At 50.4% G+C, this 141,481-nt stretch overlaps 1 protein-coding gene and 3 non-coding genes across 7 annotated transcripts; 3 read left to right on the top strand and 1 right to left on the bottom strand.

Annotated features, from left to right (window-relative positions):
• The first annotated feature begins 9,421 nt into the window (after positions 1–9,421).
• Positions 9,422–9,524, top strand: LOC128054953 (U6 spliceosomal RNA). The gene has a single exon (XR_008200090.1). It is a non-coding gene; the product is annotated as a U6 spliceosomal RNA (small nuclear RNA).
• A 22,004-nt stretch (positions 9,525–31,528) lies between these two features.
• On the top strand, positions 31,529–129,491 carry ACTN1 (actinin alpha 1). Of its 4 annotated transcripts, XM_052646155.1 has the most exons (22): positions 31,529–31,920; positions 85,061–85,175; positions 89,393–89,512; positions 97,060–97,146; positions 98,982–99,069; positions 99,584–99,662; positions 103,180–103,261; positions 104,478–104,563; positions 111,182–111,274; positions 112,522–112,752; positions 114,476–114,623; positions 117,817–117,967; positions 118,464–118,572; positions 119,070–119,210; positions 119,999–120,181; positions 120,456–120,590; positions 121,631–121,810; positions 122,561–122,707; positions 123,661–123,741; positions 124,243–124,308; positions 125,423–125,581; positions 127,064–129,491. In XM_052646155.1, the coding sequence occupies exons 1-22, from the start codon at positions 31,816–31,818 to the stop codon at positions 127,220–127,222; spliced, it is 2,745 nt and encodes a 914-aa protein (XP_052502115.1). In that variant the 5' UTR covers positions 31,529–31,815; the 3' UTR covers positions 127,223–129,491. The 4 variants fall into 4 exon arrangements, with proteins under 4 accessions (XP_052502115.1, XP_052502117.1, XP_052502116.1 ...); XM_052646157.1 differs by lacking the exon at positions 123,661–123,741 and having other exon boundaries at positions 127,064–129,490; XM_052646156.1 differs by lacking the exon at positions 124,243–124,308 and having other exon boundaries at positions 127,064–129,490.
• LOC128054872 (U6 spliceosomal RNA) lies at positions 54,249–54,355 on the top strand. Its single transcript, XR_008200024.1, has one exon. It is a non-coding gene; the product is annotated as a U6 spliceosomal RNA (small nuclear RNA).
• On the bottom strand, positions 82,575–82,647 carry TRNAG-CCC (transfer RNA glycine (anticodon CCC)). The gene has a single exon. It is a non-coding gene; the product is annotated as a tRNA-Gly (tRNA).
• Positions 129,492–141,481: the final 11,990 nt, after the last annotated feature.

Here is a 141,481-nt window from a genome sequence, read left to right as displayed (position 1 = left end):
CTCCCTCATATCCCCTAGATCCATCTCTCCACGGTCAACAGCAGCCCTCGCCCTGGGATCGCTCCACAATTCCTAAACTCCAGCTCCCAGCCACTGAAACTTCCAGGGGACTAGTGTCCCTGTCTGGGGTATGTATGGCTGTGGCAAGGACTGTCTGATTCTCATTCCATTTAGGCTGCCACAGATCAACTGTTTCACTCTCAGCCTTAAATGTTTCTCCTTTAACTCAGACAGTTGTCCCGATGTCTGGATCAGACCCCTGCTTCAGTTCTTCCACCCTCTGAGGGCAGGTCCAGTCTTACTAACACTCCTGTTTTTCCCCCTAGTTCCTTCATCCTACCGAGTTTTGCATGGTTTGCTGCACTTTGCTGGAGCAGCCGTGAAGAGATACCCCACATTCAAGGTAAGAGAAACCCAAGTAAGACGGTAGGTGTGGCAAGAGGGCATCAGAGGGCAGACATAGTGAAACCATAATCACAGAAAACTAGTCAATCTAATCACACTAGGACCACAGCCTTGTCTAACTCAATGAAACTAAGCCATGTCCATGGGGCCACCCAAGATGGGCAGGTCATGGTGGAGAATCTGAAAGAATGTGGTCCACTGGAGAAGGGAATGGCAAACCGCTTCAGTATTCTTGCCTTGAGAACCCCATGAACAGTGTGAAAAGACAAAATGATAGAATACTGAAAGAGGAACTCCCCAGGTCAGTAGGTGCCCAATATGCTACTGGAGATCAGTGGAGAAATAACTCCAGAAAGAATGAAGGGATGGAGCCAAAGCAAAAACAATACCCAGTTGTGGATGTGACTGGTGACAGAAGCAAGGTCCGATGCTGTAACGAGCAGTATTGCATAGGAACCTGGAATGTTAGGTCCATGAATCAAGGCAAATTGGTCAAATAGGAGATGGCAAGAGTGAACGTCGACATTCTAGGAATCAGCTAACTAAAATGGACTGGAATGGGTGAATTTAACTCAGATGACCATTATATCTACTACTGCAGGCAGGAATCCCTTAGAAGAAATGGAGTAGCCATCATGGTCAACAAAAGAGTCTGAAATACAGTACTTGGATGCAATCTCAAAAATGACAGAATGATCTCTGTTCCTCCCCAAGGCAAACCATTGAATGTCAGTTATCCAAGTCTATGCCCCAACCAGTCACGCTGAAAAAGCTGAAGTTGAACGGTTGTATGAAGACCTACAAGACCTTTTAGAACTAACACCCAAAAAAGATATCCTTTTTATTATAGGGGACTGGAATGCAACAGTAGGAAGTCAAGAAACACCTGGAGTAACAGGCAAATTTGGCCTTGGAATGTGGAATGAAGCAGGGCAAAGACTAACAGAGTTTTGCCAAGAAAATGCACTGGTCATAGCAAACACCCTCTTCCCACAACACAAGAGAAGACTCTACACATGGGCATCACCAGATGGTCAACACTAAAATCAGATTGATTATATACTTTGCAGCCAAAGATGGAGAAGCTCTATACAGTCAACAAAAACAAGACCAGGAGCTGACTGTGGCTCAGATCATGAACCCCTTATTACCAAATTCAGACTTAAATTGAAGAAAGTAGGGAAAACCACTAGACCATTCAGGTATGACCTAAATCAAGTCCCTCATGGTTATACAATGGAAGTGAGAAATAGATGTAAGGGCCTAGATCTGATAGATAGAGTGCCTGATGAACTATGGACTGAGGTTCATGACATTGTAGAGGAGACAGGGATCAAGACCATCCCCATGGAAAAGAAATGCAAAAAAGCAAAATGGCTGTCTGGGGAGGCCTTACAAATCGCTGTGAAAGAAGAGAAGTGAAAAGCAAAGGAGAAAAGGAAAGATATAAGCATCTGAATGCAGAGTTCCAAAGAATAGCAAGAAGAGATAAGAAAGCCTTCTTCAGTGATCAATGCAAAGAAATAGAGGAAAAGAACAGAATGGGAAAGACTAGAGATCTCTTCAAGAAAATTAGAGATACCAAGGGAACATTTCATGCAAAGATGGGCTCGATAAAGGACAGAAATGGTCTGGACCTAACAGAAGCAGAAGATACTAAGAAGAGGTGGCAAGAATACACAGAAGAACTGTGCAAAAAAGATCTTCACCACCAAGATAATCATGATGGTGTGATCACTCAACTAGAGCCAAACATCCTGGAATGTGAGGTCAAGTGGGCCTTAGAAAGCATCACTACGAACAAAGCTAGTGGAGGTGATGGAATTCCAGTTGAGCTATTTCAAATCCTGAAAGATGATGCTGTGAAAGTGCTGCACTCAATATGCCAGCAAATTTGGAAAACTCAGCAGTGGCCACAGGACTGGAAAAGGTCAATTTTCATTCCAATCCCAAAGAAAGGCAATGCCAAAGAATGCTCAATCTACCACACAATTGCACTCATCTCACACGCTAGTGAAGTAATGCTCAAAATTCTCCAAGACAGGCTTCACCAATATGTGAACTGTGAACTTCCAGATGTTCAAGCTGGTTTTAGAAAAGGCAGAGGAACCAGAGATCAAATTGCCAACATCTGCTGGATCATGGAAAAAGCAAGAGACTTCCAGAAAAACATCTATTTCTGCTTTATTGACTATGCCAAAGCCTTTGACTGTGTGGATCACAATCAACTGTGGAAAATCCTGAAAGAGATGGGAATACCAGACCACCTGACCTGCCTCTTGAGAAATCTGTATGCAGGTCAGGAAGCAAGAGTTAGAACTGGACATGGAACAACAGACTGGTTCCAAATAGGAAAAGGAGTACGTCAAGGCTGTATATTGTCACCCTGCTTATTTAACTTCTATGCAGAGTACATCATGAGAAACACTGGGCTGGAAGAAGCACAAGCTGGAATTAAGTTTGGCAGGTAAAATATCAATAACCTCAGATATGCAGATGACACCACCCTTATGGCAGAAAGTGAAGAGGAACTAAAAAGCCTTTTGATGAAAGTGAAAGCGGAGAGTGAAAAAGTTGGCTTAAAGCTCAACATTCAGAAAACGAAGATCATGGCATCTGGTCCCATCACTTCATGGGAAATAGATGGGGAAACAGTGGAAACAGTGTCAGACTTTATTTTTTGGGGCTCCAAAATCACTGCAGATGGTGACTGCAGCCATGAAATTAAAAGACACTTGCTGCTTGGAAGAAAAGTTATGACCAACCTAGATAGCATGTTGAAAAGCAGAGACATTACTTTGCCAACAAATGTCCGTCTAGTCAAGGCTATGGTTTTTCCTCTGGTCATGTATGGCTGTGAAAGTTGGACTGTGAAGAAGGCTGAGCGCCGAAGAATTGATGCTTTTGACCTGTGGTGTTGGAGAAGACTCTTGAGAGTCCCTTGGGCTGCAAGGAGATCCAACCAGTCCATTCTGAAAGAGATCAGCCCTGGGATTTCTTTGGAAGGAATGATGCTAAAGCTGAAACTCCAGTACTTTGGCCACCTCATGCGAAGAGTTGACTCATGGGAAAGACTCTGATGCTGGGAGGGATTGGGGGCAGGAGGAGAAGGGGATGACTGAGGATGAGATGGCTGGATGGTATCACGGACTCAATGGACGTGAGTCTGAGTGAACTCCGGGAGCTGGTGATGGACAGGGAGGCCTGGGGTGCTGCTATTCATGGGGTCGCAAAGAGTCGGACCCCACTGAGCGACTGAACTGAACTGAACTGAACTGAAGTGCCTTAGCAGCAGCAGCAGCAGCAGCAGTCAAAGCTATGGTTTTCCAGTAGTCGTGTATGGATGTGAGAGTTGGACCATAAAGAATGCTGAGTGCCAAAGACTAGATGCTTTCAAACTGTGGTGTTGGAGAAAACTCTTGAGAGTCCCTTGGACAACAAGAACATCAAACCAGTCATCCTAAAGGAAATCAATCCTGAATACTCAATGGAAGGACTGATACTGAAGCTGGACCTTCAGTACCTTGGCCACCTGATGAGAAGAGCCGACTCATTGGAAAAGGCCCAGATACTGGGAAAGATTGAAGGCAAAAGAAGTGGGTGGTAGAGGATGAGAGAGTTAGATAGCATCACCGATTCAAAGGATATGAGTTTGAGCAAATTCTGGAGAGAGTGAATGACAGGGAAGCTTGGCATGCTGCAGTTCATGGGTTTGCAAACAGTCAGACACAACTAAGCTATTGAATGATAACAAATGAACAAAGAGAAGGCAATGTAATTCCTAGATCTGCCACATGAGCTTCTAAGTCAATGCTGCAGGTGAGGGGAAGTTAAAAATTCTGTTTGGGGAGTTTCTCTGGCAGTCCAGAGGTTAAAACTTCACCTTTCAATGCAGGAGGTCTTGGAGCTAAGATTCCACATGCCTCATGACCAAAAAATCAAAAACAAAGAACAGAAGCAATGTTGTAACAAATTCAATGAAGACTTTAAAAATGGTCCCCCCCAAAATTAAAAAAGAACTCTGTTTGGCACACATAAAGTTTGAGATGCCCATTAGCTAGCTACCCCAGTGGAGACGTTGAGTGGGCAGTTGAAGATAAGGCTATGAGCCTGGACCAGGAGCGGGGCCAGGGTTGGGAGGTAAGGCTGGAGATAAATTTCATCAGCTGTAGATGGAACTGACAGCCATGGAAGAGGTGGATCCCGGAGAAACTTAGACAGGAGAGAAGGGGAGTGAGGACCAGGGCCCAGGCTTCTACCATGGAGAGGTCTTCAGGAAGAGGAGGCTGAACCAGCCTGGGAGACTGTAAAAGAGGAGCCAGTAAAGGTGAAATCAGGTTAAGTGGGGTGTGCTGATGTGAGTAAGCTCAGACAGGCAGGAAAGAGGGAGGGCTTAACTGTGCCACGAACTGTGATGATTGGCCGGTAAGATAGGGACCAATCTAAAATTCCTAGATTGCTAAGTTGCAGGTCATAGGCAACCTTGGCAAGAGAGCTGAGAGGAGTGATGGGGACTTAGGCCTCACAAAAGTGAGCTGGGAAGGAGATGGAGGTCAAGGGCAGGCCAATATACCCGAGGGATTTTGCTGTAGAAGGAAATAGAGAAACAGGATGAGAAACTAGCCCACTGGACCTGCAGGGAGGAGAACTGGAACGGTCACGGATGAGCTTGCTGAGAGGTTTCAGCGCAGCAGAGGTGACAGATTGGGGACTGCTGTGTCAGGCAGGAGGCTGGCATGTCTTCCCTGAGACTGGAAGGAAAGAGGGAGGAGAGGGTAAACACGTAGATAACCTGAAGGAAATGGAGGGCTTCTGCCAGCCTTCTTTCTCTGTGGCCTGGACTTTCACCATCACTGTTTTCAGAAGCCTGACTCTAGCAACTAAAGAGAAAGATGCTACCTGAACGGCAGAGCCAAGATGGCAGCAGGTTGAGGAAGGTCCTGAAAGAAAGTGTGAGCTCTAGTTACAGCCCCTCTTTCTAAGGCTGAATCTGTCTAGGTGGGTCTGGTCAGAAGAGCCTGTCTGACCAGGACAGCAAGTGCAAGACAGCACATCTGAAAACAGTCTACAGCTTCAGGACCCAGGACTTCACTCCTGGATGCTGCATTAATTTAGGAATCCTCCAGTCCTGACTGGGGAGCTGGTGATTCCGAGGGGCTAATGGACCCTCACATCCATACATGACCACTGGAAAAACCATAGCCTTGACTAGATGGACCTTTGTTGGCAAAGTAATGTCTCTGCTTTTCAATATGCTATCCAGGTTGGTCATAACTTTTCTTCCAAGGAGCAAGCGTCTTTTAATTTCATGGCTGAAGTCACCATCTGCAGTGATTTTGGAGCCCCCCAAAATAAAGTCTGACACTGTCTGAGTGAACTCCGGGAGTTGGTGATGGACAAGGAGGCCTGGCATGCTGCGATTCACGGGGCTGCAAAGAGTCGGACACGACTGAGCGACTGAAATGAACTGAGCTGAACTGAGCTGAACTGAATGGACCCTCATCAGGAAAGACTTCTTCCTTCCATTTCATTGTTTCCAAAGCCACACCTGTGAAATAATAAGGGTGATCTTTGAACCCAGAAAAAGGATGTACCAACTAAGAAGCCTCATGCCAATGAAATGGTGCTACTCAAAGTGTGGTCCGTGAACCAGCAGCATCACTGGGATCTTGATAAAAATACAGAACCTCAAACCTATGGAATCAGTCTTCCTTTAACAAAATTCCCAACTAATTCTGATGTGCTAATCTAACCACTAATGTTGAGAATCACTAACTTAAGCCATGAAGATACGTATTTGGAGAGTTAAATCTAGGGTATATTCAACAGCCTCCCTGATATAATTGAGGACCAACCATTATTCGGGTTTTTTTTTTTTTTTTTTTTAAATTCTGACGTGTATTGCCTCATGGTTATAAAATGGCTGCCACAGCTCCTAGAGTCTTATGCACCAACATGACAATATTCAACGACTGGGAATGGGGTTCAGGGGCAAGGTAATAAGAACTTGTTTTGTGAACTCTCTCCTTTTGTCTAACAGGGGAAAAACTTTCCCAGATCCCTGCAAGAGATGTCCCCTCGGTTCTTACTGGGCAAAAATTTGTCACCCTCTCCTGCTAGGGAGTCTGGGATGTTTTGGCTTTTTCATTGTCCATAGTAAGAAGCAGAAAATAGAGAAGGAGGTTGGAGAGGGCTACTGGGCAACCAGTCATTAGCATTGCCATAAAAGGCAAACATGGAACATAAATGTACACATGGCAAAGTTAACACATTAAATAAGTAATTAGTAATGAGAGAAAACAAGGAAGATCAGGGTCTCCCATTAATTTTCTATCTTTAATTTATCTGATCAATTAATAAATCATTTTTTTTTCTGTTTAATTGATTTGCTTCATGTTTGTCCAGATCAAAAATGAGAAGGTTTTCTTTAAAATATAACTTCCTTTGAAGACAGAAATTCCCATCTGAATGTAAACTTTGTGTATTATTGCTAGCTCACTGTCACTACATTCTGTAAAATAGAGATGAAGAGACCAAAAATAAGGTAGTCAGCCACATTTATTAATGCTCTTCAACATATGAATGTACTGTCCACAGCAGTTGTATATAAAAACTCTTAGAATTTTACATACCCTTTAACACTTCTGGGAATTAGTCCTAAAGGAAATAACCAAGGATGCATTTGAAAAACAGCCATTAACAAGCCGCCTAGAAAAACAGGGGACGACCTAAATCTCCAGTGACAGGGTGCTGCTTGATGATACAGCCATACAAGGAGATACTAAATAGCTGTTTAAAACAAAACAAAACAAAAAACAGCATTGAGTAGTATTGGATGTCATGGGAAAATGTTCACAATATATTATTAAGTGAAAAAAGCAGTTTAAAGGCAGTAAGTATATAGCATAACCACATTTTGTTTTTTTAAAATATAATTATGCTACAGAAAAAAAAAAAAAAAAAACACCGCACATTACAAAATATTGCCTTTCTGGATGGCCCGATTATGTGAGGTTTGATTTTTCTTTTGACTTCTCTATAGTAAATATGTTTTACTTTGCTGTGAGGAAAAAAAGAGGGTTTGCGGCACTAGATTAAGATCTAGGCTTCCCTTTCTCACCTCTTCTCCCTACCTCTCTACCCCCAGGCTAAGCAAGCCATTTCACCCCCACCCCCAACTCAGAATGCTGTGGAGGCTTCTGAGGATCCCTCCCACTTGGCCACATTTTTGTGGAAAATCTTAATGTTTCCCTTGTCTGATTTGAGAGTGCTCAAATTATTCATCTTAATTAAGTAGGACTAGGTGTTGTTTTGACAGAGACTCTCACCCAGCAGATTTTCTTCACCACTTGTTTGTTTCAGAAGCCAAGAATGAACAGGGTGGAGAGGGAGGGCAGATGGCCCACCATGCGCTATCTACATCTGAAAGGCAGCCTTCCTGATGCGGGAAGAAACGACAGGATGGCCCCTAGCTGGTGCTTGCCACACTGCCGGCTACTTAAAAGTCTTGAAACCCCCTGCAAGGACTGTTTCTTTGCAGAAGTAGCTTCTGGGTTCCAAAGTGAGTCAAGTAATACTCCTTATCTAAGTAGTCTGGTGGTGGTTTCATGAGTGGACATTTATCCTCTCAACTCGAAATGTATGTTCCTACTCTGTGCCACTTGGTTCCGGTGGAGCCAGTCTAGAGAGGTGACCACCAGCAACCTGTCAGAGGCATTGACACCTGAGCTGAGACTTGAAGGGCTTCCAACCATGAGCAAATCTGGAGGGACAGGCTTCCAGACAGAGAAAATAACAAGGGCACGGACTTGTGTGGGAATGAGCTTGGCCATGAGAAGGGCATCCTGAGAGGTCTTTTCCTGAGATAAATGCCTACAGTGGGGTGATGGGACCAAAAGTTAGACATTTTTATGACTCTTGATATGTATATGTCTGGATTGTTTCCAGAATGAATGTCTTTAAGATTTTGTGTCCAATTGTTGACAGCAGTTATCCTTGGAGAGTGGAATTCAGAGGTTTACAGGATGAGAAAAGAGACTTAAAAGTTTCCATCTTCTGGGTGATTTGAATTTTGAGCCAAGAGTATGTCATTTATTTTTTTTTTTAATATTCATTTATTTGGCTGCATCAGGTCTTAGGTTGTGGCATGCAGGCTCTAGAAGACACTAGCTTAAGTGCCATGTGGGATCTTAGTTCTCTGACCAGGGGTCAAACCCATATCCCCTGCATTGTAAAGCAGATTCTTAACCGCTTGACCACCAGGGAAGTCCCTGAGTATGTCATTTTTATAGCTTGAAGTGACCTATTGTTTTAGAACACTGGACATAAGCAGGGTGGTAGATACAGTGTTTTATTATTCTAAATATCATATATGTGTATTTAAGCTCCATTGTATGTATGAAGTATTTCATACTAAAAACCTGATTTTTATAAAACGTATTAATTTATAGACTCCCAGCTAGCTCTAAATGTGATAGTTTCACCACTGTTGCATTAATATCGACCATTATTCCTCTTTAACATTTTTGCCTCTTTGTTTGAGTTCAGGCTCTGGCCTGCTCTGACGTTTGACAAGTCATTCATATTCTGTAGGTTTCAGTTTTTTGTCCAATGAGAAGAAAGATCTGACTAAGTTCTCAATTCCCTAACAGAATTGTACAGGAAGTTAAATGAAATAGTACATGGAAAGGCACTTAGCAAATTTTTTAATGTAATAGACTAGTGAATTCCCTGGTGGTCCAGTGGTTAAGACTTCATGGTTTCACTGCCGAGGGCCTGTGTTCGATCTCTGGTCAGGGAATCAAGATCCCACAAGCTGTGCAACTTGGTCAGAAAGCAAAACAAAAATGCAATGGATTAGAACAAAGGAATGAGAATTAAAAGAAAGAATTTCCATCTGAAATGAATTCCCTCTTTATTCACATCTCAACAAGCTAGTGGCTTCTCAAGACAGATTTTCTAGACTCTCTCATTCACCCTGCTCTGCCTGTTCTCTATATTTTGTCTCAAATGTAGCTCGCTTCAGCAGCACATATACTAAAATTGGAATAACATAGAGAAGATGAGCATGGCCCCTGCGCAAGGATGACGTGCAAGTCTGTCAAGTGTTCCGTGATTTTTATGGGTATCAGGAGGGAAGAGGGGCCCTGCATGCGAGACAGCAAAAGAGACACAGATGTGAAGAACAGTCTTTTGGATTCTGTGGGAGAAGGCAAGGGTGGGATGATTTGAGAGAATAGCACTGAAACATGTGTATTATCATACGTGAAACAGATCGCCAGTCCAGGTTTGATGCATGAGACAGGGTGCTCAGGGCTGGTGCCCTGGGATGACCCAGAGGGATGGGATGGGGAGGGAGGTGGGAGGGGGGTTCAGGATGGGGAACACATGTAACCCCATGGCTGATTCATGTCAATATATGGCAAAACCCACTACAATATTGTAAAGTAATTAGCCTCCAATTTAAATAAGTTAAATTTTTTTAAAAAAAGAGGGAAGGGGAAGTAGGGGGAATCGGGCAATTGGGACTGACATACATACGCTGTTGAAACCGTGCATAAAATAGATAATTAACAAGGACATGCTGTATAGCACAGGGCACTCTACTCAGTGCTCTGCGGTGACCTAAATGGGAAGGGGGTCCAAAAAAGGGGGGACCTGTGTATACATACAGTGGATTCACCTTGCTGTACAGCAGAAACGAACACAACATTTGAAAGGAACTATCATCCAATAAAAATTAAAAAGTTAATTCTATCTCAAATGTTCTTAAACCTAAGTCTGTACAGTGTGACACATTAATTGCTTTGCATGAGCTAATGATGACATCCCCCAGAAGAGGGTCCAGCGAGGGTGTGGTGTCCTGAGAGTGGCGTTTTAGAGGAGGGGAGACAGTCTGGGTGGAAAGGAGGGATCTTTCCAGACTGAACTTACAGAGAGTAGGATGGGCTGGGAAGAGCTTCAAATGAGGTTGTATATCAATGAAGTTCTAGTCTGGGTTATTCAATGACTAGCTCTGCTATGTCCAGTTTCTTTCTGGTTTCAGTTTCTTGAGAGGCAGGGATACAAAATTTTCCCTTTTTGTTTGGTTCTGTTGTTTTAAGGATTTGGTGACCCAACATACTTTAAGAAGCCTTGAAAACCGGGGAGGCTTTGTACGAATACAAGGACCTATTACTGCTATTTAATGACTGCCTTTGGGCACCCTTGTGGCTCAGCTGGTAAAGAATCTGCGTGCAATGCGGGAGACCTGGATTCGATCCCTGAGTTGGGAAGAAGATCCCTGAGTTGGGAGAAGGGAAAGGCTCCCCACTCCAGTATTCTGGCCTGGAGAATTCCAAACAGTCCATGGAGTCACAAAGAGCTGGACACAACTGAGTGACTTTCACTTTCACTTTCCTCCCCAGCAGGTTATGCAAGGATGCTCACACAGACCTGCTTGCTAACTGAGCCTGGAGGGAAGGGGTCCTCTTACTGGCTCCCAGTGTCGTGGACAGAGTTTGAGCTTTGATTCCAGGCAGAGCTCACTTGATACCTTAGTTCTGCCAGCTGCTACCTTGTGCTTGGTTGCCCAGTCATGTCCAACTCTTTGTGACCCTTCTGACTGCAGCCACCAGGCTCCCATGTTCATAGGATTTCCCAGGCAAGAATACTGGAGTGGGTTTGCCATTTCCTCCTCCAGGGGATCTTTCTGACCCAGGGGTCAAACCCGCATCTCCTGTGTCTGCTGCATTGCAGGCAAATTCTTCATCCGTTGAGACATCAGGGAAGCCCCACTACTTCCTGCTAGGTATTAAACCTCCCGGTGGTCAGTATCGCCTATGCTCACCGATATCCTGTGCCCTTCCTGGCACATGGAAGACTCAGTAGGCGTGTGGGGACATAGTACTAGTTCTGGCAACTGAACTGGCAGCAGCAGTTCACTTCTGGGCTGAAGGAGAAACTCAGGCACAATCTTCCAGTCTCTCTCTTCCCCTGCTGTTGCAATGGCAGTGGAGGCCTTGAGTTGGCATGATGGGCCAAAAGGTCAAAGTAGCCAGCGTTTTGGAGTAACTGCATGGAAGGCTTCTGTGAGTGGCAAGTACACTCTAATTGCATAGAACCACTGAGATTCTCCAAACTGTTTGTTACTACAGCACAGCCTCACCTCTCCTGACCAAAACGCAACATGAGTCTCGGTTTCCCCCCCCGTCTCACCTGGCTGTGGCGAAGATTTAATAAGAGAACTTGTGTCAAGTTGTTAGCTCAATGTTGGCTCCTGGAAGGGACTCTCTAAATGTTTGATTCTTGCCCACCCCTAGCAAGATTGTTATTCTTGGCAAAATCACACAAGGCTACCTGACTAGACCTTCCCATGGACCTCTGGAGCATAGCAGTGATATTAGTAGTTTCTCATGGAAGCACACAATCCTTATTCAGCGGCAGGTATTATGTATTATGAGTTCTATCTCTCCACACTTCCCAGTTCTTTCCATGGAAATCCTAGGGCGGTAACGTGTGTTTGTTGAGAGATAACGCACTGACAGCCCCTGGCATCCACCTTCTGCTTACAACAGGCTGTGACAACTCCACGCTCCCTGAACCATTGCCACCAGCAGCCTCCATCCACAGCAGGGAGAAGGGGAGAGATGGGGGTGGGCGTGGGGGTGCTGGGAGGAAGCTACTCTTGCCTCTTGGTGCCAAGTGGCACAAAGGAAACCTTTGGGGATATCAACATGCAGCAGCACCTCTGAACCTCACTTGGTCTGTGCTTTGACTCTAACAACAACAAAATAAGAAAACAAATTCAAAACAACATTCTGAGCTGTGGGTGCCTGCCCCCTTGTTTCTGAGTGAAGTTTAATGAAATGATGGTGGTTCTAGAAGCAAAGCGTGAATCTGAATGCTGAAGGAGGGGAAACAAAACGCCTGTGGAAAATCAGCTATCCCTTCTCAGTGATGGCTGGATGTGTTCGGGGGGTGGTTCTGTGTGGGGGTTTCTGCAACCAGGCTGATACTTTTAGCTCCATCAGGAAAGCAGTTTCTTGAATCCCACAGTGAGGGAGAGGAGCCTTTAGAAAGTTATATCCGGGCGCTGGTGGTATTTTCCAGAGCCAATGACTCAGGATTGCTCACCTGGACACCTTCCCCAGCAGTATTTGCCCTACACACATACTGTGTTTCACTCATACACACACACACGCACGCACGCACGCACTCATCCAGTTATGAAGAAGATGGGAGCAAGCAACCTGGATATGTTTTTGAAAATGGACTTGCATATCTTTTGTGTTTTCCAAGGTTAGGCTAAACATATCTAGCCTAACCTTGGAAAACACAAAAGATATGCAAGTCCATTTTCAAAATCTAGGCCTGGTTGTGGAGGGCCCTGGTCCTTCCTCCACCCCTCTCCTGACCCACAGGAGCTGTGCAAGAAAGTTGAGGAAAATGGACTCCGCTTCACCACTTCACCTTATGAGAAACTAATGACTCCTTCCTCGGAATGGTGAGTGCCTCCAGAAACCCATCCTTGTTCCTTCTTTGTTCCAAAGCAAACGCTTGCCTTGGCTTCTGTTCTCGCACTCAGACAAGATATACAGGAGTGGAGCTCCTGAGCCAAAGGCCTGGGACTTGAATGGAAATCAACACACTTTCCGGAAGCTGTGACCACAGAGAGGTGGGGCAGGTTTTCTAACAAACATTCCAAGACTTACACATCCATGTAAGCCTGGTCCCCTTCAAAACAGTCAAAATGTAGGGATTTACTTCAAGGGTGATAATGATTAACAAGGTATCAGTGTGTATGGAGCATTTGCCAAATGTCAGTCTCTGTGCTAAGATCTGTGTAAGTACTTCCCAGTTGACCCTCCCAATTCCATTAATAGATGAGGAAACTGTGATCCAGGGAGGTCAAGTCAGGTCAGTACTGGGTGATGATGCTAGAGTCCAACCTAGGCCCAGAGCTCTCCAGTCCAGGCTTAGAACTACTTTCAGAACCAGGAATGAATGCCATTTTTCAGATCCTCGCCGATGGCATGAGGATTCACCTTCATTTAGTTTCAACCAGCAGAATCTGGAGCATTCACATTGCTTTCTTATTTCACTGAAATCTCACCCAGGTGAGGCAAGTGGGTGAGCCTCCCAGTTGTCTTAGGGCAGGGAGTCCCGGACACTCGGAGGTTAAGGAACTTGTGGGAAGTGACTCTGTGATCGCTCTTGGGGATGGGTTTGATTTTTGGAAACAATCAAAAGCTATTTGGAGTAAAGTCTGCTAAGCTAGGTAATTTATCTATCTCTACAAAATCAGGCATGTTCAATATAAATTTATACACAGTGAATCATCTTATATGGTTCATAGACTGATCATCATGAAGCCAATTCCAGAAAAGGCATTTCAGGAATGGTCAGAAATTTCTTCTGAGTCTCATCCTAAATCTGCCTCCTTGTAATTTGCTCCTGTGACTCCAATTTGAATTCTGGAACCACGTAAATCGGTCTTATCACTACTGGTCTCCATGCCACTCCATCCTAGAAGCTTGGCCATCTGATTGCCAAACCAGTGGATTAGAAACGGGGAAAGCGAAAAGATAGGCGTGCACATTAGAATCACCTGGAATGTTTCTAACTTACTGGTTCATGGGTTCTACCCCCAGAGAGTCTAATTTTGTCCATCTGGCTCGGGGTCCGGGTGTGGTTGTCTTCTTGAAGTTCATCAAGTGATTTTAGCCAAGGATGAGAAGGGTTGTCTTCAGAAGAGAGGATGAATTAGACCCGGAGAGGCTGGGTAACTAGCCCAGGGTGGCACAGGAACCATACTCTAGAGCTGAGTGTTAAGCCCCTGCCCACCTGCCCCTTGCTTCCTCTGGTCATGCTCATCTGACCTCACCCAGATGGCTTTCCTGAGTGTGGGGTCCCAGCAGGGACAGCAGGGGAATGAGCCTTTGCATTCTGCCCAGTTCTCAAAGCGTTGCTCATCACCCACAGTAAATTCTTCTTCTTCTTTTTTTTTTTTTTTTGCTACACTGGGTCTTTGTTGCAGCATGCCGGGACTTTTCTCTAGCTGAAGTGTATGGGAGCTTTTCTAGTTGTGGTGCACAGGCTTACTTGCCCCGGGGCATGTGGGGTCCTAGTTCCTGATCAGGGATCCATCCTGTGTCCCCCCTGCAGCCCTCTGAAATGAAGGCGGACTCTTAACCACTGGATCACCAGGGAAGTCTCCACCCACAATACTGTATGATTTCTTGTGACAAAAGGAATCAAGCTGGGCACAGGTGATGCCTGAGGATTCCTGGGTGTTGACTCTGCTCAGCTCCACATGAGGACGTGTCCTTGGGGCTGTGGAGTCTGGTCCAGAACCAGGAGAGGCCTGTCCATGTTTGTGAATATTTCTCTCGACTTGCACTTACATTGTCAGAAGTACATGCTTCTGGAACCATGACCCCAGCCCTACTATAATGGAGTGGGAAATCCAATCTTCTAGGAGATCCTGCCTCCCAGGGATTGAGGCAGGTGCCCTGCGCACCACTTCCAGAATTTTGAGGAAGCTTGTGGAGTGAGGCTGCCTCTGTGGCTGCCTAGCTTCTGATAAGAAGGACTTTGCATCCTTATCTAATTTAATTTAATCTAAGCTTATAATCTAACCTCACAGGGACTGTGTATGTTTGATGATGATGTTTTATGGAGGATGTATGGAGGTTCCTTAAAATAACTAAAAATAGAGCTATCATATGACTCTGAAATCCCACTCCTGGGCATATATCCAGAGAAAAATATGGCATGAAAAGATACATCCACCCCAGTATTCATTGCAATACCATTTACAATAGCCAAGATATGGAAGCAACCTAGATGTCCATCGATAGATGAATGGGTGAAGATGGGTGCATACATCACACCACATCTCCTTTACCCGTTCATACACACACACACACACACACACACACACACATATGAATATTACTAAGCCATTAAAAAAGAATGTTATAAGGCCATTTGCAGCAACATGCATGGACCCAGACAGGGTCATACTGAGCGAAATCAGGCAGAGGAGAAAGATCATGTGACACCCCTTATACGTGGAATCTAAAACGAAAAGATAGAAATGAACTTGCAAAACAGAGACTCACAGGCCTAGAAAATGAACTCATGGTCGCTGGGGGCGGTGCGGGGGAAAGGGATAGTTAAGGACTTTGGGAACGTCATATACACACTGTATTTAGTACATGCTATATTTAAAAGGATAACAGACAAAAATCTATTGTATAGCACATGAAACTCTGCTCAATGTTATGTGCCAGCCTGAATGGGAGGGGGGTTTTGGGGGGAATAGCCACATGTATGTGTATGACTGACCTCCTTCACTGTTCACCTGAAACTATCACTACATTGTCAATGGGCTATACCCCAATACAAAGTGTTTTTGGTGTTAAAAAATTAAAATTAAATAATATATATAAAACCTTATAGAACTGTGTGTGTATGATGCTGATGTTTTATATAATGCTAAAGGTACTGTGTCGGAGAAGGCAATGGCACCCCACTCCAGTACTCTTGCCTGGAAAATTCCATGGATGGAGGAGCCCGGTAGGCTGTAGTCCATGGGGTTGCGAAGAGTCGGACACGACTGAGTGACTTCACTTTCACTTTTCACTTTCATGCAGTGGAGAAGGAAATGGCAACCCACTCCAGTGTTCTTGCCTGGAGAATCCCAGGGACGGGGGAGCCTGGTGGGCTGCCGTCTGTGGGGTCGCACAGAGTCGGGCCGGACTGAAGTGACTTAGCAGCAGCAGCAGCAAAGGTGCTGTGTATGTATGATGCTGATATTTTGTATAACCTTATAGGGACTGTGTATTATCATACTGATGCTTTGTATAACCTATAGCTGGGGATATGAGCATAGGTTGCCCTCTGGCTGGCCCTGGCACTGAGACTGATAGAACAAGCAGGCCTCAAGGAACCAAGGCAGAGGTTGTTGCCACTGGGACTTCCTGGGGGAGAGTCCACCAACTTGCCAAGGCCTGACCTCAGTCCCCCTCCGTAGGAGCCCTATATTTCGGCTTCTCTAGTTTCTCTTTTTCTGTTTAAATATTTATTTGGTTGCACTGGGTCTTAGTTGCAGCATGTGGGATCTTTAGTTGCAGCATGCGAAATCTTAGTTGCACCATGTGAGATCTAGTTCTTTGATCAGGGATTGAAACCCAGCCCCTTACGTTGGGAGCACAGAGTGTTAGCCTAGATCGCCAGGGAAGTCTTCAGTTGTCTCCCAGATGCTGTGGTCCCAGCTCTGTCACCCTTCTGCCACTAACAGAAACACTTCCCTGGTTGCTATTCCCCTTACCTTCCCCTTCCATGGCTGTCTCCACCCAGTTCCAGGACGCACTTTACCTAGGAAACAACAGAGAATTTCAGGTCAAGAACAAGACACAGTTGTAGTGATTAACTCAGTTGGGTACCATCTATGCACCTGAATACAAATATATTGATTCACAGAGCGCAAGTTCATCTGGTCCAGTCTCAACTTGACCTTGTATGATGGTTAATTTTATGGGTCGACTTGAGTGGGCCACAAGTGCCCAGATATTTTGTCAAGAATTATTCTGGAGATGTCCGTGAAAGTGTTTTTCAGATGAGATTAACATTTAAATAATTTGATGAAGTGAAGCAGGTTGCCCTCTTTAATGTGAGTAGGCCTCATCAAGTCAGTTGAAGGCCAAAGAGAGTAGAAAACCCTGACCTCCTCTGAGTGAGAATTATTCCTGCCTGATGGCCTTCAAACAGCAATGGTGGCCCTTTTTTTCTGCCGCTGGACTCACACCGAAGCATCGGTCCTTCCTGGCTCTTGAGCTGCTGATCTTCAGACTGGAACTACATCATCATCTCTCCAGTTTGCCAGCTCACTCTGCAGACCTTGGGACTTGCTCACTTCCTTAATCACATGAACCAATTCCTTGTTACAAGTCTCTTTCTCTCTATATATACATCCTACCGGTTCTGTTTCCCTGGAGAACCCTGACTCATCACCACCTTGCCTCAGAGATATTGCCAATATCCCCATTTTGCAGATGGAGAATGTGTGTCAGAGTTAGGGCCACCACCAGCCCTCTCTGAATCTTGATCATACTAGCTCTGCTCACCTCCTTTCTCCCTTTCTCCCCATGTCATGCTCCCTTCTGGCTCATTCTAGTTCTACTCATTTCTTTCTCCCCCTTCCTCCCCGTGTCATTCTCCCTTCTGCAGCTTACCTTGTCCAGGTGGCAGCTCTGTCTCTAACCCTTCCCCATCTGGGCCAGTAGGTACCTCGATCTAGGAGCTATGATTCTTTTGCTGGTTCTTTCACAGGGAGTTGAACAAATCGATATTTATGGGGGAGTTAAACACACATGCTGGTCTTCCCTGATTCTGCCGTCACTTCTTTTTTTAAACACTTGAAAATATCTCAGAACCCACATTATTCCATGTGGTTGTCAAGCCACACCATGGTTTTGTAGAGAAGGCTGTATTTCCTGGAGACTGTAATCTTCATTTCTTTTCCTACCACTTTGCACTTTCCTTTCTGACTTCAGATAATCTTCTTCTGCAGGTTTATTTTCAAGATAATTCAGGGAAAGGTGTTTGGCTCACACATTTTGACCTGCTGTAGTTTCCAAAATATTTTGGAGAGATCTAGGGGGTAGGTTGGAGAAGGCAATGGCAACCCACTCCAATACTCTTGCCTGGAAAATCCCATGGATGGAGGAGGAGCCTGGTAGGCTGCCGTCCATGGGGTCACGAAGAGTCAGCCACAACTGAGCGACTTCACTTTCACTTTTCACTTTCGTGTAGCGGAGAAGGAAATGGCAACCCACTCCAGCGTTCTTGCCTGGAGAATTCCAGGGACGAGGGAGCCTGGTGGGCTGCCGTTTCTGGGGTCGCACAGAGTCGGACACGACTGAAGTGACGCAGCAGCAGCAGCAGCAGCAGCAGCAGAGGATAGGTTAACTTCATCTTGGCCCTAGTCTGGGTAGTTTTCATGTGACAGTGAATGTATTCTAACTTGCGGATGGTAGAAAGAAAGGAAGGAAGAATAAAAGAAATGAAAGAAAATAAAGATATCAATAGCGGCACCCAACAGCTAAATTTACATGAATAATTCTCTAAAGATAACTTGTACTTTACCTTGGGCCCCTGATAGCTCAGTTGGTAAAGAATCCACCTGCAATGCAGGAGACCCCAGTTTGATTCCTGGATCAGGAAGATCCTTTGGAGAAGGGATGGGCTACCCACTCCAGTATTCTTGGGCTTCTCTTGTAGCTCAGCTGGTAAAGAATCCCCCTGCAATGCAGGAGACCTGGGATCGATCCCTGGGTTGGGAAGATCCTCTAGAGAAGGGAAAGGCTACCCACTCCAGTATTCTGGCCTGGAGATTTCCAAGGACTGTATGGTCCATAGGGTCTCAAAGAGTCAGACATGTCTGAACATCTTTCATTTTCAGCCAGGAGCAGGGGGAACCAACAGCCACAGTGAGGAATATACTAGCTTCAAGATTATGTTTACCCTAGGTTCTTTTTCCATCCTTCATTTGCCCCCCACCTACCCACCCTTGAGTGGCTTGTGGGATCTTAGTTCCCCAACCAGGGATTGAACCTGTGCTCCGTGCAGAGGAAGTATGGAGTCTTAACCACTGGACCACCTTGGAAGTCCCTATCTTTAGTTTGAAAACACTTCACCACATTCACTATTAATAATTCTTCTTTCTTCTGAGCATCTAGAGAAACAGGTCAGTAAGAGATTTATGTGGGATGATGAGGCAAATGGGAGCCAGGAAGATCTTTGAGTCCTGGATAGTGTCCTTTGTGAGGCTTCTCCTCCAGACTGGAACCTGGGAACATGGTATTAAGCTAGAGCCAAAACAGAGTGAGAGGGAATGTGGAGAAGGGCTTGCCAGAAGACAGAATGTGGAAAAGAGACTTGAAGAAAAGGCTGGTGGGAAGGTGCCAGGAGGGCCATGAGGTCATAGTTTCAGGGTCCTCTAGCCCTCTGGCTAAAGAACCATTTCACTGTGAATTATCATCCCTATTCGTTTGTGTCTTTAATAATAGCCATAACAATGGATGCCACAAAGGTCAACCCTGGGGCTCCTCTTGGGCTAATGCATTTAGTAAGGGTTGGAGGCGGAAATAAGTTGATGAAATTGCTGTTGATCCAAACACAGTTTGGCTGGCCAAGGCGGCGGAGGCCTGTGAGAAACTCCAGATGGACTTCATCTCCTCTGGGGTCCTAGGCAAGGACAAGAATGGCAGCTAGAATTTAACTTGAGTCTGGTGCCCTGAGAAGCTGGGCTGGCCCACAGGCAGTGGATACTCACTCAGTCTAGGACAGAGGCCCACCTTGGTAACCAGAGCAAGCATCATGCCAGTTGTAGAGGAGTCCTGGGCCCCCCTGGGGTCTGGACTGCCCCTTGCTGTGTGGGGTCATCTCAAATCCCACCTGGCATGGCTTCCTGGTATCTTACCACTTTCCCTTCAATTGACATTAGGAAAGGAGGTCCCATGGGGTGGAAAGACCCACCCAAGGTCACTTGGTTGGATGGAAGCTGAGTCAGCACCAGAATCCGGCCCTTGGCTTCCCGTTGGAGTATTTCCACTTTTTGTGTCTGTAAGCCCCCAACCCCTCCAACCCCAGCTCAACCAGAGGCAGGTAAACATCAGCCTCCCAGGCCCAGCTGGAGATGGTGGGCGATGGGGTGCCTGGGGGCTGCCCAGTTTTCAGTCGTGCCCTCTGATGAACTCCGATCCTAGAGTCAGACCTCAACCATTTAACTCCTCTGAGGCTTTCTTTCCTTATCTGGAAAATGGACATTAATAAGTGTGTCTAACACATAAAGTGAAATGCTCCATGAGGGATCACTGTACAAGATGGGGGACCCAGGACCCCAAAGAAGTTCATGGTGTCTCAGGAGAGCCAGAGTCACCTGTAACTGTACTGAAGGTGTATGAACATGATGGTTTAGGAGCAGGGGAAGGAATAACTAATTAACTAGAGTGTACCAGGAGAAGGCAATGGCACCCCACTCCAGTACTCTTGCCTGGCAAATCCCATGGATGGAGGAGCCTGGTAGGCTGCAGTCCATGGGGTTGCTAGGAGTTGGACACGACTGAGCAACTTCACTTTCATGCATTGGAGAAGGAAATGGCAACCCACTCCAGTGTTCTTGCCTGGAGAATCCCAGGGATGGGGGAGCCTGTTGGGCTGCCGTCTGTGGGGTCACACAGAGTCGGACATGACTGAAGTGACTTAGCAGCAGCAGCAGCAGAGTGTACCAATGTCTGTCCTACTACTTATCAGCTAGATGACCAGAAACACATTTCTCAGCCTCTCTGGAGGTGACTGAACTTCTTATGCGTAATACGGGAAGATTGAAACAGCACATACATTCAGGGTCATGGATTTAAGAACCAGATATAACAGATATGAAGCACCTGACACTTGCCTGGAGAACTCCATGGACAGAGGAACCTGGTGGGATACAGTCCATGGGATCACAAAGAGTTGTAACTGACTGAGCGACTAACACTGACATCAATAAAGTAATATTATCCTTTTGGGGAGTAAAGCCAAAGAAATCTTCACAGAGGAGATGATGTTTGAGTTGGGTTTGAGAGAGGAGCAGAGTTCTACACGGAGAACTTAGAGCAGCCTGGACAGGGCGTAGAGACATGGAAATATGTCTTATTCAAGAGAGCAAGCAGCCTGGAGACTCTGCGGCAGGGAGTCTGTAGGAGTGAGGACACAGGGACCGGTTTTGTGGCCGTTATGCCTAATGTAAAGAAATGTAGACTTTAGGACAATGAGGGCCTTTGAAGATTTCTGAGCCTAGGTAGGACAGGATCCAATTGGCATTTATAAGATATGCTTAGTTGCCACTTTCTTGGATACTGGTTTTTTGTTTGTTTTGCCACAAGCCATGTTCAGTTCAGTTCATTTCAGTTCAGTTGAGTCGCTCAGTCGTGTGCAACTCTTTGTGACCCCATGAATCGCAGCACGCCAGGCCTCCCTGTCCATCACCAACTCCCGGAGTTCACCCAAACTCATGTCCATCGAGTCAGTGATGCCATCCAGCCATCTCATCCTCTGTTGTCCCCTTCTCCTCCTGCCCTCAATCCGTCCCAGCATCAGAGTCTTTTCCAGTGAGCCAACTCTTCACATGAGGTGGCCAAAGTACTGGAGTTTCAGCTTCAGCATCAGTCCTTCCAAAGAAATCCCAGGACTGATCTCCTTCAGAATGGACTGGTTGGATCTCCTTGCAGTCCAAGGGACTTTCAAGAGTCTTACCAACACCACAGGTCAAAAGCACCAATTTTTCGGTGCTCAGCTTTCTTCACAGTCCAACTCTCACATCCATACGTGACTACTGGAAAAGCCATAGCCTTGACTAGACGACCTTTATTGGCAAAGTAATGTCCCCGCTTTTGAATATGCTATCTAGGTTGGTCATAACTTTCCTTCCAAGGAGTAAGCGTCTTTAAATTTTATGGCTGCAATCACCATCTGCAGTGATTTTGGAGCCCCCCAAAATAAAGTCTGACACAACAGCACTAATACAATAGTGTTAAATTCCTGAATATCTATCAGAAGCCTATTGATTGCAAGTGACAGAAAACCAAACTCAAACTAGGTGTGGTGGTTTTAAAATAGGTCCACAAATTCTTTGGTGGTCCTCCTCCCTTCAAGAGGTAAAGACTGATACCCTCCCTTTGAGTGGGAGGGGATCAGTAACTTAGGAATGATTCTAACTGGACTGGACTTAGTAACTCACTGCTAACAAAGAATAAGTGGAAGTGACAATGTGCACTTCAGAACTGAGGTCATAAAAGGCCCTTCTCACTTGCTCTTTTGAGTAACTCATTCTGGAGGAAGTCAGCTACCATGTTGTAAAGACATGCAATCAGCCTATGGAGAGCCCAATGACAAAGAACTAAGGCCTCCTGCCCACAGCCACATGGGTGAATGCCCAGTCAGGCCTTCAGAGTCTTTGCTAACATCCAGACTGAAATCCAGTGAGAGACCCTGAACCAGAACCGTCCAGCTTATACCACTCCCAACCCTTGACCTATAGAAACTGTGATATAGTTAATAATGCTTATTGTTTTCATCCAGTTTCGCAGTTCTTTATTATGCATCAATAAATAATCCGATAGGCCAACTCGAGCAAAAAAAAAGAAATTAATTAATTAGTAAACACAACTGAGAAGTCCAGAAGTAGTACAGCTTCATACAGGGAATCAAAAGATGTCACCAGGACTCAGTGTTTCTTCACTCCTTAGAGCCGCCATCCTCTGCACTGGTTTTTTCGCTTAGGTTCCATGTAGGTCCTGAAAGCTCCAGGCTGCTGTTATCCTCACTGCTAGGATCTCCAGGGGAAAAGACTGTGTGCCTCTCTCCCAGCGGTGCCAGCAACGGGCTCATTGCCAGTCGTGCATTCTGATTGGCTCTCATGCCCAGCCCAAACCAATCGTTGTGCTCTGATTGGCCCTTTGTTGCTCAGCTGGTGGTTAGGGGTGTGGTCAACTCTACCTGCAGCACAGGGCCTGCAGTAGAGGTGTCTCCCTAGAGGAAAGTCAAGGCCCAGTAGCCAGGAGAGGAAATGGTTTCTGGGCAGTGAAACAATATGTATCTATTATGCCCACACTTGCCCTGTACTTTTCTTATGTGTCTCACACGCTTATTCCATGCCAGCCTCCTGGCTGTTCCTCAAATGCTTTTCCTTTTTCATGTTATTTAGGTCTTAAATATTCCCTACTCAATGAAACCTTCCCCAAACACCCCATTTAAAAGAATAACTGCCCTCTACGTGGGGAGACGTGATGTTGTGATTTATAATAAGAAATATATATTTGCTCTTTGTCTTGTTTTTGGCACAGAGCTCCTAAATCCCTCAAAATTTCCTAAGTGGTAAGAGCAATAAAGATGTCTTGATATTCATAACAAACCCCTTTCAACCACATTAGAGTTTATGTTAATTGTATGACTTTTGGAAAGCGCCTAAGGATGGGGGCTGGTTGCTAGGGGAACCAACTGTGTTATTGCAGGGTTGGAACTTTCAGCTCCATTCCTGTGACCTCCAGGGAAGTGGAAGCTGTTGGAGGTTGAATCAATCACCAGTGGCCAAAGATCGAATCAATCATGTCTATGTAATGAAGCCTCCACAAAATCCCAATAAGGACAGGGTGTCAGGGTGTGTTTCTGGACGGTTTTTGGGTTGGCGGACACATGGAGGTTTGGGGAGAACGACGTGCCCCAAAGAGGACTTTAAAAACTTTGTACCCGTTCCTGCATACCTTGCCCTATGCACCTCTTCCATCTAGTTGTTTCTGAATTATATCCATAGGGTCGCAGAGTCAGATATGACCTAGCGACTAAACAGCAGCAGCAGTGGCGGTGTAATAAACTGGTAATCTAGTAAGTGAAGTGTTTTCTCTGAGCCAGTCTAGCTCAGAGGGGGTTGTGACAACCTCAGAATTCATAGCCAGTGTGTCAGAAACACAGGTGGCAACCCAGATTTTTGTTTGGCATCCAAAGTCACACAGGATTGAGCCTTGACCTGTGGGATACGATGCTGTTTCCAGGTAGATAGTGTCAGAATTGAGGTAAATTATGTGGAGGACATCCAGCTGGTATTGAACAATTGTCTGGTAGTGTTGGAAAACCCATATATCAGATCCCTATACTTTCTATTCCCCTTCCCTGCTTAATCTTTTTCCCCTGAAAAATATCATATTATTTTCCTCATTTATCTTACTCTCAGTCTCTCCCTTTGGAATGTGAGTTTTATAGGGCAGAGATATTGTGCATTCTGGTTCCTGCTATATCCTCTGTGTCTAGAACAGTATCTGGCCCAGAGTGGGTACTCAGTACATAATGGTTGGATAAATGAATGAATGGGGTTCCTTGGTAGCTCAGCTGGTAAAGAATCCGCCTGCAATGCAGGAGTGCAGGAGACCCAGGTTCGATTACTGAGTCGAGAAGTTCCCCTGGAGCAGGGGTTCTTGGGCTTCCCCGTGGCTCTGATGGTAAAGAACTTGTCTGTTATGTGGGAGACCTGGGTTCGATCCCTGGGTCGGGAAGATCCCCTGGAGGAGGGCATGGTAACCTACTCCAGTATACTTGCCTGGAAAATCCCATGCCCAGAAGAGCCTGGTGGGCTACAGTCCATGGGGTCGCAAAGTCACACATGACAGCGATTAAGCACAGCAAATGGATGTTCACAGCTATCCTGGGAAATAGGAGGGATGAAGGTGATTCTTCTTCTGTTAGAGGTTAGGACACTGAAACTCGAGAGATGGCTCCTATTGGCAAAAAGATTAAAAAGAATTTTTTAAAAAAACGTTAATTGCAGAGTGCTAATGAGAAAACAGCAGAGGGGAACTTAGTGCATTGCAGTGTGTTCCACCAAATGAAGGTTAAATGATGCCCTGATCAGTGGTTCAAATAGAGAAACTAGTAGGAGAACTGAGTCATCATCTGGCACTGTGGTGATACAGGCCTCCTGAAAGCAAAAGGAACACCTGCTCTATCACAGTCAGAACTTACATCATGCTGGGAGTCGTAGTTTAATTTCAGCAAATAGCAACAGTCACATTTAAATGAAAATGGTTCGTTTAAATCTTATTGGTTTTGCCATTTCGGTTAAATAGAATCTTAACCTTGTTTTGATTTTATCTTGATGGTAAACCTTAAGAAGATTGTGCCTAGTTTTATATCTGTGCACATTTAAGGACCATTAAAACAAAAATTAAGTAACTTTGTGAGAATTTGTATCCTTTATAAAGGGACTTACTTTGTATTCCAGATTGTGAAACACTGTTTCCCAAGGCTCAAACCCTCTTGTCATTGAAGATCTGAAGGAGGAGCCTAAGGATGTTCTTAGCACAGTTCTTAGAACTTACAGACCATCTGGCAAAGTCCAGCTCTCTCAGTTTGCAGGCGAATAAACTGAGGAGCTCAGGTCTTTTGACACCCCACCCCCACCCCTGGGGCTCTTCCTCTGATGTTATCCTGTGCTCAGTTAAGGACACCTGCTCCCCAAAAGCTATACCATTATTTCCATGGAGTGACCTGAGCAGGCCTCTAAGGATGAGCTTCTGTGGAAGACCAGTGGGGTAAGCTGGGATTGATAAGACTCCTGAGGAACTCACTCCCCTAGCCTGGGGTCTGCCTGTCCCTCCCAAGGGGGTGGGGGTGGGAGGGTACTAGTCACCAGGAATTTCCTAGTTGTGACTTGGGTGTTACACTCTGGTATTTGCTGGGAACTAGAGGCAGCTGGGGAGAAGGAAATGGCAACCCACTCCAGTGTTCTTGCCTGGAGAATCCCAGGGACAGGGGAGCCTGGTGGGCTGTCGTCTATGGGGTCACACGGATTCGGACACGACTGAAGCGACTTAGCAGCAGCAGCAGCAGCAGCAGAGGCAGCTGGGGAGAGACCCCCACCCTCCTCAGAGGGCTCAGGTTGGGGAACCCACTAGGCACGACTGTCCCCTGATCGGAGCTGACCTCAGGGTGACTCTCTGAGGGGGAGATTTCTGATGTTTCTATTTGGATTGACCCCTGGACTTTGGGGTAGCTTCCATGTAGCTCAGTCGGTAAAGAATCTGCCTGCAATGCAGGAGACCCAGGTTTGATTCCTGGGTCGGGAAGATTCCCTGGAGAAGGAAATGGTAACCCACTCTGGTATTCTTGCCTGGAGAATCCCATGGGTAGAGTAGAGGAGCCTGGCAGGCTACAGTCCAAGGTATCCAAAGAGTTGGACATGACTTAGCAACTAAACAACCACCACCTGGACTTTGGGGGAGAGATATATGCAAAAAAAGATGAAAACAAGGGCACCAAACCAGCTAGATGTTCCATCACCCAAGATCTAAAACCTGAGAGCTGGGCAGAACATGAGAACCAAAGAAACATTTCTGCCTGCTCCAGGCCAGTCTTTTAGTAAAGATTCTGCAAGAGGGACCTTGCCCATCATCTTCTTTCCTCCTCTGATGAGCCTGTGGTGGGAGGGCCAGGAACTGGGTGCGGGTAGCTGAGGACTTGGGCCTGAGGGCTGAGAGCTGCCCACAGGGATGAGAAGGATGATGACCTGGTCAGTTTCTCCAGCGCTGGTTTCTGGGGGAGGTCCAGGACTGACAAAATGCTTATGTGGATGATGGCAAAGCCTCCCACAGGTTGAAGGGGGAAAGGGAGGCCCAGAGATGAAATTTGACTCAGGTCATTTTTCATTCAACAAAGACTGTGTTGGATCTTTTGTGTTCTAGGTGCTGTGGTAGGCTGGGGGTGGGGGGGTGGGGTAGCGGGAAGTAGAAGGGTAAGACTGCATAAGGGCTGTAGGAGATGAAATGTGGGCAAAGGACTACAATAAAGCAAAGCAAAGCAAAAAAGAAAAAAACGCTCTTTTCAGTTACAAATGATGTGCTGCAGAAGCTCAGGGGAGAGTGACTTAATGCACTCAATTGCTGGTGAGTGATTTCCCCTCTCCTCTAGCCTTCTGCAAATACAATCATTCCTTATGAGACGCCCATAAGGAACCTTAGTCTGAAAGTCAGAGGATCAGGACACAGTGAAGGAAACCCCCAGATCTCTGGGCTTGCGAAATCCGTGGTGCTTTTGGTTTCCAGAATCTTACAGATGCTGCTTGCGTGTTTCCCCACAGGGCCTTGTGTGGTCAGTTCCCGACTCAGAAGGAGATGGGCCTACGGAGCACTGGAGTGGCTGTGGCAGGACAGGCTCCCGGCTGGGACTCTGCATTCTTTGCATTCCGGGCATATGTCAATCCAGTTCACTTTTATCCGAAGTCTGTGTTATCTGTTGGATGGATGCGTTTTAGGGGAGAAAGCCTGTGGTTTGGTCCCAGCTAGACCAAGAGGCTTGGAACACCAGGACTCCTCCTGGATCTCTTAGCGTTCTGCCTGACACAAAGTGGGGGCTTGGTAAGTACTCCCAGAACTCACAGACATACCATTCCTCCCTCTTTCCAAGGGAAGCTGGTCATCGACACCAGAGCTAGGTTCTTTCTGCTACAAAGCACCTGTGGCTTTCCGGGTGACTCATCACTGGCTGGAGTCGGGCTGCCTGCAGTGCTGATGATAGACTAAACTAGCCTCTCAGAGCTGCTGCTGAGCCAGGAGTTCCATTCCTCGAGGAGCTGGGGAGAGAAAGCCCCAACTGGTGGAAAGGACCTGAGTGTTTTCCCGGCCACTGCCTTGAGACTCCTTCAGTCTCGTTTTACACCCACTGGCCTATAGAATGGCAAGACCTCTGCCCACAGTCACAGTTCCTTTGTCACCACATCCAGAGAAATCCAAAAGGACAGAAAAGGGGCTGGAAAGGCTGAGCCTCTGGGGAGAAAGCAATCAGTGCGGTTCCAGATGAACCCTCCCATTTTCCTTCATGATCTTCCCTTACTCTACTTGGGTTGCCGATGTGACCCCGGGGATTCTTTCTTTCTCGTTATTAAAAAAATATTTATTTATTTGGCTGCGCCAGGTCATCTTTGATCTTTGTTGCAGCACGTGAATTTTTTTTTTCTCAGTTGTGGCATGTGAATTCTTAATTGCAGCTTGTGGAATCTATTTCCTTGGCCAGGGATCAAATCTGGGTTCCCTGCATTGGGAACATGGAGTCTTATCGGCTGGACCAAAGGGAAGTCCTTATTTCTTTTTAAAGGAGCTGCTTTTCTTAACCATTTTTATTGAAAAGACATAATGGACCTGCTCCAATGCAAAACAAAACAGCTCCCACAAGGGGCCAAACAGCCTCCCCAAACAAGCATTTCTGGAATATTTGCTAAACATCTTCTACCTCCTCTAAGAGAGGAGCACATTTTTCTTCTTTGCTTTTATTTCTTCATAGAGCAATTGCTTGATAAATATTTGTTGAATGAACTAATTAATTAAATTTGGGGAAATTAATAAAATATGCATGTCATCATCTGTTATCACAAGCAGCTAAAAAAATAAATTGCTATTATCAATGGCAGAGGGAATGAGAGTTATTGATTCAAATGGTCAATAGATATGTGACAGATTAAACCCTTAAAAACAGACCACTACTCACCAATCTTCATGACTAAATTTTTTTTTTTCATGACTAAAATTAAAAAAAATAACACTGAGTGGTGGGAGAACATGGAGCAACTGAAATTCTCACATTCTGCTGCTTGGAGAGTAAATTCTTAGTCGGTTTGAAAAATTAGCAATATCCACTAAAATGAAACATATACCTCTACAATAGGATGACATAATTCTCTTCCTAGGTATATATATATATATAATTTCTCTTGGATGTGATATATATGTGATATCTCCAAGAGAAATTATTTTTCTAAGAGAAATATGTTCACCAAAAGCACACATAAAATATAAAACTGTTTATAGCAGTTTTATTCATAGTTTCAAACTGTAAACAATACAAATGACAGGAGAGCAGGTGAATTACTTAGCATATACTTATACAATGGAATACTACACAGGAAGAAAACAAACAAACAAACAAAAATCAACTGCTGATACAAGCTACAACATAAACAAATCTCACAGACAGTAAACTTAGTGAAAAATCCAGAAACCAAAGTATGCATACTGCCTGATTTCAGAGACATTTTTCAGGGCTTATTCCTTACTTTCCAGGCCTTTCTGCCGTATCTGATGCTGCTGATGCCCCTCACTTTGATGTTTCATTCTGGATTTTCATGATGCCATGTTGTCCAGGCTCCCTGCGCTTCTGGGGACCACTTCCTGTCTGTCTCCCCCAGGGGTCCTTGTTCTTCACAGTTCCTTTCTAAGTCCTGCTCCTCTGGGTTCAGCTGGGCACTCTTAGCTCCCCCAAGGCATTCTCCCTGGAGTCCCTCATGGTGTCCCTGCTATCCGTAGTCAGATGACTCTCAGACTCTGTTTCCCCTCAAGTCAGGGCTGTGCTATCCCTGCTTACTGGACAGCTGACTCTGGACATTCTCACAGCACTTCCGGTCCAGGCACTACCTGGATTATTCCAACTCCTTTGCAACCGGTTGTCACAGCTTCCAGCCAGCCTTCTTCCCCTCAGACCCACACATCATGTGGTAGAGAAGGCTTTCACTGTCTGGCTGCTGTCCACCTCTCCAGCCCTGTCTCTTGCCCCTCCTGGCCTTGAATTTCTAGTCTAGCCATGTAGAAATGCTAGCATTCCTTTTATACCATGCAGCTTCCTGCCCCCATGTATTAGCTCACACTGTTCCTTCTGCCTGAAATAATCTCCCACTCTCCTCTTTGTCTGGCTGACTCTTGTTCTTTAAGGCTCACTTGAATTCCCCTTCCTCCAAAAAGTGATACCTGGAGCTTCCTTTCCTATGCTGGTCTCAAAGGTCATCCACTCTACACCGTCCCCCACCCCCACCCCGCCCCCCGCCCCCCGCCCCCTACAGTGCCCTGGCTGGGGAAGTATCTATCTCCTTGAAGTATATTTTTGTTTCTGTGGGTCTCTGCTGGACTGCCAGGGGCAAGGACTGTCTTTTTTCACCTCTAGACACATAACATCTAGCACATCCCCTGACACATGGATGCGGCTCCACAAATATTTATTGAGAATGAATGGCTGCAGCACCATCATTACCCTCGATATCAGGTTTAGAACCATAGTTTAGAAGTGGATATAAAATAGTCTATAAATCTGCTGTCTCCGTGGCTCAGAAGCAGTGCTTCCTCAGCCAGGGACTTGTAGAGGGCACAGTGCTGACCGGTGACACTTGTATAAATGTGCGAGATTGACTAATGGAGCGGGGAATGACCCATCACCCATATCTGCTTACGACAGCAGCAGCTGGCTCTCCTGGGAGTCACAGGCACTTTTTTCAACTTTCCCATCTGTTGGCCTTTCAGGTAACCTAATTCATGGCCCTTTCTAACTCCTTCAGTCACCTCCGAACTGACAGTTGTTTTCACAGTAAACCCAGCCATCCTTCAGGGGCATACATGGATTAAGCACTACTCTGTGCAGACGCTACTGGAGGCCTCTGGCTCCTGTTCTTGAGTCCCGGAGCTCTCAGAGAAGCCCACCAGGGTGTGAGCCCACTGGGGAGATCCGCCTCTTACTAGGACAGGCGTAGAGCAGGCAGGCTCCACGAGCTTAAAGGTGTTTCTTCGGTCTTGCCCTCCTTCCTCGAATAACAATAAGGCTTTGTTTGTCAGGCATAAGGTTACAGGGTTAGCTTGTGGAGCTCTGAGAACCCGATAAGTCCCCCTTTTAAGCTCATCTTTGGGAAATTCAGTTTCTCCGTCGGGTCAGGGTGTGTGTTGAGGGGGCGTGGAGTGGGTAGATCGCTCAGAGCTATCAGGGTGCTGCCCAGGTGTGTATAAGGATAGCTCGGCCCTGCCAGCCCGCGGGGAACCCGCAGCGGAACCCGGGAAGCTGGGCAACTTAGACCCTGAGCCCAAGGGATGGCGGCAAAGGAACCCGCGGCGAGGCGGGAAAGCTGTGCGGCTTCGGAGCGCCGAGGGCTGGCCAGAAACCTGGCTCCGGCAGGGCAGGGGTCCGCAGGGTCGCGCCGCGCGGGGCGGGGCCGGGGCGGAATCAGGAAATTCCCAGGAAATTCCTTTCCATCCTGGCACTCCCCGCCCCCCTTCCCCGGGTGCCGACCTCTCCGGACCCTGGGAAACAGAAAATGAAATGCTTTTCGGGTTTCCTCGCGTCAGTCCCCCAGCCCCTGGCAGTTGTGGGCTTTGGAGCGCGTGGGAGCGTAGGACGCCGCAGCGACGGAGTACCGGGCCTTCCTGCGGGCTGGGAGCGTGTCCAATGCCCCGGCGGTTCCTCCTGGGGCTCCCGAGCGGCGGCCGCTCGGTCCCCGAGCTCGGGGAGGCGTCCCCCGGCTTCGGTCCGGTTCAGCTTAAGCTGGTGTCACATGAGCCGGGCGGGGGAGTGGGAACCCGGGGAGTAGGCGGGGGCGTGCGCGCCGGGAGGGGCCCGCCCAGTCCACCTATATGCGCCGCGGCCCGGCTGACGGATGCCAGGAATTCCCAATGAGAGGCGAAGGGGGGAAGTTTGGGCAACTCGGCCTGGCCAATGGAGAGCCTCCGGAGGGGCAGAGCCCCTGCCCCTCGCCCCCGCCCGCCTCTGAGCCCGCAGCGCTAGTGTGTCCGCCTCGCTCAGTGTGCGTGGAGATTAGGTCTGAGCGCTGGCGCGAGGTAGGCAGTCCGCGAGCTCCAGCCGCTGCCGCCGCCGCCTCCAGCAGCCGCCTTCGCCCGCAGCGCCGCGGCGGAACCGGGCGCAGGGGAGCTAGCCCGGCCCCGCCAGCCCAGCCCAACCCAGCCCTAGCCCCAGCCCAGATCGTCCCGACTCCCTCCCCACACCCGGGCAGCAAGCCGCAGCCGCCGCCGCCCGAAGAGAAGGTGGAGGAAGAAATCAGCCCCTAGCACGCGCGCACGATCCATCATGGACCATTATGATTCCCAGCAAACCAATGACTACATGCAGCCCGAAGAGGACTGGGATCGAGACCTGCTCCTGGACCCAGCGTGGGAGAAGCAGCAGAGAAAGGTTAGCAACCTCCCCGGCCCGTCGCACCCCCTCGCCCGGGGCAGCTCGGCTCGAGGGGCTCTGGGGTTCTGGGCTGCGAACCGGTTCCAGGCGCGCACGAGCGGGGGCGGGGGATGCGCGGCCGCAGCGAGGTGGGGTGTTGGGTTACAGGCGCGGGGCGGAAGGGGGAGCGCCCCGGCCCCAGAGCCCGCGAACGCCGAGGCTGAGCGCTGGGAGGTGGGGCCGCCCGCGGGCAGGTCGCCTTGGGGCGGGCTACCCAGGTCGCCCGGCTGCAGTCGCCGCGGCCCCGCGAGGGCAAGGCGCGGGGGCGGTGCTCCAGAGGCTGGGGCTGAGCCCCGGGCTCGGTGGCAGTTAGCTCCGGATCGATTTTCCCTTTCCTTCCCCGCCCCTTGAACGCCTTTCCATATGGCGTGCGGTGGCAGCGCGCTTCCTGGGTCGCCTTGGTACCTGAAGGGGACAAGCTGCCTGGGGTCCTCCCAGCCTCAATCCGCCGGCCGAAGGGGCAGCGGGCATGGTGGGATTGGCACCCCCCTCCGGGTCTGTGTGGAGGTGGACCTGCCGGAGTGGGGTTAGGGCCGAGAGAACCCGGGGTCAAAGCGGGCTCCCCAACGGGCCCTGTGGAGGCGGGGTCAGGGCGGCAAACCGTTTTATTGCTTAACTCCGTGCTTGGTAACTGCGAACCGAGATGAGCTTGCGTCTGCGTCCTGCCTCTCCGATCCCCGCTCATTCCTGGCAGATGGCAAATTTGAGCAACTTGATCTGAGTTGAGGGGCTCGGTAGGGCAAGGCATTGTCTCTGGGGATATTTGGGGTCAGTCCTTGGGGTTTCATACTTAGCCACCGAGGCGCGTCCCAGGCCGCGTGCCGGGTGCGCGCTCTCCCACGGGCGCTGGGCTCAAAGCTGGCGAGGGTACCCGGGCACAGTGGCCGGTGGCAGGAAGAGGTCAGAAACCACTCTTGGGGGGAGGGAGCCCCAACCGTGCCTTTGCTTCCTGCCTGCGCGGTGAGCTCTTGCCCCAGGCAGCCACGTACCCTGAACACCCTTTTTCCCCCTCCCCCGCTGCCCGCTCCCATCCGGTCCCTTCTTAACCCCCACCCCCACCTCCACCCCTCCGCTGATCTGGGAATGAGGTGGTGGGGGGGACACACAGGATGGCGCGTCCCCCTGGATAGTGCGGTTAGGGCTGGGCTTGAGGGAGAACGCTTATGTCCAAAAATGGTAACATTCATTCCCTTTTTTAAACTTAAAAGGGGGGGGAGTTTAGGGAGCCGACTGAAGTTTTTTTTTTCAGCCAAAGGCATCCTGTATTAGCTCACTCAGGAATCCTAAGCCCTGAAACTGGCGCCCTTTTACTCACTTCATCAGACAAGCAGAGGTAATTTAAAACAGCGCACAAAGGGCTTCCCAAAGCAGGGCGACCTGAGCCCCAGGGTCTTGGCTTCTGCTGGGCCCAGCCCTCTGCAGCCGCACCAGAAGGTTGCCCTGCTTCTAGCCGACTTCTTTGCCTTGCGGCCGTTACTTAAACACCCCTCCCCTTCTACCTGTCGGGCCCCTCGGGGAGGGCTGGGGGAGAGGTGAGTCCCTCCCTCACCTGGTTTATCTGCTGGGTCAGTTTGACTGTTGGGGAGTTGAGAATGGAATAAACTGGAGATTCTAATAGAGGTAAAGTTTGGGGAGTTTCAAGGTGTACCTTCGTTGAGAATAGATTTTTAATTGGACAGGAGAAGTGGGATTAGTGTGTGATGGATGTTTGGGGGTCTTCTGTGGGGGGGTGGGTAGAAGAGTAGAAATTTCTGTTTGCCTAGCACCTACTGTGTGCCTGGTGGGGTGGAGTGACAGGACTGCCCAAGAACTAGGAATTAGGTCCTTTTAAGGACTGTGGGACTAAGCACTGGACCTGCCCATGGTATTCATTATTATCAAATGAATGAGTGAGTATAGGGGAGAAAAATTAGTGTCTCTCTTCCTCTCCCTACACGCACACACACATACACATACACTCACTCACTCAGAACTCTGACCTGGGTGGCAGTGGGTGTGCACCAGGGTTTTGGGCAGCCAGGTGGGAACAGGGTCACCTGGGAAGGTTGGGACAAGCCCCACAGTTCCAAGAGCTGGCATTGGCTGATGTATGCTGGGCACTGTTCTAATCGTGTATATTGTTTCACTTGTTACTCCCAGCAGCTCTGGGAGCCGGGCAACAGGAGGATGAGGAAATGAGGGGCAGAGGTGGAAGTAACCAGCCTAGCGTCCAGACAGCTGCATGGCGGGGCTCGGTTGCAGCCGTGCTCCAGCAGGCAGCTTCCCCTCACTCGTTCGTTAGTTGGTGAAGGAGGCGGGAAAGCTGGGTCTGTCACCCAGAGCCTGCAAAGATCTCGGACCAAGGGGAGCCAACACCTGCTTTGGTGGGATTGATGGAGAAGGCCCACAAGCTCTGGGCCTTGATTGAATCTGGTCTACAGCTTTTTTTTTTTTCCCCTGGGCCATTAAGTCTCTGTAACCTCAGTTTCTGCACATTTCCCCTAGTTCTCAGCAGGCTGATGGGGATCTAAATTGGCATTATAACAGGAGGATCAGACTCAAAGTAACTTGGTGCTTTTGACAGTCTCCCTCTGACCCTGGGAGGTGAGGGTTGAGCTGGACCAGAGCCAACGAGTGGGACAGAGGGCGACCGTTCCAGATGGAGGCGGGAGAGTGAGGGTGGGGTGAGGAGGGGCAGAAGGAGGTCACAGTGCTGTGAGATACAAAGGCCACTGGGCAGGAGGCTGTGGGTGAGACTTTGGGCCAGTCATTTTGCTTCTCTGAGCTTTTATTAGTTTGTTCCGCAAGTACTTTTGGAGCCCCTACTCTGGGCCCGGCTGGGATCCCAGTGCAGAGGGTGGAGCATGAACTAGACAGGCCAGGTCTCTGTCCCCGTGGCCCTTCCATTCTGTTTCCTCTGGCCTGCCCTGCCCACCCCTCAGGGCTCCTTACAAGCATCAGATTAAATAACTTCTTGGGTGACGCCAAGGCTGATGCAGATGCTGGTAGAAGTCTGTGCAGGTAGCAGGCATGACTCAAGAACCTGCCTTGGGTTGGCCACAGCTTGTCCCTTCAAAGAGTGCTTCAGTGCAGAGTTCATCATGCTGGGCTCCTTGCCTCAAGACACAAAATGCCGTTGCTTGGGGGAGTTTACTGAATTTCACAGTCTTTCTGATGTTGGAGGCTGAGAACTGAAGCCATCTTTTCTAGGGGCCCCAGCTCTGAACGCCCATCTTTTGGGAATGACCAGACTCCTCAGTTTATTCCCTCACATGACTCTCACCCACATCCTTGTATGTGTGCTCATGTGTGCCTGGAGTCAGGTTGGCTAGATTTTGAGTAAAATCCTGGTTCTACACTTGTATGCTTGCAGCCCTGGGCAAGTTACTTATCTTTTCTCAGCCTCCAATTGTTTTTTTATAAAAAGAAGCTAATACCTCCCCCCCACTAGGTCAACAGCAGAGGATATGTAAAAGGGCCTCTTCTGCTGTTCAATTTTATTCTTTCTCTTCCCTCTTAAATCCTGGAGGCTCTGGTGTACTGTGTATTCCCACAGGTGCCAGCCTGGGTTTTCGTTCTGTTTTCCACATGTAGGACCTTAATTAATATTTGTTGAGCTGATGGATGTTCAAACAGAGAGACGGCCCTGGCAGGTGAAAGAAGGTAGTTGTAAATAGGCCCAGATCCTGATTCCGTATCTACGGCAAGCCAGGTTGTCAAGCTATGTGGCAGGAAGAGAGGCTGCTTTATTTACATTTGCTTCTGGACTTCAAGGGGCTTCCTGGTGGCTCAGCGGTAAAGTGTCTGCCTGCAATGCAGGAGCCGCCGAAGACGTGGGAGATCCTCTGGAGGAGGGCATGGCAACCCACTCCAGTATTCTTGCCTGGAAAATCCCCATGGACGGAGGAGCCTGGCGGGCTGTAGTCCATGGGGTCACAAAGAGTCGGAGTGAGCATGCACGCATCCATGTCCTGGACTGCGAGACCATTATTAGAGGAGCTACCAAGCTTACCCACCAAGGTGGAGGATTGCAAAGGGGAGAGTCTGCCATAGGTGGGTTTATCTGGGGAGGATCAGGACGTCTGCCTACCCTGAAGCCAGGAGGTTAGGAGTGAGTGATGCCTGGTAGGGCTGAAGCCTGAGAGAGGAGAGAATTGGCCCTCATCTCCGTCCTCATACCCCTAGTGTTCACTCCTTCCCGATTCACTCCTCGTCAGTGTCTGTGGGGGCAGGACCCAGCCTGCCCTGTGTTCTGCAGAATCCCTAGTGCCTAGCACAGAGTCAGAGCTATTGCATGAGGTCCAGAAATGATGATGAAATAATTGGATAAACGTCAGGTATGGCTCCTAACTCCAGGCCAGGGCAGTAGGGATTGGGATGAAATGCTTTACATTCCAGATAAACCATCCCTTTCTGGGGCCGGATTCTGGCTCTGGCCTCTGCAGGTGGACATGCTCTGGGCACCCTGGTTCAAGTCTTCACCCCCACACTGGCTAGCAGTGTGATCCAGCGTGAGTCACTTACTTGCTCCTGTGCCTGATGATAGCAAGAGGGAAATGGGGATAATCACTGTTCCTGCCTGAAATAGCTGAGTAGAAGCTTACAAACCAAGTAAGGTATGTAGGGAATTTAGCATAGCACATGGGGTATAGTGAGTGCTCAGTAAATGTTTTGAGGAAACAGAGCTGCTATGGCCTTTTTATGGTGATGCTTTGCGATAAGATGTAGTATATAAATCTGCTTCCGGAGAAGGCCAGGAGTGTGTGGGAGTTGTGTTGCCCTTGACCTTTGACCCCAAATTCAGCGCTGGCTCATTGAATGTCACCCAGCCTTTCCGTTTGCTTAATCCCTTGACCTATAGAATGGTATAGAATCCCTTGCCTACCCTTTCCCTATTTCCTGGGAATCCAGGATGAAGAGATGAATGCCAAAGTGCTTAAAAACATTGTCAGCTGGTGGTAATACAGGTAAAATGACCTCAGAGTGTCTTCAGGCCCCTCTGATAATTAACCGATGAGTGCCAAAGTGCTTAAAAACATTGTCAGCTGGTGGTAATACAGGTAAAATGACCTCAGAGTGTCTTCAGGCCCCTCTGAAAATTAACTGAGCACATTCTGCAGGCCCTGCTCACACCCCCAGCAGCTTGCCCAGCCCTGCTTGGCTTCTGATTGCAGCTGCTTCCTCTTGGAAACTCGGCCCACCTGGGTGCTCTGAGTGCAGGTGCTCCGCTAGTTGGTGAAGTGGTGGACAGAACCTGGAAGAGAGATGGGAGAGATGGACGGGCTGGGAGCCTCAGGGCTGCCCTGGAGAGATAGATATGAGAGGGCCTGGGGCACAGGGCGGGCCAGACTTTCCAGTTCTGAGCAATGATGAGACCTTGAGGGGCTGCTGAGATGGGCTTGTAGGATTCAGCCTCTTCAAAAGGAGGAATCTCACTTCCTGAAGTCTGACTTCTTGCGGAGGGCTGCCAAGGCCTCCTTGCTCAGTGGGATGGGGCCTGGGAGAGGCCCTCACCCCTGGGACCGTCCCTGGGGACGGTGGGCGGTTCTGTGCGAGGAGGTCACACCAAATGGGCGTCCTGTCACCTGGGATTTGTGGTTGGGATTTGGGGCTCCTCTTTCCAGCTTCTCGAGGAAGGCCTGGGGCTGGGCGCCTGGCCAGTGGCCACAAACCATAAACTTGGCTCGAGGACTTGTCACATGAGACCTGGCGCCTCCTGCCCTGCCAGGGTAGGGCCGCCTGAGACATGGCCCGGCCACAGACCTGCTACTGTGTGCCTGCTTCTCACCTTCTAGTCCCTGCATAGTGTGAGAACAGCGGCGATGTCTCCTTGTGGAGGCAGTCGGAGCACTGACTGAACCCCCTGTTAGGTAGCAGATGCTCCATCCAGGTGGGGCTGTGACAATGACAGGTTAGATGCGAAAAGACAGAAAATCACACCAGGCCATACCAGTCACAGCCAGGGGCATGGTGCTGGCCACTGCCGGGCAGGAGAGGTGACAGGGAAGGTTCTGCTGGGAAGCCTTTCCTTTCCCTGGCAAATAATCAGGGGTGGTGGTGGTGGGATGTGTATGTTTGTGTGTCCAGGGGGTAGGGCTTTCCCCTACTGGAGGGGAAAGACTGGGAGGAGCAGGGGCGCCAGTGAGTCCACTTGCCATTGTTTTCCCTCCTTGTCCTCCTTCCCCATTCCCTTTGCCCCTCCCAGAGCTGACCTCTCACCTTGCTAAGAGGCCAGGCTGTTTGTACAGCTCATAGGTTGGCTCAGGTGTTATCGTGCAGGTGTTCTCGGACTGTCCAGCACCTGAGCTCCCCCCATGTGTGACCCACCCCCACTTTTCCTGGGACTGGGTGTGCGGCTCAGGGTTGAAGTGTCAGGGCATGTTTCTGGGACCCTGCTTTTATCTGAGTGTGGTCAAAGGGCCCATGTCGCTGCAGGAGGGGTCTGGGGAGCTGGGCTGAGTTACTTACTCACCTGGGATACTGAAAGGGTCCCAGAGCCCACCAGGAGCTGGATATGGTTTGGACAGTCCAGTCAGCAGCTCCCCAGAGGCTCACAGCTAAGAGGAGGCAGGCAGGGGGACCCTGTAACCTGGGTTCCATAGTCCTGGTCACAGTGGGTCACCCTGCTGGGACTGGGGATTTAGCCCAGGGTGTGCCATCTCCTTTGGTGATGGCACAGTATCCTAAGTCCTAATTGCCCAATCTGAGGCAAGACACCTGGGGAGTGGCCGGGGCAGGGGGTCCAGCAAGGCAAGGCTCAGCCATTCTGGGAGCCCCTAACACAGGGCCAGGATTCCTGCTGGTTCTTGGGCTGAGCATCAGGTTGGGGAACCCTCCCTCCTCAGTGGATAGAGGGTAACCTTGGGGAGAGGGCTAGTCCTTCGCTCTCCTGCTTGTCCCGCCTGGTCTTCCTTCACCCGCATCACCCCCATCCTGGCTGGAGGTTACTGGCAGGATCTTGCTGTGCAGGGCACCTTGTGAGTCTGGAGTAGTCACACTTGGCTGCAAAGATACGTAGGCGACAGTCACAACCTCACCCTGCCCCCAAAGGGGTTGGGTGGGTGTAGCAAGGCCTCCAACTCCTCTCAGAAACTGGCTGTCCCAGCTGCCTGCTAGCAGAGCTAGGAACGGGACTGGATTTTTTTTTTTTAAGTTCAAGAAATTCTTTTTCTTATGATAATCACAGTGGCTCACCCTTTCTGAGCATGTGCTAAGCATTCTGCCCGGTGCTAAGGACTCCAATGCATTAACGCATCTAATCCCGTGAGGGGGATACTCTGACCCTGTTTCACAGAGGAGAGAACCGGCTCAGAGCAGTCACATAACTTATCCAAGAACCCACAGCCGGCGAGAGGTGGAGCTGGGGTCTGAAGCCGGGCGGCATTGCCTCCTCAGATTTTGCTCTGCTGCTTATAAAGCAAATGCTTGCATTTCTAGCAACATTTAACCAAAGCCAAAACATATACAAAACAAAACCCGGTGATGAAAGCGTTCTGGAATTAGATAGCAGTGGGGGTTGCACAACCTTGTGAATATACTAAAAACCACTGAACTGTAGGCTTTAAACTGGGTGACTTTGATTGTTTAAGAATTATATCTCAACTTTAAAAACCCTCAGCTAATGCTGATTTAGGAAGAGAATGACAGTTGCCTTTCATCCCACCTCCCAGAGGTGAGCTCTCTCCATCCTCGCCCCTCTTTCTCTCACTTGTGAGTCCACCTTTTCTCTCTCGCTCACTGTTTATGAAAAGATCAGGGATCCTGGTTCATTGCGAATGAGTGGGAGAACAGAAGAGAAAAATAATCAAGAAAGATAGCTTTCATAAAAAGCCTGATGTGGCCCTTTTCTTGGAAACTGCTTAGGACTAGGTCCCAGATAAGCACAGGCAAACAGAAGCCTGGGCTGAGGGTGGAGGTGTGTCCTTCCTCATTGATCGATCAAAGGCTGAGCCAGTCCCATGGGACCTGCCTGCTTGGCCTGGGATTACTTCCCACCTTCTGCCATCCCATGGTTAACAGGGAGGGTCTAAGTGGGGCAAATTTCCCTAAGTCCTGAGGCATGAAGAGGGGAGGGCAGGGCCAGGGTCCTCCCCCAGGAGATAGCTGCCCATCCTCAGAGGTTGCCTAGCAATAGTGGAAACAGGTGACTTAGCCCACTACAGAGGTGGGAGGAGAATAAAAGGCAGCTGGGATGGAAATCGGGAGTAGATGCAGAGGATGCTGTTACCCTGGAAACCGCCTGCTTGGTCCTTGGCTGCAGTGGGCTACTTCTGGGCTGGGATCCATTCTTCATTGAGAGATTGCGGGGTCCTCTCCAGGCCTGTCACCCACAGGGTTGGGGCGGGGGAAGGGATGTAGAAAAACCCCTTGCACGTGGCCTCTGTGGGGGATATGTTCTCTGCAGCCTCGTTTAACATTCGCAACAACTTTGTAAGGCATGTCGGATGATCACACTTGATAGATGAAGATGCTGAGCTTAGAAATATAGAATAACAGGCTCACACCCAAAGGCTCACAGTGAGAAGGGGCTGGTACCCTTGGTCCTTAAAACAAACCTTTCATTTTGGCTTAAAGCATTTCATGTGCCCAGGATCTGGGAGGGAATGTAAACACTATCCACCTTCAGGGAAGGGAAGAGAAGAAGATGAGAGAAGCGAAGGCTAGAAAGAAGAGTTGTCTGTTTTATATCCAACGATCAACCAATAATATTTATTAAGATGTCTTGGTTCTCCAAATAAGTAAAAAAAGACTGTAGTTTACACTGATTGAAGTTTGCGTGGTTTAGATTATCTCAATCTTGAAAAAAAGCCCTTTGAGAAAGATACTGTTAACTTCCCTTGTTACTATAGATGGGGAGATTGAGGCTCAGAGGGTTTAAGTAGGTTTCCAAAGATTGACCAGCTAATAAACGAGTTTATGAATGAACCCAGGCAGACTGACCTTGAAATGCCACCCTTCACTGGAAGGACAGATGCACCCATTGCTATCTTGGAGTTTATGTTTTAATTGAGACAAGGCTTACATATATAAGATAATAAAGAATGGCTTAAGATGGAATATAGTGATTCCCTGGTGGCTCAGACAATAAAGAGTCTGCCTGCAATGCGGGAAACCCAGGTTCGATCTCTGGGTTGGGAATATCCCCTGGAGAAGGAAAGGGCGACCCACTCCAGTATTCTTGCCTGGAAAATCCCATGGATGGAGAAGCCTGGTGGGCTGCAGTCCATAGGGTTGAAAAGAGTGGGACATGACTGAGTGACTTCACTTTAAGATGAAATATAACCCAGTACTCATTAGATGGGTCATGATTTTTAACATTTATGCTTTCACATGTGTCCTCTCCTTTCACTGTGATAAAAAGACTTGTGAGGTCTTATTCCCATTTTATAGACGGAGAAAGTGAGGCTCAGAAAGGGAGAGTGGTTTTACCAGGGTCTCTTGAAGTCCGAATGGGGTAGAGTTGGTTTTGAATCCAGGTCTCTGACTAGAGGGTCTGTGACACTAAAGGGGTGGGTGCAGGCCTTTCTGAAGTTCTTTTTCTGGGTTGAAAAGGCAGCGGAGGATTCTAGGTGTATTTCTCCCCACTTTTCAGTAGAAGGAGTAACTGTGGGGAATAGACTCCAGAGTCTGGTGGCCTCTCCTGGAGCTGACCCTAGCTGTGAGGGGCTGGCTTCCCTGCTATGAGGGTCATCCATGCCCCCTCCTTCTCTCCTCCTTGGGACCCTTCAGCTTCAGCGGCTCCTGCTGGCCCCTCTGTTTGGTCTCCAGGGACACCTAGCTCCCTTTGAACCAGGTAGCTGATGCTCAGTGTTTGTTTTGACTTTAGAAGCCTATGCCTGTAAATACAAAGCTGCAGGTTCTGATTTGAGCCTTGAGGCTGTTAAGAAAGGGGGTGAGGGTGAGTCTGAGCGCTTAGGTTGGGGTGAACCGTTTTGGTTTTCAGTGCTGCAGGCCCGGCCAGCGGACAGCATTTGGGGGGGTGGGGAGACTGTGCCCTTCCTGTCCCATCCCATCACCTTGCAGCTGAGGGTCTAAATCAAAGGCCATGATGAGGGCCTAAATCAAAGCCATGATGGTGGAAAAGTGATGGGGGTGGGGAGGGAAAGGAACCTGGTCTCTACCCTGTTTTTCCTGTTCTGTGGTGGTTGGTACTTGGGGGCTGCGGAGTGTGGTTGCAGGCCTGTGATTTGAGGCCAGGGCTTACAGGGGAGCATTTTTATGGGCCTGAAGATTTATTTTTTAAAAGTCATCTGCAAAGCTGATTATAACCAAGGGGAATAGAACAGAGTGGTGCCGGGCTCCGTTTTCAAATCGTCTGTAGGTGAAGTGACCAGAGGGGAGGGTGCGGCAATGTGGGTGGCCCCCTTCAGGCAGGTCTCCTAATGGAACTTGGCTTTCCATCTTGGAAGAGAGGCCGCAAGTCCTGCCTGTGGGTGGGAGGGGACTTGTTACTGTCAGGCTCTGTCTTTCTCCTTATGTCCCATGTGGATATGTGCACATGTCACAGCCTGTGGTTTGAGGATGGAGAGAGAAGTGGGACTTTTAATTCTTCTAAGTCCCCAAACCAGAAAATGGGATCCCTGCCTCCCTGGTGTGAGGCTGTAATGGGGGCAGGGCCAGTAGCTTTGAGGTCCCAGGTCTGTTTTGACCTCCAGGTCTGTGAGCAAGGATGTGTGTGTTGGTGTGAATGGAGGTGTGTGTGTGTGTGTGTCTGTGTATGTTTGTGTATGTGGGGGTGTGTGTATCTGTGTATGTGTGTATATGTGTGAGTGGGTATGTGTATTTGTATGTCTGTGTATGTGTATATATGTGTGTGTAAAACAAGTGTATGTGAGTGCGTGTATATATGTATATTTGTGTATACACGTGTATGTGTTTGTATGTATATGTGTGTGTGTGTGTGTGTGTGTGTGTGTGTGTACATGTGTGTGGTGTGTGTCTGGCTCTGAGGAACCCCTCTGTTGTTTTTGGCCACTGCCTTGACTTCTGCAGGGGAGTGGCTCCCTTTCAAACACCGCAGACATCCTCCAGATAATGTCTAATGGCACTTTCCAGTAGAGTTCCCGATATTCAGAAAGGCCTTTCTTTCCAGGAACCCAGAGTGCTTTTCCAGACTTGGCCCTGGGAGCTGGGAGCTGGAGGAGGCGGAGCAGGGGAAGCGGGGGTGGGGGTGGAGGCCCAGACCCCTGGTTTCCTGCCCTTCATCCTGGATGCTGTGCTAGCTGGGGCTCTTTGGAGGTATCTTTCATGCATGAAGTCCTGAGGACTCACTTTAGAAATCTGGATAATTTTCCAAACTCTACCCACCTATCTTTTCTTTTTTTTGGTAAGTTAAACTTAGAGATTCATTGTATATAATCAGCTTTCAGCTTTTTCAAAATTAAAGAATTCCACATTGGGATTTTAATTCCTTGGGCCTGTCTGGATAACTGGCCCCCCACCCCCGCCACCGCCTTTCCCTCTTAATGGTCTGCCTGGTGCAGGCAGCAAGACCATATTGGGGCCCAGGGGTGTCCAATTAGGGCACCTGCTCCCAGTCCCTTTCCATGGAAGCTGCTGGCTCAGGACAAGACCAGCTTAGGTCCACCTTATGGCTCAGGGAGTGTGTTTGGAGTTTCGGAGCTAAGCACCCACCCCCTCCCCTGAGCAGGAGCCAAGCCCGGGCTATGCTGTGGACCAGGCACGTCTCTTGAGTGTTTCACAGATATTAATTCATTTAATCCTCAGAACACCCGTGTGAAATGATTTGGCTGGGAGAGTAAGGAAATTTAGACCTGCAAAGGCTCAGGCAGTTACAGCTGTTATTTCTATATTTTCTGCTCTGAAGCTAGTTTGCAAAGATGAACATTGCAGATTGGAGACCTTGGCGTTCTTCTCCCCAGTCCCGTTCCTGTCCCCCACTGGAACTGATCACTATCCAGTTTGGTGGTTTTCATTCCTAAGAATCCATTTATACAGTTCCTACCTTCTGGTTGTGTGCATGACGGATGGTGTCACACCTAGCGTATCACCGTGCACACTACTCTTTCTGTGCTTCCCTGTCCCACACCCCACTTGGCAGGAGCTCTGACCCCCATTCCATGGATGAGATGGCTGAGGCCTGGAGGGGCCGGAGGACTTGGGGGATGTTTACAGGTGGCAGGTGGGGCCAGAAGCCGGGCTTCCTGCCTCTGCGGGTGGCTCTTTGTGTTCACCTGCTGTTCCCGCCACATCGGAGTTCAAAGACTCACTGGTATTTGGTGAGGGAGGGCAGGGGCAGAGAGTCTGTTTTTCATTTTCTTCCCTCCCACGTGTGTTTTTGACACCTGGTTCTCATCCCCTGGGGCATGTGCTCCTTTGCCTGCTGCCCTCTTCTAGTGAGGTTCTTAGGGACTCACATTACTTTGCCATTTTTTTCTCTTCCCGGGAGGGAGCCCTTCTGCTTTTATTGTTCCTTGATGAAGTAAATATGCAATGACAGAAAAGCTACTGTGAATTAAGGCATGCTTCTAAATGAATTTGTATTGTATGTCTCACAGTGGCTTCTTGCAACAGTTGGAAGTTAGCTGTTCTTTGCACATAGTTTTGGAAGAGGCGGGAGGTGGGAAGCCGTGGCTGGCTGAGTCCATCTTGGCTGGGTCCCAGGGGCAGCCAGTGGGATTCCAGTTATGTCTGTCTGTGCACGCTTGGTTTCCTGGCTCTGGCCCTTTCTCCCTTCTGCCCTGGCTCTGGGCCACTCAGCCCCTTGCCTTGCTCACTTAGCGCCTGGGTAGAAGATGGGTTGGAGAGAGCTGGAGAGGACAGACATGTTGGCAGCCTCTTGCAGCCTTCACCGTACTTGCTTAGGGCGCTGTTGTGAGACTCTTAGCTCTGAGGACATTTGGAAGGTTCTCAGGGGATGTCACTCATCTATGACTGACTGGGGACTCCTTGGATGAGTGAAGGTGAGTCTGTAGGGTCTCCTGGGGCTTCCTAGTAAGGGGTCCATTGCCTGGGGCTCCTGAAGCCTGCGGCATTGGCATCTGGGCACTCAGGCCACCTCATCCCAGAGCCTTGAAGCCTAGAAGGATAGGAGTGGTTTAACAGTGGTTCTCACTTGGATGTGCATCAGTCACCTGGAGGACTTGTTACAACACTGGTGGCGGAGGCTTATCCTCAGTGTTGGTCATTCACTGGGTCTGGGGTGGGGCCTGAGAAATTGCATTTTTAGCAAGTGAGATGACACCTTATAGTGACTTGCAGAGGGGGGTAGATGTAGGCAGGGGCGAGGAACTGGGGCTACTTTTGCAGTCTGCTATGGAGATCTTGAACCAGACTGTGACTTTGCTGGTAATTTCTGCCTAGTACATTGTGTCTCTCCCCCAGAATAAAGACCATGTTCTTTCTCTCTTTGGGAGGTCCAAGCTTGGGGAGGGAGGTGTGCTCTTGCACCCCAAGAAAAGGTGACTCCTCAGGGGGCTCCAGTGGGCATGTGGTAGTCGGTGGTCACCAAATGTTGGATGGACAGTGACAGTGGATGCCTTTCGAGGGGGTGTGGGAGCCACAGTCCAGCAGGAGATGTCTGCTGATGAGAAGGTACTGGGGGTGATGACCCTTCAAGTCATCAAGGGTCACTCCAGTGATGGGGCTGAATCTGGGGCACAGAGCAGGGCCTGGGGAGGCTCCTGGGATTCAGAAGGGTGCCCTGGGGTCAGGAGGAGGCTGGAGGCTGGGGAAGCTGGCCTGTAGCTCGGGATGGGCTCTGAGCCTGCCACGCCGCCTGGCACCCTTCCCTGCGTGTCCTGTTGCGGGCTGGTGGGAGCCAGCGCTGGCCTCCAGCTCCCTATTAGGTAGTCCAGCTGCGTTTCTTCCTCTCTTGGCCAGCGGCCCACTTCACATTCCTCTCCCGAGGTGCTGGCCCAGCTGACACGTCTCTCCGCTCCCTGCCCTGTTGCATTTGGCTGAGGCCTCTACTTCAGAAATTCTTAGGGAGTTTCTGGTCCTCTTGTGAGGGTTTGGGACCTCAAAGGAAGTAAGCTTGGCCCTCGGTTTTCCTTCTCTTTCCAGTCCCAGGGCCGAGGGTTCTCTCAAGTATTGGACTTGGGTGGCCTGCTCTGCTGTCTTTAGGCTCAGCCTCCTAGGAGTGTGGAACCAGACAGAACCTGGGGCTCTGCATCTCATTAGGATGTGGGGTCCAGTAGGACCTTGGTCTGCCTGCCTTCTCCTCCCTTTCAGCTGGGACCTTGGAGGGGTGTCATTTAGGAGAAGAATCGGTATGGAGACACTGCTCCTTTTTTTGCATTGTTAGGCCAGAGGGCTGCTTCGGTAAACCCTGTCCTCTTTCCTCGGAGCAGAGAGAACAGTTGGTTGTGCGTTAGGTTCCGGGGCGTGGGAGACCCGAGGTCTCCTCTTAGAGCTTCCTGTGGCCACTGTGTGACGCTGGACAAGTCACAGTGGATTGTTACCTATAAAATGAGTTGTGTTAGTCACTCAGTTGTGTCTGACTCTTTGCAGCCCCATGAATTGTAGTCTGCGAGGCTCCTCCGTCCATGGAATTTTCCAGGCAAAATAGGAGTGGGTTGCCATTTCCTTCTCCAGGGGATCTTCCCAACCCAGGGATCACAGAATGAGGGGACTGGGTTCTAAGGTGACAGTGGGGCTCTGTTGCAAATGTCCTGCTTGGATTATGGCATTTAGAGTCTGGGGCAATGCCAGCATGCTGTGTTCTTGTCCTCTTTGTGGGGACGGGTTACTCTGCAGTCTAACACTTCTTGAGGTGACCTTGAGGTCGATCCCTGGGCTTGCAGTCTGGCCCTGAAATAACCTGCTAAAACACTGTCTCATATCTGTAGGAGTCTTCTGTGTCCTCACCCTTCAGGAATTTGTTCCCACCCTCTAGGGAGGGTATGGGTGGGGCCAGGTGAATGAACTTCCCTTAGGGACCTGCAGTGCTCTCTGTCTTGGGCCCTGCATGGACTGTCTTGCTCTGGAAATGTCTGCTTGGGGTGTGGATGAGTGGGAAGCCCAGGTGCCTGGGGAGGGGAGAGTGGAGAGCCTTGTTTGGGGTGGTGATGGGTTCCTCAGCTTTGCCTCAGGATGCTCCAGGTGTGGTCGGGGGGTGGGAATGCTAGGGGTGGCTCTGGAGGGGTGGGAGGGCATCTCTGCCCTCTGCAAGGTGGACCACTCATAATCAGCCCTTTGTATAGGCTTGGCTGACCCACGGCCTGGTGGGAGGGAGGTAGCCTGCCCGTGGGTTCTGTGGGTAGAAGAAACTCCTGCCGGAGCCAGGGAACAAGGGTTTCAGCCTGGAGTCTGCCCAAGGCACTGGTGTCAATGGGCAGCCTTGTTTTTCACTTTGTTTACTCCCAGAACCCAGCTCTATCCTTTCCCTTGGAGCAGTCTGAAGAAACCAAATCACAGAAGGCCCGACCAGAAGGGAACCCGTACTGTCACCTGACCTTCTGCACATCAGATAAAGAGACTGAGGTCCATGGTGGTGATCTGTCTTGTCCAAGGACACACTGCTTTGAGTTCATTCCTTGTGGGGCTGGTTTAAGTAAAGAATTTATTCAGGGGACATATAAGTCAACTCCTGAAGTCATCCTTGCCGGTGGGCTCCAGAACACCTGCTGACAGATAGACGGGGTGAGCCTCTGTGCTCTGCAGGCAGGTGGGGCTGCTGGGGACCTGTGTGGGTGGTCATGTTCAGGTGAATTTCACACATGCTGACAGCTGTGCTCTACTGGGTGGAGGTGGTGATGCACAGACAGGTGGGCCCTTTGCATGGCTGCCCTTAGCTCAGATGTTCCTGGCACTGGCTTCTGATTTTGCAGTTGAGGAGGGAGCCAGAAATGAGTCAGAGGGACCAGTGCTGGTGATGCTAGTGGTCCTGATATTAGTGCTTAGCGCTAAATCGTCATAACCACCCCGTAAAATCTAGGTGCTAATACATTTTCATCTCCACTTTACAGAAGCACTTGAGCATTATTGAGATTAAATAATTTGCCCAAGCCATAGACAGAGAGGGGCTTGGCGGCCTACAGTTCATGGGGTCGCAAAGAAGCAGACATGACTGAGCACGCAGCAGGCACACCCAAGTTCTTGAGTGGCATTCTGGCCTATGAAGCCAGAGTTGCCCAGCCACAGCCTGCACTCCTAACCACCACTTTGACCGTCTCCTCTCCTCTCTGCCGGGGCATGCTGCTTGATGGCAAGTCTGCCTGATTGGAGAAGGAAAACCCCTCGCTAGAGATGGAGCTGGGTCTCCACCCTTCCTAGGCCCCAAATACCTCTCTCTTGACACACACATTCCTGCGCATTCCTGAGGAGCCAGGAAGTGACTGTCTCTCTGGTCCCTGCAGGTCCCAGTGCTGAGGCGGCAGTGGAGGTGGGGCGGCTCAGCCCAGATGGAGGCTTTTTATGAACCCCTCCACGCTTCTCTTTGCCCCCCTCTTTCCTTCTCCTTGTCTGTTGTCTCTCCCTCCTGCCCCGCAGTGGCACCCCAGGCACTGGCCACGCCTGAGGATGGTCTTGGGAGGTAGGCTTCGCCAGAGGGATGGCTTTCTTTGCCTTTCTCGGGGTGCAAGGTTGCCTTTGCAGGCTGCCCTGGCACAGGGCTGTGTCAGGGTTGGGCTGCTCCTGTGTCTGTAGGGGGCTCCAGGCTCCCACCCTCTGGAACAGCCACGGTCGTGTTTCCCTGTTTGTTGCAGCTACTGTGTTGGCTGTTACACATCCTGAATCTTATTTCATCCTAACAACAAGGTAGGAGGTATCAGCCCTGTTTACAGGCCAGGGAATCAAAACCCTGCAAAGTCAGAGACTGCGCTGAGACTAGTTTACGGCAGATGGGGGTTAATGCCCAGGTCTGTGGACCCAAGTGCCCATGTCCACTGAAACCCAGCATGAGCAGAGAGTGGCAGCCGAACAGAACCCTTGTCAGACAACAATAACAATAAAACGCTTCCCAGCCAGGCTAGAGTATCCTGGGTCCAGGTGGGCTGTGTGTCTCCCTCATGAAGGCGCCTTGCTGGTGTCTTCTGAGAAAAGAGGCCAGATGGAAAGCGTTTACAGGCTCATGGGCACCTCTTACTCATGAGGCTGTGGCCGAGGCATTGCTCAGAAAAACTCAGGCAGGAGAACACGTGATACACAGGCAGCCAGAAGCCAGTCGGAGCCTGTCCCTCGCATCTGGCCTGGTTCTGTGATTCCTTCTTTTCAGAGAGTTTCAGTGCCCATTGTCATTGGAACTTGTTAATAGGGGCTGTGGGAGCCTGGTGAATAATAATAATAATGATGTGATAATACTGTGAGAGCTATATGCATTAACTCTTCTAATGCTGTGCCTCACACTGTCCTTAGCTTTTTACTTGTAAGCACTGGAACAAGGACTTCCCATGTACTAACCCATATATTCCTCACAACAACTTTGTGAGGTGGGCACTAATACCCCCATTTTATAGATGGGAAAACTGAGGCCCAGCGAGGTTTAGTTGTTCATCCGAGGTCCTACAGCTAGCAAGGGGCAGAGCTGGGACTTGAATCCAAGGATTTCCAGTCAGTAAGACCATACATGATTCCCTTGAGGTCAGGGACCTCCCCATGGCTTTTATTTCTGTCCCTTGGCCTAGCACCTGACACCAAGTGGACTCAAGGAAGAGTCGTAATGATAGAATGAGGGTGTTGGCACCTTGCCCTTTGAGGGGAGGTTGCCTTTAAGTTGCAGGGATCCCGGCATGGCTGGCATGACTTTCTGTTGAGGAGTGAGACCCTGAGGCCTACCCTTGGTCTCCTGAAGCCACTTTCTTAATGAGGGGAGCCCCTTGTATGGGGAAGACTTCAAATGCAGATGGAATTGGCAGGGCTGGGAAGGTAAGCCCAGGAGACACAGGGCCCAGAAAGCCCCTCATTAGGTACTTGTTCTTGTGGAGAAGTCTCCCCTGTCTTCATGTTAAAAGTGCCATTAGGCTTTTAACTGCCAGGGAGGGATAGCAAATAATTTAGAATTTAATAAAGTTATCAATTCATAGGGGCAGGGGTTGTTTCTTATTTCTCTCTTTATCCATGTTTCCTGGCATGTGATGGGCACTGAAGGAATGTTAGTTGCATGAATGAATGAATTAAAATAGAATCTTCATATGGAAAATTCAAGTACAAGAATAGGGAAGAGTATAATGAGTCCCCGTGTACCCATTACCCAGCTTCAGCAATTAGCAGTGGAACCTGCTGGTCATATGTAGCCACCTGGGACACGTTACAGTGAGATTTGCACGCTAGGATGAACTGCTAAGAACTTCTCGAGAGGAAAAGGACACATGGAGATGAGATGCTACTGTAGGACTAATAAGGACTCGCTCTCATGTCACTGCTGTGCCAGGCATGCTGCAGGTGCTTATTTGAAGGTTTGACCTGACTGCACTGGGCCATGTGGCATTGGGCTCCAGCCCCAGAGTGCGAAGAAAGTTCCTGAGGATGAGTTCAGCAGGTCCATGAGATGTTCAGACACATACACTGCGGCTAAAGGCAGCGCAGCCAGCAATAGTTCATCCACTCAATTCGTATTTATTATGAGGTCTGTCTTTTTTTAAACGGCATGCAAATGCTTTTAAAGTACAGGATAGTAAAACAGATACCCAGGTGCTTGCCACCTGGATTTAAGAGATGTTAAGCACTTGCTCTTTTCCGATCACGGCCAGATGATGCAGAATGTGTGTCTCTGAAGAGGCCAGTTGAGTGAGAGACCTAGCATTTCCCTGTCATGTTCAAGGATGTCACAGCCTCTACAGCGAAGGGCGCGCAAGGAAGGCCCCAGGCTGCCTTTGAGGAAACCAGTAAGACCTCCCGCAGGAGGTGATGCTGTGAGCTAAAATTTAAATCTAGAATATATAAGAGTGAGTCAGGCGAGGGGGGTGGTGGCCGAGAGTGGGGGAGGTGGACCAGGCAGAGTGTGACCAAAAACATGAGACAGTGAGTGTCAAGTTCTGGGAAGGGAAGGGCGGGGAATGAGTGTGAGGTGGGGCGGGGCGCAGCTAGAGGCGAAGAGGCCTGGGGGTGGGTGACGGTGAGCCCAGAAGGTCTGTGGGGGCAGTAGCGGGCTCCGGGCCTGTCTGAACTGGACAATGTATGCTGCGAGGGTTAGAGACCAATGTACTCTCCAGCGGAGGTTTGGGAACAGGGCAGGGGAGCTGGGGGAACCGCGTCAGAGGAGTATTTGAAGGAAGCTGGCTGTTTAGAGCAGTCACCAGGCTGGAAGAGGCTGTGCTGGACTTGGTGTGTTGAGTGGGCCCCAGGGCTTGGAGGAGCAGGACTTGGGAGAAGTTGAGTGGAAATGGAGCCAAGCTCAGAATTTGTAGTTGTCATACTTTCCAAAGAAGGAATGAACTGTTAGGTTGGGAGTTACCTGGTCTTAAATGTGTTTGGGTCTACTGAAATGGAAATGGGGGGAATTCCCTGGTGGTCCAGCGATTAGAACTTCGTGCTTTCGCTGTTGAGGGCCGGGGTTCAGTCCCTGGTTGGGGAACAAATCCCACAAGCCATGTGGCATGGCCAAAAAGCAATACAAAACAAAAACCTTCTCGTTGAGGTATTCAGCTAACCCTAAAAGAAATGAGATGGGAAGGACATGGAGGAAGGAGGGCACTGGCCCTTCAAGGTCTTTTCTTCCTCTGTGTTCTAAGAATATAAGCAGGGAGAGAGTTGGTTAAGTGACCCGTGGGCACAGACGAGTGGTGCTCCAAGGAAGGCGGCTATGGAGGAGGTGCTGGCCTGTTGCCATGGGAACCATCTCTGCTGTGGGTTTCCAGTTCCAAGGATGCCCTGGAAGGAATGAGCTCACTCCACCTGCAAGGTGATGAGTCAGCCTGCTCCGAAGTCCTGCTTGCCATCCAGGGCTGAGCAGGACCCTGCTTCTGCCCCTCATGGACCACTGATACTTCTCTGCCTGAAGTGGGCTGTTGTCATTAGATGGAGGCAGAAGAGGCAGCCACATGCCATTCTGGTAGCCCTCGGGATCCTGACTTCAGCAGAGGCAAGGAGAAAGCCTCTGTTCCACTTGGCCAAACCATGGTACTCAGCAGGGCTGAACTGTCATATCTGCAGGCCGCTCACCTCACATTGACAGGGCACCAGCTACACCTGGGACCTTGTAGTCCTGGCATGTAGGCTAGACAGATGCTGTGTGCTTGAGGGCTTTGGGGAAGTTCAGGCTGTTTGTGGATGTCTGTTGGTCAGGTGTAGGGGTGGTTTCCGAGGGTGGATGAGGAAACCTGGATTTGATTGCACACTGGAAGGATTAGGGGTCACTAGTTTGCCAATTGAGTCTTAGATACATTTTTGGAGGTCTGGGCTTGTGACTCAGGGCCCTTGCCTCCCTACCGCCCATGTGTGCAATTCATTGTTCTTATGGGGGAATGTGCAGAACTTGTCCACTGACTGCCAGGTGAGGACTAGCATCAGAGCACGAGGCATCTTCCTCAAGACCCTACTAAATGCAGACCATCGTCTACTGGGTTCCAGTCCCTCAGAATCCAGATGGGGGCTGGAGCCTGTTCCTCCCTCCTTGGGGCAGCCTGGGGATAACACTGAAAAGGCCAGGGGAGCTTGGCTTTTCTAGTTTCTCACTTGCCTACTTGCTTCACCTCCATGGACCTCTATTTCCATCTGAGAAGGTAAATGACTTCGGGGGAGCGGTGAATGACCACTTTAACCCTTTCACCTAAACACATCTACTTAAATTTTGAGAAACCATTTTTGTTTTTATCCTCATGCTTGTGTTATTTTGATAACGGTAGTCGCAGTGGATCTATAATTTAGTTTACTTTTATATTTCCCCACTTGGCATTTTTATCAAAGATACTTTTTTTTTTATACATAGCCACACAGCCTTTATCTTCCTTCCCTGGAGCAAGTGAGATCCAAGTATACAGACTGTTTCATGAATACATATTTATTTGTACTTTCCTGCCTCTTTTTCCAAAAAGCATTTGAGGAAAGCGTGAACCCAGTGCTCTGTGACATCCTAGAGGGATAGGGATGGAGTGGGAGATGGGAGGGCGGTTCACGAGGGAGGGGATATATGTATGCCTGTGGCCGATTCTTGAAGATGTATGGCAGAAACCAGCACAATATTGTAAAGTAATTATCCTCCAATTAAAAAACAACTTAATGCAAGTGTAGCGCAGGGAACTCTACTCTGTACTCTGTAATGACCTATATGGGAAAAGAATCTAAGAAAGAGTGGATATATGCACAAGTATAACTGATTCACTTTGTTGTCTACCTGAAATTAACACAACATTTAAAATCAACCATCCTCCAAAAAAAAAAAAGAAGATCCAGAGCTTTGTCAGGGTGGCGGTAGGTGGGTGAGGTGATTGAGAAAATAATGTTAAAAGAACTTAGTTTTTGTAAGTCAGCACTGACCCTAGTTTTGACCTTCCCAGTAGCTAAAACAAAAGAAGAAATGGGAATTATCAGCGACTTCCTAATAAAGGGAAGTGCACTGGTTCGTGGGAAAGAGACACCTTGTCTCTTAGCGTGAGCACCGAGCACCAAGGGCTTGTCCATTTTAGGAGAGAATGTGCTGGACGATGCCATCAGTGTTAGTTTCATGGAGCTCACAGGGACCTTTTTGTATATCGGTTCTTAAATCAACCTGCGGTAGAGTCAAAGGCAGGATGTTAAATCACACTGGTGTGAAGGCACTTCTGTGGGGAGCGGCGGAATGAAAGCTGGTTCCACTGTTTCTAGAACTGCAGCCTGAGCGAGGCCCCGGTCCTTGGAGACGCTCGTCAGCGTTTCCTGGAAACTCCCTTGCACTTGTCTGACAGGGGCTCGAGGGCGGTCAGTGTGGACTCCTGGGCCGTGTTCAGAGGTTTTCGGAGGCTTTTCTGAGAAGAGAGCTTGTGCTTGCAAGTGCTGGGTTGTCTGAGGCCAAAGAGTTTGGCTCACACCACCTCTTTAGAAGGAGAGCCATTGAGGCCAAAGCTGTCTTCTGGAAGCACTTGGTGGTCTGTTCAACAAGGTGCTCCTGGCCCCTGGCTCTTGGCTGCAGAGCGGGGATGAGGCTGTCTAGTCAGGCCTGGGCCTGGACCTCGTCTGGCTGCCCGACTGTTCCGCCAGGTGACAAACTGCTCTTCTTAATTCTCCCATCCCTGGGCATTTTCATAGTGTCCAGCTTTGAGCTCTCATAGATAATTCCTTTATAAATACTCCTTTCACTGTGGACCTTTTCCTGCATTTTAGGATAATATCTAGGAGCTGAGTAAATTGGTCAAAAGAGATGATCATTTCTATAAGTGCTTTTACATACTAATCAGTTGCCTTTAAAAGGCAGACTAATAAAAAATAAAATGGTGCTCGCTTTGGCAGCACATATACTAAAATTAGAACGATACAGAGTAGATTAGCGTGATCCCTGTGCAAGGGTGACGTGCAGATTTGTGACGCAGTCTGTATTTCTGTGCTGTGACAAACTAGAGGGGTGGGATGGGGCGGGAGGTGGGAGGGAGGTTCAAAAAGGAGGAGACATAGGTATACCTATGGCTGATTCATGCTTATGTTTGGTGGAAACCAACACAATATTGAAAAGCAATTATCCTTCAGTTAAAAATAAATAAAATTTAAAAAATAATAAGAGAAATAGAAAGGGCAGGCTAGCTTAATGTGCCATCCGTAATATACAGCTATTTTTTGTTGAAGTACAGTTTCAGGTGTACAACAAAGTGGTTTCGTACTTTTATAGGTTATACTCAACCTATTTTTTTAAACTAATTGAGATGAAAAGTAGTATTTACTGCAGCAAATTTAAAAACTACAGCAAAATACAAAGAAGTAAATAAGGATCACCTAGAATTCCCTCATCCGAGAGCGTGGAAGTGTGTGGTTTGATGGGCTGCTGTGGTGAATCTGTTGCCTCTTATCAGGTAAGAGTTTGATCTGCGACAGTCCCCCCTTAATGGCCATCCTTAGGGGACCCCTACCTGGCAGAGGTGGGGGTGCCTGGTTTTCCTTGGACCCAAAGTATCTTCTCAGGCATTGGCCTGTCTGGCTGTAGACTTACATTTCTAAGGTTCTCAAGGCCTCGCTAACATTTTTATCTACTGCTAGATACATAAGAAGGTGACTGGGAAACTCTCAGGATTTAAACATTTGAGAGGAACATGTGAAATACTGTTGCCTATTGGCAACTTAGCAGTAGCTGCCCCTTGGCAGGTGAGACCTAAGGGCCAGGGGTATGGCTGCTGAGTGCCGGGGGGACAAGCGATCAAGAAGTGGAATCTGTGTCTCGAAGATTCTGCCCGGTCCTGGCTCCTGACCGCATTCCCCAAGTTCCTGTGAGGCTCGTCAGAAGAGCCAGGGTATTTGGTGAAATTGAAGGGAAGTAGGCCGAGTCGTAAATGAGAACCTGTGCCTGCTGTCTCCATGCGGGTTCTCACTTCCCTGTTCGCTTCTCTAAACCAAGTATCCTGTGGTCCAGGTGACCCTCTCCTCTACAGCTCGTCTTTAGGAGGGGGCCTCCCGGTGGCAGGAGAGACTGCTCCCTGATCTGGACTGGCCCTTGTTGACCTCTTGGCCAGGGTGCTGGTGCTGGGCTGAGGTGGCCGACACCTCCAACCCACAGTGAGACGTCTGTGACCCGAGCAATTGTGTGTCTGCTCTGAATACTGCGGTGAGAGGAAGAAGAAGGTCTGCCCATGGAATGACTTAACCTCAAATAGGGATGGAGGCCTCAGTCCCCAGGAACTCCAAGAACTAACACTTTCTCATGCAAAGTTGCTTCAGTCATGTCTGACTCTATTCAGTGTCTTAGGTGGCTTCAGATGCCAAAATGGGTGAATATACTGGGAGCACTTGGTACTGTGCCCACAGTAGGACTCACCTGGATGGTTGTGTTATTTTCGGTATGGAGGAGGTGGTGCACAGAAGCTTCCTTTTTCCTGCAACTTTGGCCTTGCCTTTGAGTTGGGTGGGATTTGGGCAGGACCGTAGCTGCCCTTCTTATGGGAAGAAGAGGTGATATTGAAATGGTGGCTTCTTAGAGCTGCCCATCTGTGGAATTGTTAGGCCCTTGAGGAGGTGCACTTAGGGGAGGCTTGATGTTCCTAGCGCTGTTTTTCCTATGGTCAGCTCATCTGACACAGTTGGGGAGAGTTTTCCGATGTCTGGGGGCTGTGGATGATCAGAACTTTGGAACCATGGGATCCACCACAGAGAATCTTGGTGTTGGGACGTTTCCTTGGGGAGGCCCTGAAGGGGGACACTGCCAGAATGTCTCAGCTGCTGTTCTAGTTGTTTGGGTAAAGAGCTCCCTGCTGGAGCCTTGTAAGGCTCTAGCTTGTGGCCACGTGGAGAGGCTGGGATTGATTTATTCTGTCTGGTTGGTTAGACACTCTACCCTCTTCTTCTCCCCACCCAGAAAACCACAGTGAACTGTCAAGGCTGGTCCAGTTACAATTCACGGTAATTGGGAGGGAGAGAGGGACTCCTGAGGAGACCATGGCTTGTGCTTTGCTCTGTGAAGAGAGAGGATCTATGCTGTGAGGAGTGGAGGCAGGTAGCAATTAAGGGCCTCCTGCTGCTGCTGCTGCTGCTGCTAAGTTGCTTCAGTCATGTCCAACTCTGCAACCCCAGAAACGGCAGCCCACCAGGCTCCCCTGTCCCTGGGATTCTCCAGGCAAGAACACTGGAGTGGGTTGCCATTTCCTTCTCCAGTGTATGAAAGTGAAAGGTGAAAGTGAAGTCGCTTAGTCGTGTCCTAGCAACCCTATGGACTGCTATCTACCAGGCTCCTCTGTCCATGGGATTTTCCAGGCAAGAGTACTGGAGTGGGGTGCCATTGCCTTCTCCGAAGGGCCTCCTACTTACACCTTATTAAATGATCATTTACTACTCCAATGCTAATATATTTTAGCATTGTAGTAGGTTAAGGTTTTGTACGTAGTTGGTACCGTATGTGGCATGGCTTCCCTGTAGAATTCTGGTTCCTGCAGGCACGTCCACCCTCTACCATCCAAGTGGAGCGTTTCACACCAAGGTTGTATTCCAAAGGGTGGTCTGTGGACCATCTAGCATTCATATAAAAATTGTAGCTTCCTGGGCCTTGCCTAGACCTGCTGAACCAAGTACTCTAGGCTCAGAGCTGTGGAATCTGCATTTCTAGCAAGCTTCTCCCTCAAGTTTTAGACAAAGCTAGAGACCTCTGTGAAGGATGACCTGGGAATGTTGTTGCTTCAGGCTGAACGATAGGTGTTCAGCTAAACAAGCTCAACTCTTTCACTTCCCCTGGGACATATTGGTGATGCTTTGTCTCCTCACAGACTGCAAATTCACTAGCTGCCCAACAACCGCCCCCCCCCCCCAAATGTGAGTCAGGCATCTCTTCTGGACCCCAAGCCCAGAGGGGAAGTATTTATAGGGGACAGGGAAGAAAACCTCTGGTTTCCTCTTGTGACGGTTTTTGGCTTTGGAGCAGGTGGGCCGGTGGGCTATCTGCAAGGCTGCGTGAAAACTGTTGTGGTGATCATGGTGGATGGAAGCTGCTTTTCTCCATCCTGGACTTGCAGAGGGGGTGTCTGTACCAGACAGGCGGCCCACCCTGTCCTGGCCACTAAGCACAAACATCTGTGTCCTGCAGTGACCTGCCAGCCCTGTTGTTTGGCTTCCTGTGGAGGGAGGGCTTTTCAGCATTGTGTATCCTGCTCTGCTCGCCTCCCCTCCCCGTCCACCTTAGTGACCTCTGGCCCTCAACTCTCAGTTGAGCCAAATTCTAACTGTAGGCTGTTGTCTGGATTCTAGCTTTCCTCCAGACAGTGTGACAGGAGGGGTTTGGGTTGGCCCTAGACCGTGTAAACGCCTCCTCATTGTTGTGGCCCTGGATCATTTCAGCCTGGGGGGCTGCCAGCAGCAGTGTGCTTGCTGGCCCAGACTCAAACTGTCCCCTTGAGGTAGGGGCCCCGGCTGCAGGAAGCTCGAAGGCCTACAGGGCTCAGCTTAACAGGCAATTCCCTAATGACTCCAAACCCTTAGGGGGTCATCTTGGAAGCTGTAGGTCAAGAAACCCTCTGGCAGCCTTCTGCCTAGCAGAGGGGCTACGAGTTTTGCAGGGGAGATGTGGCACTGTGGGGGTCACAGTGTAGAAGGGGATCAGGGACCTCAGAAATGGGGGGCCTGAGTCTGTAGGGAAAGCTTTAGGGGGGCTACAAGGTCTACTGATGTCAGAGCGGACTGGGGTTACAAGAAGGACGGGTATAGAGGAGGTGGAACTTAGAGGTAGGATTTAAGAAAAAGGATGTCCAGAGCACTGAACCTGTAGGCCCAGAGAAGATGAACTCTTCCAGTCAGAACAACTCAACTTTCGAAAGGTAAGAAGAGAATCCGATCAGGGAAAGCTTCTAGTCCAGTGCGTGCTTGTGGTCTTTTCTGAAGGTCTTAAGGATTGGTGCAGCCTGTGGGTTAGTATCTGGGGCTTGTTTATATAGCAGAACTATGGAAATGTTCTTACCCTTGGGCCGGGTAATTCCACCCCCAGGATTGTGTCCTGAGGGCAGTGTCCAACTATAACAAAGAAAGGCTTCAGAATAGTCTCTGTGCTGTCCATAGGAGCAGAGGGGAAGGCTCCTGTGTCTCACACACGTCAGGGGAGGAATTTAACAAACCGTCCTGACACATGATTGTGGTGGAACATTTTTTCAGCCTTTAAGTGACATTTAGGATGATCACACAGGAATAAAATGCTCAACAGGATGTTGAAAGCAGGAGAACTTCATCTAGTATGTACATTGTAATCGGTTGCAACTGTAAAAATCTGTGTAAACAGGAAGATAGCATACAAAAGTGAAAATGACTGTGTTGAAGTTGTAGGATTAAATACGTAAAAACAAATAGTACTCATTTTTCTTTTTTTTTGCAAGTCAGAGAATTGCTGTCTGCAGCAACATCCCTCTCCAAATGTTTTTCTGCCATCACCTGCCCTTTTTCTTGAGGAATAGCAGCTCAGTGAGATTTAACTGTCTGTTCTGAGCACTTTGCTGCGTGCTGTGCACTGTTGGGTCCCATGAAGCACATGGAGTGGGTAAGACACAGCCCCCTGAACTTGAGAACAGGGTGTGTGTCTGCTTGTTGGGGAGACTAGATGTGCTGAGCAAGCTGATTAGTGCTGATTGCTGGGGCGTGGTCCTAGCATGGCCAGGGGCCATGGGGAGGAGAGGAGGCAGGTAGATGGATGGTCTGGGCCTTCGGCCAGAATTGGACATACACGTAGGACCAGAGGATGAGATGGTTGGATGGCATCACTGATTCAACGGACGTGAACTTGCAAACTCCGGGAGATGGTGAAGGACAGCCTGGAGCCTGGCGTGCTCCAATCCATGCGGTCGCAGAGTCGGACACTACTGAGCAACTGAGAAACAACAACAGATAGGACCAGGAGAACTTTCACGACCAGGGAGTCGCCTGCCTGGCAGCTGGGAAGCCCGCAAAGCCCAGTAAGAGTCCAGTTCTCCTAAGATGGGTTTTATCCGAGTCATCACTGCTTTGAATGAGATCAGAGTTAAATAAATGCCTGTGATTCACTCCATTTTCTCGAGACTGGAAACTGAAGTCCAGGAAATGAACTCTTCCAGGAATCTCCAGCGTGCCCCCCGGGACCAGGCTGCTGCTCAGGCCTGCTCCCTATGGGATGGCTGTGCTCGTCTGCCAGCCCCGCCCATGCCCTCCCCTGGGGCAAATCCCCGCCTGTGAGGCTGCACTTTGGTCCCTGTTGGGCTGGTGGAGGGGGGCAGGATGTCAGCATTCCTTCCCCAGTGATCAGTCCCAGGTCTGCAGGGGCTGCTGGGCACTCCTGGGAGGCCGCCCATCCACACTTTGCATTTGGGGACCTTGACATTTTGTTTAAGAGGGGATGTGATTGAGAGTGTGTGAGGGTGAGAACCGGAGGTGCTGGCTCTTTAAGGCTTGGCCTTCAAGTGAATTTTGGCAGAGGGGACACTGAACGTTTAATTTTAGGGCCAGGAGGGGGTGGGGGAAAGTCCCTGCTGCATCTGGTTTGTGTTAAGTCCTTCCCTTCAGAAAAGGGCTGTGTTTATGGTTCAAATCCGGCAGAGATGGGGCGAGCAGGGCTCCACTTCTCCGTGCTAAACAGTGGGGCACAGGGAATGCACAGAGCTTCCTTCTGGTCCTCTGACCCCATCCCAAGATAAAAGGTTCCAACTCTGAGACAACTTGGATATCCATTTTATCCCTGAGGTTGAAGCAGGCATTTGCCTCCAGCAGCTGGGCTTTGCACCCCGAGCCGCGGAGCGCCCGGAGTTGGCCGGCTGTCAGTTCAGCTTGTCTGGATCTGAGGGTCCCGCAGGGGTCAGCAGTGCTGCTGGTTCCCGCAGGCATCCCGGCTGTGATCCCGGGTTTGAGGGCTTGTGTCCGGGAGGCCCAGGCTGTCAGAGCTGGAAGGTCCTGCACAGACCAGATCCAAGATTGGATCTGGTCTCATTCTTGACAGATGAGGAAACTGAGGCCCAGAGGGCCAAAGAAGCTTGTCCAAGGTCACACAGCAAATCAGCAGCAGACTCAGGATTTGAACTGGACTTTCCTGACTCTCAAGTTTGGTTTGGTACTCTCTTGGGGGTGCATCAGGCTTCCCCTTTTGCCTGCTGTTTGTGTGACTCTTCCAGGTTCTGCTTCCTCTAAAGGCTGGCCTTGGGGATAGGGGTTGTGATGGCAAGTCTTGAAACTTGGTGGCAACTTTCATGAGGCTGTGAGCACCTCCAAGGCTGGCTGACTCACTGCCGTTTTCCAGTACTGCCTCGGTCCCTGGCACAGGGTAAGAGCTCAGAAAAAATGAAATGAATGGATGAGTGCGTGGCTTGGCCTGAGGGTGGAGGTGTTGGTGTTCCATTTAGAAGCATTGTGTTTTCTTCTGAGTCTCTGCTCTGAAGCTGCCCTGTTCCAAGGCTGAGTCTTGTCTTCCCAGCCCTTTCTTGGTTCTGGCCCATCACCCAGCTTCCAGGGAAGTCTAGGGTTTCAGAGCTAAAAGGAACAAAGGGTCCATCCCCTTCGAGTTACAGATAAGGAAACTGAGGCCAGGCCAGTTGTCTGGGGTCTGCAGGTCCCGGATGGATCAGTGGGAACACAGGACTGAAGGCAGAGCCTGGTGTGTTATGGAGGGAGCTGAGGGTTCTCTGTACCTCCCCCATCCTGTGTCTTCCTCAGTTGGGCAGATGAGCCATGTCCTCTGCCTCCCTCTTCAGTCTAGCTTCCTCCCCACTGTGGAGGAGGATGGTGGGGTGGTTTCACCAGTGCCATCTCGGGAGAGGTTAGGGCATGCAGAGATGGGCCAAGTCATTCCCTTGTCATCCTAGAGCCAGAGCCCCGGGAGGGGCCCTCCCACCCTTCCATCACCTCTGGCTTGCGGGGTGGGTATTTCCTCCTGCTGATTTCATGGGGGCAGAGGAGGGCCAGGGGACACATGCGGTGCACCTGGCCAGCACCCAAAGCCTGACTTACTGCTTTTGGAGGGGTATTTCTCATGGTCCGCTGCAGGCCAGGCTGGTGGTGGTAGCCGGAGGAGGAGTCAGGCGGCATCTTTGTGCCAATCTAAGAACCGGGAGTTCTTCAATCCCATCGTGGGTTGCAATTTGAAATCTATTTGCCTTATTAGTCTAAATGTCTTTGTTGGTTTTATTATGAAAGTATGACGTGCTCATTGTAAAAACAAAACAATAAACAATTCCCCACAGGTAACATGGTTATTCTTGTATGCCACACACAATATTTCATATTTAATTTATATATATGTGTATATATATATTTACTTAATTGTAAATATACATAACTTAAATTTACCATTTGGACCATTTTTAAAGTGGGCATTTCAGTGGCAATAGCTACATTCGCAATGTCATGCTGCCATCCCCACCATCTCATAAACCTGAAACTCTGCACCCATGGAACAGCAGCTTCCCTTAAGTCCTCCCCCGGCCCCTGGCCACCACCATTCGTTCTTCTCTGTGAACTTGCCTGCCTTAGGAACCTCATTAAAGTGGAATCCAGCAGCATTTGTCCTTTCACGCCTGGCTTTTTTCACTCCGCATAGTGTCCTTAATGTCCATCCCCGCTGTGGTGTATCAGCATTTCCTTCCTCTTAAAGGCTGACTGATATTCCATCGCATGTGTGCGCCGCATTTTGTTTACCTGTGCATTTGTTGATGGATATTTGGGTCATTCCACCTTTTGATTATTGTGAATAATGCTGCTAGGAACGTGGGTGTGCAAATACCTGTTCAGGTCCTTGCTTTCAGTTCTTTTCTGTCTATACCCAGAAATGGAATTGCAATATTTTATGTATTGATAGTTAACTGTTTGCAGCTCTCAGGCACTTTGAGCCTCCATGGCAGGGGTGTTAGTTCAGCACAGTGCCCTGGGCCCTACCCCACATCCCCTTGCTCTTCCCCCAGGGCCGGGTCCCTGGCTGGCTGGGCCTGCCGTGGTAGCGGCAGCCGAGGTGGGTGGGCAGGCCAGCTGGGACACCTTCCGTGTCCAAGGCTGGCCACAGCACAGCTCTGGGGAGACCTGGAGCTGCAGAGCTAGTGCGAAGCTCCAGATCTCCTGATGGAGGAGGGCCTTTGGTGGCCAGATCCCCATCCCTCTTCTCTGTAAATCTGGTGAAGCGGGGTGCAGTCTGCTGGGCACCCTGGAGTGGAACAGGAACCCCAGAGCCAACTGGCTCCATTTTCCCCACTGGCTTTCCCCCCGCCCAGTTCTTCCTGCCCCAGGCTGTTTCTCTCCTAGGAGGTTGCTGTGTGATCCCTTGTCTTCCAGGGAGTTCCAGAGACTAATGGCACATTTCCTAAATTCCTGTGGAGAAAAGGTCTATTTCTTGCTAACAGAGTGAGCTCTCCCCTCTGGCTTGCTGCTCTACTCGCGGTCCACCACTGTGTCGAGTTGGGCCCCCAGACATGCTCACCCTGCAGAGTGAACTGGGTTCTGCTTGCTGTCTGGAGTGGGCCTCCACCACGTGCCGTGTACTGGCCCCTGGCCAGGATCTGCGTTATCATTTCCTGATGCTCAGTCCGTGTGTCACTGGTGGGGCGTGTAGTTACCTATCCGCTTGGCCATGGCTCCCGGAGCTGGGCTGTCTCTGTTGTTGTGGCAGTCACTGGTCTAGGACCCTGTACTTAGAGATATTCAGTGAGAGGAAAGAGAAAGTAAAGAGAGTTTGAGATCTGGTTGGGAAATGCCTGGTTTGGGGTTTGGGGCCTGCTTTTTGCCAGCTGGGTTAATTTATCTTCCAGAGTCTCAATTTTTCTATCTCTAAAACAGGGATCAAAATCTCCCTCTTAAAACTTGTTGTAAAGAGTGAATGTGATGATCAGGACAAAGTGCTTAGTGAGTGTCACTAAATGTCGGCCGTGTCATTACTGTGCCCTCTAAGTGGGAGAAAAGTCACCCGCTGCCGGGTCTGGGTGAGGAGCCTGGGGGAAGGCGAGGTTTTAGGAGGGCCATGATGCTTTCCTTTGCTTCTCAGTTGTCTGGTCCCTGGAGAGGCTGGGAGAGGAGCAAGAAGCTGTGTGATGCCGTCTGGCTGGGTGGCAGCAGTTTCCTGTGCAGGAGGAAATTACTTCCTCTCCAGGGAGTCCAGAGTTGTGTGAAGCTCTCTATGCAGCTGGTTGCTGCTTGCTGAGTGGTGATTGTGTGTTGGGGGAAAGGAGTCGTCCAGGGTACCTTGGGCTTCATTCCAGATGTTATGTTTTCTGATCATGGCACCCTATCCTGTTAGACCTTCTGGGAGCCGTTCTCTCCAGCACCAGGAGGTCTGGCTCAGAAGTGCCCCTGCCCTAGGCTGACTGGCCCCTGTCCCGACTGTTTCTAACATGGGTCCTATCTACCTTTGTGGACTTCCAAGGTGGCGCTGGTGGTAAAGAACCCGCCTGCCAATGCAGGCGATGTAAGAGGTGCAGGTTGGATCCCTGGGTCGGGAAGATCCTCTGGAGGAGGGCATGGCAATCCACTCCAGTATTCTTACCTGGAGAATCCCATGGACACAGGAGCCTGGCAGGCTCTGTTCCATGGGGCCACAAAGAGTCGGACATGACTGAAGCCACCTACCTTTGTAGGTTGCAGGCTCTAGGATCCTGTCTCCCTCACATGTGGGCATAGGAGGCAGCAGCCTCTGTCTCCATGCAGTAGAGTGCACCTTTCTCCTGCAGGATAGGATGCTTAGGACCACTTGTGCACAGGTCATGTCCAGGCTCTGGGGAGGGAACAGGAGAGCGAGTCCAGCTTGGGGCTGCTGGCTCCTTTCTGCCCCTCCCTGCAGGAGAGTCCATCCTGCAGAGGTTTCTGGGTACTGAGAACAGCCTTTGGAGCTGCCAGTTCTGGGCTGGAGGGAAACTGCTGTCTTACTAGCCATGACCTCCAACAGGTCCTCCTTCTGAGCCTCGGTTTCCTCATCTGTAGAAAGAAGGTGATCCCTCTTGCAGGATCACTGCCAGGACTAAATGAGATGATGGCATCCTGCAGCTAGTGGGCTCCCTAAGCAGGGATGTTATTTTGTAAGTGTGCCCGGAGCCAAGGAGCACTTACACAAACTCTTCTTTCCCTTCTCTGCCCAGAAGGCAAGGTGATAAAGACTCCCGGTGTGTTTTCAGAGCCCAGAGTTGCCCCAACATGTCTGATTCTAGGATTTACCTCGAGTACTTGTTACTTGTTAAAATACCGATTCTTACCCCAGAATTCCTGATCCAGAATGGCAGTTGTTGGGGTGGGGGTCTGTATTTTCATCATATTGTATGATTCGGCCAACTTGGGAAACCTCACCTCCCTCAGATTGCTTTCCCAGGGGCTGTATCCCTTGTTCTTCACAAGAGCCCTCTGGGGCAGGTCTGAGGCAGTATGGCCCCATGTAAGGTGAGGGGGGCTTTACAGGTGAGATGGTGGGTGGAGTGGAAGGGTCAGAGGTGGTGGTGGTCTGAACAGACGCCTGGTTCCCTGGTAGTGGAACCAGAATCAGAACTCAGATCTCCCGGGGCTGTGTGTCCATTGTGCCTGCAAACATTCCAGTAAAGCATGGAAAAGGTGGGGGATGGAGAAAAATGGGGGAACTGGAAGGAGGTGAGTAGCAAGGCCGCAGTGGTGGCAGAGGGAGACCCATGACGCCCATCTGACCCCCTTGTGGGAAGCCTGCAGAGGCCAGCATGGGAACAGGTGGCAGGCACACTAGGGCACTTCCCCAGGTGTGCCTTCTGAAAACCCGGGCCCAGGTGAGCTTTGTCCCAGGGCCGCTGGGAGTCAGCAGGTGTGAGGAGTTTGGGGACACACACACACACACACACACACACACACACACACACACACACACACACACACACTCACACACACACACACACACACACACACACACACACCCCCGGATCAAGTTGTTGTTGTTCAGTTGCTCAGTCGTGTCTGACTTGCGACCCCATGGACTGTAGCCTGCCAGGCTCCCCTGTCCCATGGCATTTCCCAGGCCAGAATACTGGAGTGGGTTGCCATTTCCTTCTCCAGGAGTTCTTCTGGGCCTAGGGATCAAACCTGTGTCTCCTGCATTCTTTACTGCTGAGCCACCAGGGGGGTGCCTGGACTTAGGGGCCCATTTTAGCCTCTTATCTTCCATAAATTTTTGTGTAGGCACTGAAGTTCAGTTTGCAGATATATATTTATTTACATGAGTCTTTGATTAACATTTGTCATCCTTCTTAGACCAAAGTCTCCTTGATTAGGGGCTGTGTCTTTACTTGGCCCAAAGTGGGACCTTCCCAGGGCCATTGGCAGAGTCCTGGGCAGGTAGGGCTAAAGCCTTCTAGAAGCACAGGCAGGGCTGGCTCCCCTGCTCAGATGGAGAAGTCAGAGTGTGCGGGAGAGGCGAATGGACTTGGCCAAGGGCAGCTGGCCATGGCAGATGCGGGGGCCCACGGCCTCCCTTCGTCCTTATTCCTGAGGTTGGCCTGGTATCCATGAAAGAGAAACTGATTTGGGTCCTCTGTGTATCAGGTCCCCTTCCAGTTTCCCCCGAGAGGCTCCTAATGATGATTTCGGGTTGATTTTTCTCCTTGTGTTGGTGGAGAGGTTTGGGGAAGAGGGGGTGGCGGGAGGCATTGGAATTGCTCATTTAAGGTGTTCCAGGGTGAGATGGGCCACCCTGACTGGACAGGAGGGTTACCTCTACCTGGACGGGGGGCTTCAGGAGCTACCTCTGCCTGGACCCACCACTAAGGGTGATCCGATTGGGCTGCAGTGAGGTGGGCTGTGGGCAGTGAGAGAGGAGGAGCCCTGCCCAGGCTGGTGCATGTGACGTGCTGCTGGGCCCGCGGGAGGAGCAGGAGGGAGGAGGGCCACGCTGAGCGAGCCTGGGTTAGAAGCATGAGCTCTGCACTCCTCCGACTGGCTGTTCGATGTGACCTTGTGAGCATCTCTGTCTCAGTTTTCTCCTCTGTAGAATGGGATGAATGACAGCACCAGCCTCATAGGGTGTCAGTATTGAGGGCTGGCAGAGCACTTGGGGCTGTGGGGCGGTGGGCTGCGGAGGGCAGCCTGCTCTCTGAAGTCCTCTGTGCTGACTTCAGGTTAGATTGTCAGGCTGCGGATGGTGGGCCTTCTGTAACTGTGGTGAGTTCTGTGGATGTCTGGCACCTTCTCCCATTCCGCCTTCCTCTGTTGGGTTGGATCCAAAACCTTGGTGTGACCTCTGAGCCCTCCTTCCCTCCCTCCCTCTCTCCCTGAGTATCTCTCACACCCACCCACTTCTCTGTCCCTGCCACCACCACCCTGGTCTAAGTCACCTTTGCCTCTTGCTGGGACCTCTCTTGCCACGGTCTCCTGATTGGTCTCTCCTGCCATTCTGGTCCTCCTCTGATCTGTTCTTCACACTGTGATTAGGTGTCTCTTTCTAAAACGTAAGTGTAAGTATGTATAAACTAGCACCTGATTCCTGCACACCCATCTTACCCTACCCTTCAACCCTCAGCTGAAATCAAATAAAACCTCTCCCTTGTTCTCAGGAGACACCATCCAGTGTCCCGGGGAGCTCCATGCTCCTGTGGTCTGCCGGCTTCTAGCTCCCTGCCCCTCTCTTCCTGCATCAGCCCGAGTGTCCATTTCCCAGTGGCTTCAGCAGCCTTCGTCCCTTCCCCCGGGGCCTCTGATATTTTCTTTCCCCTGCTTGGGCGATACCACCGTCCTGGCCACCCCTGACCCCACACGTGCAATGGGTGCCGTGCATCTTGGTTTGCACCTGTTGTCTGGATGTAATTATTAACAGCCCCTCCCTTTGTTTTCAAGTGCCCTGGTTTTGCTGATAAACTTTATGGTCCCCCTCCACATTTGCAGTCTCTTCACCTAATTAAAATTCCTCAGCTCTAAAAATGCACTTACTTCCTCAGAGCAGTGGTCAGAGACACACAGACAAATAGACACACACACACAGACAAATAGACACACACACACACAGACAAATACACACACACACAGACAAATAGACACACACACACACACACACACACACACGCTGGACCAGGTTATTGTTGTTTAGTTGCTCAGTCTTGTCTGACTCTTGAGACCCCATGGACTGTAGCCTACCAGGCTCCCCTGTCCATGGCATTTCCCAGGCCAGAATACTGGAGTGGGTTGCCATTTCCTCCTCCAGGAGATCTTCCTGACCCAGGGATCGAACCCCTGTCTCCTGCATTGCAGGTGGATTCTTTACTGCTGAGCCACTGGGGAGCCCCTGGACTTAGGGGCTCATTTTAGCCTCATATCTTCCATAACTTTTTCTCTATGCATGGAAGCTCGGTTTGCAAATATATATTCATTTATATGAGTCTTTGATTAACATTTGTCATCCTTCTTAGACCAGAGTCATCTTGATTTAGGGACTATGTCTTTACTTCGTCCATAATGGGACCCCTGATCATGCTCAGTAAGAATTTATTGAATGAGTGAGTGAATGGGTGGATGAATGAATGAACCTGGCTCCAGCTGACTGGCAGAGGGAGCCTGGGGCCTGGATGGTTCAGGAACATCTGCAAGGGCCTGCCTTGAGGGAGGCTGCTGACATTGGGCCAATCCAAGCCTAAACAAGCCGGTTGCCCACACCCTGGCATACACATCCCCTGACTTGGCTGCCCCTATAATTATTCATGGCCTTTCTCAATGGGCTTTGTGTTCAGGAAGCCAAAAGAGACAAGAGTTCAAACCCTTTTCCCACCTCCTCAAAACTGAGACCTAGGAGAAAGAGCTGCCCGGCCCATTCTGCCTCTCTAGGGAGCCACGAGATCCAGGACCTTCTCTCGTGGCTGGATGTGAGCGCTGGTGTGATTCTCATCCAGGGTCCTGGGCTGCCCTCCCTGGGACGGGCCCAGGGACTGCGTGGGGTCAGCCGTGTACATGCTCGTGCGGTTCTCGGCAGACCTGAGTCTGGTGCTGGCCGAGGCCTCATTGTTCTCCAGCCTGAGCGGAGAACCTGGAAGGGCCTCAGTCCCCCGCAGAATGGAAAAGGCTCAGGCACTGGCATCCTACGGAGCCCAGTTCAGATCTCAGCTCTGCCTCTCACTAGCTGTGTGACAGGGAGGGTTGTTGAATGCCGCTGACCCTCGCTTTGCTCCCCCAGCGCAGGGTTGTTGAGTAGGTTTGCTGAGATAGCGCGTGCCTCACTGAGTGGTGATAATAGTCTACATCTTTGAGCAACTCCGAGGCCTTATTCCCTCTCTCCTCCCCTCCTCTAGGGGCTCCCAGAGGTCCACTTTGCCTCCATTATCCCCTCCTTGAATTTGAGGACTCAATGCTGTCCTTTCCTCTGGAACAAGGTTTGGGGGAGGCTGCCTCTCTCATGCCCTGCACACTTTCTGAGCTGAAGTCCGAAGCGGGGAGACACAGTGGGTGTGGATCTCCCAGCCCCCTGGAGGCTGTGCACACACTCACCCACGGACGGTAGCCGTGGTCCCGCCTCCTCCCAGCAGTCGGTTGGGAGGGCCTGGCCAGATCTGCCTACGGCTGCTCTTTCCATCCTTCCAGAGATGTGGAAGTTTCCACAGACATTTCGGTTCCTCAGTCTCCCCTCCCCATTCCTGATCCCCCTGCCACCCTGTCCCTTGAGCCGGGCTGACCCCGCTGAGGTGTTGGCCAGCCACCTGGCTAGCAAGCCTGCTGTGCTGGGCTGCCCACGTGCTGGGTCACAGCTAGGTCTTGGTGGAGACCGGGAGGGTGGAGATGGCTTTGGGCTACGTCCGCCTGGGCCTGGGTGGCGTTTTTCACAGCCCAAAAGTTGCCCATGATTTCTTAATAAAGGGGTTTGAGGGTTTCTCTGCTGCTTTATGGAGGGTCTTCCCAGGTGGTACTAGTGGTAAAGAGCTCTCTTGCCAGTGCAAGAGACATAAGAGGTGCAAATTTGATCCCTGGGTCCGGAAGATCCCCTGGAGGAGGGCATGGCAACCCACTCCAGTAATTCTTGCCTGGAGGATCCCGTGGACAGAGGAGCCTGGTGGGCTACAGTCCATGGGGTCGCAAGGAGTCGGACACGACTGAAGTGACTTTTCATGCATGCATGTGCGCACTGCTTTATAATGTGCTGTGTCTGTATTTTGGGAGAAGAAACTTTATTTTCCTGGACATTGGGTGAAGAGATTGACTTCATTAGGCTCCCCCGACTCATGGCCCACTTGCAGGTCCATCCATGCAAGGCCACTGCATAAAACATATCATGTTTTACCCTAAAATCTCCCTGCGATGGTCATGCCGTTGGTCCCCCACCCCTCCCCTTCCAACACAGATGACAGAATGATGCCTGTTCTCCCAAGGACCCCAGCGTTCACTGCGTGAGAATTTCTATGAGAGATTTCCGGGGTGGATTGTTGGGCAGGTGCGTGCTGCACCGCATAATGTAGCAGTGGCTTGCTCTCCAGCATGGCTGCACAGCCCACCCTTGCAGCCAGGCACGAGGGCTCCTGGATTCCTCAACCACAGTGGTATTTGGGATAATCACCTCTCTAATTGTTTGCCAGTCTCTTGGGGGTAAAGGGCGTATTGTTTTATATGCAACTGAGGAGGAATTCTTAAAGTGCCAAGCCTTCTGTTCCCTTCCTCCATTCAGTGTTCCTGGAACCAGAAACTTCCTCTTCGGTATGGAGTGATTGCAGAAAGCTCCGACTCCCCGGGGAGTGGCAGTTTATAGACAGTCTGTTCATGCTTCATCCTCCCCACCCCTACCCAGAGTGCACATCACTGGCGTGGTTCCTTGTGGCTTGCAATGCTTGAGCAGCTGCTGGGTTCTCAGCTTGTGCCCCCTGCCCCCTGCTTTCTGCTTAGGGCATCTCTGGTATCCTGAAGGCTCCGGGTTCCCCGGAGCTTTGAACTTTCTCCCAGGAGGCTGTGTTTCTACTTGCATTCGGTGTGAGGGCATGTGGCGGTCCCTTGGGAGGGAGGTGTGGGTGGCATCGTAGCATTGGTGTGGGTTCTGGGCTGAGGTCGTCTTACTGATCATATGACCTTGACTGGGTCAAGGAGCCCGGGGCCAGGGATTACTGGGGCACAGGGCTGGCTGGTGCATGCTGGCCCAGACTCAGGCACCCGGGCAACCTCTGTAACCCTAGGATGGTCCAGGTGACCATCTAGAACACACAGGCAATTCCATGGACCCTGAGCATTTTCTATTATCTCACTCCTTTCTGTGAGCATCTGTATTTTATTTCTTGTATTTAAATAGGGAACTCTAGATATTATTAACAACTTGTCACGTGCTAGGCTTTTTGCAAGGGCTTCCCAAGTGCACAGTGGTAAAGAACCTGCCTGCCAGTGTAGGAGGCGCAAGAGATACGGGTTCAGTCCCTGGGTTGGGAAGATCCCCTGGAGGGAGGGCATGGCAGCTCACTCCAGTATTCTTGCCTGGAGAATCCCGTGGACAGAGGAGCCTGGTGGGCAACAGTCTATAGGGTCGCAAAGAGACGGACACGACTGAGTGAGTTTGCAAATGTTAGCTCATGGAAACCCCTTAACAGCCTAGGGAGAAAGACTGAGGCTCAAAAAGGGCCAGGATTTGCTCAGGTCTCAGTGTTAGTAAATGGCAGAACCAGGTCAAATCCAAGTCTTCTGCCCCCAAACGCATTCTCTTAAGCATGAAGCCCGTGGTCCCTAGTGTGGTCTCCAGGCCAGCAGCATCAGCACCAGGTGGATTGTTGTGGGAAATGCAGTTTCTCCACCTGTCCATTAACTATGGAAGCAGAAGTCTGGAGGGATCCATAAATCTGGTCTAGCGAGCCCTCCAGGTGATTCTAATGCATGTTCAAGTTTGAGAACCACCCCGTGGAGCTACTCTGCTCCACGTTTTTCCGTTTATTTGTTTGCTGCCCTGCTCTTGTGTCATTGGGCCAAGGCTCAGACTTTGGGCCTTGGCCTCTCTTCGGGGGTTTCCTGCTCACCAGAGAGGTGCTGGATGGCATCACTGACTCGATGGATGTGAGTCTGAGTGAACTCTGGGAGTTGGTGATGGACAGGGAGGCCTGGCGTGCTGCAGTTCATGGGGTTGCAAAGAGTTGGACATGACTGAGGGACTGGACTGAACTGAACTGAGAAGAGGTGCAGTGGCTATCTCTATTGGGTCTGGGGTCTTTAGGAACCCCTCCCCAGTCCCTGAAAGCATTGGGCAGGGCTGATGCCCCCACTGCCTCCAGCTCCAAGCTTCTGGAGATCATAGTTCCTGACCCTGTGCTAAAGGAGATGCCTTGAGAGGGCAGGGGTCCCAGGGGTGGACTGTGGGACAGGCCAGAACAGAAGCTCCAGTCCAGCGGGTTATTCAGGGACACAGAGAAGAGACTTGGGAAACTTCTTGATCCAAGCAGTGTCTCTTTCTTTCCTGCAAATTTGTAATAAGTGGTTTGGCCTCTCCAGAGGCTCCCCCTTGAGGGGCTTGGAGCCGGGGCAGAATCTTTGTTCCCATTCAGCAAAGCTAGCACACTCATTAGAAATGACCCTGGTGAGAGAGGGGTCGCTAACTGTACTGTACTTTACTTTTTGAGCCCCCACCATCAGTCCAGTACTGTGCTCTTTAATTCTTATCACAACCCTAGGATTGATTATTCCCATTTCATGGATGCGACCATCAAGGCTTCAGGCTGTACAGTTGAGACACAGCTCAACCACACAGAGGAGTCAGGTTAGATACTTGAGGTGGCCCGACCACAGATTCCCATATTTTATGAATACTAGGCAGGGCTTGAGCCTTGTCATGTGGGGAAGTTCTCTATGGAATTGAGTGGCCCGTGGCTCTCAGCCTCGTGCCAGGAAAACCAAATGACCTCACATGTGAATGGCTTTTCCTTCTTTGGGGAAGGAATGTGCAGGCCATTCCTGTGAGTTGCAGCCCACGTGGCCTGTGTGCTGTCAGACCCACAAGGGCCAGACTCAGAGTCCAGACATGGGGGAGGTGTCACAGGCAGGCCCACCCTTGGCTTGGCAGGGGGGAGCAGGCTGTTCTCGACTTGGGCTCCCCAACTGGTGTGAAGTATGCCCAGGAAGAGCCAACAGGCCTTTCATGGCTAAGCGGGTGTCCTGGAGTGTGACCTGCTCTTTGGAGTCACCACTCTCTGGGGAAGCAACAAGACCAGTGGGGGCTAAAGCCCACAGCTCAGGACTGGCCCAAGTGCTACACATGGGCCCAAGATGAGCCCAGGCCTCCCCTCTTGGAATCTTGGTCTCAGTTACTTCAGTGCCTAGAGAGGGCGGGGGTCTGGGGCCTGCCTTTGAGACTGGTTCCTTGCCAGCGGGCCAAATGGGTTTTTAAAAGACTTAGTGGGGTCTTGGAATATTTTCATTAAAAAAAAAGTTTTATTGATATATATAATTCACATACCATACAATTCACCCATTTAAAATGTACAATGTAATTTTTTTAGCATATTCAGATATGCGCAACCATTACTGCAGTCTCATTTTCATCACCTCCAAAAGAAAGCCACCCCCCTTAGCTGTCACTGACCCCCAGCCCGAAGCTACCACTACTGTAGGTCTGCCTCTTGTAGATACAGAGAGCACTTAGTCTGCGTCAGACACTGGGCTAAGCCTTCTGTGTTAGCTCACACGACCCTCTTTTAGAACAGCTGCACGGAATGAACTCTTTTTTTTGGTCTTTGTCTTACTAATGTGGAGACTGAGGCTCCGCGAGTGCAGGATCTCAGAGCCCGTAGTGACAGAGCCTGCTGATGTGATGGCTGGACCGTTGCTGAGGCTCTTTCTTCCTGGGAGAGGCCAGCTGTGGATGGTGGGGGCCGCTGACACTCGTTGGCCAGGAGCTGGAAGGGAAGCCCTTATTGCTTCACTGGGATCACACACCACCTGACTGAAAATGGCCCTGAAATCTCTCAGCAGCCCCAGGTTCAGCCAGCACCTGCAGGAAGGCCCTGGGCTGTCTTCAGGGGCCTCGGCGGGAAAGGGGCTGGGAGCTCTCCTCTCTCCAACCAGGACACGGTTATTAGGTCACATCACCTCCTAGGATGAGCCATTTGGCCCCCTGTGCCTTGGCCTCGGCCACCCTCCAGTCTTCTGGTGATGTCTCCCCGAATGGGCTGCAGGTGGACATAAGCCAGAAACACGGGCCCCTGCTCCTCCACCTCCTGTTCTCCTCACCCTGGCCAGAGGCTGGTCTTGGGGTTTCCTCATTAGCAGGAGAGAGATTACAGACCTCTTTCTTCCTACCTTGTAGAGCTCTGTGAATGATTAACTTGGATCAAATAGAAAGGGAATGGGAAGCGAGAGCAGCAGGGAGCAGACACTGAAGGGGCTCCTGTCCTGTCCTCACGCCTGGCTGTCCCGCCTCCATGGACCTCACCTGTCAACAGCCCTGCACATCGTGATGTTCTGTATCCCCATTTGTCAGACAAAGCAACTGAGGCCACGCCCGGTTCATTAAAGCCACACAGCCACCGAGGGACAAAGGTCGGCTGGTTTAACATTTCTTAAAGCGTCTGCTCTGAACAGAGCACCAGACTGTCTTTAAGTACAGGAGATCTAATGTGGTCCTTTTTCATGCCGTGCTAGGCTGTCATAGGTCTTGTTAGCCCCATCTTACAGATGGGCATCTTGAGGCTGGGACTGAGAATTTTGTCCAGAGAGACACAGCTAATGAAAGGTGTAGGTGGAGACCCGGCTCAGTCCAGTTACAGAGCCCAGCTCCGTTGGGAGCCTCCAGCCACCTGCTTCTGAATTTCCGGTTCCCCAGCATTCACCTGACTTGGGGGGAAAGCGGGTGGGGAGGTGCTCTCTCAGAGCAGAGGAAACCACCCCACGGTTCAGCACCACTCCCAGGTGGGTGGAGAGCAAACAGAGCTGGGTGGAGATGTTCTTGGGGACTCTGCTTTTCATCTGTGAGTGAAGCAGCTGACAGCTTGCTTTGAAAGGCTGGCGGCCAGCCCTTGATAAGTTAACCAGATACTCCTGTTTACGTTACCAGAACCCTGGGCATTGAGATCACCGCTGGCAGGCCTTTGCTTGGACAGCCCACCCAGTGCCCATGCCCTGGCCAGACTGGCCATGTGTGGGGGTCAGAGGGAGTGAGAACTCTCTGGCTGGTCCCTAGTGACCTCCCCCAGGGCCAGCAGATGCTGCAGAGACCTCCGCCCTGAGTTCTCAAGGTGCCCTGGCCTGGTGCTTGAACGTGGCGGCCAGGAGTGGCAGAGGAGGTGGGCTCTGCCAGGCAGCCCTGGCAAGGCCCCCGCCCAGAGGGGTGCAGCAGGTTGGGAGGCTGCTGAACTGATATCTCAGGTGATGAGCCCTAGAGCCTGGACCAGGGTCCTGGTGCCCTCCTCCAGGGAGGAGAAAACCATTCAATGAGAAGCCAGCTTGTATGGGAAGTCCTGTACCACCTTCAAGAGGTTTAGAAGCTTGTTTGGGCTTTTCTGGGCAGCTGGGCCAGGGGTTTTTCCTCTTAATTTCCTGACAGTTTGCTGTCTGACTGTTGAGGTGGACATGTGGGTGTGATTGCTGCTTTATCTTCATGTCCTGGTCCCTAATTATGACTTTCCTTATAATATTTTACACTGATAAGGCACATTAGAGTTTTTCACAACCCTTTCTCTATATTTTGTTCTTACTAATTCTTGTAAATAGGTGGGACAATTTTTCCTTTATCAATTCTTTTTTTATTTGGAAGTGTGTGTTTTCTCTTTGATCATTCAGGAACACTGACCCCACTCCACTGCCATTCCAAGTCCTCCTAGAGAAACCGGAAGTTCCCTCTGTCCCATCCCAGAGGTCTGATTTACCAGATAAATGTACACACTTCCAGACAGGCTTTTCTTATATTTGCATAGTTATAAAAAAACAGACAGATGACTGCACATGGTATAAAATTCAGAAGAAACAAAAGAGTATTCTGTGAAAAGCAAACGCCACGCCCTCCCCTGTCAGGAGCCTCCTGCCTCCCTTCCCTGGAGGCAGCTGCTGGGCCAGGCCCTTGTGTGTCCTTCCAGGGATATTCTGGCATGAAGCTTTTAGGGACTATCCAGTGAAATAATAACAGGTGTCTTGTTGTGAGGGGTAGGCCGAAACGCTGATCATGCATTGAGTCACTGAGATGAAACTGCCCCCATGAACTTGACTGTATTGGCCTCTCTGACAAGGAGCAGAGCCCATCCATTGTGATCAGCCGTATTACACGGGAACAGAAGATGTCTGGCGTGCTCTCCTTGGTTGTGGTTTTTACGCTTGCGTGTTACGATGAGACAAGCTGCTGGGCTCCAACCTGCAGGGTCTGAGGGATGCTTTTGAGGTTACATAGGTAGAAAGGGTTGGGGTGACTTATACCAGGCCACACTCATGCCTGGCTGAACCAGGGCAGAGCGCAGGTTTCCTAACCTCTGTGCCTGGAATAGTAACTCCCCGGAGTGAACCGGGGGCTAGTGTCGAGTGTTGGGATCCCAGGGGAGCGGGAGGATATGCCTGGGAGAGATGTGGTCAGCACGTGAGTCTGGGGCCTGGCGGCAAGTGAGGTGGTACTGCTGTCTCCCACTTGCTGAGCCAGTCTCAATTGGCTGCGGGAGGGGGGGGTGTATCTTGTTTACCCTGCTGCAGGATCAGTGGACAGGTCAGCCAGGAGTGGATGGCCTGGCCTGAGGGGAGTGAGTGCCGGCAGGCAGAAGGCCAGGGAGGAGATGGGGGCTGCCAACCACATTTGCAGACGGATGGGCAAGGAAAAAGAAAAGGCGTCGGCAATTCGGCTACAGGAACACGAGCTCTGCTGGCGCTGGGATTTTGTTTCCATCATTTTCTCTCATTCATGTGATCGCACATAGTTTTAAGCCTGTGGTGCATACAGTTTTGTATCCTACTTTTTTGTTAATTACATGTCAGCCTTTTCCCGTAATATATAGTTTCAGAACCCATCATTTTGGCCATCTAAATGTTCCATTAAGTGGATGAACCATAATTTACTTAACTAATATTTTATTAATAGAATTTGGGGCTATCTCTAATTTTTTTCCTCTTAAGTAATGCTGGCAAGGATGTTTTTGTACCCACGGCCCTCCTCTTTCTTGAGTCCCAGCTTTGGGCTCAGAGTCTTGCCCATTTTAGCCTCCCTTGGCGAGGTGCCTGCCACCAGAGATGTGCCCCGCATCAGCCTGCCCACTGTGACGTGTTGTGGCTTTGCCACTGTACCTACCCTTTAATGGGAATTAGCAGAAAGTTCCTTTTGCAGATGTGATAAATGAAGATTGGTACCTTGGTTTGAGTTCACACAGCATGGTAGTGTGTGTACATGAATGTGTGGGGAACATCCATTGTTGTCCCTGGTGACAGGTGTGGGTCCCTGATCAAGCCCAAATGAGAAGAGCCCCTGTGGCCTCTCACAGGATGGACCTTGAGCTTCTGATTCCAGATTCCCAGATGGCTGATGCTGGCAGTGGTCTGCGAGGAATGTTGACCCTGCTGGGCGCAGCTGTCTGCTGAGTGCATGTGTTAACGCACACGTTCCCGTGTGGTAACTCTGTTGTTAGGAGACTTAGAAAGGTTTCACGTTTTCCCACAGTGGAACCAGGGACCCTGTCAGTCTTCATTCAGATTAAGCCTGCCTGTATCTTTTCAGGGGGCTGTGGAATATCTTACTTTTATATTGTCCTAGTGTTAAAAAATCTCCAAGTCCAGATTTCTGGCTCATCTTCACTCGAGGTCTGCCACCTGAGGACCCATGCTCCCTCGTGGAGCCAAGGAGAGAAGCCTCCTGTCTCCTCCACGCCTGCCCTGGTCCTGAAGCTGTGCTCTGATCGCCACTTACCAGCTTGCAACCAGTCCTCGGTTCCCATGCTGTTTTCCTGAGTAGAAACCCACCGGAGAGCCCAAGAGGGCCTTTGTTTCAAGGAAAATCCTTGCGTACACATGGAGGAGGCGAGGTCTCACCAGTCCCACTTTTCTTACGCTTGCCTTACTGTGCTTTAATTAAACCTCCTGTGCTTTAGTCTCCTCATCTGTAAAATGGGGAGAGTAATAGCGTCTGCCTCATCATGTTGTCATGAAGATTGAGTTAAAAGGGCTAAAGCCTGCAGAAGGGGATCCAGCATAGAGGGAGTGCTCAACAGATGTTAGATGCTGCTGTTATTATTATTGATGGCATATGTGTCCGTTTCCTCTAGACTAGATTCCCAGCCAGGGAGTGTTTTTGGTGCAAATTGAGGTGAGGGATGTTACATGCATGTAGTGGGAAGGTCCAGGAATGCTGCTCTACATCCCGTGATGTATGGGACAGGCCCTAAACCCTAAACAAAGTAGTAGCCCATGCGAAATATCAACGGTCTTGAGCTTGAGAAACTCCACTCAGACATTGAAGCGTGTGATCCTTGGTCCAGCTGAACTCTTCAGACATCTCTGAACCAACGTTTCAAGGGCTGCTTTGCACTTTTGAAGAATCAGTATTAATAAGGGACCTACTTAGCTCAGCCTGAGGGGGTGCTTGGCTCAGCACCTTCACCAAGCACATGCCTTTGTTGGGTGACACACCCAGCACTTGGTCTGTCTTTTATTACATTGAACTCTAGTCTTCCTGTCCTTCATCCCAGTAACAGTAGCTCCCATTTATCCAGCCTTATGTGTGGGTGTGATTGTGCTTAGCACTTGCTGCATGTTGCCGCACTGATCCACAGCACCCTTCCAAGTGTATTCTATTATTATACCCATTTTACAGATGTGGAGATTGAGGGTTGGAGAATTAAAGTCATTTGCCCAGTGACTTCACTTTCACTTCTCACCTTCATACACTGGAGAAGGAAATAGCAACCCACTCCAGTTTTCATGCCTGGAGAATCCCAGGGATGGAGGAGCCTAGTGGGCTGCCGTCTATGGGGTCACACAGAGTTGGATACGACTGAGGTGACTTAGCAGCAGCAGCAGCCCAGGGTTACTCAGGGTCAGAGGTGGGATTAGAACTAGATCAGTCTTGCTGTAGAACTCATGTTCCTTACCATTCCTGCCTGCCTAGTTCTGCCCAGGGCTGTACCCAACATGTTAATTTGCTTGTCCATAGGAGGGTCTTTCAAATATTTGAATGAGCCCCTGAGTCCACTCTTCTCTCTTCCTGGTCAGGGAGCCCCAGTTCCCAGAGTTCTTCTCAAAGACATGTTTCTGGTCTGCTCACCATCCAGAATATTCTTCCATCTCTGGACAAGCAGCTGCCTGCCTCGGGACTCCCCTTTCCTCTCTCCATCATGCTACCCCCAGAGAGGCAGCCAACCCTACGCCAGCTCTACTAATGGTCCATCAACTCAAGACACTCTCTGCCAGTGCTGACCGGAGTCTCTCTGGGTGGTATTTTCGCTTCACAGTGACCAGTTTCCCATGACTTGCCACAGATTGAGTTCGCCTGTCTGCCCTTGGCTCTGCTGTTCCCTTCCAGCACCCCAGCCACACCTGCACCTGAAATCCCCATTGTCGTGGTGGAGCAGAAAGTATGTGGGGCTGGGAGTCAGGAGGCCAGGTTGTGAACATACCCCAGCTGTGTGGCTTAGGAAAAATCACTCACCCTCTCTGGTCCACGTGTCCCAGTTGTAAAGTGAGGGTTTGGCTCTGATGTGCCAAGCATTTCTCCCAGCTCTAACGTTCTTTGATGACATGTGTTGAATAGCATGAACTTGTAATAATTATCTCTAATTATTGTGGTAACAGTAACGAGAGGTAATTACGGAGCAGCCTCTGTGTTCCAGACCTTCTTTTCAGTGTTTTAAGAGGATTGTCCCAGGAAATTCTCCACCAACCCCGTGCTGTCATTACTCCATTTTACAGACAAGCGCCTTGAGGCAGAGACACCTTGAGTCACTTGCCTGAGGTTATCACCTGGCTAGAAATGGATGAGCTCGGGTTTACCTTGTCTTCTTCAGAGTAATAGAATCCTTCCAGTCTTTTGGATTCCTGCTCTGTGAAGTGATTTTTATTTTCAATTAAAAAATAAAATTTTTTTTGGCTGCACTGTGTGGCTTATGGGATCTTAGTTTCCCAGCCAGAGATTGAACCCATGCCCTCAGCAGTGAAAGAGCAGAGTCCCTCCAGGGGTTCTCTCTGTGGAGCTTAAGCAAGTCCTGTGACCTTCCTGTGCTCAGCATCTTGTGTTTCCCTCCTCCCACCAAGGTCACGACCCTAAATACCACTTGACTTCAAAAGCTCAGCCCCTGACTCATGCTTATGGGGTAATCCTCTGTACCCCAGACCCCAGCTGGGTGTGATTATTCAGACACCTTTTAGAATCTAAAATTTAGTCAGTAATGATGGTAGTGACTACTACGTGCATACTTAATATATTTCAAACCACATTAGTATTAATATTATGTTATAATTAATAAAAATTAACAACTTAGTATGTTAATATTAGCTTTTCCTTTTTTTTTTTTTTTGTGGTAAGATACACTGTATTGTTTAACCTTTGTTGCAGTCCTATCTGGTAGATGCTATTATCCCCCATTTACAGATGTGAAAACTGAGGCTGAAAAAGGCCTGTGGGGCTAAAGTCACATGCTAGTGCATCTGCTGGGAGGGATTGGGGGCAGGAGGAAAAGGGGATGACGGAGGATGAGATGGCTGGATGGCATCACCGACTTGATGGACGTGAATCTGAGTGAACTCCGGGAGTTGGTGATGGACAGGGAGGCCTGGCGTGCTGTGATTCATGGGGTCGCAAAGAATTGGACATGACTGAGCGACTGAACTGAACTGAACTGAGTACATCTGAGCTGGGAAGTAGGGAAAGCATGTTCTCGAAAGCCATTTGCCTTATTTTAAGAAAATATAGGGACTATCCGGGCAATCCAGTGGTTAGGACTCGGTGCTTTCATTGCCAGGGGCCTGGGTTTGATCCCTAATCGAGGAACTAAAATCCCACTAGCCACATGACTTGGCCCCACCCCATCCCCACTGCTGCAAAAAAAAAGGAGATATATGGACAGGATACTTGTTAAAGATGTAATGGAAAGCCCTTAGAAGATCTCGTGTGAAAGCAGAGAGAGCCAGCAGAGAATGTAGACAGAGTTGCTTCTCCCCATCATCTCCGTGGGCCTTGACTCAGCTCCTGCGTCCCATACTCCCGCACCCCTGTTGGAGCCGGGCCAGGGCGTTTGCAGCCTTGAACTACAGTGCTGGATTGTTACCCTCTTTGTCTCCTAAAATCACCTTCATGCCAGATTACATGTGGGCAGGTGCTTCCAGGTCAGTGAGAAGCTGAGCAGGGGTCCTCTGCCAGCCCCTCCCTTCCTGTCCAACGTCCTCTGAGGCTGTGCAGTGGGGCTGGAGGTGGGTGAAGGATGAGAAGGGAGTGAGCCCCACTGTAGCTCTGGCTGCCCTTCCAGCATGGAGCCCAGGCCCTTTCCCTAAGACCTGAGCTGTCTGCACACACGATCTCATTATACAGCAAAGCAGGTCCTGGTAAAGTCTATCAGCTCCTATCTCCTTTGTCCAAGACAAAGCACGGACCCCCTGACAGAACTCTTGGAGCAAGGGGAACCTCGGATGGGGCAGGGGCTGGTTGGGAGTGAGGCAGCAAGATGCCATCTGCCTTTATTTGAAGTCAGGATGGATTGTAACCCTACTGGGGCAGCCCTGCCTGCCACGCCGGGACATCTGGGCTGGAGGCCGTGGGGCCAGGGTCTCTAGCATGGGTGTCCCCTGTGGCTGGTGGCTTTTCCTCCTGCCCAGGGGCAGGTGCCTCCCTCAGTCATAATTTGAGAGCTGGGGCTTCAGGACCAGGGCCTGCCCATGCCAGAGGAGGGTGTCTGTGTGGTACACAGGGAGGACCTCACTCCTGACTCTGTTGTTTCCTCTCCTGGGGCCCTGTCAGCCTCCTCTGATGGGGATCCACAAGGCCACGGTCAAAGTCATAGGCTTTCTGCCCCAACAGCGCACTTTTAGCCCTCTTCCCATAACACATCAGGGCCAGTTCAATAAAAGAGTCCTCAGATACAAGGTGTCATCTTGGGGACATGGAGCATTACTTGCACGGATGGAACCCAGGATCTAGCTGGGTGGCTGGAGGAGGGAGGAGGGTGTGGGCTGGGAGCACACAGGGCTGAGTCCTCTGAGGCCTGTCCCCAGGGAGGTTCTGGAAGTGCTAATTTTCTCCTTCCTCTGATCATTTATTGAGCATGTTCTAAGTGGCAAACACTTTGTAGATGTCTTCCAGTTAATCCGCCTGATAATTATAAAGTGCCAATGCTACCGCTGTTTTGCGGCTGAGGGACCTGAGGTTTGGGAGGCGAGTCTGCAGCTCACACGGCTGGTAAAGAGTGGACCTGAGTGCTAAACCATATCTGGTTCCCCCCAGGTGCATGTTTTTGATCACTGAGTTTTTGTTTCCTCTGTGGCCCGCGCTTCGAGCTGGGTGCTGCTTGTTGGGGAGGCGCTCAGAGGCCCCTTCCTGGCAGTCACTCTATTGGGATCAGGACGGGGCCTTGGGGTCTTAGCCAAGTGTGGCCCCCCCGTGGCCTCAGAGGCAGGCCTTTGTGGGAGGGAGTCTGGGCCTCCAGAGCTCCAGGACTGGCTTCTCCAGGAACTGGGGCTGGCTGCTTTCAACAGCACTTTTCCTCTTGCAAAAGCGGTATCTTTTTATCTCTTCCTCCTTCCTCTCACCCCGTCCCCTCTCCACAACTGGGTGGTAAACAGTGAGATTTCACAGTCTCCCTAACTGTGAGGGTGCTGGCGATTCCCACCAGGACCCTGGCACCACTGGACCTGAAACTCTGTCTGAGCTGCTGGGGTGATCCACTTCCTGTCAAGTCAGCAGAAAACCCCAGGCAGAAGCTGAAGGTGGGCCTGGGAGGGAGATGAGGGGAAGGTACTGTGGAAATGCAAGATGGTGGTAAATGACCCACCCTCGTCAACGTAGAGTGTGGTGACACCAAGTGCATATATGGACACATGGCATCTGGGAGAGAACAAGGAACCACAAACAAAATTATACTTATTGCAAAGATTTAAAAATTCTTTAATGTTTTTTTGCATCAAAAAATTTACAGCAAAATGAAAAGAAAAACTAAGTAGCCTCTCATCCCCTGCTAGGTGTGCAGAGCCAGCACGAGAGGAAGGGGACCCAGTGAATACTCTTTGTTTTTTTTTTCTTTATTAAAATTATTTATTTGCTGTGCTAAGTCTTAGTTGCAGGACCTTTGATCTTCACTGCAGCATGTGGGATCTAGTTCCCTGACCAGGAATTGAACCTGGGCCCCCCGCATTGGGAGTGTGGAATCTTAGCCGCTGGACCACCAGGGACGTCCTATAGATACTCTTTGCTGTCCTGCTGCATCTTCTTTCCTCTGAGCCAGAGGCTTCCTGGGGGTCCCTGAGTGAGCTGCCAGTCCCTTGTCCTGATACCCTTCAGGTGTGGCTGGATCTTCCTGGACCCTCTCGCTTTGTATTGCTTCCTCACTTGCTCCTTCACTCACTCAGTTGTCTCATTTTTACATCTACCAGAGTGTCTGTTGCACAGGGCAAGGATTTTTGTCATTTTGCTCAGCGCTGCATCTGTGACTGCGCTGAGACTCTAGGGTGAACACTTGTCCAGGTGTGAAGCTGACCAGCGGCCACCTTGCAGGGGGATTAGAGCAGTGATGGAGGAGATGCAGGGTGTCAGGGGCTGACACGTCGCCCCATGTGGTGGGTGGCTATCCGGAAGGCTTTCTGGAGGAGGTGACCTTAGCCCAGTCTTAGAAGAAGAGTGTTAGTTGGCCAAGCCTGATATAGAGGACACTCCAGGCTGAGGAGTCAGTGTGCGTCTCCTGCCCACCTTCAGTCTGTGAGTCAGGTTCATCAAACTTTGGGACAGCCCACACATCCCTCTTGCCTATCATGGGAGTGGGCTTGCCTATAGAGTGGAGATGTGTTTGCAGGGAGAGAAAAGAGTATCCTGTGTGGCTAAGTGCCTAGTGAAATATGATTTAAGAATGAGGCCTGGACTTTCCTGGTGATCCAGTGGATAAGAATCCGTCTGCCAGTGCAGGAGACCTGGGTTCAATCCCTGGTCTCAGAAGATCTCACATGCCTCGAGGCAGCTAAGCCCATGTGCCACAACTACTGAGCCGCATCCTGCAACTACTGAAGCCTGTGTGCCCTGGAGCTGGCAGTGAGAAGCCCACACCCCTCAACTAGGGAGTGGCCCCCGCTTATCTCAACTAGAGAAAGCCCGTGCACAGCAGCAAAGAGCTAGCAGAGCCATAAATAAATAAATAAATAACAATAAGGGAATGAGGCCCAATGTTGGGGGAATGTCGTAACACAGCCTTCTTTCCCCTCCTCGTGTGACTGCTGTCTCCGCTTCTTGCTCCAGGCTCTTCAACTCTTGCTTATAAACCTGCTCAGCTGTTCTCCCCAGTCCTCACTGGTGTGGCATCCTCCTGCCCATTTTCGCCACTTCACTTTGGAGTTCCCCAGGGCAAGAGGAAGTGGTGGTGGGGGTCATGAGTCTGGTGATCTTTCCAAAGAGGAGTATTTCCAGCGTGGATGCTGCTGTTTTGATGAATAGCTCACTCTCACCATTGCCACTTGGCAGCGTGGGTGGGGAGAGACCTGGCTGGCCCTGCTGGGGGTGACTGAATGGTGGCTCTTGAGCCCCTGTGTAACTGAGAGTACCATTTGGTGCAGAGAAGTCTTGAGTCACCAAAGAATAGTTTGGATGTAGAGCAGGAAAGCTCTTCTCTGTTTGTGAGCTGGGGAGAGGCACTTGCCCGGGTTTCGTTTGGATGGGCGAGGGAAACTGAAGCGCACACTTTTTATTTCTCGTGTTTGTTGAGCCACCCTCTTCCTTGAGTGAGCCACTGGGAGGTGCTTTTGGCCTGGGACAGCTTCGTTGGTGACCTGCCTGGTCATCTGCTTAAGACAGAAGCTTCAAGGTTGCTGTTCTCTCCCCACAGATTAGAAAATTACAGTGGTGATGATCTTTCATTTAGTCTCCTTACAGTCCCTTTTAAAAATTCTTGCTCATACTTTTGCAGTTTAAGGTGCCTCCACCTCCCACCTCCAGTATACACACATATACCATGGGGTACTTACCTTTCTCTCTCCTTATCCAGACACTATTCCTCTGAATTCTGTCCCCAGTAAACCTGATTAATGCTGTTCATTAGCTAGCTGCCAAGTGGGCAAGGATTTAATAAATTTATTTACCCTAAGGTGTTAATGAGGCTTAATGTTTTACCTCTGGGATACTCCACCTTGTAACTGTCAAGATCGATACTAAGCTTAAAATCTAAGAGGTAAATTGCCAAGAACAGAATCATACCACTTCTAAATGTAGGTGGGGATAATGGTTTTGGAAGAAGGTCAGGTGGGTGTACTTTAAAAGGAGGATGCTGCTTTGTCCATCCCACTGTGCCCACCCGTGCTGCTGGCCCTGCAGGGCGACCCCTCAGCTATTGCCCTGCGATGAGGTGAAGGAGATTGTGTGGGGAAATGATGCTGAGAGGTTTCATGGGCTCTACTGAGGGCTCTTTCTTGCCCTCTTTGACCCTGTCAGATGTCTTAACCAACAAAGATGACAACACCAGCCCACTCGGCATCTTGCACAAAACAGCCGGGAAAATGACATGAGGCAGCCAGGTCCTAGGGACACAGTGAGGCTCGTGAGAGCCTCAGAGACCTTGCGGCTTGTGGGAGAGCCTGACCACTTGCTCTTCTTTCCTTCCTGCAGACGTTTACAGCATGGTGCAACTCCCACCTCCGGAAGGCAGGAACACAGATCGAGAACATCGAGGAGGACTTCCGGGATGGCCTGAAGCTGATGCTGCTGCTGGAGGTCATCTCAGGTGAGCTGGACCCCTGGTCTTGGCAGTGCCAGGGCAAAGGTGATGCCAGACGGGCAGGGTCACCATGGCCTAGGATCAGACACTGCCCACTGGCCTCTGCCCCTTTGGGAATGCTGCCCCGACACCTCTGCTTCTGCTCCATCTTTGGTTGGGGCTAGCTTTGGAGCTTTTGAAAAAGTGGGAGATGGCGTGTGATTTCGGACCCCGAGACTGAGTTTGGGCTTCGCTCTGCTGCTGACCGTCTGTGTGTCCTTGGACAAGTCACCGCCTTTCTGCCTCAGCATCCTCATTTGCATAAAGAGTGGTCTGAAGGTGGGTCTCTGGGGTCTCTTCTCCAAGGCTAGAATTCTTTGGTCAGGAAAGCAACCACATCTGACCGTCTCCAAACGCTGGCTCCTCTGCTGCCTGTCCACCTATATCAAGGTGATCCTAGTTCCTTATCTGGCCCCCTGTTTGGGATTTAGATGTCCAGATATCTGGAGGGACAGCTTCTGTCTCCAATGCCTATCTCTACTTTCTTATAAATACCTTTCCTCCACCATCCCTTAAGGGTTGGAGGTCCTTGAGATTCTAGCCTTGGCTTACGCACTGGGCAACCTTAGCTGCTTTCTTCACTTTGTCTTCTCTCCTGATGCCACTGAGTCCTAGACTAGGGTCAGTCCAGCCTTCTCCTTGGAGCCTCCTCTTAAGTCCTGAATCGCAGTGGGCATTTCCACCCGTTTGTGCCCCAGGCTTCAATACTGCATACCACGCCTGGCCCTTGCAAACCTCTCTCCTCCTGCAGTCTCCATCTTGTCCTTCTAAGCCTCGTTCAGGAATCTTAGACAGCTCTTCCTTTGGCATTTAAGTTTCATTCATTCTGTTTTCTTCTTCTGTTCTCCTTCTTTGACCTCTGCTACGCAGATACTGTGCCTGCATCAGCTTTCACCTAGATGATGTCCAGAGGCCTTTGACCCCTCCTCCCAGCTCCCCCCTTCTCACTGGCCTCCATCACTCACACATAGCCAGAGGGTCCATCTAATAGCCCAAATAAGGTTGCACTGTTCCCTGCTTGAAACTTTTCAGTGCCTCCCTGGGGCTTTGTACCTGCAGCTCACATTCTTTAACATAGCTAGCAGAATCCTTCATGAGCTAGCACCTGCTTTGTTTTCAACCAACTGTTCCCAAAAAGGTGTCAGACTTCAGACTCTCTGCCACAGGAAGACATGCAGCCCTCCCCACGTGTGTGTCTCCCTGCTCTCTGTTTTTGGTGCTTTTGCACAAACTCTGGCTGGCTTCTCTGCCCCTCAGTGCTATAAAATATTTCCACTGCAGGTGGGGGTAGTGGGGGTGTGTGTGTTTGTTGGGGCCATTTTTAAATGTGCACAAAGGCACTGAGTACATTCACATTGTTGTGCAGCCGTCATCACCAATACTCATCTCCAGACTTTTTCATCATTCCACACCGAGATGCCATGCCGTCATTAAATGCCAACCTGCCATCTCCTTCTCCCCCCAGCCCCTGCCCACCACCATTCTACATTCTATCTCTGTGAACTTGGTTGCTCTAGGTTTCTCATATTAGTGCAGTCCTGTAGTATTTGTCCTTTTGTGACTGACTGACTTCATGTAGCATAAGGTGCTCATGGTTCCTCCATAAAGTAGCATGTACCAGAATCTCCTTCCTTTTTAAGACCAGACAATATTCCACTGTGTACATATGTTCCACATTTTGTTTCTTCAGTCATCTGTCATTCACGCTTGAGTCGTTTCCACATTGTGGGTATTGTGAGTAATACTGCAAAGAACATGGATACACAGACACTGTGTAAGCCTCTGCTTCCAGTTCTCTTGGGTATGTACCCAGAAGTGGAACTGTTGGATCCTAGGGTAATTCTGTGTTGAATTTTTTCAGGAACTGCCATATGTTTTCCTCTAACTGCCTCTTATTTATTTTTTTAAGTTTTAAATGTATTTTTTTAATTGAAGGGTAATTGCTTTACAGAATTGAGTTGGTTTCTGCCAAGCATCAACATGAATACATATGTCCCCTCCCTCTTGAACCTTCCTCCCATCTCCCGCCCCATTCCACTCCTCTGGGTTGTTACAGAACTCTAAATGCCTTTTAGAATGTCCTTCTTACCTCTTCCTCCAACATTTCTTAGTTCAAGCAAATCTGGTATTGTTCTTTTTCATTTTTTAAAAACTCAGTTTAGACATCTCCTGCAGGAAGGCCTCCCTGACCGCCACGCTTTCTGTTCCTGCCCTCCTCTGGGCTCCTGGAACACACCGTTGATCCCTCTAGCACATCATCTGCCACATACATAGCAGGACCATTTTTGGCTTGTGTGTTTTCTCCCCACTGCACACCTGGCCCCGGAGGGCAGGGACAAACTCATCTATGTCCCAGGTGCTCAGCTCTATATACTTGGCAGGTAGGGGATGCTCAGCAAATACTAGAGTGACCGAACGCCCAGCTGGGCTTTCCGGATACCTACCAGATGCTTGCACTGAACAGGCCTGTGCACGTCTGTGAGGCGGCTCTTCTGTTTCCTGGGGTGGGGAGAGACTGTCATCGAGACGATGCCTTCTCCTCCCTGAGTGTCTCTGGAGATGGTTAGGATGACAGGAAAAGGAAGGGGTGAGTACCCCCCTCTGCAAGGGGACCTCTCCCGCCTATAGAGGTCCTCCGAGTGTGGTCCCTGGACCACCCAGCAGAATCAGCAGGACTACTTAGCCACATGTGGGTTCCCAGACCTCCAAAGTCAGAAACTCAGGAGGAAGGGGAAGGGGGCCAGATGCCTATAGTCAGCAGGTTCTCCAGGTGATTTTGTGTGGACCAAAGTCCCAGGACTTTGCTACCTCCCTTGTCTTGGAGGAGTCCTGTTCCAGCCAGTGGATGTAGCTGGCAGTCAGGCTGGTGAACTCAGGCTTAGCAGGACCTAAAGGCTGGGGCTCTAGTTGGAGCAGCCCTCGTGGGGGAGGTGGGGGGGGTGGCGCATAAGGTACTGCCTCCATCCCACCTATTGGAAGGGAGCCCTGGGGCGTCTCATCTGCCCAGAGGGCAGTAGGGTACCTTCCCAGAGAGGGTGGGCTGTGGCTACAGCCTTGGGAAAGCCACACGTGGGAAGTCTTGATTTAATAATAAAAACCCAGCTGGGCTTCCCTGGGTGCTGCCAGGCCAAGTGACATCTGTAGCAGGAAGTCTGTCCTCTGGAAGTCGGGTGGGGGGCCCTGGCGAGGGGGGCTCCCTGGAGAAGTGCTGCTCTTGACAGGATGAGCATGGCCCAGCATCAGGGCCACCATGCCCCTTGGGATCGCTCAGTCAGGCTGTCGATATGCTCAGAAGTGGGGTGGAGAGGGTGCCGCTGGGCTGGGCTGGAGACTGCGGTGGGTGTAAGGTCCTGAGTTCGAGGATGGTGGTTCTCAGACCTCTCAGAGACTGAAAGCTGTGTGCCCCTTCCCCAGGTCTGGGCACACGTTGCACGTATACATATTTCAAGTGGCTTCAGGGGATCCTTGGACACCTCCTTCCTGTGCTCTGAGCAGGATATTTGGAGAACCAGCTCATCAACCCCTGCTTCCCTGAAGCTTCTGACCATAAACTCTGAACAGCAGAAGCTCCTGTGTGGGAAGCAGGGGTCAGGGAAACGGCCGCTGAGTGAGGGTGGAGGGTTGACTTGGAGCTGAGCTGAGAAATGGACACAAGCTGTGGTTCTCAAATGAGAGAGGGGCTCTGTGGGCTACACACAGGGAGCTTTCCCCAGATACCCTAGTGTGACGCACACACTCTCTGGATCAAAGAAGTCTAGGCTAGGAGTTCAGGGCCTTTGCAGATGCTGTTCCTTCTGCCTTGATCGCCATTCCCTGCAGTCTGGGTCTGCCGGCCTCCCACGAAGAGGCCTCCCCTGCCCACCTCACAGCTCGTTCACCCTCCTACCTGCCCTCCTCCTCTGCAGTCTCTTTGAAAGCATTTGTTTTAAGCGTGTTTCTCCTTTTTGGCTTTTTGTTCATTTGTGTATGTTGATGAATGTTGAAGATCTGTCTCTCCTCCCAGACCGTAAGTCCATGAAGGCAGCAAGCTGCTTTGTTCACCCCTGTATTCCTAGCACACAGCCAAGTCCTTTGACATATACTCAGGGCTTAATACAGACTTGTTGAGTGGCCGGAAGCAGTTTAGAGCTGAGAAGTAGGAGAACAGTGTTTCACTTCCCTTTCCTCCCTCTCCATCTGTTCAGGTGAACGTCTGGCCAAGCCCGAGAGAGGCAAAATGAGGGTGCACAAGATCTCCAATGTCAACAAGGCCCTGGACTTCATAGCCAGCAAGGGAGTCAAGCTGGTGTCCATAGGAGCTGAAGGTGAGTAGGGCCTGCCCCCTGGCTGCCCCCTACCCCCGTCCCACCCCTCTGCATCCAGCTGGATTTTCTGCCCCCACCTCTTGGTTCTCTTGGCCTTTTCTAGCCTGACTCCTAGACCCACACATCCGTGGGCACATTTGGAAGTAGGGCTCCCAGCACGTGGCTAGCCAGTGCATCCTTCATGTAAAAACATCACTTTCTGTCTAGTCTCTGTACCTTGGTGACCGTGACCTCAACCCCCCCACCCCCTCTCACCCCCCACGTCCTGCTGAATCATAGCGCTGTGGGATCCGTGGGATCTGTGTGTGTGAAATGCCACCTCCCCCTTCTGCAGGCCTGGCTATGCTCCCCTGTCCTGAGCACAGAGTTCTGCAGTCTGGGGAGAGTGTGTGGACATCGGTGCGTATAGGGAGCCCCTGCAGGATGGCTGTCCAGAAGACTTTAGGAACTTTTTTTTTTGGCCACACTGCGAGACATGAGGGATCTTAGTTCCCGGACCAGGGATCAAACCCGTGTCCCCTGCACTGGAAGCATAAAGTCTTAACTGCTGGACTGCCAGGGAAGTCCCAGGAATATTCTTGATAACATTTCCCTGCAGAGCAGCTTCTTGAATTTTTTCCCTTTTACTTAAAAAAAAATTTGTTTATATACCTGAAAGTAACACCAGATGGTAAATCAGCTATACTTTAATCTTTAAAAATTGTTTAAAGTTCAGTTTAAACCATTATTAGCATGTTCTTAATGGTTAGAAGCAGGTGGCACAGTTTCTTGTGTGCGGTTCTGAAGCACTTGGAGAGGGTCAAGGTGATTAGAATAAAGTACCATAACCAGGCCCCATGGGGACTGTGTCCCTTGGATTCATCAATGGATTGGGCACCTCTGTGGTGCCAGAGATTAAAAGGTGAGTAGTATACAGTCTCCATTCATTCACTGTAGATATAACCTTGACTGGGATTACTGATCACCTGTTCTGCAGCAGGCACTGTGCTAAACCCCTTTGTACCAGTGATCTCATTTCATCCTCGCCATAGCCCTATGAGATGGCTCGAATTGTTATCCCCATTTTACAAAAAGAAAACATGTGCCTAATGAAGATTGACTTGTCCAAAGTCCCATCTTCAGCAAGTGGTAAAGCCGGAACTCAAATCCAGGTCAGAGTGACACTAGAGAAATGCCCCAGAGGGTGGCCTTTCCTTACAGAGGGTGCGGGGTGTTGTTCCAGTAAATCCATAGCAGCTGATCTTTTTCTCTGGTTGATGATCTGAAAGTCCTCCTTCTTTTTTCTGAAAATTGAGGGATTTGATGTAGCAAAATCAAACTGAGAAACTTGAGCACAGGGGCTGGCAAACTACAGTCCGTCGGGTCAAACCTGGCTGACCCAGGCTTTTGTAAATATTGGAACACGGGCACACCCATTTGTTTACATATTATTGGCTGCTTTCCTGCTGCAGGCAGAATTGAATAATTGTGTCAGAGACCATATCCCCACAAAGCTGAAAATATTTCCTATCAGGCCCTTTTCGGGAAAAGCTTGCTGACCCTTGCCTTATCAGGGACTCAGGCTAGCGCTTGGGGTCATTGTGGGTGGTGCCTTCCGGGTCCCATCCCCTGAGCTGTGAGGCAGAGCTCCTGTCTCCTGCATCCTTGTGGCCCCAGCTCCCAGCGGCATGCTGCACAGTCAGTGCTCAGTAAATGTTTGACGGCCTCGTGTACAGCAGGGTACCGAAGAAGAAAAGAGTTGTTTGTTCTCTTAGAGGAATCAAGACTTGGCAGAAAAAGTTTCAGCTAAGCAGGGATGGGAAGCCAAGAAATGACCACTCTGGTGGTCTGCTACAAGCTCAGATGCTCCTGGGGCAGGGAGGTAGAGGATGTGTGAGGTGGGCCAGATGTGTGAGGTGGGTGACAGTAGGGATGAGTGGGGAGTGGGGAGAAGTGGGAAAAACATGTTCTTCTAAGCGGGGCAGCTGCTGTGTAGATCTAACCAATTGTTGCTGAGTGGGAATACATATCCAGTGTTGCCAGATGTTCTGATTTTTTCAAAAGAAGCCAGAAATCCAGATTTTTATAAAGGAGAATGTAACAACTACCATAATATATACATAGGGAGAGAGAGTCCCAGGTGGTGCTAGTGGTAAAGAACCCACCTGCCAGTGCAGGGGACAGAAAAGCCTGGGTTTGATCCCTGGGTCTGGAAGATCCTCTGGAGAAGGGGGAATGGCTTCCCACTCCAGGATCCTTGCCTGGAGAATCCCATGGACAGAGGAGCCCGGTGGCTTACAGTCCATGGGGTTGCAAAGAGTCAGACACAACTGAAGCGACTTAGTGTGTGCACACAAGCACACGCGCGCACACACGCACACACACACGTATATACGGTAGTAGTGTTAGTCGCTGCATTGCAGGCAGATTCTTTACCATCTGAACCACCAGGGAAGCCCGTGTGTGTGTGTATGTGTGTGTGTGTGTGTGTGTGTGTGTGTGTGTGTGTCTGTGTCTGTGTGTCTCTGTGTGTCTGTGTTTGTGTGTGTGTCTGTGTGTGTGTGTGTGTCACTGAATACCAAAGGGGAGGAAGAAAGAAGATGGGCAAGAGTAGCACTTGCTGAGGTCCAGATCTGCGGCTGGCCAGACAGGACAGAATGCTTTAACAGGCTTGTATCACCAGCCATATTTTACAGTCAAGGAAGCAAAGGCTCAGAGGAGTTGCTAGAATGGAAGTGTATAGTATGTTGACCATAGGCTCTGGGCCAGATGGCTTCCATTTGGCAGAACACAGATTAAACCCCGGGGGTTTGGACTCTAGAGCTGAGGTCTAAACCTCTCCAATCACCAGGGCACTGCTGCCTCTCTGCAGGGGTTCAGGACAGAACCTTCATGTCTGATTTTCCTCAGCTGTGAAGTGGTGGGTCACACTAGCTGTGTGGTCTCAACAGAGGGGTAAGGAGCACAGCCAGACAGGGGCATAAACTCTAACCACCACCTCTGTTCTCCCAGGAGGTCACTTAACCTAGCTGGCTGGAGTTTTCTAGTTCCCTTGACACAGACTTTGCTTCTTGAAAGATTTCTAAAGCTGCCTTTAAAATGAGACATTCCAAGCCTTCCTGCTACCTTTAGGCGAGGGCTTCCCTCTTTGAATCCTCTCTCCCAGTTTAAGCCAATGCATTAATAATAACCTATATGGGAAAAGAATCTGGAAAAGAATGAATGTCTATATGTATAACTGAATCGCTTTGCTGTACACCTGAAATTAACACATTGTAAATCAACTATACTGCAATTTAAAAAAAAAGAGGTCGAGCACCAAGATCATGCCAGGACCACCACGCTGCTGAGCCAGGAAACTGGACGAGGCCCAGAAAGGGTTTTGTTTATTTTAATGAAATGAAGTTTGCTGCTGTAGACGATCAAAGGCAGTGGAATGGATCGCCCAGAAGGAGCTCGCCTGGGGTTGGGGTGGGAGGAGACGTTGCCATTTATCCTGGCAGGGGAGCCTTGGGGACCAGATTTGGGCCCCAGTGAAAGACCCCAGACCTTTGAAGGATGATCAGCTGGGACAAGGTCTTGACGCCGGCTGACCCTGTTAGGAGGCACCAGGCCTGGAAGGGAGATCCTGTGGGCAGCCCAACTGTGGAAAACACACAGAACCTTAGGGGATGGAGTGGGTGCTCTGGGAAAGGCATCGGTTCCCTGACACCAAAGATGTTCATGTGGAGGTCGGAGGCAAGGCGCATCCTGCCACATGAGAAGTTAGAATAGATGCATTTCTTGTGTGATACTTGATTCTAGAATGCCTAGACTTCATGGGATTGAGACTTGACCTGGGTGAGTGGTTGGGATTTAACCAGATGAGAGCACCTGAGAAGGAATTTTCATCTTAAAATCTAGAGGCAGGGAACGCCTGATAGCTTTGGGTGCCAGAGCCTGGGAGTGGGCTTGATGATTTAGCATCTGTCTTTAGGTTGGATGGTGGCCATTGGTCTGGGCAGTGGTGGACCCCCCAGGGTGGAGGGTCTGGTTTTCTACCACATGGAGTTTCTTCAGCATCATTGATTCCACTGTCTGAATACTGCCTGCCTGGAGTGGGGCCAAGAGAGAGGCAGGTTCTGAGTAAAAGCAGGATATGAACAGCTTCTTAGGTAGCTGTGGTCTACGAATGGCATCTTCCCACATCCGCAGCAGACGTTTGTTAATCTGTCATCGTGGCTTTCCCCCCCAGGGGCCCGGTTACAGCCGTGGCACCCTCCTTTTGGACTCAGTGTATCAGACCATAAAGATACCTGTGAGATGGACAAACTTACTCCAAATATAGAACTGCCTAGTGAAGGGATCCATTCTAGGGAGGGTTTTTGAAGGTCAGGGGGGCTTAGGTGGACACGGGGATGAAAACAAATCGCTCTCCTTGCCTGTACTCGGCTCCTCTGTTTTCTGGCATGTTAACTCTTGGTAGGAGTTAAGAATTCAGTAAGCAAACTCCCCAGGGGTTCGGTGTTTCTGGAAGAGAAGAGAAGTAAGATGGCAAGACCCAGAGAGGAAGCTGTCTTGTCTTCCTTGGTATTGGGAGGACCCTGAGCTCAAGGCCAGCAGGAGGCTGGGTTATTTAGCCTTTATGCTGGCAAAGACTGAAGGCAGGAGGAGAAGGGGATGACAGAGGAAGAGATGGTTGGATGGCATCACTGACTCAATGAACATGAGTTTGAGCAAGCTCTGGGAGATGCTGAAGGACAGGGAAGCCTGGCGAGCTGCAGTCCATGGGATCACAAAAAGCTGGACACGACTGAGCAACTGAACAACAAATGGAGGTGGGTGGGTACACAGTCACCCCTCCATCCCCCAGGTCAAGAGGGACTGGCATTGCAGCCTTGACTCCTAAAAAGGCATTACCACCTGGAGTTTTTCTTGATGTTGAAAAAAATTTCTCCTTGATTTGAGCTGGTGTCCATAAAATTTAATACCTGATTTTTGTCGTCTTCTGTAATTACAAAGATTTTTTCCAAATCATCAAAAAATTGTAATTATGATTTTTAATGGCTGTGCTAATTATCTGTTTGTTGAGCACAAGTGTGCTCTGTTCCAGATCTGCGTCCAGTCCTAGAGGAGCCTGAACGCTGCCGTGTTCTCTGCCCATTCACGCGCCTGTGGTTAGTGTCCTCCATTCATTCGCTCGTTTAGCAGATGTTGATGGAGGGCTTTTTCTGTGCCAGGCATAGTGCTGGGCTCTCAGCAGTGCTGTAAAACAGAAAACATCTTTGTCCTCAGGGAGCTTATGTTCTAGAAGAGGGAGAAAGAAAATACATGTATCAGTTGCAGGAGAGTAAAGAGGGAGATCCAGGAAGGGCTTTGTGAGAAGATGAAGGGTCAGTGGAGGCAGGAGGGAGGTGAGGGATATCCCGGGAGAGGGGAGCAACAGGGAGGCCGTGTGACTTCAGGGGTAGGGGTACAGGGTCCCAGAGGCCCCACCAACCGCTGCGTTTGAGTGGGGTGGGAAGCCTTGGGTGTTTTGAGCAGAGGGAGTGACGGGGTCTGGGGTTTACTTGGTCACGCCTTGTATTTTGTACACGGGATTTCCAGGGTGGGGTCATGATAAGTAACCTGGCAGTAAGTGCCTTTATCCACCAGCCTTACTCTACATGTCACACCACTGGCTGACTGGGGCTAGAGAGAATTTTACTCTCAAAAAGTTGAGCAACTTCAAGATGGCTTGCTCCCTGTTGACAAATTATTTCCCCAAAAGGTGTTTCTTTAAAACGAATTTATACTTCTAGCCACAGGGTGATAGCCACACGGCTCTCTATCCTTAGATTGATGCCATCGTCACCATCATCATGTGTATTTGCTTGTTTTTAACTTTATTCGTTTAATAGCTGGGAAAATGGTATATCTCTAATTACAAGTGAGCTTGACATTCTTGTAAGTTGGTTGTTTGTATTTCGTGTTTTGTAAAGTGTTTGTTCATGTTTTTGCCAACTCCTGTATTATGAATTTAGACTTTTTTATCTTACCAATTTATATAAGCATGTTGAATGTTACAGATGCAAAACTGTTGGGAGTCACGAGTGAAAGAGCATTTTAAACATAGCAAACCTTTAGGAGGGGCTTCCCCAGCGGTCCTGGGGTTAAGACTTCATGCTTCCACTGCAGGGAGGCCTGATCAGGGAACTAAGATCCTGTGTTCCATGAGATGTGGCCAAAAAATAAAATAACAAATAACTTTTGGGAACTGATTCTTGACTGATTGACTCCACTTCCCCCTCAGCATGCTCTGCAGTGTGTGCCAACTGTCTTAGTTGTTGAGGAGGATGGTTGTATGTTGCCGCAGCTCCCTGTCTCTCTAACCGAGTTTCTCAGACTTGGGTCACTGCTCTGCTGATGCCTAGAGTTCTGGGCCCCCCTCTCAGCAGGAAGAATCACATCCTGTCCCATGCCCAAAGTGGCCACTGTTCTTCCTTTGCTGAGAACCCTGGTGCAGGCTCAGCAGCGTTACCCCCACGCGGCCCCTGCAGCAGCTGTGGGCCAGGCTTCACTGCCCAGCGCCTACGCCTTGCCGATCACAGAGCAGCATGCAGTTGCGCCCTCTCTTTTGTGGAAGGGGATGAGACAGTTTGTGGGAAGCAAACCCAACTGGACATTGGCTCAGGGGATCAGGGGTCCTTGGACGTTGTCTCTTCTCATAGTCTTGTTGGGTGTCCCCCAAATCTACTGTTGTCAGGAGGGAAAAATGAGATATTCTTTTGATGCGAGAGTCTTAACTGAGAGTAGCTCACCACGGGGCCAGGTTACCGTCTCCTGGCCTGGGAGCAGGAAAGGTAAGGAGTCTGTGTTTGTTATCTGCTCAGTTTCCAAGCCTGTAAATGACTACATCTTTTAGGATCCTTAAAGACAGGGCTTATTTATCTTTGTATGTCCTGCCTCTAAGCCTGGGACAAAAAAAAAAAGCTTCACAGAATTTATAGCATTTTTTAAAAAACCTAGAAGATGCTGCTTAGACTGAATTTAGTGGGTTATCTCTTAATTTTGATCTTGAAGCTGCTGTTTTTTTTTTTTTTTATGAAAAAATATGGCATCATGAACTTGATTTGTGAGTTAGTGGATCCTTCTGGTAGCAGTTTACAAACCTTTGTCAGGTTGGTTAACTTCTGTTGCCTGCACTGACTTCCCGGGTGGGTGGATAGCTGTTCTGAGAGCTGTGCTTGCCCAGAGGTCCTCCGCTCTGGAGGTGCCAGGACATTTGCGATGGCGTAGAAGTCCTTTCCCTCTTCTCTGTTAGGCTTGTGGACACTGCCCAGGTTTAAGATGTCCCCTTCTCTGTTGCCTTTCCTGTTGTACCCAGTTGAACCGACCACACTCTCCTGGTTCCCCAAGATACCCCCAAATAGACTTCCCCCGTGGCACCTGCAACATGTAATTGCACTGACTTTTCGACTTCCCTCTAGAAGTGGAGTGTGTGGCCTTTGACTTCCTAAGTGGTGCACAGAGTGACGTGAGCACTCAGGAAATGTGTCCTTTGTCCCTGCTGAGACCCATCCTAACGTGTCCTGCTGCTGTTTCTGTAGAAATCGTGGATGGGAATGTGAAAATGACGCTGGGCATGATCTGGACCATCATCCTGCGCTTTGCCATCCAGGACATCTCCGTGGAAGGTGGGCCTTCTGCTCTGCTCTGTGCTGTCCCCGGGCGTCCACGTCTCCCATGCCTTCACCGTCAGGCCTTCCTCCCTGACCCATGGGGCAAGAGGTCCTTCATCACAAGCTGCATCCTGGGCTGCTTACCCATCGATGGCGTCCTTGCTCTCTCCTAGTCTACAGACAAGTAAAAGGGGCGTGCCGGCCCCTATAGCTGCATTGGCCCCCTCACTTTGAGAAAGCCCAGGATGGCTGTGGGGAGGTGTATTGGAACCACTGCTCTGGGGTTGTTAAATCCCAGGGTAGGGGTATGGCAGTCAGGAGAGAGCCACGAGACAGGGCCTCCACTTTGCTCCCATAGCACCCCCTGGTGGCCACCTTGCACGTCTGCAAGGGGCCGCCATGGTCTGGGGCCGTGGTCTCTCTAAACTTTTGGTTTCACACTCCTGCAGTTTTTGACCTTTATGTCTGATAGGTGTGTATATATTTTTCAGTAAGTTATATTCATGTATGTCTATATCCTGGAGGAGGAAAGAGCAACCCAATCCGGTATTCTTGCCTGGGTAAATTCCCGAGTACAGCGGAGCCGGGCAGGGTCCAGTCCATGGGGTCGCAAGAGTCAAACATGACTTAGCGCCTAAACCACCACCACCACCACCATTGCTATTTCAAACACATCAAACCAAATTTTTAAAAGATGAGATGGAGGTATTTTTAAAGTATTTTTAAAATTCATTTTAATGGCCTAGAAATTAATTTTTAATGAGAACAGTGTGGATTAAATTGCTTTGTTATGGGAATCTTGGTTTGACAGTGATACAGCAATGTGAAAGTCTTAAGTTTGGTTTATAGATACCTGGTATTTAGGGCTGAAGTGACTAAATAGATACCCACAGTAGTTGCTTAGGGTGCTTGTTAGTGATAATAGATATAAATCTGGTTTTCAAATAGCTTTCTTGATGAGTTTATTCTTTTGGGTAGACTTCTTGTCAGCTCTGAGTAAATTGTTGTTTTTATCTTATAACTGAAAAGAGCTTGAACTAAAAGCGGGAGCATTAGCTTTGAAGATTTTTTTTTTATCATTTTCTTGTGCTTGAATTACTATATTATCTTGTTTAGCGTCATTTTAAAGTTCATTTTGTGAACTGAAACCCACTTCACTGAGTACCATGAGCTGCTTTTCACAGATGTGAACACATGGGGACAGTGTGGTTCGTGGCCCTCCTGGGCCGGAAGCTTCTGGGGCCCCCTCGGATACCTGCCTTACTTACTGACACCTGTGTGCTTTTACACAGCAGCAGTGTCAATCCATGCGTTAAATATGAGGAGACCTTGTTTTTTCTTTTTGGATGAACAGTAAATGTGACTAGGAGTCCTAATGCTTTCTTCTTACATGACTGTGTGCAATCCACAGGGCACACGGGCCCTCCCTGTCTGAAGAGTCCTGGATTTCAGATTTCACAGACCAATCAACCCTTCCTCCCCAAAGTGGCTGCCCGACAGAGGTTGCCGACTTAATTTTGTGTTGTTGCCATTTCTTTGCATAAAAGGGAGTGACGGGGAGAGAGTCTGAAAGTTTGAAAGGCCATTTTCTCATTATTTTAATGTATCAGGTGGCGAGTTCTGAAATGATTCCTGGCTTACTTCTCTGTGTCTCAAATAACGTCTCAAACTTTGTCCAGGAAATAGATTTGATGGCCTAGTAGCAGCAGGGTTGAAATCTCGGAGTCTCTGTGTGGACCCCCGTGTGAAAGAGCATGGACCCTGTGGTCACAGGGGTCCTTGGGGAGCCCACACCCTCCTTCCACCAAGCCAGCCTCTGACCTCTCTGCCCGTCATCCGCTTCCCCACAGAGACTTCAGCGAAGGAAGGGCTTCTCTTGTGGTGTCAGAGAAAGACAGCCCCTTACAAGAACGTCAACATCCAGAACTTCCACATAAGGTGCGTGGCAGGGGGCTGAGGGGCTCTTGCAGAAGCCAGGCTGCTTCCTCCAGGGTCCCTTGGGCCCCCTGGGCTGGGTCAGTCTCTGCTCTGGAACAGAACACAGAGCGCTGGGGAAAGAGTCGCTTTTCTGGAAAGGGAGCGTCACCCTTCGAGGCCCGCTCCATCCCGGCTGCTGCCTGATACATCTTGGGTTGATGCTCTTGGAGCCCCCTCAGGAGAGTGTCCAGGGAGTTCCAGCCTGGGGCTCTGAAACAGAGCAGACCAGAGCCCCAGACCTTGGTGGGGGGCTTGGGTGGGACACGACAACTTACCGAACACTATAGAGCCTTAACCCGGTGCCTGGGATTGTGGCAGCAAGCAGGTTCCTTCCCACCCTGTGTTCTCCCAACTCCTGCTCCGAGGGGTTGTGGGTTCATTTCTGGAAAAAAAGGAGACCCCTGCTTGGCACTTTGCCCTGAGTGCTTGGCCGCACTCACCCTCTGGCCATCCCCCACCACCTCTCCCCGGGCAGCTGGAAGGACGGCCTCGGCTTCTGTGCCTTGATCCACCGACACCGGCCCGAGCTGATCGACTACGGGAAGCTGCGGAAGGTTCGTGTGCTCACCTGACCCTCCCGCCCGTCCCCCGCCAGCTCCCACCCAGCTGGTCCGCCCCTGGGGTGGGTGGGGGAAGGGCGGGACTGGGCCCCCTGCTCTGAGAGCCCGCAGCCCAGCATGAGAGCGTGTCAGTCTTCTTGGACTAGCCGAGGAGACGGCCCCTCTGGAAGTAAGAGGAAAGCACCTTCCGTCAGAGCTGCTTGAGTTTGTATGTGCTTGCCAACATGCCCAACCTGCCAGGAAAGGTATCAAAAGCGCCACAGAAATTCTGTTAGGGTGCTGAGATCCTAAGTGGCATTTCCCCGTTCTGGTTTTCTGGGTTTCCCAAGGTGCGTGCATTACTTTCATAATTTTAGATACTGCACGTCCTTAGAGACGTGTATCCCAGCCTTGTTGGGGACGAGCTGCACAGTCCTGGGCAGGTCCCCGCCAGGGATCTGCTTTTCCTCCTGGCCGAAAGTTGGAGGGGGTTTTGTTGCCGCTTGATTTCACTTGTGCTTTTGGCGTGAAGCTGCTGGGGGATTTTCTTGCGTCTGTGTGGAGGAGCAGACCGGGAGGCGGGAGCTGTGTGTCTGGCTTCATGGTGGTTCTTAGCGTCCGGGCTGGTTAAAGGACACTGGCCAGACCTTGGAGAGGGCCGTCCAGGACACTCTGACTGGGCTCACCACCCTCCCTCTGAGCCCATCCCGGCATGAGAGGCCTCATGGAACAGGCGTCCTGGGAGAGACCAGCCTTGGTGCCCTCCCCACCCCACCCCAGTAGACCGTCTGGGGCTCGGGTTGGAATGTCCCCTGTCGATGCTTGGATCTCTTGACAAAAAAAAGGCTTCTAGGAATGACCGTTCTGGTTTTTGTCTCCTTGACTTCAGTACTTTGAGATCTTGGTGTTCAGTCAAGTTCCCCACCTTGCCTGTGCCCACCGTGGCCACGCCAGGCTTGATGTTGCAGGTAGAGGAGCTGCTCTGTGGCATCAGACCCTCTGTTTAGGGGGATGTGTGTGTGGGAGAGGGCTGCTGAAAAGGATTTGTGAGGGGAGAAAGGAGTCGGGTGGAGTTTCCCACACTCTCCAGAGATCCTAAGTTGGGCCTGAAGCTTGAGGCTGGGCCCCTGCCTGCCTGGAGGGGAGCCCGCTGACTGGCCCTGTGGTAGCTGTGTCCAGGTATATGTGGACGGGGACCGGCTTACCTCTCAGGGGATGGGGAGTCCCAGCCCTCTAATTCAGCCACTTTGCAAAGAAAAAAAGCAATTTGAGAACCCACCACCACCACCCCGCTCCCCACCGCCCCAGCTGAAAAGTGTGCGGCCAAACCAAACAGGGGCCGAGGTGGGGGAATCCTGGAGATGGAGACTTTTTTAAAGGGGTCATCATCACAGTCCTCCCAACCGGTCAGCGGATGCACTGTGGTGACGGGAGTGTGTGCGCCTGGGTCCCTGCGTGGGGGGCTAGGGAGGCAGCATCCGGTTAATGCCCAGCTGTTCCCCAGCCCTGTGTAAAGCAGGGCCTGTGCTGACTGTGGCTCTTCAGTCCCACCCCACACACCCCCGCCCTGACTCCAGGAGCCTCAGCCGTTTGGGGAGGGTGAGTCCAGGGGCCTCTGTCTCATCCCCGGCCAGCTCTCTCCCCACCCTCTGCCCTCTCCGTGTCTTTTCATTTCTCCCGGCTCATTTCTCTGTGTTTCTCTATGTCTTCTCTTCTCTTCAACACAGTAGCAACAGTGATAGTAGAATCCTAGCACAGACCTGTTCCCACTGAACCGTGGACTCTTTCTAGAAAGCATAGAGGTTGCCAGAGCCTCTGGAGCTTGGGAACAGGGGGAGCCAAGGGCTCTGACCAGGGAGCACTTCCTTCGGTGGGCGTGGGGGCCTGGTGGTCCCTGGGAATCTGGCAAGGCAGGGGCATGCGCACCTGGGGCCTGAGGATGGCCTAAGGCCTTGGACGGATATGACCGTTGCCTCTTGGCAGTGGTTTTTATCATTCTGGAAACTGTCAGAAACTTTCCCAGAAGGACTCCACCTTCTCTATTTTGAGCAATTTCTTCCTGAAAGTGTCCCAAATGAATGGGTGTATCCTTTCGTCCCCTTTGATTCTCACCTTAGCAGATGCAGAAGCTGAGTTGCAGGCTGACAAAGCGACTTTGCTTTAGGTTAGTCTCAGGAACCAAGAAGAGAGTGGGAGGTCCAGCCAGGAACTCTCTCTACTAAGTTGTGGCTCTTTTCCCACATTAAGTTTTTGTTTTCAGTCTGGTCAAATATACATAATATCAAGAGTACCACTTTTAGAGGAGTGGGAGGGAGGGGATATTTGTATACATACAGCTGGTTCACTTTGTTGTACAGCAGAAACTAATACAAGATTGTAAAGCAATTATACTCCACAATGTTTTTTTTTAAGTACCACTTGAAGCATTTTTAAGTGTACAGTTCAGTGATATTAAGTATATTCACACCGCCACCATCCATCTCCAGAACTCTTCCTCTTGCAAAATTGAAATTCTGAAGCCATCACACCGCCACTCTCCAGTCCTGCTTCTGCCAGCCCCTGGCAAACCACCATTCTGCTTTCTGTATCTAGGAATTTAGGAGTAGGTACCTATGTAAGTGGCATCGTATAATATTTGTTCTTTGAGTCTGGCTTATTTCACTTCGCTTAATGGTTTCAAGGTTCATCTACGTTGTAGCACATATCAGGATCTCTTCTCTTTTTTCCGCAGAATAGTATCCCCTGTCTATTTAATCTGTCCATGAACGTTTGTGTTATTTCCACCTTTTGGCTATTGTGTATAATGCTGTTATGAACATAGATATACAATTATTTGAGTCCCTGTTTTCAGTTCTTTGGGATATAGACCCAGAAGTGGAATTGCTATGTCATATAGTTCCATGTTTAACTTTTTGAGGAACTTCCATACTGTGTTTCCATAGCAGCTGTACCATTTTACAATCCCACCAAACAGTGCACAAGGGTTCTGATTTCTCCACCTCCTTACCAGTCCCTGATAAGTTTTCTTGAGAAGGGCAGAAGCCAGAATGTAGTCAGAAGACTGTGGCTATTTGAAGGAGTCCCCAAATTTCATGGAATGTGAGCACCAAAGGGGCTTGAGAGCTCCTAGTCCAACTTTTGAGTAACAGATGGGGGGACTGAGGTTAGGTTATTTGCCAGTCCAGCTGGCTGGTGGCAGAGCTGAAACCAGAAGTCAAGACTGATGGCTCCCAGGCCAGTGCCTCTGTTTCAGCTTGCATTTCTTAGCAATTCTTTCTTGGGCTGCAGGCTAGTATTCCTCACTCTATTTCTTTGACAAAGAAACTGCAACTTGACGAGGAAAGATGGCATTTTAAGCCCCCCAGCTAGCAGATCCTGGTCACGAGGCCAGACTTCTATACCCAGAGCTGACCCCGAGGACTGAACCAGAGAGGGGCCACAGCAGTACCCCCTTGCCCCCCAGTCTTGATGATCATGCAGGTGGGGGTATCCAGAGACTTCTTGTGCTTCTCACCCACCTCTTCTCCCCTAGGATGACCCACTGACAAACCTGAACACAGCTTTCGATGTGGCGGAGAAGTACCTGGACATTCCCAAGATGCTGGATGCGGAAGGTGAGAGGCCCTTCCTTCTGAGCCTTCGGCTTTTCTCCCAGCTGCATCCAGCGGCCAAGGAGCTGGGCCTTGGCACTCTGAGGCCAGACAAGAGAAGGCCTGGTTCCTGGGATCTCTTCTGGGGAGCCTGGGGATCACTAGTCGCTCAGGGATTCCACAGATAGACAGATACCTTGAGATTCGGAGGGGGAGGTGGTAGCTGGTGCTGAAAAGGGCTGCCTGAGGGTGATGCTTATCTTGGTCTTGGAGTTGGGGTGGTGGGTGTTGGGGTGGAGCACAGTGGTCCTTTGTTGTTTAGGGGAGAGAAAAAAGTTTATTTACATGTGCTTCATGTACACACATAGGAGCTTGCAGTGATGGGTAATTTAAAGAGATGATTTGAGTTTGAAGTCTATATGCATATCTAACTTCACAGGGGAAAGGGAGGGAGAGAAAGAATGCTTATGGACATGCTAATGACTTTTGGAAAGATGAATGGACCCTTAGGAGAAGAGATGGAAGATACAGTTTGTGACAATGTCTATCAAGTTGTGGGGATATTTTCCAATGTGCAAAAGAAGGGAGAATAATATAAGGAATTTCCATATACCCACCATCCAGATAAAACAATTATTGAGATTTAGTCACATTTTTTTTCTTTTTGTCTTCTTTGTTGAAGTATTTTAAAACAAATCCCAGAAACATCATAGCATCTCACTACTACATACTTCAGAATACAGACCTTAAAAATAGAAATATTTTCATTCTATTTTTCAATCATAAACTAATTTTCACACCAAGCAAATTGACAGTAATTCTTGGATACATCTGCCACTTGGTTCAAAATCAAACTCTCCCCATTGTTTCTCTTTAGTTGGTTTGACCAGAGTGTGCCTGTGGCATTTCATTGTTCTAGTTCTTGTATCTTTTCTGATCTGTAGCATTTCCCTCTTCCCTCCAACGCCTTTGGCTCCTGGCATTGAGCTTGTAGCCTGACGACCAGCTGTTCCGAGCACCCGATTCTCTGGTTTGTCTTGTTTCCTTCCTCAGGTACCATTTCACTCGTTTCTCTACCTCTTGTGTTCCTGTAAGTGGAAGTTGATGCCAGATGCTGGTTAGATCCAGGCTCAGCATCTTGGCAAGAAGGCTTACGGTTCTGAGAGCTGCTTTTCCCATCACATTAGGGAGTGTATCATGTGTTCACCAGCTGGCTTTAACTCCAGATTTTTCTTGACAGACATCGTCGGAACCGCCCGCCCGGACGAGAAAGCCATCATGACTTACGTGTCCAGCTTCTACCACGCCTTCTCTGGAGCCCAGAAGGTACCTGGGGCCCCTTGCTCCTTCCTTGCCCAGCGCACCTCATGCCTGAGCCCGATCCATGCCCTCCCACCCCTCCTCTCCCCGGCGACAGGGTCCGGACGGTCTGTCTCTTCAGTAGCGTCAGTCCCCGGTGCCAACGTGGCGTGTCATATTCTTGCTCAGCTCCTCTCTTACCCACCCCCAACCCCAGCCCAGCCTCTCTGCTTTCGCTCATCTTCCTCTACCTGCTGTCTCAGAGAACACTGGGAAAGAGCTCACCTTCTGGGACCCAGATGGCAGACTTCAGCAGGAAGGGGCGGCAGGGGTGAAATTAACCAGGAGGTGCCTGGAAGGCACCGTGGGCAGTAGCCCTCCTTGCCCACCTCTGCTGAAGCTATGGCTTTAGCAGAGCAGCAGGGTAGCCCTTAGGGAGGAAATCTGACAGGGGCACCTCCTGTCTTCACTGACCTGTCCAGCAGCAGTATCACGAAGCCCCTCCCTTTGTCCCGCTCACAGCTATGATTTAGCCAATCTGTCCACAGCCCCCTTGGTCCTTTTCACCTTCTATATCTTGCCTGGGGCCCCCATGCAGGGTCAGTACATGAGGGAGGGAGGGAGGGGAAGGCCGGGCAGCTGTGAGCCCTGCCCGTGTCCTGACCCAGTATCGCTCAGGGAGGTCTGAGGTTCCAGGCCAGTGGTGTAGGCTCCGCACTCAAATCATTGACACTGAAGATTTGAATATTTCTGTTAGCCGGCAGCTGACGCCCCTCCCCTAGACCTCCCTCATGGGCAGGACCCCAGAAGCACAGCATCCAGGTTGCTGTGACCACAAGCACCAGGCTTGGCCTCATCAGCTCTGGGCCTTGGACCTGCCTCACACTCAGGCAGATTTCCCGCCCTCTGCATGGAGTTTGAGTGGCCTGTTGTGAAATGCATGATGGGGTGATGCCCCTGGCCCTGCCCCCCTTTGCTCTTTCAGCCTGGACTCTCTCACACCCTGTCCCATTTGTCCTGCCAGCATCCCATTTTCTCTTTCTGTCCATTCCCTCAGTGTCTGTCCTCTGTGCCCTCTGTCCACCGTGGCTGTTGGGTTGATTCTGTGCTGTGCCGCCTGCTTCTCCTCTCAACCTCTTCTCCTTCTCTGTGCAGATGTATAGGCACGCTAAGGCCGGATGGGAAGGCCATGTGACCTAATGTTTCATGTCACTACCACGCCTTCTCGGTGCGCAGAAGGTGAGCTCTCCCTCGGCCTCGCCCGCTCTCCCAGCGCCCTTCTGCCCACCTCTTCTGTCCTCTCTGAATACTCGAGCAGCAGCCCCTTGGAACTGCAGCCCTGGAATGAAAGGAGGGATTAGAGGAGACTCCCCCCCCAGCACACACACAACCCTGACCTCTGCAGGAGAGCAGGATGCTCTCTGAACTTTGGCCAGGACACTTAAAGATACCAGAGAATGCCCGCTTCTGGATGGCCTTGGGCATCTCTGTCCCCACACACTGGGCATAATGGGTGCCACAAACAGGAAAGAAGTCTCAACTCTTTCCCTGGACTGAGTTGAAAGCCCTTATCCCAAGCAGTGCAGTTTGGGGCTCTGCTTGTTCTCGTAATATTGAGGACCCTGTCACTTCTCTCTCTCCCTCCTTCTACTTGAGCAAGACCACCCTCTAAAATTACGCAGCAGTCAGAGCAGGGAGAATTCTTTCACCTTCCTCCTGGTGTCCAGGCCCTGGGCTTAGAGTCCTGCCTGATCCTTCCCACCCATGTCTGCCAGGGACAGTGGTGCAGGTTGGTTGCACACTATACAAGGATGCCACGTGTACATCATAGACCATGGAGATTTGAATATTTTTTACTAAGATAATCCTGGAAATGGCCCTAAAAATGTCTTCAAACAGAATGAGTATGACAGTTTTCTAATAGAAGTGCCTTGAGGGAAAAGGTGCCTTTAAAAAAAATAAAAGCATGAGGTGAGCTAGCAGCAACCCCATCCCCTGCCTGGATGGGCACCATGACCTTCTTCACTTTCCTTCCAGGTCTCATGGGCGCTGCTTGGCAGGAAACAGCCCTGCCTGAAGGCTCCCTATTCTGGGTGTCCCTGCACCCCCCAGGAGGCCCAGACCCTTCCAGCCTCTTCTCTGGTCTGCATCTTGCTGCTTCTTTCTCTTTGTCCCACCTCTGCTGCTGTTCTTTCTTGTCAACTTATTCTGGCCCCTCTTACACCCCACCTTTTAGGCAGGATGTGAGCACCATCTATCTACTTGCCTCGGGGGACCTCCAGCCCCAAGAACCACGTGGAGTCCTGCCCACGCCCAGAGCTAGGCTGAGCTCCCTGCCATGGTCTTTCCAACTCTCCTGCAGGATCCTGTCCTGGGCTTCATGCCTGTTAACACTGGCCTTCCCCGTCTCTGGAGCCTTCCCTGTGTCCTGGCTGATGATGCTCGGGAGGGAGCTTGTGCCTGTGTGGGTGTCCGCGCGCGTGTGTGTGTGCGCGTGTGCACGTGTGTAGCAGCCTGCTATTCTTCCCAAATCTCATACCACCTCCTCCCCATGCCCTCTTCCCTCTCACTCATCTTTGTTGCAATCATTTCATGCTGCTTTGGTCCATATCTGAGGACAGCGTCATCAGCTTGGGGGGTATGGGGCTGGGGGTATGGGTGGTGTTCCTTTCATGTCCTGGGTTGGGGGCCTCACCCAGAGTTGCCCCTCCCAACCCACTTCGAAGGATTCAGGCAACTGCTTAGGGCCGAGCAGGCTGGTGGGCGGGACTCTTCCCTCTCTCCCGTGGAAGCAGGAGGAGTCTTTCCTACCCTCTTCCTGTCTTGACTGTCTTGTGTCTGAAGCCAATGTGGGAGAGTCTCCTGAAACCCATGTCTGGTGCCCTGCGTCCTCTCCACTGTCTTTCTCTTGTCAAGCCTTGGGCAGCGGAATTAGAAAGGCAGCCGAGTCTGGAGCACGTGTGCGTGCCTGTGTATATGTGTTGGTGTGCCTGTGTGGATACGAGTGTGTGACTGCCGTTCCTAGTCAGATGAGGACCAGCTTCTGTCTGAGGCATTGGCTTTGGTGCTGATTCCTTCTCAGCTTCTCTTTCTTCCTCTTCTCTGTAGGGATTTAGAAGGTGTTGTGAGCAACCAGATTTTGTTTTGTTTGTTGCTTTAATGTTCATGGCCTGTGAACTGTTTCTGAGAAAACAGCCCTTTAGGGTGTGAGCTGGATCTGCTGTGGGGTTCTGGATGCTCTTAGAAGTAGATGATGCTGTTTGTATCGTTCCATTTGTCATCTGTTGGATGTGGATCTTCTAAGGCAAAGAAATCCTGTACCTGCCCTCAGGGGACTCATGGTCCATCTGGGAAACTTTTAATAAAAGAAGCTCACGATGCTGCGGTCTAATCTCTGCTGTGCTTCAGACCTGAGCGGGGCCAGGGGTGTTGCAGGGCTGTGGGACATGGAGACTTTCTTTCTTTTTCAGTTTTGGCTGTGCTGGCTCTTCATTGCTGCTTAGGCTTTTTTCCAGTTGCAGCAAGTGGGGGCTACATTCTAGCTGCAGGGAGGGCTTCTCATTGCAGTGGCTTCTCTTGTTGCAGAGCGTGGGCTCTGCGTGCTAGGGCTTCAGTAGCCGCAGCTCAAGGATCAATAGTTGTGGCTCCCAGGCTCCAGAACGTGGGCTTAGTAGTTATGGCACACGGACTTAGTTGCCCTGTGCCATGTGGCATCTGACCAGACCAGGGATGGAACCCAGGTCCTCTGCACTGGCAAGTGGATTCTTTACCACTGAGCCACTAGGGAAAGCGCCATGGAGGCTGTCTTGAGTAGGAGACACTTGAGCCTGAGGGTCTTAGGGGTTGAGTGGGGGGTGGGGGTGGGTTCTGCAAATGAAAGGCTCGGGGAGGTTGAGGAAGGCGGTCATGGTTTGTGGGTAGCTTCGTGGTGTGACCATGCAGCCTCAAAGGGACAGCAAGTTAACACTGGTCTGGGTCTCATCCTGCAACCTGGAACAGGGAATAGGGGTGAAGCCAGAGTTGGCGACTGGCGTCTGGGGGTGCTGCTGGCAGGAACATCAGGGCAGGGAGCTCACTTGACGCATGAAGGAAGGCTGGGCCGAAGGAAGCTGTGGGAGGAAGGAAATGGGCAATTCTAGCTAGATTTGGGAATTTTTTGACTAAAAGTGTCGCAGATGAGATCTTCGCGGCATTTGCATGACTCTGTGGGTGGTGGGTGGCAGAGCCATGGGGTGTCATTTGGCCACATTTGGCTGTTTGATGTCCCCAGCATTGAGGCTGCTTCCTTTCAGTTTGACCTGGGATAGCAAGGATTTCATTTGGGGGTAGCTAAGTGCTCTGGGAATAATAATCCATAACTTAAAAACCCAGGTCTCCAGTATTGTAGGCAGAATTCTTTACCGTCTGAGCCACCAGAGAAGCTCTGAGAATACTGGGGTGGGTAGCCAGTCCCTTCTCCAGGGGATCTTCCTGACCCAGGGATCGAACCCAGGCCTCCTGCATTGCAGGAAGATTCTTTACCTGAGCCACCAGGGAAGCCCTAACTTGGAAACAACTAATGTAAAACTAAGCACATTGTTTTGTATTACACTGTTTAGTAATACAAATAGTGGGTCATAAAAAAAAAATAAAAATACTTTCCATGGAAGGGTCAGAAATTTTTTCCTTTGGTACTTGGAAGTCACCCTTTTGCCTGTTTCCATAAAATATTTTCTCAGCCCATTGATGATCTTTGTAAAAAGTCCCCAGAAGGCCCACCCGGAAACTCCCCAGACTTTATCCAGACTGACCCTGGATCAGTCAGCCGGCTCTGAGAGGCGGGTGAGGCTCTTGAGGCCCAGAAGGCACGTCTTCCAGAATCCCATGAACATGCGGGCCTCATTCAGTCCATCAAGTCTGCAAATTGACCCACAAATCAAAGTTTATGTCTTCCAAGCTCAGGATCTCAAGATGAATCAGAAGATAACAAGGTGAAGGCAGGCTTGATCCATTAACCGTCGCAGCAATGTTGACTCTTGCCTGCAATTCTTACCTGCTCGGTCAGCACTTTGGGCCGGGGACTTTGTAGCCGCCCCACGTTCTTACATACATGTCAGCACACAGGAGAGCGTGGGCCTCTCCTTGGGTTCCCCTCCCCAGCCTTTGGGAAACAGCTCTGGTGACTTTGGGCAGATTCATGGGGTACGTCAGCCAGTGCCCAGGACCCTACTTGTTCTGTGGCCTCGCATCTTCTGAGACAGGTCCAGGGAGGCATTTCCCTCCTTGTCACCTCTTGGGCTTCCCCACGGTTGCCTGTAGGTCCTTAAGAGGAAGGATGATCAGTTGGGGGCTCCTGATTGTCCTGTTGAGAAGTGGCTTTAGCATCTCCAGGACAAAGTTAGGTGGCGGGGCCAGGGGTGAGGGTCTAAGGATGTGATGGCTTGTCTCCGTTTCTTGAGACCGGGGACTCCCAGCTCCTTGCTCCCCGGTCAAGCCAAAGCTACCCTGCTGGAGGCCCACCCACCCTGACACCCTGCCATGGAGGGTCAGTGTCTTCACTTTGAGCTTGAAAGGTCCTTTATGGTGATCTCATCCTGCCCTCGTGCACATACCTCCCAGCACAGTCACCCACGCATCACGTGATCTGGTGGGCGTGTGTCCTATTTGAAGAATTCCATAAGGACAAAAAAGCATTTACATCTTCTCAGTCTTTCCTTCCCAAATGAAAGCACCTTCATTCTCAGGAACCTCTTCCTGATGCCTAAACTCGGTTTATCTTGCCGCAGTTTGAAACCCATTGTTCATCAACTGGGTTCAAGGTCCCATCTTTCTCCCTCTTCAACCTTTGCCATCTGCAGGGTCACCCTTCTCCGGGGCCCCAGAATGTTTATCTGTCTACTCATCATGATTGCCTGCCGCCACTCTCAGGCCATCTTCCTTCCTATCCCAGGACCCCAGATGGCTTTGAGTTCCCCTCTCCTTGGAGCTGGGTTAGGACTGTGAACGGGAATTGTATTTAGATATCACCTGAGCAAAGTCCCTGCTGGCATCAGGTGCGGAGGGCCCTCTGAGCCAGAGAAGCCGTGTCCCCTGGGTTTCTGGGCCTTTGCATCTGATTGCCATTCAGTCTTCTTTTATTCTTCTTGCCACCTGGCCCGCCTCGGGTGTCTGCTGGCCCAGCACTTGTGTGTTTACCTTTCCCAGAGGTGCCCAGGGTGGCTTTCTGGTCATCCTGTCTATGCTGGGTTGATCCTTAATTCCTGCATCTTCTCTAAAGTTCTTTGGGCCAGGAGCCTTGAGAGATTCTGCAAGGATCCTGAGAGGCCCCACTCCGTCTCACCACCTTATTCTAGGACTCCTAGATTTAAAATTATATCAACCATTGACTTAGTTTCTTCCCAACATACATGTTGGATCTCAAACTTTTAGTTTCTTCTCCAGGGACCCCCAGTTGAGCCACTTAGGTCTTTGTCTGTGCTCACTTGCTCTGTGGGACTCAGCCTAGGCTGGTAAAGAGGATGATGAGGAGCCTGTGAATTCAAAGTCTTGGGAGCTGCCATCCAGCCATGTGATGCTACAGGGGTGGGAGGAGACCTTACTGGCGCAGGCGTGTGCCAGGTGCTCCCGCTGTTGCGAGGCTGACCACCACCCTCTCTGTCTTGTCAGGCTGAGACAGCAGCGAATCGCATCTGCAAGGTGCTGGCCGTCAACCAGGAGAACGAGCAGCTCATGGAGGACTACGAGAAGCTGGCCAGTGATGTGGGTACCCCTGGGTTCTCCTGGTCTGGCCCTGACAAGGTCTTGCCACCCTGTCCTGAGAGACCAGGGAGCCCCCAGAACCCATCTATTCCTCCAAATCCATCTCCGGGCACAGTCCCAGGCTGGGCATTGCCCCTCATCACAGCAGCTGAACGAGGGTGGCTTGGGCTCCCCCAGAGATCTGGGGTGGGGGTGGGTCAGGGGCCAGTCGGGACTTTGAAGAGCTGAGTTCAACGCTTTTTCTATCACCTCTCTGCTCTTGATTTTTTTCCACTTGACAAATGAAAGCTGTGCCAAGAGACCTCAGAGGCCTTTTGGGCCCAGTGTACTGTTACTCTGGGAGTTTCATTTGAACTTAATTTGGAGTGTGCAGTTCTGAGGAGATGTGAACCAGGGGTAAATCAGGCTGGCTCAGGCTAGCTTAGCGGCTGGGCCCACCCAGGGGACAGGAGGGGACAGGATGGGTTTGCTGTTTTGCCACTGACTGCATTTGGGTTAGAGCACCATTTGCGTCTTCCTTAATCCAGCCCCTGAACAGCTTAGCCCGGCCTCTTGGTGGACTTGCTGTCCCCCAGCATAGTGAGAGCCCAGGTTCTGGGGTCCCAGTGCCTGGATTTAATCCCTGCCCTACATCGGTCACCTTGGCAAGTCACAGAAGGTCACAGTGCTTTGGTTATGTCCTCTGCCACCGGCGGGGAGGGTGACAGCACTTAATCCCGTGATGACTAGCTCATCATCATTATTCAGATGAGTTAGTCTGGGCCAGTGTGATCCAGTTGCAGGGGATCACAAGTTTCCTCCTCGTTTCCACTCCTCCATCCCCATCAGCTCATTGAAGAAACAAAATTCAGGCTGTCCTCTGCAACCTTTTCTCTTTTGAGTCAGGGACCCACATTCTAGAATCCTTGAAGGTCAGATGGCAGAGGCTCTGGCCAGCAACCATTCACCCCTCCATGGTAAGATAGGGAAATTGAGGCCCAGCCAGGTAGCAGACGAAGAACTAGAGCTCGGGTCTCCTGCTGAGTTGAGCCATCTTGCCCCCAGGTTTCCCCTTGCGGAGCAGGGAGGTTGAGTGATGCTGGCTGTGAGTTGATATATCCTAGTGGCCAGGCGTCATGGAGCCTTTGACTCTCGGAGGGAGCCTGGCCCTGTGGCCTGGGAACGGCCTGGGGTGATGGTTGGGAAAGAGTGTGCCCTCGGGAGAGGTGCGGCCCCCCTCCCAGCGTCCTCCCCTGCTCCCTCCACAGCTGCTGGAGTGGATCCGCCGCACCATCCCATGGCTGGAGAACCGGGCGCCCGAGAACACCATGCACGCCATGCAGCAGAAGCTGGAGGACTTCCGGGACTACCGGCGCCTGCACAAGCCGCCCAAGGTGCAGGAGAAGTGCCAGCTGGAGATCAACTTCAACACGCTGCAGACCAAGCTGCGCCTCAGCAACCGGCCCGCCTTCATGCCCTCCGAGGGCAGGATGGTCTCGGTGAGCACCCGGACTGCCCCGACCCGGAGGCGCCTGGTAGCCTCAAATGATGCACTGTGGGCGGGGCGGGGGCGGGGGCGGGGCGGGGCGTGTGCTCACCGCCTGCCCACACTGCTCCAGGGATCGTTCTCTCCCAGGTGACCACCCAGACTCCAGCCCACATTCAGCCAGGTGGGGGTTCCCCCTCGCCTCAGAGAGAGAGCCCCTTTTCTCCTCACCATGCCGGGTCATACTTGCCCTTTCCAGATGCCTGCACATCTGCTTGGATCAGCCCCAGCACTTTCTTCCCCACCCCTCAAAGAGTCATCTCTGCCAACAAAATCCCACTTGACATGTTGACCCAAACAGGGCATAATTCAGGAGCTAAAAGGATAATTTTCACTTCCATGGAATCTTTTTTAGCACTTAAAAACTTTTTTAATACCTTAATAGATTTTTTTTTTTGGTAGGACATTTTCAAATATGTACATAAGTAAAATATAGAAAATAGAAATTCTTCATAATCTTCCTACCCAGGATCAACTTAAAAGATTTTGGGGAGAAGAGATTCTTTTAGACTCTATAAATGTGATTTTAAAGGGAATCTGAAAGCATCTTTTATTTAATAAGCTGCTTAGAAGAAAGAACTTACGGGGACCTCCCTAGTGGCTAGGAGTCCGTGCTTCCACTGCAGGGGGCACAGGCTCAATCCCTGGTGGGGGAACTAAAATCCCCCATGCTACATGGCATGACCAAGGAGAAAAAGAACTAATTATATCGTGACCAGCTTTCCACGTCATAACTCTTTTTCATTTTTGTCACTTTTTGTTATTCCTCCCTGTTTACCCTTTCCCCAGGACTTGAGATACGAGCCAGAGAAACATGCAAACAAAAATTTTAAAATAAAAAATTGACCAGGATAGAGCTTTTGCACTTTGCAGGGGAGAGTTGACAAGGAGACACAGGCTCATAAGGGAGGCGTGGAAGGGGCTGGGAGGAGCTTGTAAACAGCAACGGAGGGAGGGAGGACCCTGGGGGAGTAGAGAAAGGCCTGACGTTTTGCATACGGTTTGGAAAACTGTGGTCCTTTTTCAGACTCCAGGCCAAGTCAGCAGCTTTTACATGGCTGGAGCTGCTACTTGATGGGGGGGGCTGGGGGGTGGTGCGGTGCTCTGTGCTTTAACGTGACCCTCCTGTGGCAGATGCAGTGTGGCCCCTGGCACATGGTGAGGACCTGGGTGGCACACGAGTCCAGTCAGCCTGTCACTGCCCGGGGGGTGTCCTTGTGCTGACTGTAGAGGGCAGCTCCCTGTCTGAACGCCTGTGGGTTTGTGCTCATTACCTGTCACCATCTCTGGGTGACTCGGGGATGGCTATTGCCCAGAGCCCACGAGTAAACCCAGAAACACGAGGAGGCTGGGAGGCTCCCATCGCTGCCTGCCTTGTTCAGTTTGTTGCTCTGTCTCCCTGGCTGGCCCTGTGACCTCGGTGGTTGCTCAGAATCCTGGCAGAAGCCGGTCTTGGTGCCCAGAGGGCCTTGGGCTCTCTCCCCACTGGGATGCACTGCTAACGCCCCATAGCAGCATGGACCCACTTCCCTACGCAGGAGACCTGGTGCCTAGGAACCCTAGGTCATACCAGGGGGACTGGGTGGGGAGGAGGCTCCTCTTGGAATGTGTGGAGGAGCCATGGGGGCTTGGCTCGGGGGCCAGGTGGGCTGACCCTGTGTCTCCCATCCCTGCAGGACATCAACAATGCCTGGGGCTGCCTGGAGCAGGCGGAGAAGGGCTATGAGGAGTGGCTACTGAATGAGATCCGGAGGCTGGAGCGGCTCGACCACCTGGCAGAGAAGTTCCGGCAGAAGGCCTCCATCCACGAGGCCTGGACGGACGGTAAGACCAGCCTAGCCCCTGCCTCCCACCCCAAGCTTGGGTCTAGCTTTCGTGCTAAACCACCAGCCATAACTCCTTTCTCTCTTGTGTTTTATTTGTTTTGTCTCTTACTTGTCCCTTAACAGTAGGTGAGTTCATGACCCACCCCACTCCCTTTTTTATTGGCCGCACCCCATGGCACATGGGATCTTGGTTCCCTGACCAGGCATCGAACGTGCCTCCTCTGCATTGGAAGTGCAGAGCCTTAACCACTGGACCATCAAGGAAGTCCCTCATTAGTATTTTGGTTGCTTCAGTTTTCTCCTCTGCTAAGTGGGGACAATAATAGTATCAGCTTAATATGTATATGAGGATTAAATGGCATAATACATCAGAAGCAATGAGAAGAGTTCCTGGCCTGCTACGTGCTATATAAGCGTTAATTACTCTTGTCACTGTAGTGACTTCCCTTCCCTGAGTCAGGTTGGGGTTCACATGCTGACTCTACCACCTGGAAGCAGTGTACCTTGGAGCAGTGGTCTGTGTCCTTGTCTGTTACATGCAGGTGATGCTGTGCCCTCCTGTATCACTTTCTTAGGGCTGCGAATTGCCATAAACTGGGTGGTTTTACACGACACGAGGACATTCTCTCACAATTCAGGAGACTAGAAGTCCCAAATCCAGGTGCCGTCAGCTCTGGCTCCTTCTGGGCCTCTGGGGGGTGGCGTCCCCTGCTTCTTCCTAGTGCCACGTGGTTGTACTGGCACTTCCTGGTGTTCCTTGGCCTGTAGCAGCATCGCTCTGATCTCTGCCTCCATCATCACTGGCTCCTTCTCTCTGGGTCTCAGTGACCGAATCTGCCTCTCAGTTTTTTACTGAAGATACCAGTCATTGGATTTAGGGCCCACTCTAATCCAGTAGGATTGCCCAGGTGGGACAGTGGTAAAGAAAGAATCTGCCTGCCAGCGCAGGAGATGCAAGAGATACGGGTTCAGTCCCTGAGTCTGGACGATCCCCTAGAGTAGGAAACGACAACCTGCTCCAGTATTCTTGCCTGGGAAATCCCATGGATAGAGGAGCCTACAGTCCACGGGGTTGCAAAGAGTCAGACACATCTTAGTGACTAAACAACAGCTAATCCAGTATGACCTCATCTTAGCTAATTATATTGGCAAAGACCCTATTTCCAAATAAGGTCAGACTCTGAGGTTCTGGGTTGACGTGAGTTTCAGAGGGATACTGTTAACTCAGCATACCTCCTCATGCAGTTGTGCATTTTATGTGTAGTTGAGAGCCTGACACGTGTGACACACTCAGTAAATGGGAGCCCTGGATATCTTCCCTCCTCTGCCTTCTCTGCCATTGTAGTAACCTGCAGCTCTGGCCTTAGCACCTGTGTGTCTCCATCACTCTGACCTGGAGCACTTGGCCATGTCTGGTGTCTGCTTGTTGGCAGATAATCTTCTCCAAAGAGAGATCACACCTAAAATGGTCTTTTCCTCAGAACCTGGGCCGGGGCTGGAGAGTGAGCCATGCTAGCCATCTCCTAGAGCTCTGCGGTCATTTCAGCTTGAGCCCCTGGAGCAGACCCATTGGCCGGTAGAGCTCAGTACCCTGAGATGCCCCCAGTCAGCTCTGTGGTGGTCCTCAGAGATGAGTAGGGATGGCCACACCCTGGGGCCATTAGGGAGTGGCTTGGAGCAGGAGGGGATAGGTGTGTACTTGACTCAGCAGAGGGGTTTGATGGGCTTCATATACAATAATATGAGGTTGCTGCTGCGCTTTCCACTATGTCTATATGAGCTATCTATCCAGGCATGGATGGATGGAGGAGAAGAGGGATGGTGGAGTTTGCACCAATTCATCCACACGCTTCTATTGTGTTCTCTCTGGGGCCAAGGAACAGCTCACAAAAGGTAAAGAGCAAAGACTGGCCCCACCAGCCACCAGGAAAGGCATGAGAAGTGCTGGCATGCCTGCAGTAGATGCCGACATAGCAGTCTGGCTCTAAGTACTCACAGCTGACAATGCTGTTGCCCACTTACCTAAGAACTGCATCTCTCAAGGCTGTCTAAAACCCCTAAACGTGGCTGAAGTCACGTGTCGGGGATGTTTGCGACGAGTCCATCTACAGTACTGCCAGCTGAGGGGCCCACATGCTCCACCGTAGTGCAGTGTGTGGTTACGCCTCTGGGGGTTCAGCCACTCGACAGAATGTTACAGGGCCATCGGAGTGACTCATGCGATGGCCGTGGTGGCAGTGTAGAAACTGGTGATGTGCTGCTGAGTATTTTTAAAGTAGGATATGTAATTTATATACACCCAATGGTTTTAATGCAACATCCATAGAAGGCAAGACTGAAAAGGAATAGATAAGTAGGCTCATCTGTGATTTTTTTTTTTTCCCCTCTAAACTCATCATATTAATATTCTTACAAAAAGGAGTAGAGAGAAGGAAAGAAGCCATCACCTCTTTGGCCCAGCCCTCATTTCCTGAGAGTTGCTCAGCCTCCCTGATGGGGCAAACACCGGAGGTGGGTGTGCAGGCAAGGCCAGGTCAGTCTGTCCTGTATCAGCCGCTTCACAGAGCAGCTGGGGACCGTCATCTAACAGCGATCTGAGAGCTTGATTCTCATCCTCTTCCCTTTAGAGACAAAAATCCAAGAAATGCAAGCCTTAAAAGAGAGGGCAGTGCCCCTGATGCTTGGAGAGGGTGCTGGCTACTGATGGCTTATGTGCAGAGCACACTGGACAGGCTGCCCGCATTGGGTGTAATTGAGGGGCAGGTTCCCTGCAGGGCTGCTGGGGGCCAGCAACTGTAAGTGGAGAGAACTCTAAAGATGGGGTACCCCTGAGGAACTTGTTTTTCCCGGTTATACCACAGGCGTAGATCGTTGTTTCCTGCTGTTTATAAAGTTCATGTTATACCCTGACTGTCCACTTAGCCTGCATCGTCTGTACATCACCATTCCTGGTAGCCCTAGCACGCTCCATGAAAAGGAGTGACTTTCCCGCCCTCTGCCCCATCGCACATGTTCCGGCTGCATATCTGTTTTCTTGAACTGCAGATTAATTGATCATCGTATGGGGCACATCTGTCTCCTTGGGATATACCAGAAGTGGAGCTTCCAGGCCCTGAGGTAGGGGTGGTTGAAATCAAGAAGGTGGGCCTCCCAGCTCCTGCTCAGCCTTGTGCCTGACCTCTGACCCCCAGGCAAAGAGGCCATGCTGCGGCAGAAGGATTACGAGACGGCTACCCTCTCGGAGATCAAGGCCCTGCTCAAGAAGCACGAGGCCTTCGAGAGTGACCTGGCCGCCCACCAGGACCGCGTGGAGCAGATTGCCGCCATTGCCCAGGAGCTCAAGTAAGCCCAGAGGGCACTGTGGCGCTGTGGGAGGTGGGCTCTGGCCTGAAAAGTGAGCCGGGTCCTGGGGCAGGAAGGTCATCAATACAGAAGACGAAGAACGTCCTCGCAGGTGGGGAATAGCCTGTGACCCTCTGTCACAGGCCTTCGGTCCTTACCTACAGCCAGTGTGGGACCAGAGGGTAACCGAGTATGGCTCTGAGATCTCGCCTGGTCTTAGTGGCTTCCTGTCACTGGGCATTGCAGTCAAGGCTGGTGTGGCTTCCAGGCGAGGCTGGGACAAGGGCCTTTGGGGAGGATAACTGTTCTCCTCCCAGCAGTCTCCTGAAAGCCCGAGGTTGAGGGTGGGAGTAGGGGTCCTGGAAGTTCTTGAAGAAATGTGCACACTGGCCTTCCTGGGTCATGAGTGCCCCCACCCCGCCCCCTCCCAGGGAAAGGAGAGCAGGCCACAGAAGTAACCTGGGCCACCTGACTCTTCCTCTCTCCTCTCCTGCAGTGAGCTGGACTATTACGACTCACCCAGTGTCAATGCCCGGTGCCAAAAGATCTGTGACCAGTGGGACAATCTAGGGGCCCTAACCCAGAAGCGAAGGGAAGCTCTGGAGGTGAGAGCCCCTGAGGAGACGGAGACCTGCCTCCAGCAGCCCTGTGTGGCCTTTCTGCTTCGCGACTCCCTTTGCTTTGGGCTAAGAGGCTCCACTGGCTTCCCCAGACCTTCCCCAGGCCTGGTCTGACCATGGAAAGCTCATACTGGCACTGGACTTGACCTTTGCCCTGATGGAGATGCCCTGATCATATCTTCTCCTCCTCCTGATTTACTGTACTTGGACCAAGAGCCCCAGCTGTTTGAGAACCTTCCTGTTCTCCAAACCGGACTCTCTGGGGGCTAGGCGGGTGACTCCAGTGCGGGGTGGTCCATACACCCCATATAAAGAACCAGCACTCTGAAGAGTCTGTTCCGAGCTATCTGGTCCTTTCAGACCTGAAACTCTCTGGGCTAGCCAGAAAGATCTTAAAGTCTACTGGGTTTGTGGGGGGTTGTTGATTCTGGACATGACGTTACTAAGCACCTTCCCATCCCCATGCCATTTGGCACTCCCAGCGCACGGAGAAACTGCTGGAGACCATTGACCAACTGTACTTGGAGTACGCTAAGCGGGCTGCGCCCTTCAACAACTGGATGGAGGGGGCCATGGAGGACCTTCAGGACACCTTCATCGTGCACACCATCGAGGAGATCCAGGTGTGCTGCCGACGCCCTCGTCCATGGAGCTGGCTCTGCACAGCCCACACACTGTCCTTGCAGGGAGAGGGCTCAGGGTAGCCTCCCCAAGGATGTTCTAGATTTGAAAGCTTTGTGTTTTATTTGTTTTGACTCCGTAATATATGCGTATGGTATCAAATCTACAAACTAAAGAGAGTGTGCAATGAGTTTCCCTCCTAGCCTTTGTCCCCCAGCCCCCAGTGCCCCTCCCCAGAGGAGAGCAGGACACGGTCTCTGCATAGGCGAGCACATTTGTTTATTAATATGTTCTTCCCCCACTTTTTACGTAAAAATTAGCTTCTATTATATACTGTATCCTGAACCTTTATTTCTAACCTCATAATTATCTTGGAGCTCATTTCACTGCAGTAAACCATTCTTTTGTACAGCTACAGAGTGTTAGATGAAAAAGGTTTTGCAGCACAATGAGAAAGTATGTTGGAGAGGTCCCTTGAGCAGACCCAGGGCACCCCTTGTCCCCAACCTAACTATGGGGTGGTGACCACCCCAGGGAGATTGCTGCTGAAATCACCAGGCCTGAGCATGAAGCTGTGGCACCTTCCTGTGGCCAGCCCAGCCATCCTGGTTCTCAGCTGAAAGAGTCCTGGGTTGATGCCTCCAGGCCGCCCAGCTGGTATGGGCCTCTGGTGGCCCCTTCACCCACTTCTGCCCTGGGACCTGCAGGTCTTCCTTGGCTTATCTTGCCCATGGGAGGCACCAGTCCCTCCCAGTCATTGTGCTTCTTCTGCACGCCTGTCTCTTTCCAGGGACTGACCACAGCCCATGAGCAGTTCAAGGCCACCCTCCCCGATGCCGACAAGGAGCGCCTGGCTATCCTGGGAATCCACAACGAGGTGTCCAAGATTGTCCAGACCTACCACGTCAACATGGCAGGCACCAACCCCTACACAACCATCACGCCTCAGGAGATCAATGGCAAATGGGACCATGTGAGTCCAAGGGCTGGGTGGGGTGCTGGCAGAGCCAGTGTAAGTTTCAGTAGGGCAGGGATTTTTGTCTGTCTGTATTGTTGATTTTCATTGATTTCAGTGTCGTACAGTAAGTGCTCATTGTCCATCAAGCAAATGAATGAATTTCTAGAACAGGTCAATGTGTTCACTCCTGTTACTGCCTGGCCTCTCCCCTTCATGGCTCCTCCATTGCCTCTGATGTGGAGGCAGATGGCCGGCCCATCCTAATGTCCCCTGACCATTTCTGCCCCAGGTGCGGCAGCTGGTGCCACGGAGGGACCAGGCCCTGACGGAGGAGCACGCCCGCCAGCAGCACAACGAAAGGCTACGCAAGCAGTTTGGGGCCCAGGCCAACGTCATCGGGCCCTGGATCCAGACCAAGATGGAGGTGGGTCCCAGCATGGAAGGCAGGGCAGGGGCTTCCACCCTTTCCCGCACCATCCCAGACAGTCAGGCTTGCCCTGTCTCCTCCTGGACGGGAACTGTGGGCACTGTGGGTCCTGAACCCACAGCTGGCCCGCTGCCCCATGGAGGGTGTGGGACCCGTGCCTGCACAGGGACACCACATGAGACAGTCCCATGGGAGGATCAGTGCCTAGGTGACTGATTCGGCTTGCCCTGTGGTATGTGTGGTTGAGCTGGTCTCCTTTCCTCCTGAGTCATGAGCTTGGCCAGAAGGAGGTGATCTCCCCAGAGAGAGAACTGTGCTTTGGGCAAGAGTGAAATTCTTTGCTGTATTGTTGGACCAGGTATCAGGGTGATGTAGATAAGGAAGGAACACTGCTTGGGTTAGGGCGTGGTGTCCCTCTGAATTCCTTGAGGGCAGAGACCATGTCAAGTTCCTGTGTGCTTTCCTGGACCCCATCTCCACCTGCTTAGCACATTATGCATGGTGGTAGGTGCTCCAGAAATGCTTGCTAAGTTGAACTGAGTTGCCAGAAAGTGCTTTCACAAGCAAGGTGTGTTTATATGGATGAAAGACAGAGATGGGATTAGGCCTGGACCATGGAGACAGGTGGGATTGAGGGGGTGAGGCAGGCTTCCGAGGAACAGAACAGCAGGAGCATGTTCATTGAGAAGGTGAGCCAGGTGCCCTGAGGCTGTGAGGAACCCAGCTCAGTGGGAGAACTTCCCTGAAATGGATGGTAGTCAGGAACGGGCCTGGGATGGGAGTTTGAATGGCAGGTAGAGGAGTGAACCTTTAAGTTAGCAACTGACCTTGCATCCCCTTCCTGAGCCTGAGGGGTACCTGGGAGATGGGAGGTATTCATCTGGTGATAACAGTCAGTGCTGGTCAGATTCCTTTATGATGCTATTTCCATGCCAAGAATCATCAGAAGGGTTGGTCAGTGACCTGGGGGCCCCAGTCTCCACCCTGGGTGCCCAGAGTGCATAGGTCTCACAAGGGCCTCCTTTCCGGGTGAGCAGGAGATCGGAAGGATCTCCATTGAAATGCACGGGACCCTGGAGGACCAGCTCAACCACCTGCGGCAATATGAGAAGAGCATCGTCAACTACAAACCCAAGATCGACCAGCTGGAGGGCGACCACCAGCTCATCCAGGAGGCGCTCATCTTCGACAACAAGCACACCAACTACACCATGGAGGTGGGTACCGCCAGCCTTGCTCCCCTGGAGACGGAGCCCTGGATCCCCCTTGTGCTTCCCTTGGCTGGGGAAGTGGTAGTGGGGGGTCACCCATCATTCCAAGAAAACTGGTCGTATAGTAGGATAAACCTTAGCTTTTAAGTGAGAGGATCCTCGCTTTTCCTCCCTCCTGGAGCTCCGAGTCTTCGGTCTTCAGTGCCTTTTGAATTTCCCAAGGAGCTTGCTAAGAATGCAGATTTCCAGGCTCCGTCCCAGAATTTGATTCACTAGGTCTGGGATGGGACTCGGGTATCTAAATTTTTTAACCAGTACCTGGTGATTCTGAGACTGGTGGTCACCAGACACTGGTTTGGCCTCTGCTTTTTAAATGACCTACTTGTTTTGACCATGAAGGCATGGGTGTGGGGTTATAGAGTTGGATGTTCAGGGTATTACCCACTTTTTTGTCCTTTGATCTTCCCCACTGTCAATTTTGCCCTTTTTCCTGACTTGACCACGCTGGTCATTCTGGTCTCTGCTGTTCTGGGCAGAAACCATCACCCTTCTGTGCTGCCCCCTTCATCATCTGGGTCCTCTGTCCTGGTTTTCTGTCCTTGTCCTGGTTCCCCAGCGCCTGGTGACTCTGTTATTCCAGGCAGAAGGTCAGGTTTGATTGCACTGGCCATTTTGATGGTCAGGGGAGGGAGTAGGGAGGGGTGACCCAGGCCCGGGCCTGGGACCCCTTTGCTGACAGGCCTTGCCTGCCTGCAGCACATCCGTGTGGGCTGGGAGCAGCTCCTAACCACCATCGCCAGGACCATCAATGAGGTGGAGAACCAGATCCTGACCAGGGACGCCAAGGGCATCAGCCAGGAGCAGATGAATGAGTTCCGGGCCTCCTTCAACCACTTTGACCGGGTGAGCTCCACCCCTGCACTCACTGAGGGCAGCCCCGGCCCCAGGGCCCTGGAGGGCACTGCCCAGGGCATGGGCCCACTTCCTGGGCAAGTGAGGAGGAGGAGGGGTAGGGCGGAACTGCAGTCAGCCTGCTCTGACTCTCCACCACCCCAGGCTGGCCTCAGAAGCTGTCCAAGTGTCCCATGAGCATCCCTGCTTTTCCTGGAGAGAGTGCTCGTGTTGTGGGTGAAGAGAAGCCCTCAGACCCCTGACTCTTGCTCTCCTACCATGAGGAGTCACCCCCTGGGGGCAAGGCTGCCATAGCCTCGAGGGAGGGCCTGCTGTCCCTGGCTATGGGGACCATCCCCTGCCTGTGCCTGGGGACAGAGCAGAGCCTCCATCCTCCCCCAGCCCCGGGGGTAGCCTTTCGGACCCCTGGTAGAGGTGTCAGAATTACCAGAGTCCTCCTGGATTCTCATCCAGTTTTGTGTGGGCTGCCCCTCTCAGTGCCTTGGGGCTTTGTGGTGGCCACAGGGGGTGGGAGCATGGGCTTGGGTGCTGCCCACCACCCCTGCCTGCTTCACTGCCCTCCAGGCACCTGGGTGGATGGCGTCCTCCTGGAAAACCCTGCTCAGGGCATCGGGGCCAGAGGTGGGCTGGGCACTCTTCTGGGGGAGCTTCTTACCCCCATGGCTCACCATGCTTCCCTCCGGCTTACTCCCCCGGGGCAGGACAGCTGCGTGTACCGGGGAGAGAGTCCCCCTCTGGACCACGTCCGTGTGTCTAACCTTGTGCACTTTTATTTCCCTCCTCCCCCCGCCCTTCCACCCTCCACCTTCCCCATCCGCATGCCTTCGTCCCTGTCTCTCCCCACACACGCTACCCTCCACTGGGGCATGGCCCACCCCTTCCCCCTCACGGCCTCCACCTCCCTGGCACCGCATGGCTCGCTGGCTGGCGCACGGCGGCCCCAGGATCACTCCGGCACGCTGGGTCCCGAGGAGTTCAAAGCCTGCCTCATCAGCTTGGGTTATGATATTGGCAACGACCCCCAGGTACTCGCCTCCTGCATGGAGCACGCTCAGGGGTGGCGTCTGGGGCGAGAAATAACGCGTTTCTCCTTTTTTCTTTTCTCTCTCTCTCTCTGTCTGGATCTCCTTGCCTCCCTTTTCCTGTGGGCTGCGGGGCTCGTCTTCTGCTGTCCCCGCCTGGCCCCTGGCGGGCTCCTCCTCCCACTACTCCGACCTCTGACCTCTGCCCTCGGTTATCTTTCGTGGGAACCTGCACGGTGCCCACCTTCTTCTCTCCTCATCGCTCTCCATCCCGTGGACGGACTTTGCATCTCGCTGCTCTGTCTTCCTCCTTCCTATGGATATCTTCCCTGGATGTGTCTTTGCATCTCTTCCTCCTGTGTTCATCTCCCCTTCCTGACCGCCCCTGCCACCGCTCCCCAAAACCGTACACCTCGACCTCCCCTCTGGCCATCTGTGCCCTGTCTTCCTGGCCCTTGGCCGGCCCTTTCTCCTCCTTGTGTCTTGGTGCCCCTGGCCCCACAGAAGAAGACAGGCATGATGGACACGGATGATTTCCGCGCCTGCCTTATCTCCATGGGTTACAACATGGTAACGTAAACCCCACCCTCTGCCCTGGCAAGGGGCAGCCAGCCAGATGACCGGAGAGGCCGAGTCCTGGCCGTGGTGGGCTGGAGGCCCACCCATCCCTGGCGGGGCCTCAAGATTCTGGTCCATGGGGTGTCCTGAAAGGCTGGGCCCCAGCTGTGGGGCCTGTGTGCGTCCGGGAGATCTGGCCCTCTTGCCTCTCTCTGCCGGTTTCTCTTTTGATATTTACAATCGAAGTGAGCTTTTTGTTTTTTTGCTCCCATCGTGGATGGTGGGGCTGACCCCGAGGCTGCTGGGCAGGACTGTGGTGGGCACTCTGGGTGGGGGTTGTTTCAGCTCCATCTCACGTGAGGCCTGGAGAGTTCCACCTCTGTCCTGGTGATGACTTCAGCCAGGCATGCCGCCCCTTTGTTTGTTACCCCAAGCTCCTTCCCAACCTTCTCAGCTGCCTTGCCCTCATGTAGGCCTTCTGAGCAGGGCAGGGGCCTCAGCTGGGCAGCCTCAACTCCTGGCCTACCTTGCAAAGTCCAGAGCCCTTGGGCCTCCCAGCGTAGGAGCAAGGGCGTGGGCTTTAGAAGCAAGGGACCTGGGAATAAATCCCAGTTCTGTCATACCCTGCTTGGGGGCCCAGATAAGGAAGGTGTGGGGAATGCAGCCAGACCATTGTAACGGTTAAATGAAGCAACTCAATGTGAGTGCTGTGCCGTGTCTGACACATAGAATGTACAGTGTGGTGGAGGCCCAAGTTCATGTCTCAGCTCTACTACCCCCTGGCTGTGTGACCTTTGGCAAGTCACTAAGCCTGTCTGGGCCTTAGGTTTCTCCTCTGGAAACATGATGAAGATAATAAAATAAATAGCTACTTCATGGTTGTGAGGACGGTTAAATGAATTTTACCCAGCACTTCAAATAGAGCCTGGTGTATAGTATATGCTGAGTGGTAGCCAGTGCTGTCCCAAGAGGAGCACAGGCATCCGTAGAGGGTGGGAAACCGAGACGACTCAGGTTGGGTCAGGGGCCCCTCTGACGGCCTCAAGCACTCTGAGCCCCAGAGGCTTCAGGTCCACAGAGAGAGGGGACTGTGGCTGACAGGCCTGGGACTGGCTTTTCCCTCCAGGGAGAGGCAGAGTTTGCCCGTATCATGAGCATCGTGGACCCCAACCGCCTGGGGGTGGTGACGTTCCAGGCCTTCATCGACTTCATGTCCCGCGAGACAGCTGATACAGACACAGCAGACCAAGTCATGGCTTCCTTCAAGATCCTGGCCGGGGATAAGGTGGGTGTGCCGTGGTGGGGGTGCCACGCGGAGCTGGGCTGAATTGGAGGGGAGGTCATGAGCAGCTTTGCTGTTCCTTCTTCCCCCGCTGAGCCTCACGGCTGTCCACCTCTACCCTTTTCTGTAACATCTGGGCATCAGCTAAGAGGTTAGGACGCTGCATTAGCTGAAGGGAGTCCCCTGCCGTGGACACTGCATGTTGTACTTATGATGAGATACTGGTGATGAAGTGACCAGTGGTGGAGGGCAGTCCAGTCAGATGGAGTATGTGAGCGGGTGACGGAAGGTCAGTCTGGGAACTTAAGACTTCAGCCCTGCATCGGTCTGGGCACAAGCCATGGCGTGTGGATGGGAAGCAGGAAAGAAGCGTGCTTCTCATTTGTCTACCCTAGGCAGTCAGCTTCAGTTCTCCAAATCCCCCAAGTTCCCTGCACTGCCAGGCCCGACAGTGGGAAAGTAGGAGCATCCCAGGGGCTTTGGGGGCAGAGGGGTCTAGAGGTCAGAGTCCCTTCCTGTAAAATTCATAGGATAATCCTTAGGCCATCCTTCCTTAGCCAGCAGGGAGAGTAGTGTCTGAACTGTCTCAGTCTATGTTGAAGACTGAACCAACAAAGAGGTTCCTAAAGCTCTTATTTATATTCAGGGACACCCTGTTAGAGTCGCAGCACTTTGGAGCTGGAAGGACCCTCAGAAACTACCTCCTTGAAGTGACTCACTTGCTCGAGGAAGTCTCTGGGGCCCAGAAAGGGACTTTATATCTTGACTCTTGAAGTGACTCGAGGGCCAACCTCTGTCTCCTTCAGACTGGCTCCTTAGGAGACTCTGGCAGAAGTAGGGCAAGTCCCTGAACACTTGCGAAGCTGCAAGCTCCCCAAAGATGCAGGTTCCAAGTAGACTTTGATGGGCAAGCCCAAGACAGGGAGGAAGCAGACATCTCAGCCTGGGAACCAGATGGGCTGGGGGAAGGTTACGATATCTATCAGTGGCAGTGATGCCCCAAACTGGAGGCTCCTGTAATTTACGAGAATTGTGTGATCTCCTCAGAGCCCAGCTGAGCTGGGCGTGGGAGTCCTACTCTTATTCACCAAATATGGTGTTGCTAATATTGTTCCAGCCTGTGGTTGGTGCAGGCTAGAGAGATACACGAAAAGATTATAGGTGCAGTTGGCTCTTGGAATTACTTGGGAACAGGCTAAAGCAGTTACTGAAGTGAAAAAAGGGGATTGAAATGTATGTTATTTAAATATATATACACACATATAGATATGTACATGCCAGGGAATCGTACATATATAGATAACACTGATACATATGTGTCTGTATCATATAACTTGTCATATCATTTATTTATTTACACATATGCCTGATACAGGTATGTGTAATGTACATGTTGGAATGGGGGCGGGACAGGGTACCTCACCTCCTGAGTGAGGTTCCCGACCTCCGGGCTTTGCGGCCGCCCTGAGTGCATTGTTTCCGCAGAACTACATCACGGTGGACGAGCTGCGCAGAGAGCTGCCGCCTGACCAGGCTGAGTACTGCATTGCGCGAATGGCCCCCTACACCGGCCCCGACGCCGTGCCCGGTGCTCTGGACTACATGTCCTTCTCCACGGCGCTGTACGGCGAGAGTGACCTCTAACCCGCCCCGCCCGGTCCACGCCCCCGCCCCGTCGCTGTGCGAGCCCCACCCTGCGCCTCCGCTGTCCCCCCTCTCCCGCCCGGGCTTGGTTTCACGCTCTGCCTCCAGTGGGCGAGCTGGGACCCGTGTGGCATCCAGCCTCCCTGCCCGTGAAGTGACAGTTTACAAAATTATTTTCTGCAAAAAAGAAAAAAAAGTTACGTTAAAAAAAGTAAAAAAACCAAAAAAACCACATATTTTATTATACAAGAAGTATTTTTTTCTCCACCAGACTTAAATGGAAAAGAGGAAGAATTAACTATTTGCACCGAAATGTTTTGTTTTGTTGTGACATAGGAAAATAACCAAGCACAATGTTCTATCCATCCTTTTTATCCATTTTTTTTTCCTTTCTATCTGTTCCATCTGCTGTATTCATTTCTCCGGTCTCTTGTCCACCTTGACGTGGGAGTGGGAGGTGAGGGTAGGGGGAAAGCTTGTCAAAAGGCACATTGGTGCATGTGTGTTTGCTAGCTCACTTGTCCATGAAAATATTTTATGATATTAAAGAAAATCTTTTGAAATGGCTGTTTTCTTAAGGAAGAGAATTTATGTGGCTTGGCTTCTCATTTTTGAAGTCCAGGGGTGTATGTAATTACCTTCTTCATCAGCACACACTTTTTGCCCCCAAATACTGCCTATTAAAAATGGTCAGGACAAAATTGACAAGTGTGGACAACTTTGGTCCTATTTGACACACAGTGTTAAAGCAGCAACACTCCCATGTCAGTTCTTTGCTCCTTGCTTACTGTTTTCCAAAAGAGTGCATGGGATCAAGGATGGTGTGGGGCACCTGTACCACCCCTCATATGCTTTTGACCTTGGCACATTCAATCTTATGCTTCTGTTTCGTTTTCAAGAGGAGAATGTGGTTTCCTCACAAGGCTCCTATGCGTTGAAAATAAACCCTACTTTTGTTTCTCACATCATCAAACAGCTCTGTGACATCTACATGCCCTGGTTCCTTGTATTTTTGCTGCAGGAGACACTCAGGAAGTCATCTCATCCCCTACTCTTCAGACTCTCCTGTAGACAGCAGCTGTCCAGCCTCACCTGGGAGGCTGTTGGAAATGCAGGCTCTCAGGTCTACCCCAGATCCTCTCGTTAGAATCTGCCTTTAAACAAGGTCCCCAGAGGATCTATGTTTCTTTTGATTTTCCCTCCTTGCCTCTTTCCTCCTCGAGGCTTCTACTCACAGTACAGGCAGCGAGGACTGCCAGTAACGGAATCAGTAACAGTGCAGTGATTTAGAGACATAATTTAGCAATGGAAGCTGCAGGTCTGTGTTCCAGTTCTAACTGTGTCAAGGAGTAAAGCAGTTTCATGCAGCAATAACAGGGAGTTGAGTCTGTGGAGTCTGATGGTCAGAGTTCAGACCTACAACTGCCATTTCCAAAATGGATAAACTGGACACTACAGTTCTCTTATCCACTAACAGGGAATAATAGTGCTGCTGGAAAGTTGATGCTCTAATATATAGAACTCCTAAAGTATTAGTGCATATAAATGTTAGTTGTGGTCAGTCCCACTTTAAGTTTTAAGGGATTCGCTTGAAGGATCTCTTTAAAAGAGAACTCTTAACATGATATAAGTCCCCTCATCTAAGAGGACTAAGACCGAAATGGGACTTACTGAACTTGGGCCAGAGATGACAGTTTTCCAGTGTAAGCCCCATTTGTCTAGGAATTAGTTTCATGAGTTTCTGGAACACCCACTGCCCTGGGAAAGAGGCAAGGCTATTCGGGAGAATGGACGTGAGGAGAGGTTGGCTTTTGCTTTGGGAACCGTAACAGCAGGTTTTCCCACTGGCTGGCAGAAAGCCATACCTGCTCAAGGTAGGTCTGCTGTGATGGCAGCTTGGTGGGGAAGACTGTGGTTTAAGAGTTGAGGAGAAGGAAATTGTTCCAACGAGAAAGTTTCCTAAACTCAGGGTGTAAGTGCATTAATAAGCCTCAATTTTCAGGGACTTCCCTGGTGGTCTAGTAGTTAAGACTCCAAGCTTCCACTGCAGGGGATGTAGGTTCGACCCTTGGTCAGAGAACTAAGATCCCACGTGCTGTGCGTCATGGCCACAATATTAAACAAAGCCCCACAAAATCCCCCTCAATTTCCAGAGGTATGATCAGTCTTTAAAAGAATGTTGTAAGAGTCATTTGAACAAGGTGTGTTTATAGAGTTATTCCACAGTCTTCAAGGGTTTGAGTTTCTCAACGTTCAAGGGTGCTTATGTGTGCAAACGACTATAATTTTCAATCCATTAAAGGTAAAATCTTAAAATTTCATTTCTCAAGCTTTTAAGTGCATCATGGACATCTTGTTTTATTGATGATGTAATTTTTCTATGAAAATAAAAACACTTTCTGTGTCTTAATCATTCATACATCATAACAGATTTAATCCTCCAGAACAACCCCGTTTGCAAACTTTGTTAAATCCCTTTAAATATTTTAAACATATTAGCAAGTTTTAATCACTCTTTTCAAGACATCAGACTCCCAACCCAGGCAGATTCAAATCCAAGCTGCAGAGTTTCACTCAGCACAAAGCAATTGGAATATTATAAATGCAGTAAATCAGGTTCCCTGGAGCAGTTCAAAGCTGTTTACTAACAATTCTCTTAGACCTCCAAAATTGAAATTACACATCTCTTTTCAGTTACATATTGCAGATGAGAAGTCACAACGCTGTTATATGCTGGGTTCTTTCATGTGTTCAGTCACCTTAACCCACTCGTCATGATGCATACAAAACTGCTGAACAGCACCAACGTGTTAGTACCAAGAGTTTGATTGATGAATACTTCATCTGTTTAGTTATTTCTAAAGAGGCGAGTTCAAGTCCTTTTGCTACTCATTGCTGGCTTTTGGGGTCAGAGGTTCGAGTGATACATACATATATTTAGGAAAATACCACTGAGGAGTCCTCTCAGCTCTGTGATGGGCTGAATAATGGTCCTCACAAGATGTCCGTGTCCTAATCCCTTGGATCCTGTGACTATGTTACTTTACCTGGCCAACGGGACTTTGCAGGTGTAACTGAGTTAAAGTCCTTCATGGAGACATTCTGGACTATCCGGGTGGGCTTTGATGAAGAGGGATGTGACGACGGAGGTAGAGGTTGGAATGGCATGAGGCCAGGAGCCAAGGAACGCACTGTCTTCTAGAAGCTGGAACAGGCAAGGAGATGGAAGCCCCACTTACAGCCTCAGTGGGAATGCCGCCCTGCTGGCCCATTTTAGGTTTCTGAACTGAGAAGATAATAAATTCGTATTTTAAGGCACTACATGTGCGGTAGTTTGTTAGTGCAGCAATAGGAAGCTAATAATTGCTTCACCATCCAGGCCTCTGGACAGGCTGGCTGCCCCCACCCCAACTCCCCCGACCCCGATGTCAGTGACTTGTGTGGTAGGCTTGAGGCTTTGGCTCAACCACCCCAGCTTCAGAGGCCTAAACTTGCAAAACGTCAGCTCCGGGGAGGCTGCCACAGGCGCTGAGCAGAACACCTAACCCTAAAATTGCCAGTCTGCAGAGGAGGAAGACAGAGGTTTCAGATGAAACCTCCAAAGGGCCAGAATGACTATGCCCATTGGGGAGTTGGGAGGTGGTTGCTGGTTAGTGGCACTGGCTGAGGGGCTGAAGGCTGTGGGCTTATCCCCTAATGGGGTAGGTGACCTCACATGGACGAGAGTCCCCCAAGGTCTCAGGCTGTTCCCTGGCCCCCAGACCAGGCCAAACTTAGGGGGACAGAAGAGAGGTAATAGCAGCAGCACTGCCACCAGAACCACTGAAGGCCCTCATCCACACGTGCTGCCCTGCAGGGTGGCACTGGGGAGGGCCCCTTTCCACACCCTGACGCTGGGGAAGCCTGGATATGGGAGCTGGAAGCTCACGTTGAGGCCGAGAGGGCCCGGGGTTTACGGGACACTCAGGCGTGGTGGGATGGAGTCCTTCAGCTAAACGAAAGCTCTAGGGGCCACTTTGTGACCATCGAGGCTTTCGAAGCTCCCAGAGAGGTGGGGGAGTCCCTGCCTGAGCAAGCACAGCACAGGTGCTGCTGTGGGACCTTTGGCTAGTTATTGGACACCTTGCCAGCTTGGAGATGAAGGGGAGATGAGACTTCAGGGTGTCTCCTGAACCCAGGACCTAGGTGGCAGCCCAGCCTCAGGTTGGGACCTGCCACAGGCCCTAGGAAGCCCTGGATAAGCAGTGAGCCTGCCCTCTGTCTGTCTCAGCCCCTCCGTGTGGGGACTTCACTCCTCTCTTGGGCCTAGCTTTCTCTGGTCATGACCCCCATGGTGGGAGAGGTCAACCCCACATGCCCTAGCGTTTTCCTCTAATAAGAGGTCAGTCCCTGTCCCTCGTTTGCAGGACCTGCTTGGCCCAGCCTGGCCTGGTCTGATGTGGTGATGCCTACCAGTCCGTGGATGAGGCTTGCGGCATTGGTCAGGCTGGGTGGGACAGATAACCCAAAAAGTGGCCTTATGAGGGCTACCTCAGTTCATCATCAGTTTTATCTCTGAGATTTGGATTCAGTTTACAAACGATCTCACTTTGGAATTAATTGTGTCCTAGCTACTGTTGGCCAGGTGACAGTCATGACCTCCAGTCATGCCCTGCTCTTTAGAAGTTGGAAAGTGAGTCCTGGTTTTGTCTCAGACTTCCATTGACACCTTCTAGTAAGATCAAGCACCAGGATCAAAGTCTGCAGAATGGGTATACAGAAAGACAATCTGGAGGTCCTAGTGGAGCTCTCTCATCAAAAGCTGTGCTATTAAATGCTATGGATTAAAATGGTGTGTGGAAAATGCACTTGAAGACTGGCAAGGAATTCAGAGGAGCTAGACTCCGCATTTGAGGAAGTTTTAGCAAATTTGTTTTGCTCACCTCTGCACAAGAGTGACAGATGATAAAAATGTTTAAAGACTAAAAGAGCTTTTTCAATAACTACGTTGTTGTTGTTAGTCTCTAAGTTGTGGCTGACTCTGCAACCCCATGGACTGTAGCCCGCCAGGCTCCTCTGTCCATGGGGTTTCCCAGGCTGGAGTGGGTTGTCATTTCCTTCTCCAGGGGATCTTCCTGACTCAGAGATGGAACCCACGTCTCCTGCATTGGCAGGCAAATTCTTTTTTTTTTAAATAGATATTTGAAATACAACTTTTTTCTCATTCTAAGCAAAAAGGAATGAGAGTGGCAGTAACAAACAAGATTCCACCTCTCAGTATTGTCATGTGACTCTAGCAGGCTTATATCTGAAACTCAAGGAGGAACCAACTGTATTCCAAAACACCTAAGTATACAGGTCCGAAAAATGAAGTTTTTTTTAGACTGCCACTTTCACTCCGAAGCCCGTCCATCTCCTTCAGCATCCGAAGAGCAAGCGCATGTTCTGCTTAGACATGTAATAAAGTGGCGAACATGCATCACTGACATCCTAGGACAGTTGCCTGTAAAGCTCGACTTCTTAGGCTGGGCTCAGCTTCGCTTTCTCACAGGTCATCATCCAGGAAAGCAGCCGTCCGAGCAACCTCTAGATGCACTGCCCAGCTGGGTCCATGACCAGCTCTGGCGGGTGACAGCAGGCATGATGACAAACTCCAAGTTAGGGCCTCCAATCAGCTTTCTAGCAAGCCAGAGGGAGGGCTTTTCAAAGTTGTAGTTACTTTTGGCAGAAGTGACATAGTACTGAAGATTCTCCTTTTGGTGGAAGACAATTGACTTTGCCTTAATCTTTCTGTCCTTAATATCTACTTTGTTGCTACACAATATGATGGGAATTGTTCTCACACACTTGTACCAGATCTCTGTGCCTGTTAGGCGTGTTCTTGTAACTCCTGATGTTACGTCAAACATTCTAGTGAGACACCGATCTTGGTTATCATAGCCATCTCTTAGTCCACCAAATTTCTCCTGACCAGCTGTATCCCATACATTGAACTTAATAGGTAGATCCTCTGTTGTTATGGAACACAGAGGATGGGACTCAACACTCAAGGTAGCTACTTACTGGAATGATAAAGCATTGTGTTACAGTTTAATTGGCTACATGTTTCTTTCTTGATGTTTAAAAAAACTGGAGCATCTTATTAATCTGATTGCATTTTAGAGCCAATGAAATATGGCCCACAAAACAGATTACCTGTCAACTCCCCCAAACCTTCTGGATTCTATTTTTGATGAGACAACAAAAGAAAGATTCACTGGAGATTGGTACCAGGGGTTCAAAGATTCACTGGGGTTGGTACCATGCTCTCCAGAAAGAGCAATATAGAGATGTCTCACAAAGGTTCATCCTAAACCTGTTCTCTAATTTGGCAAGCTAAGAGATCACAGGCAATGTAAGACATCCATTCTTATTACTGATGGACATTTGCTTTCTTATCACCCCTCTCTAGCATCTTCCATTTCTAATTATATATATATATAAGGGGGGGATAAACAGTCTTTATTTCACCAGCAAATAAATAAATAAATTCAGGTCATCTCAGGTTTGGTAACCAAATGGATCATAAGAAAACATGTTTGCTCTCAGATTTTTTAAATTGTAAAACAAACAACAAAAAAAGGGATAACGGATATATATATATACACATAGGCCTTAGAAATTTATATATAAGGATAAACGTGTAAACAAATATCTTTGTTGTTGTTTAGTCACTAAGCTGTGTCTGTTTGCGACCCCATGGACTTCTGCTAGACTCCTCTGTCTATGGGATTTCCCAGGCAAGAATATGGGAGTGGGTTGCCATTTCCTTCTCCATCTAATTATATGTTTCTTAGCCATCTTCAAGAGTCCTACTTTTCCAACAGAAAGTGCAGGAGAGATTTTGCAAACACTTAACACCTGGGAAGCTGGCTTCTGAAAGCAAGATATATGAAAGATGGTTTGTGAACACTTGTAAAAAGACACAGTCATCCCTGGGCACAGCCCAGTTCCACAAATAGCAGATGCTGCTTGACTAACATCTTCTTTTGGGGTCGGTACCAGTTTCCCTGGAAAGAGCCATATAGAGATGTCTCAGTCCCTGCTGAAATTCAGACAAGCAGCATCTCCTCTGTTCTTGGTGGGAGGGTTCCACTGCAGGGCTCAGTGGCTGTGTAAACAAAGTGTGTCCAGAGTGTGCAGGCTTATGAATCTGATGACTTTTGGGAGGCCGCTATAAGCTGTAAGGACTGGTTCTTGGTCCGGTCTTGTTCAGGTCCTACTGACTCAGACTCATCAAACCTGCAGGTGTTATGAAGCCTATAAGGTAAACAAGAGAATTAGGATCACAAAAGATCTCAACGGGCAATGAGAGTAATCTTCTAAGATTATGTTTTATGAGAATGCATGTAAAACCCTGAAAGTGGGTCTAAAAAAAAACACAAGATGTGGGAGATAGCCTGAAAAAGAGACCAAGAAGCTCCTTAGCTTAGTATGAATGAACAGAGTAGTGAGGCAGCTTCAAAGGGCTACTCTGATCTTGGGTTGGACTAATAACTTGGAAACTCAGAAGTTGCTTGTGCTCACATCTGCCAATTGCAGGAGAAGCATGAAAAGCTGGTCTTTAACAAGACAAAATAAAGCCTTGTCTCCGCAGAGGAGAGACCCAGCCCCAAGCCTGGGAGTGAAATGAGATGGATCCTTGTCTGTAGTGACACGTTTTCCTTTCCTAATGCAGGTTGGCTCAGATGGGCTTTGGACACTTGCAGCGGAAGTCCTGACCAATACAAAAGGGTGTAGACTTTATACGGAGGTAGTGGGACGGAGAAGACACAACCAAGGACTCTAGGTTGTCTGAGGAAACCCCAGGCAGAGGGTCATTTGGGACTTATTCTGAGGATCAGAATTCGTGGAGATGTCCCCTTGTCGCTCCAGAACTTTCAGGGGGAAGGGTATCTCTCAGGCTCTCCTCATTGCAAAATTTCTTTTCAGTTCTAAATTTAAACCCCATGGTGAAAGCAGCGGTTTGAGGAAGAAAGGGAGAAGGCATTCATTCTCCTTGCAAAGGTAATGGAATGCGGAAGGGGTGGGTGAGATGTCTGAGGGAACTTAAATGGGCCTCAGTGACTGGCTAAATATGGGATGGAGGAAAACACCCATAGAATGTTAGTGTTGGAAAAGCTTTCATTTGACAGAGGAGGAAATCAAGGCCTGGGAGCACTGGCTGCATCGCTAGGGCCACAGGGGTAGTTGAGGTGGAGCTCGAGTGGGAACTCGGGTCTCTTCACTCAGCCCGGTGCTGAGTCTACTGTCCAGCCAAGCTCGGAGCCCATGTGGGTGGGGGGAGGTGCGGGGTGGGAAAGAAGGAGAGGAAAGGATATTTTGGTTTCACACAGTCAGCTTGGGAAGATTAGATGTGATATCTCATGCATGCACTCAACCCCGTGTCATGTGAGGGGGTTGCTCATACATGCGTGCTAAGTCGCTTCAGTCGTGTCTGACTCGTGGAGACCCCATGGACTGTAGCCCACCAGGCTCCTCTGTCCATGGGGATTCTCCAGGCAAGAATACTGGAGTGGGTTGCCATGCCCTCCTTCAGGGGATCTTCCTGACCCAGGGATCAAACCAGCATCCCTTACATCTCCTGCAATGGCAGGTGGGTTCTTTACCACTAGCACCACCTGCTCAGTAGGTTGTATATTTGATTGGGAGCCTTCTAGGGCAAGAATCACAAAACCCAGTTCAAGCTCGTAAGGCCAGAGGGTGATTAACTGGCCTGCATAACTGGAGCGTCCAGAAGCGATACCTGAGGCAGGGGCTCGCAAGCTGCCCTCAGGACCTGCTTTCTCTGGATGGACTTCATTCTCAAACAGGCTCTCCCACTTCAGTCTGGCAAGTCCATAGCACACCATCATCTAGAGCTCGCTTTGGGGATAACCCAAAGTGAGACCCAGACCATTCTCGAGGACATGCTTTGGAGAGTGACTTCTGAGGCCCTTGAGATGGGTGACCAGGGGCCCCACGCCTGGTCCTCACACCACACTGGAGCACTCCGCCCACTGGTTGCAGAAGGTACCCCGCTGCCACCTTGGGAAGGGACTACCAAGAGTCTCTGTGTTTCTTCATGTGCAGCAGCTGAGCCTTGGAAAATAGGGAGCTATTTGTGTGCCTGGGGGTGGAGAACAGAGTCCTGGCGGTCAGGCACGTGGACACTCAAAGACTGTCACTGGGCACCTGTGAGAGACCCCAGGTTTAAGATCAAAATTCTCACGCAAATCCAAGGCAATGGGAAAGCAGGGTTCTTTACGCAAAACCTCTCTTCACAGGTTATTTGAGGACACATCTAAGGGCTGACTAAAGGAGGATAATTTAAATGAAAGCTTCGGGTGAGGCATCTAACCGGGGGTCCACCATCTTCCCTCACTATCACCAGAAAGCTGCTTTTTGAGAAAGCAGTTGCTTAAATTAGCTAGATGGATGCTGCCCTCCAGTGGCCAGATGTATCCTTACAGTGTTTCCCAGTTGGAAGGGAGAAGGAGCAAAACCCAAGCCCCCTCTGTTCCCAACAGGTTCCGGGCTTCCCTCGTGGTTCAGCTGGTAAAGAATCCGCCCGCAATGCCTGAGACCTGGGTTTTATCCCTGGGTTGGGAAGATCCCCTGGAGAAGGGAAAGGCTACCCACTCCAGTATTCTGGCCTGGAGAATTCCATGGACTGTATAGTCCATAGGGTTGCAGAGAGTCGGACATGACTAAGCAACTTTCACTCATTCACAACAGGTTCCAGCTGGGCTGTTCCCAGGATGGCTGGGGCCGTGGTCTGGGCCACAGAGGGGCAGCAGAAGCAACATTTAACGGGAGAAAAACAAAGGCTAACACCTCTTGACACTTACCTTGTGCTGGCCCCAGTCTTCAGAAATTTCCTTGCATTTAACTGTCACGTATAGTATTATGATCCCCATTTTAAAAACCAGGAAACGAAGGCATAGAAACCTTAAGTTAGTGGCCAAACTGAGATTTGAACCCAGGTCTCTACCAGTGGTAGGCAAACTGCTATGTCCAAGAATTGTTTAGGGAGTTTGTCAAAGATGCAGAGTCTAGGGTTCTGTCCCCCAAGATTGTGACTGAGTGGATCTAAGAGGAGCAAAGACAACTGGGAATCTGTCCGTGGCACATTATGGGTAGAATCCGATAAGTAGTCCAAGCAGGGTGACGGGCCACACTTTGGAAAGCATTAGATTAAGACCGCATCATTAGTAGGAGGAAGAGTTTCTGAGGATATAAGAAAGAACTTTGTAATAGTCCTAATATTCTGATTCGGCTAATGTCTACACATCAAGCATGTAGGTGCACTCAATCTCATTTCCCCTCCTTGGTGACCCTTGGAGGTCGATGGCCCCGGTTGTGAACCTCCAAGAGATAAGAAATTCCTCCTCTCCTTTCTTCTATCTTGAGGCTCCTTTCATTGGCAGCCCATCACAATGGGTGGCCCCTGGTGACACTCCAAAATATGCCGCTTCAGCCCAAGGATTAGTTTGAACTGAAGGCTATTGAGAAGCAGATACAAAAAAGCTCTCTTCCTTTCTCCTATTTGCCTAAAAGCAGGACATAAATTTATAAATTGATGTATCATTTGTAAATTCTGCTCTCTACCGAGAAGTCCAGAAATTAATTTCTGGCCACAGCTCTAGACCTTCTGCAGTCCAGAGACAACATCAGAGGAATCTAAACACACGTCTTGCTAAAACTAGCCCTTAGCTACCACTGGCTCCCCCATATATTTGCCTTCCCATAATTTTCCACCCTATACCCTCCAAGTTCCTTTTCCTGTGTCTTATCATTTCTCTAAAAGTTTATTGTCCTTTTGTTAAGATACTATACAAGCCCAAGTTCTCACCACTCTGGTGAGTTACTTAACGCTGAGAGCTCCCATGTACGTGCAGGATACACGTTAACAGCCTTCTGTTTGTTTTCCTCTCTCTTTTTTTTTTAAAGGTTTATTTACTTTTATTGGCTCTGCTGGGTCTGCATTGTTGCGTGTAGGCTTTCTCTGATTGTGGTGAGTGCGGCCGACTCTCCACTGAGGTGCAGAGGCTTCTCCTGTTGCGTGGACTCTAGGCACTCAGGTTCCGTAGCTGCAGCTCAAGGGCTCTAGAGCAGGGGCCCAGCAGTTATGACACAAGGGCTTAGCTGCTCCACATTATGGGATTTTCCTGGAGAAGATATCCGCTGAACCCACGTCTCCTGCATTGGTAGGCAGACTCTTTTTGTCAGACGTAACTGAAGTGACCACAGAGCATCCTTATCGAATTCAAGTTTGTGTGCCCAGCACTCAGTGAGGCTGATCTCGGCCTGTAGGGGCTTGAAGCTTGGCTTTGGTTCCCGGCCAGAAATTGAGGCTGGGTTGCGGTGGTGAGAACACTGAATTCTATAGCCACTAGACCAGTGGTCAGTGACTAGACCCTGGTTCTTTGGTTTTGCGTGAAAAAGAATTCCCACAAAGATGGAAAGTAGAGAAACAAGTAAACATTTGTTCGGAGGAAAGAGTACAGGCCGTGTGGATAGACACACGGGCGGCTGAGTTGCACCCTTGTGGTGGTTTGAATCACTTTTACGGGGCATTTCTTTGGGGTTTCCTTTGACAAGTCATTCCGATTTGCCTCTTCTGAGTCCGTATTTGGTATAGCTCAGGGTACTCCTGTGTGCACACTCATCTCTTAGTCATCTCTTAGCCTAGCGAAGAGGCTTCTGTGTAGTTGACACCATTTACTGTGAGGTGATGCCCCCTCCCTTTTGGACCTCCAAGGAGCCTTTCTGCACATGTGTAGCTGGTGAGGTCTCCTTGACTTCAAGAATGAAGAATATGTGATCTTTTATCTCATATCTACCTGGGCAGAAGCCAGCCTCCTCCACCATCCTGCTTTTATGGACTTTCTTTCCATCCACAGAGGGAAAACTCTTCAGCCTGGGGTCAACCTATCTCCTGCCTCAAGGCCAAACAAACTGAAATGTCAGAATTTACAGCAGAGAAAATTTGAGTGCAAGGGCTAAGGAGAACGGGCAGCTAGTGTTCAAAAGACCCAAAGGCCCTGAGGATTTTCAGGGTAAAGTTTTTAAAGGCAACATTTGGGGTGAGGGCTGCAGTGTGTGACACTCTTCTGATTGGGTGGTGGTGAGGTAACAGGGTGGTGTTCCAGGAATCTCAGTCATCAGCCTTCTGCTTCCAGCCAGTCCAGGGTCTCAGCATGTAGTTCCATCCCCCATCTCGGTGGGACCTTAGTTCCTGCAGAGCAACTCAGAAATCTGTTCAGTTCAGTTCGGTCAACTCAGTCATGTCCAACTCTTTGTGACTCCATGGACTGCAGCACACCAGGCTTCCCTGTCCATCACCAACTCCCGGAGCTTGATCAAACTCATGTCCACCAAGTCAGTGATGCCATCCAACCATCTCATCCTCTGTCATCCCCTTCTTCTCCTGCCTTCAATCTTTCCCTACATCAGGGTCTTTTCCAATGAGTCGGCTCTTCGCATCAGGTGGCCAAAGTATTGAAGCTTCAGCTTCAGCATCAGTCCTTCCAATGAATATTCAGGACTGATTTCCTTTAGGATGGACTGATTGGATCTCCTTGCAGTCCAAGGAACTCTCAAGAGTCTTTTCCAACACCGCAGTTCAAAAGCATCAGTTCTTCGGCGCTCAGCTTTCTTTCTTTGCTTAGATGTCATAGGGTGGCATCAGCCCTGGGGTTGGAGCAGCCCTCTGTGGTACTGCTCAGAAATCTGTATCAGATTATTATGAACATCCCTTGAGGAGAAACTAGGACCCTTTTATTTCTGCAGTATTGTTTCTTGACTGCCTTTCCTTGGCTTCCTCATTCTCTCACTTCCCTAATTAGTGACTAGTTGAAGCTGCTCTTTGGAACTCAGGGAAGGTCTAGGAGATGAAAGCCTTTCTCTACAAATGAGAAACAGAGGCTGTTGTACCTGGGAGGGCCCCTCAGGGTTCTGCTCAGTTTCAATATTCCTTTTCTGATACTCCTCAGTACTGAGGGAAATAGGGGTGGGACAAGAAAGGAAATAAAGTTTTGGATGGAGAGGTCAATCAGAAACTCAGCAGAGGAACTTGGGTTTACAGAGTCTGGGTTTCAGTGTTGTTAAGCCGACTTGCCTCACCTGTTGCGAGCAGGCTTGTATAAGGGTCCGGTGGGCCTGTGGAGCAGCTGCCCCAGACGTCATAGGGTGGCCTCAACCCTGGGGTTGGAGCGGCCCTCTGGGGTACTCCGGTCATGAGCCTGATGGCTTCCCAGGGGTCTCTGCCTAAACCTTCAGTTATTTGGGCAGAAAACTGACCTTGTGAGTCCTCTGACTCTGCTCTGTGAACAAGGGCTGCGTGGGGAAGGGGTTGGCTCTGTGGCTGGGCCCTGAGGGGCTGAGAGGGCAGAGTGCTACAGACCCCTCCCCAGCACCCTAGGGACTCAGGCCCTCCATCCAGAGAGGGCCCAGGAGTTTCTGCAAGCTTGTGTGCATGGCGGGGAGGCCTATGGAAGGACAGAGCCAAGAGCAGGAACAGGACGCTCTCAGCTTCTGCTTTACCTCCTGTATGGCCTCCGGCAGTTGCCAGAATGCAAGTGTGATTTACATGTGACCTGAGGTGGTTGGGTAACACTGGGAGCCGAGGGTGAATTCTGGGGCCACCTGGCCTTGAGGGACAAGGGACTGTGTGGATGGCCAAACTAGCTGCTCCTGCCCAGGCTCTGGGGCTCTACGCAGGGGTCTGCCTGCAAGAGGGTTCCCTCCCCACACCCCCACCGGCTTTGTTTCCATAAACGAGTAGGATTTCCCTCCGACTCTCACCCACCCCAGGACCACCAGGGCTCCTCTCACTCTCCACACCCACCCAACCCCCCCCCCCCCCCCCCCAGCGCTTCTTTCTTTAGTGTTTCCCTCCTCACAACTTCCTCCTTATACCATTTGTATTATCTGATTTTTTTTTTTAACCTGAAGCAAGTGCTACTCTTAGAATTATCGTATATTAAAAAAAAAAAACCTTTTCATTTGGGGAAAACTACAGATTGGACAGTTTTCAGGAAAACCGGCTAACTCACCGAGAACAATAATTTCATTTAAAAGAAACATGTTTTCACAGAGCTCCCAGGACCCAGTTTGAGAAATTCCGACTCGAAAATTTAAAGTCTAATTTGATGTTGTCTTTCAGTTGTGAAATACCAATATAAAAACCTCACCTTTAAAACTTGTATCTTTCAAAACAAAAAAGTGAGAAGATCAGTATTTTTTCCTACATTTCTA

Source organism: Budorcas taxicolor, chromosome 10 (assembly GCF_023091745.1).
Source record: "Budorcas taxicolor isolate Tak-1 chromosome 10, Takin1.1, whole genome shotgun sequence".
Taxonomy (NCBI): Eukaryota; Metazoa; Chordata; class Mammalia; order Artiodactyla; family Bovidae; genus Budorcas; species Budorcas taxicolor.
The sequence above is the reverse complement of the archived record's forward strand: the minus strand, read 5'-3'. Positions and strand labels throughout refer to the sequence as shown.

What these genes read in the sequence shown, in the direction of transcription:
- ACTN1 (XM_052646155.1), top strand. Translation starts at nt 31,816, where the DNA reads ATGGACCATTATGATTCCCAGCAAACCAATGACTACATGCAGCCCGAA. An exon ending in CCAGGACATCTCCGTGGAAG is followed by an intron (nt 97,147 to 98,981) that starts GTGGGCCTTCTG and finishes GCTTCCCCACAG; the next exon opens with AGACTTCAGCGAAGGAAGGG. An exon ending in AGATCCTGGCCGGGGATAAG is followed by an intron (nt 125,582 to 127,063) that starts GTGGGTGTGCCG and finishes TTGTTTCCGCAG; the next exon opens with AACTACATCACGGTGGACGA.